The 144,179-nt window shown below is 40.1% G+C and overlaps 3 protein-coding genes across 13 annotated transcripts; 1 reads left to right on the plus strand and 2 right to left on the minus strand.

Annotated features, from left to right (window-relative positions):
- The first annotated feature begins 3,801 nt into the window (after positions 1-3,801).
- On the plus strand, positions 3,802-74,677 carry ZNF263 (zinc finger protein 263). Its single transcript, XM_072605999.1, has 17 exons — positions 3,802-5,263; positions 6,654-7,165; positions 8,348-8,528; positions 9,130-9,206; positions 9,447-9,573; positions 12,340-12,453; positions 12,975-14,130; positions 61,867-61,932; positions 62,053-62,501; positions 62,578-63,009; positions 63,411-63,532; positions 64,645-65,160; positions 66,939-67,149; positions 67,947-68,038; positions 68,306-68,432; positions 72,410-72,520; positions 72,676-74,677. Exons 2-17 carry the CDS (start codon positions 6,761-6,763, stop codon positions 73,437-73,439), a joined length of 4,950 nt encoding a protein of 1,649 aa, XP_072462100.1. The 5' UTR covers positions 3,802-5,263; positions 6,654-6,760; the 3' UTR covers positions 73,440-74,677.
- On the minus strand, positions 40,245-79,645 carry TIGD7 (tigger transposable element derived 7). Of its 3 annotated transcripts, none has more exons than XR_011972607.1 (2): positions 61,854-79,645; positions 40,245-60,883 (listed from the first exon to the last, which is right to left on the minus strand). XR_011972607.1 is itself a non-coding variant. In XM_072634773.1 (2 exons), the coding sequence occupies exon 2, from the start codon at positions 59,255-59,257 to the stop codon at positions 57,599-57,601; it is 1,659 nt and encodes a 552-aa protein (XP_072490874.1). In that variant the 5' UTR covers positions 59,258-60,883; positions 62,301-63,946; the 3' UTR covers positions 40,245-57,598. The 3 variants fall into 3 exon arrangements, 2 of the variants coding, with proteins under 2 accessions (XP_072490874.1, XP_072490863.1); XM_072634773.1 differs by having other exon boundaries at positions 62,301-63,946; XM_072634762.1 differs by having other exon boundaries at positions 61,854-63,946.
- Positions 79,646-85,005: 5,360 nt separating this feature from the next.
- Positions 85,006-112,965, minus strand: LOC140520627 (uncharacterized). 9 transcript variants are annotated; one of them, XR_011972605.1, is made up of 7 exons: positions 110,140-110,270; positions 105,598-105,752; positions 99,786-102,160; positions 87,331-99,730; positions 86,260-86,406; positions 85,834-85,968; positions 85,006-85,435 (listed from the first exon to the last, which is right to left on the minus strand). XR_011972605.1 is itself a non-coding variant. In XM_072634686.1 (4 exons), exons 2-4 carry the CDS (start codon positions 111,746-111,748, stop codon positions 104,206-104,208), a joined length of 1,725 nt encoding a protein of 574 aa, XP_072490787.1. In that variant the 5' UTR covers positions 111,749-111,826; positions 112,823-112,965; the 3' UTR covers positions 103,589-104,205. The 9 variants fall into 9 exon arrangements, 6 of the variants coding, with proteins under 6 accessions (XP_072490787.1, XP_072490779.1, XP_072490813.1 ...); XR_011972603.1 differs by having other exon boundaries at positions 87,241-99,730; XR_011972604.1 differs by having other exon boundaries at positions 85,834-86,406; positions 87,443-99,730.
- Between the last annotated feature and the right edge of the window lie 31,214 nt (positions 112,966-144,179).

Raw genomic sequence — 144,179 nt, forward strand, 5'->3', positions numbered from 1 at the left:
ATCAAAAGTTGGTTCTGAATGTGGGTTTTATTTATTCTAAACGTAATACTCTTGGTTATGAAAATAGAACTCAAGAGGTTCATGAAACTGAAATGGCTTTGGACAAGGAGGAGTAGGAAGAACCCCCAATGTCACACATGTGTGTTTCAACGTGATTTTCTGCACATAGGTAACCACACCTATTCTCTGTCTGTATATGGTCTCATTCCTGTCAGTGCATATATTATATCTATCTTTCTAGCTGTCTGTCTGTTTCTGTGGATCTGTGCATCAGCTTTTATGTGGCTAAGACAGGGATCCGCAAACTAGAGCCCAGGGGCCAAATCCTGCCTGCCTTCTCCTGTTTTGACAAGGCCAGTGAGCTAAGAATTGTTTTTTTATATTTTTAAATACAATAAAACTTTATTTTAAAATATAAAAACTATTTCTGTCTCACAGCTGTACAAAAACGCAGCAACCTTCATGCACAAGCTCCCCCCTCACTTTTTTATGTCATTATGCCAGTCCCTCTGAAACATCTTAATCTTCTGAGCAACCTTCCTATTATATGCTAGGCATTAGGGTACAAAAACAAACGCCAAACAGCCCCTGTTTTAAGAAACTTAAATTCAAACTAGAGACATATATGTATGTGTATGTATGAAGAACAATGATGATGCTGGCAATGACTAGGTAACGATGATGATGATGATTTATATAGTGCCTACCATGTGCCAGGCACTGTGCTAAGGACTTTACAAGTATCTCATTTGAGCCTCACAACAACCCTGTGAGGTAGGCATTATTATCCCCATTTTACAGTTGAGGAAACTGAGGCAGACAGGTTAAGTGACTTGCCCAGAGTCACTACACAGTGAGTGGCTTACTCTGGATTTGAACTAAGGTCTTTCTGACTTAGTGCTCTTATGCACTGCACCAGATGAGGGTATCAGGAAAGACCTTATATAGAAAATGGCACTTGAACTAAGTCTCAAAGGAAACCAGGCATTCCAAGACACAGAAGTAAGAGGGAGAGCATTTCAGACACAGGCCATAGCGTTGCTAATGGTTCAGAGACGTCACCTTTATACCAGAAAGTAAATCCCTCCCCTTTACTACGGACTATCTCCTTGCCCTCCATCACCAGACACCTGGCTCCTTGTTTCTTTGACAGTTTCTCTATCTAGTTTTCAGTCTTCATCTTCCTTCCCCTCTCTTCCGCCCCCTCCCCCATGCCCCCCAAATCATCAGCTGACTGTACGCAGACCCCAACTTAAAGCCTCATTTGACTCTTCCACATGAAACTTAGGGTTCTGCAAGACCTCTGATTTCTGCATACCATCTTAAATTAGGCTCTTTGGGTCAGACAGCAACTGCTGTCTTTTTGTTAAGGAAGACTGGAAATTCATGAGGAATTTACTGAATGTTTACTTCATATTGTCACACATCATAGATTTGTAGTTAGAGGACTTTCAAGTCCACCTAGTCCAACTTTAATTTTACAGATGAGGAAACCGAGACAAAGTTAAGTGATGAAAATCTGAGCTAGTGTGGTGTTAGTGGAAACAGAAAAGTGGGGACCACTCTGAGAGATATGGAGGACTTGGTAATGGATTATATGTGATAGGTAACAGGCAAGACTTGGCAACAGATTGATTGTATATGAAAGGTGAAAGAACATAGTCAAAAAATAACCTTAAAGTTATGAATATGAGAGATGGAGCTACGAGTAGTGCCACAGGACAAAAGGCTAAGTGACTTGTCCTTGGTCACACAGCTAATGTCTCAGGCTGGATCTGAACTCATGACTCCGGCTTGGCACTCTAGCCACCACCTAACTGCCCATACCTCTCCCTTAGTCAAATAACAAATAAAGTGACAGTTGGCTTCTCTATCAGCTTATAGAAAAGAGGGCACAGAATGAATACAAGATGTACTAAGAAAGCAGAATTCCAAATTACACCTGAGATACAGAGGGAGATATCCAAGCACACCCAGCCTGTGCCTCCTTTCTCACAGTCTTTTATCTTTGCTCCCCTTTCACTAAGAATTTCCCAAATTCTTAGAGTTGTCTATACTCATTGCTTCCTCCTTCCTCCTCCCACTTCTTTTTAAGTTTATTTCTGTTTTTGAATTTAACAAAGACCAAATAAAGTGAATATTTCCATATATACAGTAGTACAGAAAAAGGAATGTATGTTAAACTACAGATCTCTTGTAAGCTTGTTTTTCTTTTTAAATATGTTTATATATTATTACTAGTATATATAATAATAATATAATAAATGTGACAAGGAACCTTCAAAGTAATTCTGCTTATCCATGATTCTTTGTGGACTTAATTCATTTTCTTATTCTATTCTGCTGGTTGACCTATTTTTTAACCAGTAAGTTTTGATGATTACTGCTTTGTAAATATCTTTTGAGTTCTGGTAATACTTAGCTGCCCTAATTTCCCACTTTTTAAATTTTTCCCTGAGATTCTTGACTTATCCCTTAGGCATGTGGTCTGCTTCCCAATTAGGTGGTCATCACAACTGAGAATAAGAGTGCCCCAGGGGTCATTTTGGTCTCTGATAGACCACCGCCTTTGGTGTGGTCTTACTCAGCCTCTGGCCTCTACCACATTCCCAGGATATCTACAACTTTGCCACTGAGAGTATATAAATGCCCCCATCCCATTCCAACTCCCTTTTATGTGCTATTTTCCCCCATTAGAATGGTAAGATCCTTAAAAGCAAGAATCATCGTTTTCATTTATTTGTATCCCAAGTGCTTAATACAGTGCCTGAAATACAGTAAGTACTTAATCACTGCTTTAATAAAATCTTTTTATTTATACTATGTATGAGTTTCATTATTTTTCTACCCATACAATACAATCTTTTAGTCGTTTGGTATGGCAGAGAATAAACAGAATATAAGGAGAATAAGTAGAGTAATTTAGGCAGTATTGTAATTTTATTATACTAATGGCATGGCCTACCCATGAAGTATTACTATTTCTCTAACTATTTGGGTCCACATTTCTGTAAATAATTTTTTTATGGTTGAATTCATATAGTTCCTGTGTGTATGGTAGATAAGACTCCCAAATATTTTATACATTGTGTAGTTTTGAAAGAACTTCTCTTCCTATCTCTTCTTGTTTTGGGGGTTTTGCTTTTTTTGGGGGGTACTGTACAGAAATGCTGATGACTTATGAAGAATTTTACAACCTACAACTTTGTCAAATTTGTTTTAATTTTTAATTGACTCTTTCGGGTTCTCTAGAGAGATCATCATATTAGCTGTGAAAATGAGGTTTTTTTCCCTCTTTTTCCAATGCTACATCCCTCAATTTCTTTTTCTTGCCCTAATTCTATAGTTTGCATTTTGAGGAATAGATTAGATGATAATGGTGATAATTTGCCTTACCCCTGAATTTATTGGAAAGACCTCTAGCTTTATTATATATCATTTGGCTTGTGTCTTTAGATAGGTCCCTTTATTCCTATCCTTTCCATTATTTCTTAACAGAAATGGGTATTAAATTTTGTCAAGTTTTTTTCAGGATCTTCTGATATAATTATATGGTTTTTATTAATCTTGCCATTAATATGGTCAATTATGCTTATAGTTTTTCTTATATTAGACAACATATCCAAAAGGGAATCGATTGGTTTTTCCCCCCCAAAACCTATCCCTACTCTAAGTTTTGCCAAATCTGCTGACATCACCATGCTTCTAGTCATCCAGGTTTGTAGCCTTTAATCATCCAACACTCTTTCCTTTGCTTCAACCTCCATATCTTGATTAGACTGTAAGCTCCCGGCAGGTACGTGCCATCTTTGGCCCCTTCTTGTACTCCCAGTGCTTAGCCCAACTCTGGCACGCAGGAAACACTTCATACATGTTTATCGATTGGATGTCTTTTCAATATCTTCACAACATCTTTTCACAGACCCTAGTTCAGGGCCTCATCACTTCCTACCTAGACTACACAGTCTTCTAACTGGTCTCTGCCTCTCGTCTCTTTCCTCTCCAATTCATCCTCCACACAAATGCCAAACTGAAATCCTTAAACACCAATCTGACTCTCATGTCACGTTCTGCTTACAAACTCTCAGTAGCTCCCTTCTGCCTCTAGCATAAAACACTAACCCTAGGCCTCTACAGCCCTCCACGATCCGGCTCCGGTCTCCCTTCCACCTGTTCAGTTCACCCACCTTCATACACCTCCGGTTCTACCACAACAGCGCGCTACCCGCCGGCTCCCACGCAACATTAAGTCGCCCCGCCTCTGCAGAGGAGGTCCCAGAGGTCCAGAAGGCGCCCTCTCCTCACCTCCCCCTAGAGTCCTCCCAAGAACTGCTCAGATTCCGCCTTTCCCGATGCTCCCAATTACTGGCAGTCGGAAGTCCTCTTGAAATCACCTGGCATTTATTATGCTGTCTCCCGGTGGAACGCAAGCTGCTGGGTTTAGCAAGGAGCTTCAGCTCCGGAGCCCCCCAGGCAGCTCTCCGAGGCAGAGACTGCAGAGGAGGCAACCAGGCTTACGGGGAAAGATTCCTCTCCCTGGGAGTGCCCGGTCGGATCGCGGGCCCACCGCCCCCAGCCCCTTAAGGGCAGTTCGCAACGTCAGCAGCCTCGGCACCAGCCGCGCTCTCGGACTGCACAGGACGCTACTGGCGGCGCGCAGGTGGCTATGGAAGACAGCGGGTAAAGGGACCAGTCTCGCCCTGCCCTTCCGGCACTAGGTGAGAAGCGAAGGGTCCTCCCTGGCGGCACGTGCAGACCACAGGGCCTCTGCTCGGCCGTGCTGGGCTCCTTCTTCTCCCCCTCACCATCAGTTACCCGGCGTCTCTGGCTTCCAATCGCCTGCCGGTACCTCGGTCCAGTCCCTGCCCCAGTCGCTCCCACCGCCTCCTACCCTTACCCCTCTCTTTCCCCCTACCCATTTGCTACCGGAACCCCGCTCTACCCGCCTTCGTGGTGCTCGTCACCCAGACGCTCCCCCTTCGTCTTCTCTGATTGGTCCGACCGGAATCCCTCCCTCCCACACACGCCCGGCGAGCAAAATCTCCCTCTCCCGTTGGCCACCGAAACGGACAAAGAGACACGTGATTTAAATGAGTCTACACGTTCGCCGCTGGCGCCTTCGGGAAATGTAGTTCTAGAGGTTCGCTCCGAACATGCGCCGTTCGAATTAGAAGCGCTTCTGAGTGGCTTGGCTGAATTTCCGGCCAGGGAGCTGAGTGGGAGTCTGAAGAAGAGAGGCTCTTCCCGGGCCCGGCCCGAGTGGGTGAGTCCCTAGCGGCTGGGGATAGCTCGGTTGCTCTTCTCTGGGCCGTGCTTCCGGGGCCTAGGCGAGGCGGGACGGAGAACGGCGGCGGGTGGCCCGCTCTCCTCCCCAGGCCGTTGTGGAGGAGGGGGAAGGGGACGCTGGGGTGGGAGGGGCAGTTTTCTGATGATGAAGCGAGGGGGAGGGCATCACTGATGGGGGGAGGGGAGGCCATTATTTGGGGGGGCGGAGGGTCAGGGAAGACACCACTGATTGGGGGAGGTCAGCGAGTACACCCCGATGGGGGAAGGCCGGGGAGGCCACCACTGCTGGGGGGGGGGGCGGAGGTCGGGGAGGGCACCACTGATTGGGGGGGCGGAGGTCGGGGAGGGCACCGCTGCTGGGAGGGAGGCTGGGGAGTACCCTCTGCTATGGGGGGGTGGCCGGGGAGGCCACCACTGCTGGGGGGGGGGCGGAGGTCGGGGAGGGCACCGCTGCTGGGGAGGGGAGGGAGTACTCTCTGATATGGGGGGTGGCCAGGGAGGCCACCACTGCTGGGAGGGAGGCTGGGGAGTACCCTCTGCTATGGGGGGGTGGCCGGGGAGGCCACCACGGCTGGGAGGGAGGCTGGGGAGTACCCTCTGCTATGGGGGGGTGGCCGGGGAGGCCACCACGGCTGGGGGGGGCGGAGGTCGAGGAGGGCACCGCTGCTGGGGAGCGAGAGGGAGTACTCTCTCATGTGGGGGGGTGGTCAGGGAGGCCACCACTGCTGGGGGGGGGCGGAGGTTGGGGAGGGCACCGCTGATTGGGGAAGGCCCGGGAGGTCACCACTGCTGGGGAGGGGAGGGAGTACTCTCTGATATGGGGGGTGGCCAGGGAGGCCACCACTGCTGGGGGGGGCGGAGGTTGGGGAGGGCACCGCTGATTGGGGGAGGCCCGGGAGGTCACCACGATGTGGGGAGTATCTTTGGGGCCGCCCTACCCAGAGCTCCTTCACCCCATCTCTTGTACCCAGTGCCACGGAGACTCTCGTTTGCTGGGAGAGGAACACCCCGTGAGGGCACTCATTAATAACAATAAGAGCCCATTTAAACTCCTGCCTGGAAGAAGCTTTTGTCTTTTCCGGGTTCCTCCAGCCCCAGCCCAGGCGCACCAAGCGAGAGACTTTTAATCCTTTTTTTTGTTAAACTGATGTCCCAAGTGGAGGTTTGGGGAGCACTGAAGGTAGAGTGGGCACAGCCTCTGGCTCCAGAACCCAGGGCGCTTGAGGTAAAGGGTACAGTCTTCTCACTGTACCAGAAAGAAGAGCAGCTTATTTGGGGCCTGGGCTGACAGTGTGCCAGGCCATAACTGGGACAGGAGGAGAGGGGAGTCTGCATGTCATTTTCTTACAGTTTTCACTTTCCTTTAGGGTTCCTGGGGAGAAGCAAGGCTTTTCTTGAACATTCCTGTCCAGAAGCTGATCTGGAGAGAACAGGCAGGAAACTGAGTAGGGCCTGAGGCTAGACCCTAAGCTGAATGATGACTTCAGCTGTGGGCTGCCAGGCTTCAGCTCCTCAGGAGCAGGAGGGGCTCCTGATAGTCAAGCTGGAGGAAGACTGTACTTGGGGGCAGGAAATCTCTGTACAGGATCATGGAACAAGCCCTGAGACCTCCCACCAGTGCTTCAGGCATTTCCGCTACCATCAGGCAACTGGGCCAAGACAGGCTTTCATCCAGCTCCAAGAGCTTTGCCACCGTTGGTTGAGGCCAGAGATACACTCCAAGGAGCAGATCCTAGAGCTGCTGGTGCTGGAGCAATTTCTGACCATCCTTCCTGGGGATATCCAGACCCGGGTACGGGAGCAACATCCAGAGAGTGGGGAAGAGGCAGTGACTCTTGTGGAGGAACTGCAAAGAGAACAGGCGAGATGCAGGCAGCAGGTGAGAGAAAGCTCTTGTATGACTTGACAAAGTATAAGAGATTGGGCCATAAGGCAGTCTGATTTCCCCAGGAAGTCACATTAGAGAGAACATTGTGTAGTGCAATGAGCGCTGGTCTTAGGAGTCAGAAAACCTGGAGTCGCTTCCCAGCCCTGACAAGTTGTTAAACATCTGAAATTTCTTCATCTGTAAAGCATCTTGGGGGATATGCTTTTGCTGTCTACCTTGCTGGGTTACTGAGTTTTAAACCTTATTGTGTAAATGTGAGGTTTTTGTTCGTTACATTAGCCCTGGTGGCTTTCAGCCGACAGACCTAGAAAGCATTACTGCTTATGAGTCACTGATATTTACATTGTACCGGAAGGTTTCCTAGGGAGAAGCTGGTTTTTCTTCCACATTTCTCTTCAGGAACCTATCTAAAGAGAAAGGCAGGAAACCTTGAGTAGGGCCTCCTCCTGAACTGAAGCTAGACCCTGAGCTGAATGATGACTTCAGCTCCTCAGGAGCAGGAGGGACTCCTGGGAATCAGGCTGGAGGAAGGCAGTACTTGGGGTGGCACACCTCTGTGCAAGACTAGGAAGGTTTAAAGCACCTCCCTTACAACAGTCCTGGGGTATAGATTGCATAAGAAGGCCAGTTTTACAGATGAGGAAACCAAAGTTCAGAGAGGTCTGACTGACTCTGACTTGACAATGATTATACCCAGCTAATATGTAGCAGAGCTGGAACACAAACCTAATTCTTTTGGCTTAAGATCATTGCTCTTTCCATTATGCCAAGCATTGATGCCCTGGCCCCTTTTCTCTTTTGCAGCATTCGTTCTCAATTGGTCTGTTAACCTGGAAAGCAAGTTTGTCATTTCAGACTCACTAGCTTTCAAGGCTACACAGGTTGACAGTTAATTACTGAGGAAGATAGAATGGGAGCAGCCAGTGGGGTTGTGGAGGGTTTGAATGAGAACAGTGTAGAGTAAAATGACATAGTACCTCTACACTGGGGCCAGGTCTGTTTCAGTGGTTTTCCAATACACTTGAGAGTCAAAAAACCTTCAAATCATCATCCTTTCTTGTCGTGAAGTATGCCCTGTAGTTTATTATTAAGGATTTTTCCTCAGAATCCAATAGTGATACCACTTGCCACTGGGCCCTGTTGTGGTGATGAATGATCTGGGCTGGTTCCCAGGTCACAATCCATGGGCGGGGACAGGCAGTTCCTTTGGAGGAGACCTCACCCCTGGAAGCAGCACAGGAACCACCGATCTTCAAGCTGGAGCCATCGGAGACTGAGCAGAGCCCTTGCCTTGGACTACAGGACCTGCTGGGCCCTTGCCCTAAAGGGGGACCCCAACCCCTAAAGGAGAGGGGTGAGGAGCAGAGACTCATCTGGGGAGAGAGCTCCCTTGAGGGGAGGGATGTTAGAAAAAGTAACCACTAACAGCTTATGGGTCCCCCTAAGAGGGGTAAACATTGATAGTGTCTCTCTTTGACTAGGGGGGAATGGGTTGCAGAAAAGAACAAGTTCCTATAGTCAATATAAACTCAAGCAGGAGTTTGAAGGTTTCATTTGAGGATCTGAGTGACCACAGCTGTAATAGTTTTTGGTTTTTATCCCTAGCAGCATGGGAAGGGATGGAATTGCCCTAGGATCCCTTTTTCTATGACAAAAGGGAAGCTGTGTTTCATGGAGACTTGTAGGCTGAGTAAATAGAAAGAAAGGGAGTACAGGACCTGTAGGAAATTCTGAAAGTTTTCCTTCACTTTTTGAAACCAATTGGAACACAATTTGGAACCAGTCCACTATTTGGAACCAATTTGCTATGCGTGTGCCTTTGCTTGTCTTCTTTCTAGAACATCAGCTCAGCAGGAACTGAGAGTGGGGGAGAAATCAGTTCTTTGTAGTGAGTAGCATAGTGTCAGAACAGGAACACGAACACTCTTCTGATCCTTTCAATTTGTCTCCTTCAGCACCGTCTACTCCCTGGGTTTCTCTCCTTCCTTCAAAGGCAGAAGGCACCGAAGACAAAGAGACAGCAGGGTCCCAGGTGATACGGCCATTCCCATTGTTCTGCCTGAAGGTTCTCATTTCAGCGTCTCCCCATCAAGTCATGTGCAGAAATTCTGTATTAGGGCATCCCTTCTCTGTTTCATTTGTTGCCTCCACATGGCAAGCATAGACCTTGTATGATTCCTATATAGATCGCGCTCTCAGTGTCCCTAGTTTTCCTTTTATGTTTCAATTCTTGTATTCTTAGTGTTGAGAAGGAATCTTTGTGCTATTTCAGTTGCCTGTGACCTTTGAGGATGTGGCAGTGTACCTCTCTCAGGAGGAATGGGGGCATCAGGAAGCCAGTAAGAAGGTCCTTTCCAGGGAAGCCATACAGGAGAATTATGAGAATGTGGTTGCATTAGGTAAGAACTTCTTACCCAGTAATAAAACCTGTGGATATCTGACAGTAGTATCTGTCCCTTGGATAACCAGGTCACTTTTATAAGTTCCATATGGTACAGGAGGGGGTCAGGTAGAGGGGGGAACCAAACTAATCTCCCTTTGGCTTGGGCCCTCCGTGCTGCAGATTCCAGAGCCTAAGGTTAGGAACACTGAACCATATTTGTAGTCCTGGTGTAGGGTATATCTAATCCAAAGGAATTACAAGACCAGATGGACTCTTGTAACCTTGGCTTTTGTGTGGCAGCTACAGCCTAGTGCAGTAGAAAGAGCCTTAGTAGTAGGACCTAGATTAGAATATTGGCTCTTCCACATGCTATCTGTTAGATCTTAGGAAATAATAATATAATAATCTGTTAATTATTACTTAATAGTATAATAGATTATAAATAATACATTGATAATAATAATAAGCTAGCATTTATAGAATGCTTTAAGGTTTGCCAAGTGCTTTACAAGTATTTCATTTGATCTTCCCAACAACAGTGTAAGGTATTATTATTATCCCCATTTTACGGATGATGAAAGTGAGGTAGACAATTTAAGACTTGCCTAGGGTCCCACAGCGAAGGAGGGTCTGAGGCCAGAATTGAACTTGGGTCTACCACACATGTAGTAAGTTATCAGAGACTCAGATCCTCCGATTTCAGAGCCATTGCTCTGTACCCAGTATTATTGTCCTCATTTTTCAGCTGAAATATACCTTGGCAGGTCAAGTGACTTGCCCTTGCCCACACATCTAGCTAGTAGATGTCAGAGGCAGAATTTTTACCCAGGTTCTTCCTGATTCCACATCTAGTTCTCATCTTCATTATACGAGCTTACCTTTCAAAATTGTTTCTGCATTCTTCTACGTTATGCCTCATTGCTAGGGAAATCCTTCCTGACATTAAAACATGCAGCCAATGTTCTTTAGAGCTGGGGATAAAATTGGAGATTGGGAGAACTGCATTGAGTAGAATGTCATGGCAATAGAAAGAACTTAGGCCACTAGGTTATGGCTCTGTCTTTGTTTATTCTGATTTCCATAACATCCCAGTTGACTTTGGAGGAAGAGTGTCCACACTTATATTCTTGCCACTGTTATAACAAAGGTTGATGGGATGTTGTGGATTTCAGCCCTGGCCTTTTCTTTACTATGTAAGCATGGTTATAGGGGACAAGGGAAGTTGAAATTCTGTTAAATAAATTATTTAATATCCCCTCTAAATGTGAAGAAATATAAAATATCTTCTCTGCATCTTTTCCCAGCTAGATTAAATACAGGTGTGCCTCATGTTATGCATTACTATGTTCTTAATCTACACCTTGAATGTGCTGATGGGGAATTTTTTAACAGGAATTTTGTGGTGATTTTTTTCAGTAAAGTGAAGTATTACTCCTTAATTTATTTTAATGTGTCAGTCTTGCTTAAAATGAACCACATCTTTAGATGAATAGTTCTTGAGAGTACCTGTGGCCCGCAATTTTGGTTGTTTTCCTTTGGGTCTTCTTTATTTCACTGTGGAGTTCAACATTGAACACAGTACTCTAAACATAAACCTAGGCAGTGATAAAAATTGGAGGGATTCATTCTATGTTGCTTGTTTTTTTTAAATGAAACCTATTCTTTAATTAATTTTCTCAGTTACACATAAAAACTTTTTAACATAAATTTTAAAAATTTTGATTTACAAATTGTCTCCCTTCCCTCCCCCTGCTTTTGATATAGATTTGATATAGTTTGATATAGATTATACGTGTGTAGTTGTACAAAACATTTCCATATTAGCCATATTACAAAAAAAAAAAACAGACCTCTCCCCCCAAAAAAACCCCAATAAAAATAAATTTAAAAAGTATGTTTCCATCTGCTTTTATATTCCATCAGTTCTTTCTCTGGAGGTGGATGGTATTTTTCATCATAAATCCTTCGGGATTAACTAGGATCATTGTATTGCTGAGAATAGTTGCATCATTCATAGTTGCTCATCATACAGTATTGCTGTTAGTGTGTACAGTATTCTCCTCACTTTACTTTGCATCAGTTCATGTAAGTCTTTCCTGGGTTTTCTGAAAGCATCCTGCTCATTATTTCTTGTAGCAAAATAGAATACCACATTCTGTATTTCTTCACATCATAATCCAATTTTTATATCGTGGCAGCTAACTTCATGTTGTTTTTTAAACAGCATTCCTGTGATAATTCTTTTTTTACTGTGTTTGCTGTGAGCCCCAGATAATTTTTTGGGGGTGCCATCCTTGGACAAAATCAATTACCTTGCATTTTGTACAGTGAGTTTTTCTCTCTGTACTGTCTCTTTTGTATATTTATTCAGCTTTCAGTTTACACTCTTACCAAGGTTATTTTATATTTTTTTAATCTAGCTCTTAAAGATACTGGCCATCACACTACTGTTACCAGTAAATGAAAATATTCTAGTCTGTCTACTACCCTGTCATACCAGGGTAAAACTTTTCTTTTTTTGCCTCAATTACTTTTTCATCATCTTCCCCCATGTGCTTTTATTTTCATTTCTCTGTACTTTGACATGTAGTTTACACATATTTAGTGCTTTGAAAGCCTTGAAATTCAACAGAAAGGAGATTATGGTATATATAATGGGGAATCCCAGTCAGTGTTCTCTAGTATAAACTAAATTTCTCAGAGGTACCTTAGATACCTGTCTACTTTGTACTAACTCTGAAGAGTTAGAGAAAAGAACTGATTTTGCATGTTGTTTCAACAGAATCTCAGATTCCCAATCAAGATCCAGTGACCCAAATAGAACAAGAGGAAAAGTTATGGGATCCCAATCTCCAGAGTGTGAAGGAGCAAGGGAGCTCCAGAATCCCTTATACAGGTAAGGAATAAAAAGGAGTAGCTTCACAAATGGGAAAGCTTCCTGGAGCTTCATTCCTAGGGAATTTCGATGGTTAGACCATTATGCTGCTACTGAAAAGAAATTAGTTACCTGACAACATAATTCTGTGTACTCTGTCCACTCTGCATCTCCTGTATGTTATCCATAAGGGCTTAAGCCTGGAAAGGAGAAATTATCTCTTTAAAATTAAGTGTGAGGCTGGCGTGGGTGTTAATTCGCTTAATATCATTCCCATTAAATGGATCCTAATTGGTTAACACTTAGTTTGTTTTTACATATAATGATTTCTATCAAGAGTCTTTCCTGGAATTTTTAATGCGAACCCCTTAGGAAGTTGGAAGTTGAAATATATATATATATATATATATATATATATATATATATATATATATATATATGTTATTTGTTCAGAATATTTCTGATGGATATGTTTCAGTGACTTTCTTTCCCTGTGGTCTCAGGATGAAACTTTCTTTGGGTTTTTTCCTTTATCCCAACAGAAGAGAAGAAAGAAAACAAGGAAGAGAATTCTCCTTCTGAACACTTTGATGAAGAGCAACCTCAAGAAATACCCTCAGGACATTCAGAAATAGAGGTTCCTTGGAGTCCTGAGCAGGGAAAATCAGAAGGACAGTGGAATCCTTCCCCAGAGGAGAGATTGGGAAAACCCATAGCTTGGGCATTGGGTTGCAGTGAATTGATAAGACCAAAGAAACCTCAACCAGGAGAGAAATTATATAAATGTCCTGTGTGTGAAAAAAATTTCTCTAACAACTCAAATCTCATTAGACACCAGAGAACCCATACAACAGAGAAACTCTGTATGGGTTTAGAGTGTGGGGAAATTTTCAGTGGGAACCCACATTTTATTCCACCTCATAGAGTACATCTGGGAGAAGAAGCCCACAAGTGCCTTGAGTGTGGAAAAAGCTTCAGTCAGAACACACACCTGACTAGACACCAGCGTACTCATACAGGTGAGAAGCCGTATCAGTGTAATGTGTGTGGGAAAAGCTTCTCTTGCAACTCAAACCTTCACAGGCATCAGAGAACCCATACTGGTGAGAAACCCTACAAGTGCCCTGAATGTGGAGAAATTTTTTCTCATAGTTCTAACCTCATTAGGCACCAGAGAATTCACACAGGAGAGAGACCCTATAAATGCTCTGAATGTGGGAAAGGTTTCTCTCGAAGTTCACATCTTGTCATACATGAGAGAACCCATGAGAGAGAGAGATTTTACCCTTTCTCTGAATGTGGGGGAACAGTAAGTAACAGTACAACATTCATCACAAATCATGGAACCCAGAGAGGAGAGAAGAAACTCTTTAAATGTTTGACATGTGGGAAAAGCTTCAGGCAGGGTATGCATCTCACCAGACACCAGAGAATACACACAGGAGAAAAACCTTACAAATGTCCTCTCTGTGGGGAAAACTTCTCTCACAGCTCCAACCTCATTAGGCACCAGAGAATCCACACAGGAGAGAAACCCTATACCTGTCATGAATGTGGGGACAGTTTTTCTCACAGCTCCAATCGGATTCGACATCTGAGAACCCACACTGGAGAGAGGCCTTATAAATGTTCTCAGTGTGGAGAAAGTTTTTCTCGAAGTTCTCGTCTTATGAGTCACCAGAGAACTCACACAGGCTAGAAATGGTTTGCAATTTCGACATAGCCAGATTAGCAGAAGAGCTTTTATTTGGAGTTGGTCTTCCCTGTCTCAGCAGTCCTCTACTTTGAAGAAATTGCTTCAGACTTTGCAGGTAGGAACATTTTGTCCAGATAAGCTGAGTTAGCTTCAAGCTGTGAAAAGACCTTCCTCCATCTTCTTCAGAGTCTGGGGGCAACAGGGAGAACAGCAGGTGTACTCTGTAGTGACCCCCTCAGAGAAGAATTCTATGGTAAGTCCTCCCTGTTCCTAAGGTAAACACTACTCGGCACACATATTCAAATTTTTATTTGGCTCCCATTCTGTGCCTGTTATCTCTAGTCAAATAGGATAGAGTGGGAGAAATTTATATTCTGTGTCTGTCATCTTTCTCCAGAGGGACAGAGCTGAGTATTTGGCTCTGGAGACAAACCTGAAGCTTTCCTGGAAAGCACTGGCTCTAATTTTAGTTTTAAAAAAAACATGAACAGCCCAAGACAGTGATGACAGCATCATTTCATCTAATAAGAATGACCACTGGAAGGGGGAATGTGATGAATTGCTTCAAAAGAGAGAACTTGATAGTCCAGAAACCAAAAGGAAGCAGCATCATGGAAGTGTTAGGTCAGTGAGAGAAACAGAGGATGTGGAGGTCTGGATCAGCCTATTCTCTTGCAGGGATTTTTAGGCTGGTTTTTTTTTTTTTTTCTATTGCAACATAGTGGTAGAGGAAGAGCCATGCAGGAGAAAAGTCCTATATTCCTCGAGAATTCCTGAATCTAGTTGGCTTTTCCTGGGTAAGATGATGGATGGATGTCCAGAAAGATGAGTGTGTGTTCACCAAGACAAGAAGATTTGAATAGCCTGGGTATACTGAGGGTCATTGGGGATGAGGATCAGAGGTCACAGACTGGCTCTTCCCCACTCCTCTGAAGTTGTCCAGATTAAGTCATGGAGCATCCTGTCCTCCATTGAAGGCACATTAGAATGATCAACATGTCTTAAAGAACCATAAATCTACGTGGCTTATCAGTAATACCCCTCTTCAACTCCAGAATTTATCTGCTTCCTTTGCCTTGCTTTGGGTTGGTGCCTCTTTCTTTGTATTGTCTTTCTAGACTGACCTGGAAAGTTCTGATAAGGATTCTAGCAATTGGATTTATTCTATGTCCGTGACTAGCATATACTGAGGCTAGAACAATTATGAAGGTCCATGGGTAAGCCCAATACTTGTCTTGCTCACACTGGACTTATCACAAAGCCTTTAAAAGGAATGTTTTTACCTTCTGTGAACATGGTGTAATAAAGTCAAATTTCTTTCATCTCTGGCTCCTTCTTTTATGTCTTAATAGTATTAAACCTTTTGTGAAGAAACTGAGAAGATAGGTGAAGTCCTAAGTCTTACCCTCTGTAATGGTAATTTAAACGAGAAAATCTTTCCCGTTCATTAATAGACCCATGTGATCTACTTAAATCACATAGAAGCCTAAGTCACATGTGGTGGAGCAGGAAGCGGGGAGCAAAGCGGGGAGAAAGTTGGTCAGGCTAGTCAGAGCTGGGAAGTACACAGGCAGACACGCACAGCTTAGGCTTGTGTTTGTAGGAAGGTCCCAGCAGGGGAAGGGGAGGCTTAGGAATGGTTTTGCCCCCTTTGGTGATAACCTGTATTGACTTCTTCGTCACTATGACTGATTTTGCTCTTTGATTCTAGGATTTGGCTTCCACGTGTCTAAATAAACGTTTTTCTTCTGCCTTCTATAAGGAGTCTGTTACACTTTGTGATTGAGAACCACACCTGCATATCATAGTCACTGCCAGTGCTGTGAATGTTGCCTTGGCAATACACCCACAAATGACAGGCCATTCTGGTGGTGGTCTTTAAACAATTTCTGGGAAGAAAATTTGGATATTCCTGACCATAAGCCATGAAATGTTTAAATTCCCTAAAAATCATGAAAGTAAAAAGGAGAGTTTGAGTGAAGGGAGTTCAACAATCAGGATCCTGGGAAAGAACATGCAGAAAATGAACATGAGAAGAACACGTAGGAAGTAGGGTTATGTGCTGTGGTGAAGGAAAGGATGGAATATAAGGAGGATTTTTTCTCCAGCCCAGGAATGTCTTTGGAAGCTACCCTGAGGAATTAATCCCCAAGCAATTTATTAAGAACCTATTATGTTTGAAGTTTTGTAGTAGGTACTAGGGACTTCAGGACCCAAAATGAAAGTCCTTGCCCTCAAGGAGTTTATGTTCAATCAGGGTAGATGTTAGGTTTAGGGAAAGAAAGCAATGGCAAATTCCACTGGTGATGGATGATCCAAATATAAGAATCTTGGTGTTTGACATTTTCTTTCACTTCTCTTTGCTCATCAATGTTCTTATTGCTGCAGTTTTCCTATCAGTCTTCTTTGGGTTTCTATATTAACCAATTCCTCTTACTGTTTTCTTGTTCTTTTCCTTTTTTCCCTTCCTTCCATTAGTTTTTCTTCCTTCTTAATGGTTTTTCTTCCCCCATGGACTTCATTTTCAGTATACATTTAAGTACTTACTATGTACAGGGTGCTGGAGATACAAAGAAAAGAATTAAAGTCTATTCTCCCAAGGAAAGAGGCCTGAGAAGTCATCGTAGTCCAGCATCTTTATTTTATAGATTATTAAACTAGCCAGGAAGGTTAATGACTTTGCCTAAGTCCCACAGGTAGCTAGTGGTAGAGCTGGTATTTGTACCTAGGTCTTTAGTCTAAATTGAATGCCAACTCTGAAGAGGGTTTTCAAAGATAGGAATACAGAAAAATAGAGGAGAGAAATCATGACTTAACCTGACAAAGGAAGAGGGTATGCTGAAGAATTTGTTTTTTAGTCATTCAATTGAATCTCACTCTTTGTGGTCCTATGAACTATGCTGTCCAAGGGGTTTTCTTGGTGAAGAAGCTGTAGTGGTTTTGCTATTTCCTTCTCCAGTGGACTAAGGCAAACAGAGGTTAAGTGATTTGCCCAGGCTAATAAGCATCTGAGGCTGGATTTAAACTTTCTGACTCCAGGCACAGTGCTCTACCCACTGAGCCACGTAGCTGCCTCTAAGAGTATGATATAATGTTCATTATAGTTCAGGTGAAATCAGATCATGGAGACCCTTGAAAATCAGAAACAGGATTTTTGCTATTACAGTAGAGGGTAGGGAATCATTGTATGTCCTTGAGCAAAGGAGTAACATGATGAAAGTGAAGTTTTAGGGAAGTTTATTCTGGTAGGAGATGCGCAAGGTGGATTCAGGTTGGGAGAGATGGGAATCAGGGAGGCCAGAAGAAGGTGTCACAGTAACCTGAGCAGTGACACATTGATAAAGGATAATGGCAATGGGAATAGAGAGGAATATTAACAACATTTTGAAGGAAGAAAAGGCTGGACCCTGATGACTAACGTAGGATGAAAGAGGAGTATATGTCACTTTACAGTTTCAGGTATGGATGATTAAGAAAATGATGGGACCACTGATCTCCCAAAGGAAAAAGGCAATCTGGGGTTTTGGAGGTAGCCAGGAGGAAAGGAAGATAACATGTTTGCTTTGGGACATTTTAATTTTTTCAAAAAATTATTTAGTATTTTATTTTCCCCAGTTACATTTTTTAAACAATATTTAACATTCATTTTTAAAACTTTGAGTTCTAAATTCCCCAACTGTCCTCACTGAGAAAGCAAGCAATTTGACATAGATTATACATGTGTAGTCATGCAATACATTTCCATAATAGTCATGTTGTGAAAGAAAACAGACAAAAAACTACCTCAGGAAAAATAAAGTAAAAAGTATGCTTCAATCTGTACTCAGACACCATCAGCTCTTTCTCTGGGGATGGATAGCATTTTTTAACAAAAGTCCTTCAGAGTTGTCTTGGATTATTGTATTGCTGAGGATAGCTAAATCATTCACAGCTGATCATCTTATAATGTTGCTGTTACTTTGTACGCAGTACATTTCACTTTGCATCAGCTCATTCAAGTCTTTCCAGGTTTTTCTGCAATCATCCTGCTCATCATTTCTTATAGCACAATAGTATTCCATCACAATCGTATAGCACAGTTTGTTCAGCCATTCCCCATTTGATGTTCATCCCCTCAGTTTCCAATTGTTGCCAGAAAATGCTGCTATAAATATTTTTGTATAAAGAGGTCCTTTTACTTTATGTTTTTTATCATTTGGGATACAGACCTAGTAGTGGTATTGCCAGATCAAAGGGTATGCATGGTTTTATAGTCCTTTGGGATTATTGCTCTCCAGAATGGTTAAATCAGTTCACCACTCCACCCACAGTGCATTAATATCTTGTTTTTCCCACATCCCTTCCATTTGTCGTTTTCTTTTTCTGTCCTATTAGCCAAGCTAAACAGTATAAGGTAGTACTTCAGAATTGTTTTAATTTGCATTTCTCCAAGCAATAGTGAGAGCATTTTTTCATATGGGTATAGATAGCTTCGATTACTTCACCTAAAAACTGTTAATATCTTTTGATCATTTATCAATTGGGGAATGGCTCTTAGTTTTATAAATTTGACTCAGTTCTCTATGTTTGAGGAATGAGGCTTTTATCAAAGAAACTTGCTTCAGAATTTTTTCACAGTTATTATTGCTAACTGAATTTCCACCATCCTATTTGCCCCCTCTCCATTTATTCTATTCTCTCCTTTCACCCTGTCCCTTCTCAGAAGTGTTTAGCTTCTAACTGCTTCTTCCCCTAATCTGCCCTCCTTTCTGTCACCACCACCACCACCAACAACACCCCCCCTGTACTCCAACAAACACTTCCTTCCTCTTATCCTCTTCCCCTCCTACTTTGCTGTAGGATAAGATAGATTTCTGTATCCAATTGAGTGTATATGTTATTCCCTTTTTGAACCAATTCTGATGAGAGTAAGGTTCACTCACTCTTACTTCTCCTCTCTTCCCCTCCACTATAAAAGCTTTATCTTGTCTCTCTTATGTGAGATTTACCGCATTCTACCTCTTCCTTTCCCTTTCTCCCAGTACATTCCTCTCTCATCCCTTAATTTTATTTTTTTATATATCTTCCCTTCATATTCAACTCATACATGTGACTTCTCTATATATACTCCTTCTAACTGCCCCAATTAATGAGAAAATTCTTATGTTACAGTTATCATCTTCCCATGTAGAAATGTGAGCAGTTTAACCTTATTAAGTCCCTTATGATTTCCCTTTCCTGTTTACCTTTTTATGCTTCTCTTGAAGCATATTTGAAAGTCACATTTCCTATTCAGCTCTGATCTTTTCATCAAGAATACTTGAAAGTCCTCTATTTCACTGAATTTCACTGAAGAATTTTGCTGTTTGCTAGGTAGGTGATTCTTGGTTGTAGTCCTGGCTCCTTTGTCCTCCAGAATGTTGTATTCCAAGCCTTCATCTTTGCTCTGGTCTGTGAGGGACTACAAGCACTCTTTTTTGCCCTGGAATTGTGATGAGGGTCCCCTTTCTACTGCAGCAGGAAGGTCTCATGTGCTAGTGCTCCTCCCAGTGCAACCCAGGACTAGGATCCAGATCTGAGTATGGGCAAAGCAACAGAGTCATGCCTCAGTGCTAGCAAAGAAACCCCTGTAATCTCCTTCTGACCCCCTTACTGTCTGTGGGATGAAAGCTCCAGATGCAAATATTGCCACTGCTACTTCAGTGACTCCAAAGACCTGCGCCTGTGTCTGTGCTGGTATGGCCTGGGCTGAACTGGGCTCCATTCCCACTCAGGTGTAACAGATCTTTCCTGCTGACCTTCTAAGTTGTTTACAACTTGAAAATTTATTCATCCCATCCTTTTGTGAGTTCTGCTATTCCAGGAGTTATTTTATGGTATTCCTGAAAGGTGTTTGGAGGGATTTTGGGGAGAGCTCAGGCAAGTTGCTGCCTTTTCTCCACCATCTTGGCTTTATCCTTCCTGAACCTTCTCCCACACACATTTTAAAGTGACTGTGAATCATCCAAGTAGAGATCTCTAATAAATAGTTGATAGATTGTAATTTGGATTAGGATCAGAGATACAGACTTGGAAGTCACAAACAGCTGAGTCAGTTACTCCACAAGCATTCTTTAAGCTCCTATTTTGAACCCCCAAGACCTGAAAAAGGCCTAAAACATGAATTCCTTTCTCATATCATGGCTAACACATCTGGAGACAATAATTTTGGATGACCTAGGCTTTCTGAGCCAAGAAGTGTGTGTGGCAGGGGAGGGACTGGGGGGGGTTGAGAAGGAATTGCTTTGAAGATATAAGATCTTTTTTGTCTGTCCATCCTTGAGTTCATTGTCTATGATGAGCTCCCATGTGTATCTCTGTATGTATGTTCTGCAAGCTTTGAGACTAATAAACACTCACATTCAGCCTAATTTTGTTTGTCTTTCTAAGAATAAACTTAGCAGTGGTTGACAAAGCTAAGTTCTTTCCCAGGTCTCAGTTTGTCTGAAGCAGCATCCAGTTGGTGATTAAAAGCTAGGTAAGACTTGAGGCAAAAGATGACCTAGTTTGATTTTACAGAAGAATCAGTCTGAGAGAGGAAGACCTCAGAGTTTCTGGCCAGAACAGAAACAACTGCTATTTACACTCACTCTGAGCCATCAAAACCCAAACAAAGAGCAAGTGAGACTTGGGCTGGGACCTGTTCTTGGCCAATAAGTGAGAGTCACAGTGATTTGGATTTAAAGGCATAGTCAAGTGACTCCATTTGAATTCCAGTGTACTTTATCAAAGCCTGGTTTACCAGAGCATATTTCAAGAAATCGTAAATGAAAACTTCATGAGACAAAAGAGTTATGTTTAGAAACATATCTATGCAGTTTGTAAAAATATACAAAACTGCAGAGGCAGGTTTTTTTTTTTGTTAATGGGAAGAGTGGTTGAGGGTTGTGAGGATCAAATGAGATACTTGTAAAGCACTTTGCAAAGCTTAAAGTGCTCTATAAATGCTCACATTGTTGTTTTGTTTTGTGTTGTTTTTTTTGGTTTGGAGAAAAGCTCTAAGAATATTCTCTGTTCCTCTGAAAGTGGGCTTAGAGATGGGTTGGAAGAAGTTCACACTCTAAGTCAGCTGAAATTTTTAAAAATCCCTTTTTCTCCTTGACTCCTTCAGAGGCCTGAGAGGCACAGACTCTCTCTTTTGCTGTTCTTGCTTAACCAGGAGTTTGAAGATAACCCGACAAAAATGGTCTGAGAAGACCCTCGGATGAATTCTGTTATTTCTCCACCTTTGTGCTGGGTAGGTATGGGATTTTCCATATGCTCAAAACTTATTAAAAGTAAGTTCTTCTTCCTTGGATCCAGACTGAAGCCTACTTTTTCACTGCCTTTATATTGCATTTTTTTGCAGCCTAGCTCATATGGAAATGGGTGTTGCTTGTCTTTACATGTATTATTGAGATCATATTGCTTACTGTCTCAGTGGATACAAGAGAGGTGACAGGAAGGGAGAGAGTTTAGAAGTCAAATATAAAAAAAATGAATGTTAAAAGTGAATTAATTAAAAATTAACAATTAAAAAAAACCAAGTTCATCACAGAAAGTAATTCTCCAAGGGAGCTAATTTCTTTACTTGTGAACAATGATTTGTATATTTTCCTTTGAGCTAAAATCTCCCCTGTGTGATCTGTCACAGTGTTGAGTTTTGGGGTGTTGGGACCCCAGAATTCAAGGGCAAGCGATGCAGGTCCTTCCTTGAATGAATTCTACCCAAGCCTTCTTTCACTCAAAGACAAAGTTTATTATAACACTGGTTGGGGTGGGTGAAATTTTAAGAACCTGACATATTTGTGACACTTGCATTGACAAGTAGGCCAGATTGAATCTGAGCATTGGCCGAACTCTTAAAGAATCTGAGCAGTTTAATGAGGGGACGAGATGGACCTTATATACGGAAAGACTATGGAAAGGATCTAGGAGTGGCCAAGTATTCTGGGGTGACTGGGAGGTAGCAGAGAAGGACCTAGAAGGGCAGGGTGCCCCAGGCAAACACCAAGGACATGGGCCAAATGGAAGGGGTCTAAATGGATTTAAGGAGTAGTGGTCTAGGGGGTGTGTGTGTGTGTGTGTGTGTGTGTGTGTGTGTGTGTGTGTGTTTGTCCTTTGTTTTTGAAGAGGACCATGCCGTCAAGGAAATGACATGACCTGCAGTTGACTTTGATTTGAATGAGGGAGGGCTGTGCAAGGTCACCAGCCTCAACTTTCTCTTCCACAGCCTTCTGGGTCCAGTAGCCTGATATTAATCAGGATGACTAGAGATGCAATGGGATGCAGTGGAAGACCTTGGCCCTTTTTAGGCCAAGGCCTTTTCAGGTTCTCAGTTTGAGTGAGGGAAGTCCCATTCAGTGAATAGGCCTCTTTAAGAAGTGAGTGGTCTAGGGTGGGGCCATAATGAAAGGCCAGTTGAAAGGAATACTGGGATGGGTTGATGCCTCAGGCTAATAAATCTCTAGAATACTTGGTCATATGGGAAAGTTCAAGGGAAGTTCAAGGTCCTAAATATGGTGAGCACTGAGTGAGATGCAAAAACCTAAAGTCATTCTATCAATGAACAAGAAATGATTAGTTATTTGCGTCAATAATTTCTGAACCACTGCTTGTCCGCAATGGCTGTCCACTTTCTTTGGTGCGGAACAATGATAGAATGATAGAATTACCTAAGTAGAAGACATTATTATAATTTAAAAGCTTCAACCAGATTTATTTTAAGAAGTTGTCGACACTGAAAAATGGAAATGGATAAAGAAATAGATATCAACTTGGACTATAACTTTCCTAAGGAAACAATCAGTTTCAATCAATTGCCACAATAAAGCCAACAGAACCTAGAAACTGCCACAGGCAGTAAACACTTTCTACTGAGAGAGCTATGTCAGCTAATGTCAACAAGAATTAAAGGTAGAAACTCATTTCCTAAATCTTATATAAAAAGAAGATGGAGAATTATGAGTAATATTCATAAAACAGAAAAAAGCCATGGAGGAGAGACAGAGCTAAGATGGCAGAGTAGCAGGAAGAAGAACAGTAAACTTCCCTTTACCCTAAACTTCTTCAAACAGATCTAGAAAACACATAAGGCACCCTTGTGGGGAAATCCAAGAAAAAACCCCATTAAGTCATTTTTCCAGCCCAGGTCAGCATAGGAAAAGAGACAGGGAGGTCTATGAACATTAGGAAAGGTGATGGCCATAAGAGAAGTCATGCACTAGAGCCAGAAGAGAGCCTAGACCCATAACAGGGCACCCACAGGCCCATACCAGGACACTACCATGGGAGCAGGTGCCAACTAGGAGCGTCATTGCCCACTACCAGTTCCAGGTTATAGACCTAGGTGTATTAAGACTTCATATTTCAAGAAATCTTAAAAGAAAACTGCCCACATCTCTCAGAAACAGAGGGTAAAGTGGAAATAGAATCCACTGGTCTCCTTCTGAAAGCAGTCCCAAATTGAAAACTCCCAGGAATGCTACAGACAAAATCCTGAACTTCCAGATCAAAGAAAAAATACTGCAAACAGAAAGAAAGAATTCAACTACCAAGGATCTAGTTGAAATTACACATGGTTTAATAGCCACTACTATAAAGAAGCAGAGAAGTGGGAATATGAAGGTAAAGGATCTAGGCTTACAAGCATGAATAACTTACCCAAGCAATGCTGAGTCTAATCCTACAGGGCAAAAAAATGACACCTTAATGAAATAGAGGGCTTGCAAGCATTCCTGATGTAGAAACTTTGGAGTTCAAGCATAGGATTTAAGAGAAACAAAAAAAGGTAGACATGAATAATGATAAAGGACTAAATAATGATAAATTGCTCACATTTAATATGGAGTGATACATGAACCCTATCATCAGGGGTCATAATTAGACAAGGCCTAGCAGTGGTTCTGTTATATTTTGCGGATCTTAAAAGAATAGAAAGTGAGGGGAGGAGAAAGAGATGGGGGGGGAGGTAGGGAAAAGAAGGGTTAAGAAAAATTATTTCACATAATCAGAATGTGCAAGTAGACATCTACCCAAATAAGGAGGAAGTAGTGGGGAGAGTGACTCACTTGAACCTTGCTCTCATCTGAACTGGTCAAAGGAGGGAAGAATATATATACATATACACACATACACACACACATACATACACACACACACAAACACATAAACACAGAGTTGGACATATAAATACATTTCACTCACCAGGAAAGCAGGGAAAGGGGAGAGGGAGAAAGTGAATTGGAGAGAAGGTAAGAGAGAGATAAAGGAAAGATTAGTCTTAAGCAAAATAAACTCTAAAGATGTACAATAATATTTAGAGCTCGTTTTGAGGTGGTTAAGAATGAGAATCTGAGCTGGTTCCCATAAATGCGGAATGGATGAACAAGTTATGACATAAATATGATGAAATGCTATTGTGCTATAAGAAATGATAAAGGGAATGGTTTAAGAGAAATCTGAGAAGATTTGCACGAACATGATACAGGGTGAAGTGGATAGAACTAGGAGAACAATTAATATATACAATGATAACTTTGACAGAATTAGGAACTCTGACCAGCATAATGTCCAACCATGGTTCCAGGTGAGTGATGATGGAACATACTACCCATTTCCTAATAGAAAGGTGAAGGACTCAAAGTGCAGAATGAGTTATTTTTTTGGATCTGGCCAATATAGAAACTTGTTTTGCTTGACTGTACATGTTTGTAACAGGGGTTTTGTTTTTCTTTCATTCCCAATTGGGAAGAGCCCTGGGATAGAACAAAAAGATGTATATTTTTGCTTGTTGAAAAAAAAAAAGTATATATTTTTTAAAAAAGCCGTGGAGGTAGTAATAAGGAATTAGCAGTAATCTTGTCATGAAAACCGATTAATCCAGAAGTCTTCAAAAAAATTTTCAAAAGAAATGGAATGGGGACAAAAAACAAAAATTGAAAATGGGAAAAGATTAGTTAATATTTCTACAACAAACTATTTTCTCCAACAATAACAGAATTACTAGATTTGGACTCAATACATGCAACATGACAAAACAGAAGTGATAATAAGTAAAACAAAGATGGGAAGAGCTTCTGACTAAGTATACACAGAAGAGGTCTAGCTTGGAACTGACATAACTTTGAAGACTCTTAAGATATTTGAAAGTGGAAAAGCTACTGAATAAGCAAAAATCGTAAATGTTAATATTACAGAAAAAATATTTCAATAACTGCCAACCCTTATGCCTATTGTATAAAATCTTGATAAGGAAAACTTACACATATTTTACAGTCAGAAGCTTGTAGATTACACAAACACCTCATGCCTTTACATAATAAATATTTCCTTCAAGAAAAGTATACTCCCCCTGCCACCAGTGGATATGATAAACAATGGAAAAATTCTCTCTCTCTCACAATATTTCAAACTTTTTATTATTATATCTAGTATATTATAATAACTATATATCATATTTATATAACATGTATTATAATATATTGTATATGACATGTATTTATGTATTGTATTGCATACTATGTATTATATATTATGATTGGTGATGTTTGATATTATTATTGTTTTGGGGTGCTGTGAGTCACGTTCATATAAGATGGCAAAAGTAATCATTAAATGTCGTGTGTGTTTTGACTGCTCTTCCGACCAGCTATTCCCATCTCTCTCTCCCTCTCCTCAGGCTTCCCTGTTCCCTGAGATACAACAATGTTGAAGTTAGGCCAGTTCATAACCCTACGATGACCTCTAAGTATATAAATGAAAGAAAGAGTTAATCAATGAGGCAAACTTCATTGTTGTCTTATTGTGAGAAATTACCATAGCCAACCTTCAGCAGCCACCACAAGGATCAGCCAGTAGCCATCTACATCAAGGCAAGATCCTCCACCAACAAAAGTGTTATGTGTGGCTCGCTGAAGGGTCAGATGATGGTTAGTATTTTTTAGCAGTAAAGAATTTTTTAATTAAGGCATGTACATTTTTTTAGACATGGTACTATTGCTTACTTAATAAACTACAGTATCATGTAAACATAACTTTTATATGCACTGGGAAACTTAAAAATTCATGTGACTCACTTTTTTGGATATTCACTTTATTGGGGTGGTCTAGAACCAAACATTCAATATCTCTGAGGTATGCTAGAAGGGAAAAGTAAGGCTTTCAGAAATTAATTCTACATAAGAACACATCTTTAGAGACAAACATTGCAAGGTATTGAATGAAAAATGCAGGGTGCGCAAGATGCCGTATTGCTTCTTTATTGACAAAGAATTTAATTTGGTAGGGCAAAACAAAGCCTTGAAAGACTCTCCTCCAATAAGGCATATCCCACGCATCTCTTAAGGTTGTAAAACCCTTAAAAAAAAAAGGTTATTATTGTTTGTTTGTTTTAAATAGATGTAAGAAAGAAACTGTTCCAGGATCATTGGGCTAGTATCTAGCAGTACACAAAACAGAGATACATACTTACTGAAAGTGTTCTCCACTACATGCTTGTCGAAGGTGTTCCCCTACTATCATAGAGAACATTCAGGACAGAGGCTAAATGGAAAAACATTCCACATGTATTAAGGGTTCTTAACCTTTTTTTTTTTTTATCATGGATCTTTTACAGTCTGGTGAAGCCTACGGGCCCCTTCTCTGAATAATAACTTGAAATGCATAAAATAATACTTAGAATTACAAAGGGAACAAATTATATAGAAATTAAGTTATCAAAATATTTTTAAAATCAAGCTCATGGACCCCACGTTAAAAACCCTTGCTATAGATGGTGAGATCTAAATATTCCCGTTTGTGGGTGACATTTTACTGACTGCGTCAAGCCAGTTAACAATGTTTAATCTCCTCAATGAAATTCCCAGTCCCTCAAGAGAGTTCACTCAACTATTCAAGGTAATGACAAATGCTTATTGTCTATACCATGATATGCAGTTGCAAGTAACTGTCCTTCAGTACACATCTCTTGGACAGTCACTGTAAGTCTGTAGTGCCTTGGAAACATAATAGAAGAAGAGGAAGACAGTGGACTGAACTGCATGTGGGAAAATGCACCATGCCTTTAATGTCCCCAAGCATCTCCCTGATACAAGAACCCCATATTTTTAATATCAATTTTCCTCTAGAGATGCTGAGGATCACAGAACAGACACTGTGGGAGAGTTAATTAGGGAAATAAAAGGATTGCCACACATGCCTGAGCATGCAGTTTAGATAACAAATGTATAATAGATTCAGTCGAGTTACATAACTTCCTCAAATATTATTTCACAGTAAGTAAGAAAAAATGACAGTTATGCATGTTTAAGAACTTGCCCTTGCATGAGGGTGGATAGTGGGGTTAACCTGGAAAAGCTAAACTAAGATTTTCAGAAATATTGAGGCACATTTAATTATATTACTCACACTAAAAATACTAAGTAATAATTTAGTGAGAACAAAAAGTTTAAGGTACAGAATTATTTTAAAATAGATTTCATTTGTGCCTCATCTTTCCTATTCTATATTCTTTATAATGCACATATTAATAAAGTGGCACATTTATAAAACTTAGATATAAATATATGTGTGTTTAGAGGTTTGTGGTCAAAAATGTTTTCTGATAGGGACATAAAAATGATCAAAAAAATTTTAAGACCTCAGAACTATGCAGTCAGAATTGGGAACAAAAGACAGTAAAGTCAGCATTGGGGTGAAAAAATGGGAGAGGAAAGAAGAGTAGGGTGAATGAAAGTCAATGTGTGTTTAGGAGGAGTTAAGGCAAAGGAAAAATAGGAAATTGTGGTCAGATTGAGTAATTTCAGGGTTATGAATAATAATAGCTAGTGTTTATATAGTGTTTTAAGGTTTACAAAGTACATTATTAAGATTATCTTATTTTATCCTCACAACAACCCTGAGAAGTAGATATTATTATCCTTACTTTTTAGATACAGAATCTAGGACAAAGATTAAGTGACTTGTCCAGGATCACACAGTTAGTACATACTTGAGGCTGAATTTGAACTCAGGCCTTCCTGACTCCAGATCTAACACTCTGTCCACTGGGCCAACAGATGCCTAAGATTATGCAGGTAGAGTATTTATGAGTAAGAGGACAGGAAGGGTATGACCCTTTTTAAGTATAGCTTAAGTGGAACAAAATGATGGGAGTTGGGGAAGTCCATGAACTGGCAGTTTGTTAGAGGAGAAATCAACAGTACACTTAGATCTCCAATTTTAAGGCCAGAGATTGGCAGGGAAGGGCAGACTGAGAGTCAGGCACAGAGCTCTTGGGGAAGGAAGGAGAATGACCTGGAAGCTGATAGATAACTGGGACTAGGACCTAGACAGAGTTATGTAGATGGATGAGGTGAACGTCAAAGAAGTCTAAGCAATCTCAAACTATTAACAGCTATTTGAAAGATTGTTCCAAGTGAATATGAACTGATTCAAAATGAAATGGAAAAACTAATCACAATCACTATAATTATGTAAATGGAAAGAAAACAACAACAAAACCCCTGAATGCTGTGAAATAAAAAGACCAAGCGTGAGCACAAAGAACAGCTACGAGAACAAACTCCCCCGCTCTCTTTGCAGAGGTGTGGATCATCGCATATAATGTTAATGCGTTGGGAAGTTTTGCTGAACTATTTTTTCCTCTTTTTTTCCCCCCAAATTATAAGACATGGTTCTATTAGAAGGTGAAGGGTAGGAACATATTGGAAAATGGAGATATAAATGCAAATGTGTACGTTTAATATATAATTATAAATAAAATATTATAACATACAATAAATACATATATAAAGGATACACAAAATTTATGGATAACATAATGTATTCATATGTGATATAAACAATCTGTATAATATAAACAATATATAAAATATATAAGATATGTATTTTATTATTTTATATTTATAATATATATAACATATATAATATAACTAATATATTATATGCTTTATTTATGTATAGTAATATGTACATTTATAGAAACTATAATTAATATAAATGTATTATGACATGTAATGTAAATTTAAATATTTTTTAAAAGGTTGCAGTGATGGTGGCAGAGAGTATATCTGTAGGTGGCAGTGATGAGCAAGAAGCCTCCTTTTCTTCCTCTTGTCCTATCCCAGTGTCAGCAGACATGAAGGAAATGTCCAGTACAGGAGATGGTGGCTAGGAATGTAGTGTCTGCTAGGAGAAAGCAGGTTTCCATCAATGTATAAAGTTAGGAAGGGTGTGAAAGGAAGAAGTCTTAGATTAAGGGAAATTTATTGCTAATAGATAGTGGGCCGTTACGGAGGCCAAAATAGTAGGGAAAGGCAGAACCTAATAGGACTCTGAAGGAACAGGGCTGATAACGGATCAAGATGAGACAACAGGGGACAGAGGCAGAGGAAAGGAACTTTTGTCCAGAAGACTGTAACTATAACACAGAGATTAGGAAAGGATGTAAGTGTTTGCTAACCATAGTTACTGATGCCTAAATATTTGACTGGGATTTCTACTTTCAGAGATTCCATGATAGCAGAGCACCCTCCCTGGGACTCTTTCACAAGAGTTTGGAAAGGGGGGAGGAAGAGAAAGCAGCTAGGGACAGAAGGTGGTAGTTCCACCAGGAGTAATGAGTGATCATTGTCTCCCCACCCACATCTTGCAAAGGATCCTGAATATTAAGAGGTCTGCTTCAGCTTCCCTGTCCCTTAAGGAGCATAAAACAGGATAAAAAATAAGGGAGGGAGGCAAGCCAACAGCCATACTATGGGCCACTACTAATAGTGGTATTTAGCTTTTACCTTAATAGAGAACTGAGGGGGAAAAGATGATACTTGGCTCCTTAGCTGAAAGAGAGTCAAGAAATGAGATCTAGGTAATACAGGCAAGTCTTGAGGTAACTAAGCAACAGCTGCATCTCTCTGCAGGAAGGTTTTGACTATAATCTATCCATGTGAAGCATGTGCAAAGGATCTTTTATTGAGAATCATACCACGTAAAACAATATGAATATGTGTCAGGGCCAAAGCAGATAATAAGGGTGAAAAGCTGAAACAGCATGTTCAAGTCAATCTTTGGCTAGCAATAACCCCCTACCAAATCATACATTTGATGAAGATGACCGTGGGTTCTGGAAGACTGACAACAGGACACAATTAACAGCTAGTCCTGTGAAGAGGTTCATCATCCGAAGATTGACCACAAGTATTGTTTTTGGCAATACTAATTCATGAGGTCTGTCTGCTAAGACATAGTCAACTTGAAATCTGTTTTGATTAAGGCAAAAAACCCACACTGTAGGATATATGGATTTTTTTTAAAGCACTAAAGTAATAATAGTGAATAATAACTAGCATTTCCATAGTGCTTACTATGTGCCAGGCACTGTCAGGTGCTTTACAAATATCTCATTTGATTCTCATGACTCTGCAAGTAGGTTTTCTTCTTTTATTATTCCTATTTTGCATTTGCAAAATTGAAGCAAACAGAAATGACTTACCTAGGATCACACAGCTAGTAAGTGTCCAAGGTCATATTTGAACTCAGATCTTCTGAACTCCAGACCCTGCTTTCTAGCCACTTCACCACCTAGTTGTCAGAATAACATCTTGACAAAAGAACAGACTGGAAAATAACCTAATATTTTTAAGAATTAAGGGATTAAAGGGTGTAGTGGTTAAGGGTGCCTTATCGACCACCACTTGAACACAAAGCTATAAAGAAAGTTTGAAAGATCATGATGAATGGCCATTCTAATATCAATATCTGCCTTGAGGGAAACTGCAAAAGGTGATTTCAGTAGCATTTTCCCAGGCCGAGGAGATGAACACATATTAAGAGATGGGACAGCAGAACCTCTCTGGGAATTACTGCACTAATGCATTGTTGTTAGGTCATGAGGAAGGATACACTTTCACAGTTTATCTGATCACATCCTTCTCAGAGATTATGACTCTGGCAGAATATATGCATGGGCTGCAGGGATAAGGAATAGAATTAGAAGAGAAGTAATGACAGAAAGAGGAACAAATTCCATATTCCCTAGGTTTGGGGGGAAGAAATGGACATGGGAATCTCTTTAGAATGGTGGGAAATAGGGATTAGTTCTCCCTCCTTTGTACCGAATGTCCGGGGTCCAGTTATCCATGTAAGACATGAGATTATGAATTCTCAAGTTTCTACTTTACTCCAAAAAGGAAGAAAGAAGAGTTGGTCCTACGAGAAGCTCCCCATCAGTGTTCAGTTTGGGCACACTTCATCCAACAGGATGGGCCTGAGGTTGTTTTCTCATTCCTATCCATGTGGTCCACTGAAAGGATCTTCAAATTCTGCTGGGGATCTACACCGAACTAAAGAGAACTTGATTCTTCCTTAGGCTTAGTTGAAACTCATTCTCTACTGAGATCAACAGCAGACTGGTCCCCAGTGAGTTAGGCCAAGTCTAGTCTCCATCCTGGGTGAAGATACCATCTTAAATTGGCACTTTGGGATGCAGAGGAAATCCTATTCTCTCCTGCTTCAGAAGTATGTCAAGACCCAATTCTGGAGTTAGAAAATTAAACAACCAATTTATTTGCAGGGTTATTTTGAATGTTACCCTGTGTAAGACTGCTGGGGCATAGTATTTCCTTAATGAAAAGCTTCCCACTCTCACTATACTTAAATGATTTCTCTTTCTCAATGTGGGACTTTTGATGGTGGTACATGTCTGAGCTTCCATGGAAACTCACTTTCCATGTACTGCCAACTTACTAGAAGGTGGTAAAGACTAGAGCTGAAGCTAAAAGTTTTCCATACTAAGCACATTTGTAGGGCTTGTCTTCCATATGGATTCCATGGTGTGAACAAAGAGCTAATTTTCCAAAGAAATCTCCCACAGTCAGGACAGTTAGAGAGTTTTACCCCTGTGTGAGTCCTTTGATGTTTAATCAGGCCTCACCTATGACTCACATTTGCTATCCTCATCACCCTTGTACAACTTCTCTCTAGTGTGGGACTTCTGGCACAAGATGGGGGTCTATTTCCAGTGAAAACTCTATCCATATTTGGTGCCCTGTGTGGACCCTCTTGTGCATGTCCAGTGCTAAGCAGTAACTAAAGTTATTCATAATGATAGGGCTTCTCACCTGTGTGTGTGACCTAGACCTCAGGAGGTCTGAACTTCAACTGAAGTTTTTCCTACAGGTCCCACACTCATAAGGTCTCTCTCTATTACCGACTGACTACCTCATGTTTCTCAAGGGTTGAACTGTGTCTGAAACTTCATTCATAAAAAATACAATTGCATGGTCTCAGTCGCATGTGAACAGTGTGACGGGCAATGAGAGAGCAATGGACTAAAACAATATGTGTGTTCTCAATGGGTAATAAGTCCTGAGTTCTATTTTTGATATATTCAGAACACCGGCTTACCTGAGGAATCCATCAAATTTTGTCTGTGAAGGATGTTTGTGATGGATCTTGTTTTTTCCTTTAGAGCCTCTAGGTTCAGGGCTTCCCCAGGTATGCCCTAGCTTTAGTCCTGGGAACTCTGCCCTTGAATCCTTCTCAAGAATGTCTCTTTTGGGGGAGGAGCCAAGATGGCGTAGTAGAAAGATACACATATGCTAGCTCCAAACCCACAGCCCACAAATTACCTGTAAAGAAGAACTCCCAACAAATTCTGGAGCAGCAGAAGCCACAGAACAACGAAGTGGAGGAGATTTCTGTTCCAGAGAGCCCTGAAAAACTGACCCAAAGGGTCCGTCATGCACCAGACCAGGAGTGGAGCCCAGCCCTGCCTTGGCCATGCGGCACCAAGAGGAGCAGATCTGAGCAGGCTTCAGGGACAGAATCTCTGGCGGCCATGCAGGTCCCTCCACCCACAGGGGACAAGGGTCAGTGTCTTTTTGGGTGGCCAAGAGAGGAGTGGGGTGTCCCTGTGGCTCGGGCCCCCTCAGGAGGCAGGAGCGGGGGCAGCTGCAGACAGGGGCTCCCAGAGCAGGCAGGAACTCAGATCCATTGTTGAAGGTCTCCACATAAACCCCCTGAGGGAACAGCCCTGTGAGGCAGCCCTGCCCCCACCTGAGCACCTGAACTTAATCTCACACTGAAGAGCAGCCATGCCCCCACCCAAAGCCGTGAGGCTGGGAAGCAGCATTTGAATCTCAGACCCCAAGCGCTGGCTGGGCAGATCTGGAGGCCAGGTAGGTGTGAAGAGGAAGCTCAGAAGTCAAGTCACTGGCTGGGAAAATGCCCAGAAAAGGGAAAAAAAATAAGACCATAGAAGGTTACTTTCTTGGTGAACAGATATCTCCTCCCTTCCTTTCTGATGAGGAAGAACAATGCTTACCATCAGGGAAAGACGTAGAAATCAAGGCTTCTGTATCCCAAACATCCAAAAGAAATATTCCATGGGCTCAGGCCATGGAAGAGCTCAAAAGGATTTTGAAAATCAAGTTAGAGAGGTGGAGGAAAAACTGGGAAGAGAAATGAGAGAGATGCAAGAAAAGCCTGAAAAGCAGGTCAACAGCTTGCTAAAGGAGACCCAAAAACATGCTGAAGAAAATAACACCTTGAAAAATAGGCTAACTCAACTGGCCAAAGAGGTTCAAAAAGCCAATGACGAGAAGAATGCTTTCAAAAGCAGAATTAGCCAAATGGAAAAGGAGGTTCAAAATCTCACTGAAGAAAATAGTTCTTTCAAAATTAGAATGGAACAGATGGAGGCTAATGACTTTATGAGAAACCAAGAAATCACAAAACAAAACCAAAGGAATGGAAAAATGGAAGATAATGTGAAATATCTCATTGGAAAAACAACTGACCTGGAAAATAGGTCCAGGAGAGACAGTTTAAAAATTATGGGACTACCTGAAAGCCATGATCAAAAAAAGAGCCTAGACATCATCTTTCATGAAATTATCAAGGAAAACTGCCCTGAGATTCTAGAACCAGAGGGCAAAGTAAGTATTCAAGGAATCCACAGATCACCGCCTGAAAGAGATCCAAAAAGAGAAACTCTTAGGAACATTGTGGCCAAATTCCAGAGTTCCCTGGTCAAGGAGAAAATATTGCAAGCAGCTAGAAAGAAACAATTCAAGTATTGTGGAAATACAATCAGGATAACACAAGATCTAGCAGCTTCTATATTAAGGGATCAAAGGATGTGGAATATGATATTCCAGAAGTCAAAGGAACTAGGACTAAAACCAAGAATCACCCACCCAGCAAAACTGAGTATAATACTTCAGGGGAAAAATGATCTTTCAATGAAATAGAGGACTTTCAAGCATTCTTGATGAAAAGACCAGAGCTGAAAAGAAAATTTGACTTTCAAACACAAGAATGAAGAGAAGCATGAAAAGGTAAACAGCAAAGAGAAGTCATAAGGGACTTACTAAAGTTGAACTGTTTACATTCCTACATGGAAAGACAATATTTGTAACTCTTGAAACTTTTCAGTATCTGGGTAGTGGGTGGGATTACACACACACACATACACACACACACACACACACACACACACACACACACACACACACAGAGAGAGAGAGAGAGAGAGAGAGAGAGAGAGAGAGAGAGAGAGAGAGAGAGAGAGAGAGAGAGAGAGACCACAGAGTGAATTGAATACGATGGGATTATGTCTTAAAAAAATGAAATTAAGTGGTGAGAGAGAAATATATTGGGAGGAGAAAAGGAGAAATGGAATGGGGCAAATTATCTCATAAAAGAGGCAAGCAAAAGACTTTTTAGTGGAGGGAAAAAGAGGAGAAGTGAGAGAAAAACATGAAGTTTACTCTCATCACATTCGACTAAAGGAAGGAATAAAATACACACTCATTTTGGTATGAAAACCTATCTTACAATACAGGAAAGTGGGGGAGAAGGGGATAAGCAGGGGGGGGGATGATGGAAGGGAGGGCAATGGGAGGAGGGAGCAATTAGAAGTCAACACTTGGGGAGGGCCAGGATCCAAAGAGAGAATAGAAGCAATGGGGGGCAGGATGGGATGGAGGGAAATATAGTCTTACACAACACGACTATTATGGAAGTCATTTGCCAAACTACACAGATATGGCCTATATTGAATTGCTTGCCTTCCAAAGGGAAGGGGTGGGGAGGGAGGAAGAGAAGTTAGAACTCAAAGTTTTAGGAATAACTGTTGAGTATTGTTCTTGCATACAACTAGGAAATAAGAAATACTGGCAATGGGGTATAGAAAGTTACCTGGCCCTACAGGACAAAAGAGAAGATGGGGACAAGGGAAGGGAGGGATGATAAAAGAGAGGGCAGATTGGTGATAGGGGCAATTAGAATGCTCAGTGTTCTGGGGTGGGGGGAGGGGACAAATGGGGAGAAAATTTGGAACCCAAAATTTTGTGAAAATGAATGTTAAAAGTTAAATAAATTAATTTTAAAAAGTAAAAAAAAAAAATGTCTCTTTTGACTTCATTTCCACCCGACCTTCCTTCTGAGATTTCTGCTCCTTGATCTCAACTTCAACTCCCAGGAAGAAAAAGGCAAAATGAGGCCACTGATTCTGCCTAGTGTTATAGGGAAAAAACTGGTGGGTTGTTGGGAAGTGGAGATGGGTGATGGGGCTAATTCATCTACAAGTTCTAGGTAGAACAGAAAATAAATATTCTGCAGACCAGAGCTGCCCAAGAAGCTCAAGCTCTCTCTTTGGCCGTAAATGATAAACACATATGCTGAACTCTTGCTCTATAGAGGGAACCAGTAAGTAGTAATGTGGATGTGTTATGTCAGCATTGCCCATTCCTCCTATAGAGTATTGTCAGGGGGGACTTTCAATGATCCTTTTTAATTCCTCCTATTTTCATGATCCTTTTAGGGCTGCATTGGCATCAACAGGGTTAGAAACTAGATCTAGCTTTCATTGGTATTGTTGTTGTTGTTGTGTTCACCCTTTATTGTCGAAGAAGACCATGCCATCAGAGAAGTGACGACATGACTTGCATTTGACTTTGTTTTGAGTGAGGGAGGGCTGTGCAGGTCACCAGCTTCACTTCTCCTCCAGAACCATCTGAATCTAGTGATCAGATATTCATCAGGATGACTGGAGATGGCCCAGGATGTGATGGGAGACCTTGGCCCCTTTAGACCAAGGCCTATTCAGGTACTCACTTAGGGTGAGGTAATGCCCATTCAATGAATAGGCCTTTTTAAGAAGTAGTCAGGGGATGGCTGCTTTAATGAGGCAAAGAAAAATAACTAAATCAGGCTGGGAGGGAAACAGCAACAGTAACTATTGATAATCACTCTTAAGCCAGGAGGGTCCAGAAAACAGCCCTTAAGTGGAGCTTTGGCAGGGGTCTAGAGGTGCAATCTGTGGGCTTCAGAGTGCAGTAGGTTTAAGGTTTTGGGAAAAGAAAGGAGAGGAAAGGAGAGGAGAGGAGGGGAGGAGTGGAGAGGGAGGGGAGAGGGGGAGTACAGGAGAAAGGAAAGCAAAGGATCTAGCTAGTAAACCTCTACTTAACTGGGCATCTTCTGGCCATCGAAATTTGCCTTCCTTTGGATAGAAGAAGGAAGGGGAGGGGGAGAAAGACAGGAGAGGAGGAGCTGAGTTACCTAGCCAACTAGGTTTCCATTCAGGCAGCTGGGTCCTACTCACAGGCTGTTGTGTTGTTGTGTTCGTTCATTGCTGAAGAAGACCATGCCATCAGAGAAATGATGACATGACTTGCACTATATGGGAACTTATGGATAGGGAAAGTCCCTTTACCAATTCAGATTCACAGCTCTTAGCCTTGGAAAGTTTTCCAGAGCACTGAGAAGCATAGTGACTTGCCCAGGAACATAGAGCCAGTATATAAGAGGTGGGACATGACCCTCCATCTTCCTGGTTCGAGGGCAGTTCTCTGTATGCTCTGCTATGTTACTATTGTTGGGGTCAGCAATTAGTGGCAAATAGGGTGAAATGCTGACCATAGTCAAGAAAATATTATTGGATCAGGTCAGTTAAATGAAGTATCTCAGATAGTTGTGACCAGGAAGAACCTGGGGCTAGATAGAGTTAACAACTATCCAATGTGTAGATGAAGCAGTGGTAGAAAGGCATGGAACCATGGATATTTAACCCTACTAGTCCCCAATTCTAAGTCCTCATGACTAAGTATTCATGACTCCTTTCTATCACTCATATGTCTCCTATCGCCCTATGTCTCTCCAGCCTCCAGTGCCAAAAGGGAACTCTTCGCCTACCTCCTCACCTCTCTCTTGTAGGAGCAGAAGCTCCACTTTAGGATAAAAATTCAACAGTCCTTGTGGGCTCCTTGACTCCTTCCTCTTGCCTTTGTGCTGGCTCCAAGTAGCAACTCACTTCTCATGTCTTGTTCCCATGGGTGCCAACTCCTCTAAGAGCAACTCCTATTCCTTCATATGGTCTGTGGTCTGGGAGCAAGCCCCATTCTCAATCACCAAAGGATCTGGGTTGGGCAGCAGGATGAAGGTAAGAATTGGGGAAAAGCTCCCCAAGAAGACACAGCACATGATTTTAGGAAAAAAGGAACCAACCACACACTTATGATCAGAATGGGCAAGAGCTGTATCTCATCTCCCTTGTGTTCTCAAAATCCATTTAAGTTACTTAAGTTGATCCCATGATGTACTTATTAAAAAAAATACTGTCTTTTATAGCTGTTGATATTCCTGACAAATCTGTTCCAAGGCCTTCCTCCCTTTCCAGTTTTACACCTTATTCCCCTTCACCTATTCTATGATGTAGCTGCACTGGTCTGCTTGCTGCTTCTCTATTAGCAAACTCTGCCTTTTCCACTACTGTCTCCCATCCCTGGAATGCTCTCCCTCCTCATCTCCACCCCCTGGCTTCCCTCTCCTCCTTAAAGACTCAGCTCAAATCCCATGCTAATGTCTTCCCTCTGAGATCTTTTTTCCTGGTCCCTTTTAGAATTTTTTTTTTGTCAATAGAACTGTAAAACTGAACAACACTGTCATAACATTTGGAGCATGGAGCTTTTTTTTCTTCCTATAGGCAAACTGTGGATTTCTTCAATTGGCACTTTGTTTTCTTGTATTATTTTTTGCCTCACATGTTCAGGTCTTTTGACTTGTCATTCATTATGTGTCTCTACACATCCTGTCATTGAGATCAATGGAGATATGTAAGGAGATCATGTTTTCTTTTACCATTATTGCTTTTTACTTCTCTTCTTCCAGAGTGTCCTACTCTTCTATGTATTTGCATTCCCAATCAATTATTCTCCTTTTTATTTCTTTGGAGAGATGTACCACCACAGATTCAAGTTTTATATTTTGCCAATTATTTCTTCTGTGCACATCATATATCTTATTTTTGCAATTCCTATTTCACTTTTAAACTGTTTAGGAACATCCTTCTGGGATTCCACGACCTTGTAGGAATCTGCAGGGTCTTTTGCCCCATTAACTGTTGATTCATTTTCCTTTGTCTTGCAATATTTATTCATGGATGTTTGGACTCATTTACCTCATCTGAAGGCTATATTCCCTTCTGTTATTATTATCTTCCCTGTGATATTATCTGTTTATGTGCAGTCCCAGCCTGAGCAAGCTTCTGCTTTACGGTTTTTCCTAGTACGAGGAGGAGCAGGAAGGAGGGGTAGAATTGAGTTCTTTCTGGTTGCATGTCATATTTTTTCTTTGACCTGGAAGCTCTCAATTTTGGCTATTATATTCCTGAGAGTTTTAATTTTTGGATTTTTATCAAGAGGTGACTGGCAGATTCTTTCTATTTATACTTTCCCTTCTGCTTCTATGAATTCTGGATGGATTTGCTTCATAATTTCTTGGTATATGGTATAAAGAATTTTGGGGGCTGTGATATCCAGCAAAATCCCACTTTCTATAGGAAGCTTTACCCAATTCCCACACCCTCCCCAGCTTTTAGGGCTTTCCCCCTGTAAAGTTACCTTACATTTACTCTGAATTTATCTTTTATGAACCTATTTCTGTATGTCTCTCTCATGAGGTCAACTCCTTTAGAGTAGAGATTGTTTTTGTTTTTCTTTGTTTCCCCATAGCTTAACAAAGTACCTGGCTCATAATCGTTGCTTAATAAGTGTTTGTTGATGAATTGATCAGTCTGAAGTAGTCTCTCAATTCCTATAGCAATGATTATGCAATTTATTTAGTAAATATCATGTATGACAGTTTTCAAAGAAATCAAAGCTATCTATAGTCATATGAAAAAATGCTCTAAATCACAACTGATTAGAGAAATTCAAATTAAAACAACTCTCAGGTGCCACCTCACACCTGTCAGAGTGGCTCATATGACAAAAAAGGAAAATGATGGATATTGGAGATGTAGGGAAACTGAGGCACTAATGTGCTATTGGTGGAGAGCAATTTATAGCCCAAAGAACTATAAAACTGTGCATACCCTTTGATCCAGCAATGTCACTGTTAGGTGTGTATTCCAAAGAGATCATAAAAAAGGGAAAAAGATCCATATGTAAAAAGTATTTAGAGTAGCTCTGTTTGTGGTGGCTAAGAATTGGTCATTGAAAGGAAGCCCATCAATTGGGAAATGATTGAACAAATTATGGTATACGATTGTAATGGAATATTGTTGTGCTATCAGAAATGAGAAGCAGGATAATTTCAGAAAAACCTAGGAAGATTTACATGAACTGATTCATGGTGAAGTGAACAGAACCAAGAGAATGTTGTTCCCACATCACCACCAGCAAAAACTGCCTACCAACTGCTGCCAAAAGGCAGTGTTAGATACAAAAATTAAGGTAAACTGAAAGACAATGACCTGAGTAATGTCAATTTATTAGTGAGGCTAGCAGTAACCAATAAATTGGGTCAATGGCCAAAGATCCCAAGGAAGGGCTAACTTTAATATAGTTTGGGGAGTACAAAGTTGGGTAGGTGGGGAAGATCATACAATTGGTCACAGGGTAGATAACAGCATCACCAAAAAGGGGACAATGTGTTTATTTTAAGGAAAATGGGCTAGCATACCCAAATGCGGCTAGTGACCACTTTTCTCTGACAATTAAGAAATGTTAATTTTTTTTACTGGGATCTATCAGCATCTCACAGACCTTGTAAGTAGATCTGAGTCAGTAGTGTGTGGGATGGCTCAGGTCCCTACATAAATCAATTACTCAGAGGCCTCTCAAAGTGATGACAGAAAAGTGATTTATTCGATTCTCGAGAAGCGGGGCTCACCTGTAGGAGTAGGAAAGCCGAAGACAAAGAACAGGACAGTGATTTATATAGACCCTAACGCAAGTCCCTCCTCCCCCCACTGACCATTATCCTCATTAGCTGAGAATATGGTCTTACATTCTAGACACGAAATCTAACCAATCCCTTTTGAAATGAAGACATCGAGGAATTATGTAAGTTTTGTCCAATCATTGAGACCCTAATACACTACACAGTTTTATATCCTTATATGGAACTATTCTATTCTAAAAATATTGTAACCTTGAGCCTTTAGGCCTTACCTCACCCCTGGGAGAAAAATTACAATCTGAGGAGTCTTCACTAAGTCTATCCCACTCAATCCCTCCTCTTATTTTATCAGCCTGAAGACTTCTCACGGATGTTTCAACCGAAGTTCTGTAACATAATCTCACACTGTCTATTAATCTCCTCATCCCAATCAGGATCATTCATGTCTCTTGTCTCCACAGGTGCCCAACCTTCCTTCTTTAATATCATCAATCGAATGGCTCCTTCAGTCCTTTCTTCTACTCTAGCAAGTTTTAGTAAAGAATTTCTAACTATTTTAGTAATTAGTGAGATCAAACAAGGTAAACAAATAGGAAGTAATACAATGCCACTAACTGCTATAAGGCCGAACCACTGTAACCTCTTCCACCAGCTCCCCTCAAACCAGGACCACCAGGATGTATTGAAAGGGGAGCCCCAAGTTTGTATGGGAACATGAGCAACTTTCCTGATATTCTTGGTGATCTCTTTCACTATCCTTCCATTATCATCAATTTTTAAGCAACATGTAGATAAATTGAGTTTCCCACAAACTCCTCCTTCTTCTGCAAGTCAATAATCTAAGATTAATCTATGTTGCAGTACTGCTTCCCTAGCTTGTGTGGCTTGATCAGCCAATAAGTCCAAAGCCTTTACTGTTTGGTTATAACTTCAACTACTGCTTGAAGTCTGATTAGTCTGTTTAATAGATATATAGGGGTTCTATAACCCCAGCTCCTATCTTGAGCCCAAGATGCAGGCCCATACTCTCTGATTATCCTCTCAGGAGGCCAAGTATCGCCCCACCCATTTGCATTTCCAGTCTGAGTGAGGGAGGTGTCGATGTTCCTCTTTCTTTTTGCTAGATCATCATATAGAGGGACCCCTAGATGCTGTTTCCCTGATTCAGGCAAGAAAAAGAATTTAGGTCTCACCAATCCAATGTAACAAACACCTCTTCAGTTTAGCGGAAGGTGAGTATAGGTTGTCTGTCCACATATCCAATAATGCCCTCTCAAAGCAGGATTTTCCTCTAGAAACAGTCTTACTCTATAATCCACAGCCGGAAAGTACTTCACATCATCCAGGCCTAATGGTCCCCCTTTCATGATCTCTGACTTACCCTTCCATAGTTGTTGTTTCTTCTTCCATCTACAATGTTGATAATTCTCCCCAGTTCTATTGATTACACTCTAGAAAGTATCAAACATCATCCTATGTGTTCCATTCTCCCACTTCCATACCCATTCTTTATATTCTGTGTTATTCTTAATTCTATTCATATATATACAACTCCACAAATAGTCATGGTCGTGACACCCTTCACATGGTTCTCTGGGATCAGAGGGGTTGTAAAACTTATACCCACAACTTTCATGATATTCTCCTTTTGTTCTCTCTTCGTATGAAGAGGGTGGGAAAAATGAATGTGTACAGGGAATCACCCTACCATCTGAACAGGTAATACCGTTCTGATCCCATCTGTTTGCATACTGGGCACAATCAATACGAGCCAGGGTTTCTGGCCTTTGTGTGAATGTCCATTTACAATTACTTTCTCCCAGCCATGTCTCCTGCAATTCAGGTCCTGTTTGGTTTAAACAATGTTCACCAAGACCCTTGGTGTTTCTCTTGGCTTGTCCAGAATCTTGTTCTGTCATGTACTTAAAATCCAGACTGGACTCAGCGGTACTGCTACCCATGGCCATTGGCTTAACCGCTGAGGTCCCCCCACAAATCCAACAGTCGGATACCTCAAAGGTGTCCGCAATGGTCTTAATTAGGGCCAGGAAACTATTTTCAAGGGGGGGGGGGGTTGATAACTGGGGCCTGGTGTCCCAGCAGTGGGAACAGGATCATGCCTAAAAGGGACATTTCCAGGGTACTACATTTTGGTTGCATTGTTCCCACGGTTTGTCAAGTCCACCCAGTCTTAATAGACGAGTCCTGTTTAGATATTGTGATTAATGGCTTAGGACAATTGCTGAACAGAGAATCCTGTTAAGAACAAACAATAATAATCCTAGTATAGTTCCCCAAATAACAAAACTTATAATGAATATATATATTTACCTCATTGGCTATCCCTTTCCAAATTCTGTGTGTTCTCACACACGCTTCAAACGGAGCTTTTAATACCGACAAAGTGTGTCTCCAAGCATGAAGCTTGAGTGTTTAATAGCTAATAGCAATAATTATAAATGAAAGTAAACAACTTTAAAATTTTTTAATGCAATAACCTTCCATAACTTTGTCTACTGGCTTCCCAATCATGCTAAACATTTTCTGAATTGGGATGGGGGAATAGATAGTTCAAGGTTCAACTTACCCATATTCTTCCCCTCCTCTTATTTTTCCTTTTTCCATATCTAAATCCAATCAATAAATACCTCTTCACATTCTTTCCCTTATGAATCCTTCCCTTCATCTATCTTCCTTTTTTTTTTTTATGAATATGGGAAGGAAGCAAAGTTGACTGACACATTAGCAAATTACAGGGGGCAGTCCCCTTGTCATAAGTACAGATACAGAGATTTAATTTAATGAACTGTCCATTTAGAGGTTCCATCTCATACAGCAGTCTGGGGAAAAATATCATCTTATGCAGTTTTCTGATCTGGATGCTCCTTCAAACAGTCTTTAGCACAGCATCTCAGCATCTTCTTCTATTCATCTTCTTGTAGAAATCCAGATGTCCACTGTCCTACAAAACTGAACTTAATACCATCTTAGATTACCATTCCTATCACTCTTACAAAAATCACAATTGAAACTTTTGACAAATTGTCATTTTTTTAAAAGAAAAGAAAATTCACATTAAAATGCAGCTTCTACATTTCACAGTAAGTCATTATTCATTCCCTCATTAGGAAGATGAGATTTCACTAAGGAGTCAATACCAGGCTCCAGTACTTATATAAATACAAGAAATAATCATTTTTAACACAGTGCATATCACATCATAAAACAATTCCAACTTCTGATCATGTGATGCTTCTCTTAAAGCATTTACAATATAGTCCACAAACCATTTTTCATTTAACATTAACCAACTAAGACAAAATAATAACTATGCATGCTAGTCTCACAAGCCCTTAACCTAACCATCTCCACACTATTACTAAGAATTAAAGGACCCTAACTTATTGTTGTTGGCCTAAAGTCCTAAGCCTAATAGCTTAATTTTAGACTTGACCTCAGATGTTCCCCTACCAACAATCTATTATTCAACAGATGTGGTATTTTTACTTACAAAACTTCTGATTTTAGGAATTTGCCACTAAGAGTAGGGACAATGAAGGGAAACAACATCTCCCTGACTTCATGTCAATTCCAGGCAGGAGTAGATTGTTAACTGGCGTTCAGCCAGGCTTCAAGTCTGCCAGGTGTCAGTGGGGAAATTGAGTCAGGAGAATCCTACCTCAGCCCAGACTGAACAGTCGCTCTCCCGACCTTCCCATGAGATCACCTTTTGCAGTTCATACCAGCATCTCACAGGCTTATTGGCATCATGGATCAGTGGCTCAGACCACCTCTCTTGCTATCCACACCTGGAGTTAGACTCAGAAGAACAGTCAGTTAATAGTCCCACAAAAATCTTAAAATAGCAAGCTCCAATAATCAGTTTCAGACATGACTAATTTCACATTGGCCAAGGAACATCTTTGAAGCAGGTCTAAGTAGCCTACATGCCTTTCTATACATGTTCTACTTCCTGATTGAATAACAATCAAAAGTCATTGCTCTAGTAGATTTATATCTGTTTCCCAAACTACTTTATCTCTTTCTAACCCTGCTCAATCTAAAAGAATGAGGTACACATGTGATAAGTTCAAACACTAACTTGAATTTTTATGTTCATGTAATGAATTCAAATCAAAACAATCATTTAACTTTCAATGCCAAATATTACCAGAGGCTACCTACCTCTAAGAAAATTAGACTGAAATTCTTTTTCCCAAACTGAAGTTGTCTCTGATTTAGTCTCAGTAATTAATTCAGTTAATTGTTTTAATACTAATTGCTTTTACATCATTTTGTAACATGTAAAGATCTCATTCCAAGTTGGGACCTTTGTCTATTACCCCAAAAGAGTTTTAGTCCCATTTGTCTAAAGGCCCTGGAAAACCTCACCTTGAAAACTCCTTGGTTTTTTTTTTCCACGTGAACTGGCTCTCCTAAGGTCCACTCTATCACTATGCCCAAGTCTATTCTACTTCCCACTCTTAATTCTATCAGTCCAAATCTCCAGTTTACTGGCCACTCCCATCAAGACCATTCCTGGAGCTCCCAGACCACCTGCCCCCCCGCCTTTTTTTTTTGTAAGGGATTCCTTTCCTTGAATCCCCCTGTAAATAAAATACAATTACAGCTAACTTTGAATCCCAATTTTGTTCTATGTAACAATGATACAATATCTATTTATTCCCATTAGATTTAGAAAGAATGTCCCCAGGGATTTTACTTACTTCTTAGATCCTAAATTTGCCCTAAAGAGCCAATCACTGAAGATCATTTCTTACACATTTTCAAATTCTCACCAAAGCAAGTTCTATATACAATCTTCTCAGCTTCTTGGTCTGTACTTGTTACTAGCCTGAGGACTGCGTCTTTTCCCATATATACACACAGTGTACCAGCTTTAGGTTTTAGCATTAGAATTACAAATGGCAAACATAATTTTCATAAGTGATAACAAATTGTTTTAGCTATGAACCCGAACAATAAATTTCAGATGACACCAATCGCATTTTCATATCCTATTAGAGAAACTAAATTCTTCCCACTTTTGTAACTTACAAATACAAATTGGATAGGTAGGCCTTCCAAAAACCCATACGAAAGATTTTATAAAGTATTTCTTAATACAACAAATATTTCCTCTCTTATGAACAGTTTCCAATTTATCACAATCCCCTTGAAACTAATTGACAGAAATCACAAGACAAGACCTAAACCCGCAGCCTTTTCACATTTGCCCATAAACTTTCTTTTAAAAAATTAACTTTAGAGTAAATGCTTGATTCATGGCAAAAACAATTTTAGCTAAAATTTCCTTTTCAACAACAGAAATAAACTTTTAACATAATACATGCTCAGATGAAACAGGCTTGAAAATCACACCTATATATATATACATGTACATTTTTAAAGCATTCTCACTTTCTTAATAAGAATGCTACAACAAGAAAACTCTTACAAAAAAAAAATTCATAACAACTCTTTTTAACCAATTCACTATTTAGCTTAACAATGCAATTTCTAATACAATATTTAGATGGATTACCTAAAAATTTAAACTTATTTAAGTTTACTTAAAACTTAAAAGAAGCCATTAACCTATTCAGCTCTTTTTTTTATAACCAAATGTAAGTTTCAAATTATCAAATTTCTATCACATCTTTTTAAAACCCCAATCTATATGTAATAAATTACAAAATTTAGAACTGTGTAACAGTTACATTAGATCAATGTTGCATCTAACAAATACCTATCCTTTTGTTACTGGATCTAACATTTTTGGCAGAAATGCTACTGGGTGTCTCTGCCCTCCTCTTATTTGTGCCGGGATTCCCAAGGCCACCCCTTTCTGGCCCTCCCACCCTGCAAAGAAAAAGAAAAACCTAAACTTATTATCTTTTTACTTTAAATACATTGTCTGGCATCAAATATATTGATCTAATTAAACCTAAATCCAAAACTCTCAGCTCTAAGTTGCTTACTTGAGATTTTTTACTTTCTAATCTTCTGCTTACTTCCACCAAACTTTAATAAATTCTAACCTATCTGAAACATTAAATTAAGAATGACACATTTCACCTATTCACAATTCCAAATACGACCAGAATGAATTCACTTAACTTTCTGTTATTTCCCATTACACTAAAATTTCTTCTTTTGGGTGAGGCAGGAAATGGTTAATTGGTTGCTAGCATGCCTCTTAGGTCTGAGGGAAAAGATTTTTTTTTTTCCTTTCTCTCCCTCCTTGTCCCTCTGCCCTTTTGAAACTAGTCTGGAGGGGTTGAAGAAAGGGAGTAACAGGAATTTCAAGGACAGTTCAGCTCAGCCTTTCTGCTCCTTCTGGCTGGCTGGCTAAATTTACAACCTTATCAGATAAAAACAGAGACACACAGACTTTCATTCACACAGAAATACCAACACAACATATACAGACAAAACATTTAACAGAATAGAATAGTACATATAGGTTTAAATTTTTGGCAAACCCAATCCTCGGAGGAACCATATTTGGGCCAGATTGTGCCTCCTCCTCCGATGTCTTTTCACCCCATATGAAACAACAGTACTTAATCATCTTCTTCTACATTCTTTTCTCTATAATTTGGTAATTCATGCCAATTTTGCAATCGGTTTCCCAAGGGACTATTTACTGGTATTTCTTCCTGACTCCACTCCGAAGCTCTATTCCTGGACTGCTTTTGTCCCATTTTGGTCGAGGGTTGTTGCCAACACCTCCGAGTCTGAGACTCAATGAATTGTGCTAGCTCCCTTGCTAGCTCTCCCGCTGGCTCTCCTGCTAGCTTCTCAGGAATTATGCTAGCTCTCCTGCTAGCTTCTTTGGTCGAGGGTTGTCGCCAACACCTCCAAGTCTGAGACTCAACGAATTGTGCTAGCTCCCTTGCTAGCTCTCCTGCTAGCTCTCTTGCCAGCTCTCAGGTGAGGGTCGCCCGTCACCAGCAGTCACCCAGCAAACGTTTTTGGGGGGGCCCTTCACCCTGGGGTGCTGCAGTCCACTAATTTGGTTGGGAGTCGTCACCTTCTCCCCGAGTCTATCTAAGACTCAACAAATTGACCCCCAGGCTCCCCCCGCGCTTACCGCTGGGTCGTATATGCGTACAAGTTGCCTGACTACAAACTTCAACACCAACCGGTTGGCATTTTTACACACTTCACAGCTTCAGAGTCTTTGGAGTCCCTATCTCTATTCTTTTCTGTCTTCACTGAGTTCCTCTGCTTCGGGTCGTTACCTTGCAGAGAGGGAGGCCTGGCAGCCCTTTTCAAGGACGATGGGGAAATCTCCCCACCGGCACCCAGTCTTTGAACTGAGCTGTCAGCCGTCTCTCAGAAAGGTCACAGATCCCGGGCATGCCCCCAAACTGTGTGGGGTGGCTCAGGTCCCTACATAAATCAATTACTCAGAGCCCTCTCAAAGTGATGACAGAAAAGTGATTTATTCGATTCTCGAGAAGCGGGGCTCACCTGTAGGAGTAGGAAAGCCGAAGACAAAGAACAGGACAGTGATTTATATAGACCCTAACGCAAGTCCCTCCTCCCCCCACTGACCATTATCCTCATTAGCTGAGAATATGGTCTTACATTCTAACGAAATCTAACCAATCCCTTTTGAAACGAAGACATCGAGGAATTATGTAAGTTTTGTCCAATCATTGAGACCCTAATACACTACACAGTTTTATATCCTTATATGGAACTATTCTATTCTAAAAATATTGTAACCTTGAGCCTTTAGGCCTTACCTCACCCCTGGGAGAAAAATTACAATCTGAGGAGTCTTCACTAAGTCTATCCCACTCAGTAGATTCCCTGGGGATTAGAAGGGTTTGTTAAGGAGATAAGACCCTCCTTGACTGTACAAGGACAGGCAAAGTTAGACAATATACTTTTGGGGGATGATAACAAATTAACTTGTAACTTTAACTCAGAGGAAGAGCTGCATTTCTGAACTTAACTCAGGGATAGAAAAATGTGGCTTCAGCAATTATACAAAATGAAACAGTAATACAGAATAGGGTCAATTGCAGGATAGAATCAATTGTTACATGAAACAAAATGATTTTAATTTCCTCAGCAGAAAGACATGAAAGCCTTGGTAACAGTAGCACTCCCAGATCATTTGTCTTGCTTCCAGCCCAGTCCTTCACAGCCATCATCTGTGGAAACAGTTCCCTGGAGAAGTACCCAATCATCTCCACTGTCAACCAACTGCCATATACAGCACAGGAAAGTGAGCCTAGCTGAAGCAGCAGGGCACCTTGAAAGACAGGAGGCAAGCATGTGCCACACAAGTCAAACTACTACTACCATCTTAGCCTCCATTCCCCCTTGGATCCTGATATATCAGGACAGCCCAGGACTCTGAATCCAAGAGGTTTGGGAACAGCAATTCTTCCAGCCCATTGCTCTCCACTCAGACATCATCCTAGGAAATAACTTCTGTGAACATAACAGCTCCTACGGATGCTACAGCCATAGACCAGAAAAGAAAGTTCTTGTCACAAAAAGTCCTTGAATGCATCAAATGGTTAAACATCAGAAAGTGATAGGATTTTATCAGAGGAAGTGACATTAAAGAAGAGGCATTACCTTCTACTTTGTCCTTGTTCCCAAGAACCACAGGACCTTTTGCATGACTTGAAGGCAAACTTTTCAATATTTGCTTTTCAGTCATTAGAATGTGAGCTCTCTAAGAGCAGGGATTGTCTCATTTTTCCATCAGTGTCCCTAGCACTTAGCACAGAGCTTTGAACATAGTAAATACTTAATAAAAGCTTTATTCATTCTTTCATTTATATGATGCAAAAATTGAGTGACCTCCCTCAAACTTCCAAGTGCAAATCAGAACCAGATTAAAATATAACTGGGAAATGTTTCACAAAATAAAAATCTGACACTGATCATTTTAATTTGATGTTTTTTTAAGTCAATATTCCCCTGCAGGGATCTGTTTCTATCTGAGTTTCCATACCACTGGTGGAAGAAATGTCTCCTTAATGCAACATGAAATTGCCTTTACAAGGTTAATTCTTTAATAAGTTGTGAATTCTTTGCCTTCTTACACTATTCATACCACAGTGACTGACTCAAAGCCAATTAGTCTACCTGAACTATATATTCTTGTGCTTAGCCTTTATTTATTTTTTAAATTTTTATTTATTTTTAGTTTTCAACATTCACTTCCACAAGATTTTTAGTTCCAAATTTTCTCCCCATTTCTCTCCTCTGTCCACCCCAGGGTAGTGTGGATTCTGATTACCCCTTCCCCCAATCTGACCTCCCTTCTATCACACCCCTCCCTTCTCTTATCCCCATCCCCTCTATTTTCTTGTAGGGCAGGATAGATTTCTATACCCTATTTCCTGCATATCTTATTTCCCAGTTGCATGTATTTAACATTCATTTTGAAAATTTTGAGTTCCAACTTCTTTCCCTTCCTCCCCACTTATCCCCACTGAGAAGGCATGCAATTCAATATAGGTTATACATGTGTAGTTTATGCAAAACACTTCCTTAACAGTCATGTTGTGAAAGACCAACTATATTTCCCTCCATCCTATCCTGCTCCCCATTTATTCTATACTCTCTTTTGACCCTATCCCTCCTCAAAAGTGTTTACTTCTATTTACCCCCTCCTCCCATTTGGAGCTTGACCTTCAAAAGGTCTCATATAGAGACAGACAAAAAAAGAAGAGAAGCAGAATAGTATAAGAGGTAGGAGAAAAAATATGATCAGATATTTAGACTAAGTTTCCCAGAAGGAAGTCTATGTAGCTGAGTACCCCACTTCAGGGAAGCATACTGTTTTATGACAGTCCTCTGGCATAAGGGAAGTCCTTCCCAGGAGGATTATAGGGTTCTCCTTTTGATCCTTGTTTTCTACAACTGAGTTCATAGCATCATGCTCCCCCCAGTGTAGGTGCAACTACCAATGGGGTTAAGTCCTTATCTGTGAACTCAGCTGGAAGGCCCATAGACCAGCCAGAGAGTTGGGAAAAACAGCAACTTAATGATTTCAGATGCTGAGAACAACATGTAAAACAACAGGAATCAGTTCAATGCAAAGTCTTATTGGCAAGCAATGGGGAAGAGGGGAAAGAGAAAGGAGAGAAGGCATCCTGATATACCACTCAGATAGACACACACATTAACCAAGTAGGACTCACGTAAAGATGAGGCTGCATTGGGGAGTACAGAAACATGGGTCCATTCAACTGGAAAGGCATGCTCCAAAGTGCCCTTCTGATGGAGGGATTTATCTGGGATACACCATGATTTTGGTGGCCACCTGGAGTTGGCCACTTTGCATGTCAGGATTTGAGGCACATGGGATTTTGGGGAGGGGTACACAGCTACAAGAAGAAAAACACGCTAACTGCTAGAAAGATACTATTTTTGGAAACATAGCTCTACTAAACTTAAAAAATTACTACTGTCAATATTTTTCTGTCAAGAGATTCTTATAAGCTTCCTTTAAGGGAAAACTGTCATGGTCGTCTCAATATCACTAGGCCAAATCTTGTAACATATGCCTTTTGGGGAACCCTGTGACCTAAGGAATCATGGCTTGGGATGGAAGCAGGGGATAGAAGTAGTGGTAGAACAGTGAAGTGTTCTTGGACTCTTAAAAGGAAATACTAAACTGAACAAGAACTTTTATGTTTGGAGCAGCAAAGGATTGAGCTATGATATGGAGTAAACCCAGACTTTACCTTTTGTGGATACGGTGAGTTATACGGTTAAAATGAATGACAAACGACAGCAACAGCAGCCACCCAATGACAGGCTACTCTACTTCACGCACCTTTCCAATTTGGGGAGAGCTCTACCAAGACTAAAGTAGTGTAAAAATTCCTGAGAGACAGAATACACCCATGATAGAAGGACTAGTGACTGTTTAGAGGCTCGAGTGCGAATAATTTGTGGGTTCTTTTGTTATTGCTGTTGGTTTAAACAAAGACTGTTCTCTGCTCAGTGCTTTGAGGACTCTTTTTGAGAAGATATAGAAAAGACCTAAATTCTGATGTTCCCAAAAGAAAACCTTAGGTAAGGATATGAAGAAGACCTTAGACCTTGATATATCTATTTGAATATGACAGAGACAAGACATATGCTACAAGATTCAGCCTAGTGGTATTGAGACCACCATGACAGTTTTCCCTTAAGGGAAGCTTATAAGAATCTCTTGACAGAAAAATATTGACAGTAGCATTTGTACCACTCCCTCCCCCCACCAAAATCCCATATCTCCTGGATACAGATTGACTCGGAGCCTTTTCTCCACTTATTCACTTACAGAGGCAAATGGGAGAGACAGTTTTTTTAATTTATGAAATCCTTTACTTAAGTAAGGATTTTTCCATGAATTTTGTTGTCCTTCAGTAGTGTCTGACTCTTCATGACCCCGTTTGGGTTTTTCTTGGCAAAGATACTGAAGGGGTTTGCCATTTCCTTCTCTAGTTCATTTTACAGATGAAGAACTGTGGCAAACAGGATTAAGTGACTTGCTCAGGGTCACATAGCCAATAAGTGTCTGGGCTCAGATTTGAACTCAGGAAGATGAGTTTTTCTGACTTCAGGTCTGGCACTCAATCCACAGCCACCTATTTCAATAAATACAGAACACAAAAAGGATTTTATGCAACAAGGTGAATCTCCATTTTATATGGATTGCTTTTTTTTAAAAGTATATGATAAATTCAATGAGTTACTTTAAAAACTGTCCTTTCTGTCTGTGCCTTCTTCAGAATCTCCTTTTGTTCTCTGCATTTTAAAAAATGTTCCAATGGCTCTCATTTTTGGCATTATTGTTATCCTCCCTTCCATCTCCCTTTCTTACCAATTAAAAACAGAAGGGGGAAAAAAACCCTTGCAACAAATAAGCAAAGTCAAGTTAAACAAATTGGCAGTGGCTATGCCCAAAAATGTACATCTCATGCTTCATCATAGATCCCCTGAAGAAGTGATTAGTCATTGTGTTGATTAGAGTTCTTAAGCTTTTCAAAATTGTTTTTCATTTCAATGTTGCTATTGGCAGTAGGTCGTGCAGTGGAAAGAGCACCAGACCTAGAGTCAAGAAGACTTGAGTTTGAATTTGGCCTTAGACACTAATCAGCTGTGTGACCCTGGCAAATCATTGAACCTCTATTTGCCTCAGTTGTTTTCATCTATAAAATGGGGGTAATAATGACACCTACCTCCCAGTGTTATAATGAACAAATAAAATAATCGTAAAGTGGTTAGCATATGCCTGGCACATTAGTAAGTGCTATGTTGGTGATTGCTATCATTAGGTTCTCCTTGTTGTTGTTTAAATTATTATTATATAATTTTCTTAGTTCTGCCTACTTCATTCTGCATCATTTCAAACTTCCCAAGGTTCTCCACAATTCTTTCTTTTTTCATTTCTCGTGGCACAATATTAGATTACATTTATGTACTACAATTTGTTCAGCTATTCCACAATTGATGGGCATCCCTCAGTTTCCAGTTCTTCTCTTTTCTTTTTAATCTCCTCTTCAGGATCAGGAGGTTTGTTTTGCTTCTGACTATTCTCTCTTTGGCATTATTCTTTCTCTTAACAATACTTTTCCTTTTCCCCACCTGTTTCTCTGTTGAGTTTATTTCTACACAAAGTTCTTTGTGTGTTGGTTTTCAACTCTTCTTTGTCCAATTCAGATGAGAATGAAGCACATGTGATGGCCAGTGCCCCAAACCCCTCCTCCATGTTAATTTTTATGTACAGCAGGTATGAGAAATCATAAATTTCACCCCTTCATTCTCCTTTCTACATTAATGTATTCCTTTTACTCTCCCTTCTTTTTCCCCTCTTAAAAACTTCAGAACAGAATCAATCCAGTCAGTTCCTTTTTTATTTAACTTCCTCAATGCTTTTTGAGACATAAAAGTTCTAAAGAGACAATTTTCTTCTCTCTTTCAGAATGTTAGCCCCTTTAGCATCATATTGCCCCTTTCAATTATTCCAATATTTTTCTGTCTAGATTTTTCTTGTATTTGCATTACCAGGTTCCTACTCAACTGTATTTTTCCTTGCCTCAGGAATTCTTTTGAAATTTTTGAAAATTTGAAAGTGAATTGAAATTGAAAAATTTAAATTAAAAGTTTTTCTATTCCATCAGAGATCCTACTTTTTCCCTATAGGACTATACTTAGCTTTGTAGGATAGCTTATTCTTAGTTATAAGCCCATATGTTTTGTTTTTGGGGATTTTATATTTGAAAATCTCCTCTCATTTATAATGGAAGGTGCCATTTTGAGTGTGATCCTGACGGTGGTTACTCTGTATTTAAATTCTCTGGATATCTGAAGTATTTTTTCTTTGACATGGGAGTTATGCATTTTTGGGTATGACATTCCTGGGACTTTTCCTTTGAGGGTTTCTTTCAGGAGTTGGTCTGTATTTTTAAATTTTTTTTTAACTGATATTTTCTGTTTCTTACATAACCACAGTATCCCACATGTCCCTTCCTTTCCCTTTTCTGAGAGCCGTCCCATATGACAAATGTTTTTTTTTAGAGGAAAAAAAAATCAGTACAACTGATTGATACACTGGAAAGATCCAAAAATGTATAATGTATAAAAACATGTGTGGGATTTTAAATTTCCACAAAGGGGTAGGTTGGGGGTGTTTTCTCATACATCTTCATTTGAGTCCTGTTTGATCTTTATAATTTTGTTACATTAACTTTTCATACTTTTTGATGTTTAATTGTTCGATTTACATTTTTGGTGTTATTGTTTCCTTGGTTCTACTTTACTTTGTATCAGTTCACAGAGATCTTTCCATGATTCTCTGTATTCATCATTACATAACTTACATAACAGTAGTATTCTATTACATTCACGTACCACAACTGGCTTAGCCACTCCCCAAATGATGAGCATCTGTTTGTTTCCAAATATTTTGGAGTATATGGGGAACTTTTCCTTATCGATGACTTGTTTGGGGTGTAAGTCCAGTGACAGCGTCTCTTGCTCTAAGGATATAGACATTTTAGTTACTTAATTTGCAAATTCCAAATTACTTTCCAAAATGGTTGTACCATATTATAGCTCTAGCAATAATGTATTAGTGTGCCTGTTTTCCCAGAAGCCCTCCAACATTGACTACTACCATTTCTTGCTATTTTTGCCAGTTTTCAGGATGTGAAGTGAAACTTGAGTCGCTTTGATTATAATTTCTCATTATAAGTGGTTTAGAGAATTTTTCATGTGGTTATACTTTGCAGTTCTTTTAAGAACTATTTATTAATATCCTTTGACTACTTATTTATTGGGGAATGGCTCTTAGAAATCAAACCCTCATCAGAAAAATTTGATATAAGATCAATAAATTCTTTATATTTTAATTTTATTCTCTGGTCTTAATAGATATGAACAGTTTTCATTTGCATATTCTTTAAATACAGTGTTTAAGCTTTTTTTAAAAAAAAATCATGGTTTTTAGGGAGTCTGATTATTCTTCAATGATCTTTCCTTGATTATTTTCTAAGTTGTTTTCTACATCAGATCTTATTTTCTTCTATTTTTTTCAATCGTTCGCTTTTTTGTTCTTGTTGTTTTGGAGTCATTGATTTCTATTTTGGTTAATTCTAATTTTCAGGGAATATATTTCTTAGGTAAGGTTTATCAAAAAGATTATTTTTCTTTCCAATTTTCCCCCCAGAGCTTTTATTTCATTTCTATTATTTCTGTAACTATTGTCTCCCTGAGTAGAGTGCAAGCTCCCTGAAGGCACAGAATTTTCTTTGTATCCCCAGTGTTTAACATGCTAATGTATAGTGAATGCTTAATATTTGATTTGCATTACCAACTATATGTGTGTATATGTATACACACACACATACACACTTTGACCAAAGGTACAAAACAACCACTACCTCACAATACTTTGTTTTCACTCAAGCCTGCTTCTTCAGACTTCACTATTACTACGGAAGCCAATCTTTTGTGTTCAAACTTTTAATGTATTGTCTTTGCTCTTCTCTTCCCTCATTTATCCACTGGTATTCTCTCTAATCTCACGGCTAACGTCCTAATATAGACCTTCATCAAGACTCACCTGAACAATGAATGCATTATATTGGGGTCTTCCTGTCTCCGTATTTTCTATCTTATATCCAAACTTCAGATTAAAAAAAAAAAAAAGTTATTTTCTGCCTTCAAATTGGGGCAGGCCTTTTTTAAATGCCAAAGAAGGCCACTGGAATTTTATACAGCTTTGCTGAATGTTTATAATTGTTTAAAATAAACTGTGTAAAGTAAGTAACCAAAGCTCCAGGTACACCCAAGTATGGGAAATCTAGGTACACACACACACACACAAAACACTATTAAATTTTGTTGTTAAATCATTTCAGTTGTGTCTGACTCTTTGTGATCTCATTTGGGGTTTTCTTGGCAAAAATACTGAAGAGGTTTGCCATTTCCTAAATTTTAGGAGAGTCTAAGGACTGTGCATCAAATGTATTGTTGAGACTCAGTGCAAGGCAGTGGGAGAGGCAAGCAAAAATTATATCAAATAGACTTCTGGATCCTCTCCAAATTACCAAAGTTGCCCAGAATTGAGTCTATGGGCCACTGTAATCTAAAGCACCCATTTGACTTCTTAAACCAAACAAGTACTTAACAGGAGAAAAAAATATTAGATTGGTTTTCTAGAGGACAGTCCCCAATCAAGGTGACTGAACATAGGAATTTTCAATCAGTATTTATTAATTGCCTGCATGCCACGCAAAGTGCTAATCACTAGGGATACAAAAAGACAATTCTTACCCTCAAGGAGCTTACAATCTAATGTAACAACATGCAAACAAATATATACAAACAAGCTATACAGATAACAGGAAATAATTAACAAAGGGAAGGCACAAGAGTTATGAAGGGTTTGGTTAAGGAGTAGCTTCCCTCCTTAAAATAAAAAAGCAAGCTGGATGTACTCTGGGAGTGTCAGCTCTTGAGGACTCGCTTTTTTTCCCCTACATTTCCTGTGAATGATGAAGCAAATAAAAGGGGAAGGGAATTTCTCTCCTTTACTTCCCAAAGAGGAGCATCAATAGCAATTGTATGCGCAGCTCAGCTAAAATCCTACCTCTCTGCACAAGCCTCAACCAATCTCCCTTGATGTCCATCCCTTCTAAGATTATCTCCAATTTATCTTCTTGTATCTTTTTTGAACATAGCTGTTTGCTGAATGTCTCCATTAGACAGTTAGCTCCTTGACAGTATGAATTATTTTTTGTCTTTCTTTGTATCCCCGGCATTTAACAGTGTCTGGCATACAGTAAGTGCTTAATGTTTGTTGACTTGATACTGATGCTAGACACATCTTCATTATACAAAGATCTGGTGATATCACTCCTCTACTCAAAACTCTTTTATCATTCTTCTACTGTCTACTAAGAGGACCAAACTCTTCAAGCGTGGCGTTAAGACTTAGGGCTCTCCACAAACTGGCACCATCTGATCTCTCTAGCTTTAACTCACATTTTTCTCTTCCAGAGCTTTACATTATAGCCAAGTAGTTGCCATCTTCACATATGGTCTATGCTTTCTCATCTCCATGCCTTTATTTTGTCATACCGTCCCCAATGTCTGAGGGAATGGTCTGTGCCATCTATATGTACCTTCCACCTATTCTTTAAAGTCTAACTTAAAATGGTATCTCTTCCATGAAGCCTTTCCTCCCAATAATGACCTTTCCCCTTTTGAATCTGATTTATTTGCATGTTTCTTGTATATTTATCATTTTAAATTAGATATTTGTATGTCTTATTTCCTTACCTGACTGCTCCAGAAGTCAGGAACACTGTCTTATATAAACTCTGTATCTCTCCCAGTGCCCAGCACAGTGACATACATGTAATACATATTTTTAAAAAATATCAATTAAAAAAGTGTTCAGCGTGTCTTTATATCACATTTACCTGGTAAGAAGTAACAATTTTACCTCTTGCTCTGTGTATTATTATCCTGATAGGAAATAATTTGGGATTTGGATTAAAGATTTTCCCACATTATGCTCAATGCATTTTTTTCTAGCACTATGAAACCTCTACTGTCTGAAGCAGTAAATGTCCAAATTGGAGAATATTTTTTAAAGAAATGCAAATTTATTACTTTCAAGTACTGTACACAATATAAACTAAAGATATAAATGGCCACTCATATATGAGGTAAATTAATGAAAAAAATTACAATTCACACCAACCCTGCTATATCAAATACATCAAACACAAGTCTTTTGACATAGAAGACTCAATTACTGGACCCAGAAGTTGAAGGCAAATTAAAACAATCTTTAATATTACGAACCCTTGGTTTTAAAAATTTATCAATTTTGGAGCGGACTCTTCTCTGAGATTGTTTTTTGATTAGTTCTTGTTGCATCTCTTTCAATGTGAAGTAGAATCTTTGAAACTCTGGAGTGGCATCAACAAAATCAATAAGACAATCCAAATTCTCTTGAACACTAGATAATTTAAACTTTGCTGAATGTTGTTCTACTTCCTCTTCAACAACTCCTTCTTCCTGGGTAACTTTCCTAGTAACATCTTCCATTTTCGGGGGGCAACATGATTCATTATCTGCAGTTAACCACACCCTGACGTCTTCTAAATTGGTTTCTAGGCCACCACATCGCTCAAGAATTTCTCTATAATCCCCACTTTCCAAGCCTTGAATATTATATTCTGGTTCTTTTTTGTAAAGTAGATTTTCCCATGCATTTGCTATTGTTATTTGCTTTACTTCATCCCAACTTTTTGCCCAGTTAGAAATTGCACTTTTTATGTTATAAGCTTTGATTTTTGCAACTGTTTTTTCTCCTGTTTCCTGTTCTTCATCACTTTCTTCAAAGATTACCATACTCTCTTCAAGTTGCTTCCATCTATAAAGTCGTTTGCAGCTCAAGATCACACCCTGATTCATTGGCTGAAGCAATGATGTAGTATTTGGGGGGAAGAAGATACATTTGATTCTCCCATCATTACTAATTAGAGACTCAGCTGAAGGATGGGCAGGAGAATTGTCTAGCAGTAACACTGCTTTTATATCCTTTTCATCCAACCTCAGGACATTAAGCTGAAAATCTCTAACTTCAGGAATGAAGTTTTGAAAGAACCACTCTGAAAATAATTCTCTGGTGAACCAGACATCTTTACTAGATTTGTATATCACCGATAAAGCATTTACATCATCCTTAATAGACCTGGGCTGCTTTGATTTTCCAATAATAACTGACTTCAACTTGTGGGTCCCATCTGCATTTGCACACAAAAGAGCTGACAACCGTTCTTTGTTTATTTTCCGCCCTGGCATACATATATCTTTTTTGTTTGCTTGAATATTTTCTGGTATTGATTTCCAAAAGAGATCTGTCTCATCCCCATTGTACACCTGAGCCAGACATAGTTTCTCTTCTTTGATGAACATGGATATCTTTTGTCTAAATGGTTCAACATTTTCTGAAATTGAACTCAGAATTTGTTCCCCACACACTTTTCGGTTCCCTATTGCATGCCTATTTCGAAATCTGAAAAGCCAACCAGTGCTGGCTTTAAAGTCTGTTCGACCAAAACACTGTGCAAATCTCTCAGCAGCAGCCTGAAGTTCCACACCTCTAACAGGAACACCAGCTGAACGCTTTTGTTGGTACCACATGTACACTGCATCATCAACATCACCATATTTGGCACCTGTTGTTCTTTTTCTTTTCTCTGCTCCGACTAATGGCATATCTTGCTTTAACACAAAGTCCAAAATCAATTTCTTATTTTTTTTAATGTCATAAAATGTTGATTTACTGATTCCAAATTCATCCATTACACTTTTGAGAGAGTGCCCAGATTCGATTCTACTCAAGACTTTCATTTTTTCTTCTAAATTCAGTGTTGTATATTTTCCTCTCTTATTCATACTGAATGTTATTTCAACATACAGAAACAAGAGAAGCTAGGAGAGAAACAGCAATATTGGATGACAAAAAGTATAAAGTTGAAAAAAGAGGACACAGATACTGGTACTAGAATACTGATAGAATGGCAACAGCAGGTAGTATGGATTGGTGGGAAGATAATGACCTAATAATGAACATCAGAGGTCTCCTCTATCATGGCTTTTAAAAAATAGCACTACTGAGAATCCTCCTCCTCCTCTTCCCTATTATTATTATAGCCCTCTAATAGTGAATTTTCAGGAATGTTTCAGTACCCTCTTACTTCTTGTCCTTATGTATAGACAATCAGGAAGGAAAGAAACCCATAAACACCCTGGAACCCTTCCTCTAACCCCACATGAAAGAAGTTGTACAGGACAACAGAGACATAGAAGATGAAGGAAATAAAAGCAAAGAAAAATCAAAGGATGCCAAGAGTCTGTAAAAGGGAGCTGAAAGGAGGGAAACAGAGGAAACCAGTTGGTAGACTGAGATCAAATCTTTCTTTCTTTCCCAATGCTGTGGCTTCACCTCACTGCTGAGCAAAAAAAATTAGTACAATTCAGCAAATACAGCTAATGAGGCAACAGTTTAGGAACCTGGGACTGGTCTTTAGTCTTCCAGGACCTGCCGTATGTACTATTTTGATATACCGAGAACTTGAGACAGAGGACATTTTGCTGAATAGTGAAGTCAATAAAGCAGCCTGCTATCAAAATAAATGCAATTTTACTATATTCGGTAGCATCTTGACAAATCTCTCATGTTTATGACATTAGTTGATTATTAATTTCATGGCTGATGACATTTCTGCTCTGAGTGAAGCTTTTCCCACACTCAGGTCATAGGATTTGGAGGTTGAAAAGATTTTAGAGATCACCTAGTCCAACCTCCCATTTTACAGATAAGGAAAATGAGTCCCAGAGATATTTACTTGCCTAATGTCACATAATTATTAATGGTCAGAATGACCTGACCCCAAGTACAGTGCTCTTTCCATCATACTATGGTTTTTGGTTCTTTTTTTCTTGTCCTGGTATGAAGTCTCTAATGAATTAATCTTAAGTATAACTTTCAGTGAGGATCTTCCCCAGACTTTGGATGCTTATAATGCTTCAGAAGTATGGTAGTACTGGGGTACTCAAGTCTGAAAGCTTTATAAAGGCTTTCCCAAACTTAGAACACTTAAAAGATTTCTTCTCTGATTTGATTTCCTTGAGTTGAATCAATGCAGAGTTCTAAGAAAAATTCTTCTCATATTTGGGATACTTATAATTTCTCTTCAGTGTAGACTCTAGTCAGAGTTAAGATCATAACATTTTTAGCGGATGGAAGGCACTTTTAGGGGTTTAACTTGGAATTTTTGGTCTATTCTTTTCTGTAAATCCTCTTGGGGAGTGAGTTCATACAGTCTCTGAACTAGGGGATTTTTCCACAACTTTTTCATTTTCACTGTCTTTCCTCCATTTTCCTCCACAATCTCTTGAGGTCTTTCTGGTAACACTCTCTGTGATTTCAGTTTCTCAAAAATCTTCTGCTTGTTCTCACTCCTGATCCACAAATACATAAGAGGGTACAGAAATTTTAGCTGTCTTCCATTCCATGTACTGGGAAGAAAGAAAAGTGTGTCAGGGAATGACGGAAAGACTGACATTTCGGGTATTTTATTTAAGGATAATAACTGAATGACTTGAATTTATTTTCCAGCTGAGTAGACTTCTCTCAAGTCTCTCATGTGAGAACTCTATACTAAAGATCTAAGATTTATCCCTCACTTTAGCTCTAAAAGACTATGTCAGGTTCTCATTAATGGAGAAGATCACATGGGACATGACATTCTATGATAATAATAGTTTAAAACTCACTGACCAACATACAGTAGATTTTGCAAAGCCAATCAGATAGGTTTGACAATCAATCAAGCATCATGTAGCACTGAATAGAAAGAGGCAAAAACAACTCTGCTCCTCAGTCCAGGATTGCACCGCTCATTTTAGTTAGCGAACTAGCATATGCATGCTATATATTATAAGACAAAAGGGTAAAAGCACATCAGTGTAACTACACACTGAATGCACATCTTGATCCCATCACAGCAATTCAAAAATTCGTAGGATGGGAGAGCTGGAAGGGATCTTAAAAGAGATATTCTCCTACAGGAGTGCTTAATCTGAAACCTGTAAACTTATTCATTATTCTGACAACTGTGTTTCAATTTAATTGGTTTCCTTTGTAATCCCATGTATTTTATTTGATGCATTTAAAAGCAATATTCTGAGGAGAGGCCCATAGGCTTCAGTAGAGTACCAAAGGGATCCATGGCACAAGCCAATTCTCCCATTTTATAGAGAACTGAGACTCGAAGACATGGTATGAACTAGGGTTACCCTCGAACAAATTCCCAAGAGGAGAAACTTCAATGGGAAACTTTGGAAACTGAGAGCACAAGTGGGCAAAAGTAACAACGAACTCTGAGAAAGTGACAGCATGCTGCTCTCTCTGCCATATTCTGCCCCTCTCCTCTCCCTCGTTCATTATTTAAGCGACCTCCCCAAACATCCTTAACACAACATTTACTTCCATTATCCAGTTTTATCTTCCTCGTGCTAAAGCAGGCGGAGCTTCGCAGGCGGTCGACTCCCGGTGCAGGGGTGCAGTAAAGCGCTCCCTGTGAAGGCCTTTTAGCCCCAAACCACCTCCGGTCTTCCAAAGGCAGAGCCTCAGTTTCCCCTACAGCGTTTCTCGGCAGCCTTAGGTCAATCCCATCCCCAAACAGGGGCCGAGCGAGAAGCGGGGAGCGGGCTCACTCCTTGCACCCCCTAAGTCAGGGATTTACGTGGAGGCGGAGCCAGCGTGAAAGGCGGCGGCTTTTCGCCGTGTGGCATCACAGAAACGAGGGGTGTCTGGTTAGACCAAGGGCGGCCCGGCGGGCGCTGGGGCGTCGGAGTCTCACCAACCAGAACAAGGCCGCGGGGCGACCGAGGACTGGGGGGTGGGCCTTGAGGACGAGACACGAGCCCTTACCGGGAGAGGCTCCGCAGAACTCCTTCCGATCGGCTCCCGAGCCCCCTCCACCTCCCCCCAAAGGAGAGGAACGGAGAAAGCCGACAGCAAAGCGCCGTGAAAGCGGGACCCCGATACCGCAGAACCCGGAAGCAGTCCTCTACACACAGCCCCACATGACGACACACTTCCGGGGCCTCTCTAGGATCCGGGCGGGACCCGGTAATCAGTGGCATTTACACCTTCCCCCACCTTCCGACCTCTGAATCCTAACACGCTGAAGGCCCCCCCCGCACAGGTACCGAAGGGATTAGGGAACCCGCAGGGCTAAGCGGGCCGGCGTCGGCACAGCGTCACTTCCGGGTCCAGTCAGGCCTAGTCAACAGGACGCTGCCCAAGGAAGGGGTAAGAGACCTCGGCAGGGAGACCCGCGGGAGCGGCGCCCGACAGGGTGGGCGGGACGGACGGAGTGCGGGAGCCCGCAGCCCCTCCTCACAGCCCCGGCCTGGCGGGGCTGGGGGCGGCCGGCTCGGGTCGAGGTCGCTGCGCAGTTTCCCTTTCGCCTCCGCTTGCCTTCGTCCCGGGTTTCTTACGACCCTCCCCCGAAGGGACGTGACGCACACTGACGTGACATCACCCACGGTGACGTCTCGCGGGGTCCGGGGGGCTGGCGATGGAGGGAGGGGATCTCGGTGGCTGGGCGGTGGATTCTCCGCAGGGCTCGGGCGTGGTTCGCACGCCGCCCTCTTGGAACTGTCACGGGACTGAGAACCGGGAGGGACCGAAGAAATGGCCCGGTCCGGTCTGCCCGCCCGCTGCCCCGGGGAGGACGGGGACAGCTCGTGGGCAGAGACCGCGGCCCACGTTCCCTGCGTGTGCGCCTTGGCACGGTGTCTGTGCCCTGCAGATAAGGACACAGGCTGGGGGAGCTGGCCGTGCGTGTGCGCACACAGACCCACAGACACAAAGACACAGACACAGACACAGACACGCGCGCACGTCCTCCAGCACAGTGCCCACCACGTACGTAACTGATCTCTAATAAACACATGGGACTCAGTAAGCCGGCAGTGTCAGGCCCAGAGGCTGGAGGAGAGGCCATTCACCAGCTCTCCTTCCCTTTCCTGACAGTCACAGGAGGAAGTTTAGAGTGGCTGCAGCGAACACAGACAGACAGACGCAGCGACGTCATTAGCTCTCGGGGTAGCTGCAAATTCTTCTGGGCCACAGGTTCTGGGAACTCGGGACACGTGGTGTGGCCTGGGTGGTCAGAATAACTTGGTGGCCAGGAGCCATAGGTCCTGAAATGTGGGATCTCCTTGAACTGAATCCTGCTTGTAGGCAGGCTGAACTGTACTAAAGGAGTGTACATACAGCCAGTTTGACAAAAGTGTTGTTGTCCCAGATACAGGCTCTTTGAGAGCTTAGTAGGGCTGGGCCACGTCTGGGACGGGCTGTGGGGTTCCTTCCAGGCCTTAGACCCATCCAGAGTGACTCAAGGAAGAGTAAATGGGCCAAGTTACAGAGGAATAGGTGTACTTTTGAGGCCTCTGTTTTCTTTCCCAGTTGTTCATACTCTGTTTGTGACTTTACTTTTTCACATGAGATATTCTCAATGTAGTGAAAATATTAACAGCAAAAGAATCTATATTTACATAATACAGTTTATGAAACTTCTTCCACAATTCTGTGAAATACTAAGTGTAAGTATCATTATCACTAATTTTATAAATAAAGGCCCAGAGGCCAAGAAAGATTATAGTCATATAGCTATTAAGTCTTGAACCTGGGACTCAAACCCAAGTTTTCTGATTTTAATTCCACAGTCCATTGCTGTAGCTGATGGCCTCAACAGATAACAACGAATAAGGTGGATCACATCTTTACGACAGTGAGATCAAGGTGAGAGGATCAAGGTTCTCCCCTGGGACTATTATTTGTGAATAATTTTTTGTGAAAACTTAATATTTATGAGCATCAATGTTTGATTTCTCTACCATCTTTGTGGGATCAGTACGTAGGCAAAGAGATAAGTGAAATCTTTAGCTAATCCTAAGGCTCTTTTTAATGAAATATTCTAGTGAATACTTTAAGTTAAATGTTCTTCTGACTTTCTAGATGTTGAACGTTTAGGTGAATACAAATGTAACTAGAAGGGGGATATTTGGAAGTCAGGCAAAGAAAAAAACCCAAAACAAGGTACAACCTATCACCAGCCTTATGGTGTCAGAATGGAGACTGTTTAGGGCTCCCAGGCAGCACCAAATGAATAATGCTTCTTGAGTCTTCCTTGTTGATGCTCTTATTTTTCAATCTGCCCTCAGGAAGAAGATTATCCTAGTTTTATACCAGGAGAGATACCTAGCACTGGAAGGGTGAGGACCAGCAGGGCCACTTAAAGCAAGAGTGCAACGTTTTGAACAGGATGATGGCGATAGAGCTAATGGTGGCTGCAGATCTGAATCCCCAGATCCAGGCTTTATGGGAGAAAGAAGGGCCTCTAGAAAAAAACCTAAAAAAGAATTCCATCCAGACTCAGGAATCTGTCCTACTGAATGATAAACCTGCTTCTGAGAGCTGCCGACAGCGCTTTAGGAGCTTCCAGTACCAGGAGTCAACTGGTCCCCAGGAGACCCTTAGCCAACTTAGGGAGCTTTGCCATCAGTGGCTGCAGCCAGAGATCCACACAAAGGAGCAAATCTTAGAGCTGTTGCTGCTGGAGCAGTTCATGAATATTCTGCCTGAGGAGACAAAGACCAGAGTTCAAAAGTGTTCCCCAAGAACCATCAAGGAGGCAGTGACATTGGTAGAAGATTTGCAGAACACAGTTACAAGACAGAGCAAAGCAGACAGACAGAAGATTCCTGAATTGGACAATGAGGTATGAGAAAAGTGGAAAAATGGAGGGTAAGAGAGAAAATATCACTCTTGTTCCTCCAGAATTTTCCAAATTCATACTGTTTCGGCAAAAGACTTTCTCATTAGCGAGAGCCAGTGCTCAGGACATCTGTCCATGCTATTGAAATCTCAGAAGTTTCTTTCTCCCTTTGCTAAGAAAAGGGAACTCCATCTATCCTCTTTTTATGGCCAGAACCATGACCGTAACTTTATGTTGGTCCTAATTTCAAATGTTTTATTTTTTGCAGTGTCTTCTTTTCAGTCACTTTTTATTTCCTATGAGAAATGACAAGTTTTGGATTATTGGAGTCTTTAACCAAGATCAGCCCAATATGGGATGGGCAAGGGTGCTATGAAGTGGAACAGAGTACATATTTGAAAGGGTTGTTGTCCAGTGACTTGTCTGTCACATTTCTGGTCTTTCAAGATAGGCCCTCTGATGCCTTAGGGTTACTGATTTTCTGTTTCAAAAAGTAATGTTTCATTTTATTCAATTAATTTGTATTTGTAATATCATAAGATGATAAGAGACTGGGATTGTGGATATAGGAGTTTGTATGGCCATGTGGAATACAATGAAAAAAAGTGGTGGTATGAACTGGTAATGTGGATAATAGGGACATAGAGGTAATTCTGATGAGATAGAGTTGATTGGGCCTAGGTAGATTGAGGAGAAGCTAATGGGACAATCTAGATTACTCAAGAAGGCAAGACTTGAATTCCTTCAGCCCCAGTAGGAAAAATACGAATAGAAAGCAATGAAAATAAGAAAATAAGGGCAGGGAAGAAACAATGTAAAAAAAAAAGGAAAGGAGAAAGTAACTCCAGAAAAGCATCAAAGAAAAGGAAAAAGAAAAAAAAAATGGAAAGAAAAAATATCTCTATATCTGTCTGTCTATCTATCTATCTATCTATCTATCTATCTATCTATCTATCTATCTATCTATGTATCTATGTAGTTCATCTCTACTTCACACCAAGTATCTCATATCCTGGGCACAGAAAGAGTTTTCCTTCTCTAGGCATCTGCACCGAAAAACAAGCTATTACCCTCATGATGGCAAACAGCAGAATCTCACCCCTACCCCCGAATCCCAGAACATCAGGCACAATCTTTAGATCTTGTGTACTCCGGTCTAGATTCATGCTTTGCACCATGAATAGTTCAACAAGACCACATGGGAAAGGAACCGGTTCCTTCCTCCTTTCTAACACTGACACCCTTACCTCCCACCCCCACATGGAAATTTGGTTGTTGTATAAGTAGGGAGCATGAGCCAGAATGAAGGATCTGGCTTGATGGGGAAACCAAGAGGAAAAGAAAATAGGAAAACTGGCTAGCATTTCAAAAGATCTGTGATTTCATCATGTGTTGGTGCTATACTAGTAGCTTTCACCACACTCTGTATCTCAGTAAAGGAACTATGTAAGTTACTGTGTTGAAAAAATTATTACCTAGTGATAAATGTTATTAATATTCTGATGACAATCAGAATTAGCTAGGCTCCTCTTGAGACAATGGATTATATGCCTGTCACCAGGCTTTTCTGTTTTTGTAGGACCTGCCAGAAGTTGTACTCCACTGTTAATTCTTTTTGAGGGCCCAATATCTCCTCTACATCATGATAAGGCAATATGCCTCCTAACTTTTCACAGAATCTGTTTTTGAAGGACTGAACCCTAACTACTATTTTCTCACCAAATAAATGTTGCTCTCTAGCCCAAGCCCTGTGGTAATAGAGGATGGGGATTAATTTCCAGGTTACAGTCCATGAGCAGGGACAGGAAGTACTCTCAGAGAAGGCAACACCCTTGGGAAGATCATCGGAAGCACTAAGCTTCCATGTGGAGCCAGCAGAGCCCCAGCGTATGGGGGTGTTCCAGGAAGAGGAATTGTGGAGTACCCACCCACGACTACAGGAACCTCTGAGCTGTGACCCTGAAAAAGAGCTCCAGCCTGTGGAGGAGAGGGGTGAGGAGCTTCATCAATAATTTCCTCCTCTTAGGGGTGGTGAGATTCAGTCAACAAACATTTATTGAACACTTCCTTGGTGCCCAGAGCTGTACTAGACACTGAAGTGGATACAAAAGCAGAAAATACAAACCTTACCCTTGAGGAGACTACATAGTTCATCATCAGGGAAGAGGGATTCTGCAGTGAAGGATGTGGAGGTCTCACACATAGCCACAGAGTGGAAAGTTGTTTGTTGGCGGTGAGGGTGGAGAAGCAAAATGCTTGAGGGCAGGGTAGGACATCAAAATGATGAGTGTTGTAGATTCTGCTTTCAGAAGAAATAAGAAAGGGGAAGAACTTGGGCAGTTCTCTAGAGGAGCAGGACAAAGGTTCTCAGTCATAAGGCACTATGTATTAGAACTTCCAGAAAAAAACACAAAAGCCAAATTCCTAAATTTCATACTAAATACTAGAGTATCTAGCTAACTGGAATTTCTATCAATCTGTGAATTTCAATTCAAAACCTTTTTAATTGTAACAGTCTTGAAAACAGCCACTTATTGAGGGAAAATGACATTGTACGCCAGAATTGGGATAAGGAGGATTGCCTCCACTTCAAAAAATCTTCCACTTAATTATTCATTTTCCTTTTGGACTGACGGAATATTTGTTCTCATTTGCAGTGCGAAGGCCACCTCTTCCCATGCCCTACAGAAGTAACCAAGGGATCTCTTATATTTCAGAAATAAGCCTAAGGTGTCCCCTAACACAAAAGTAGAAACGCATCACTCCCTGGCTTTTTTCTCCTTCTTCAGCTCTGCCTGCTCACCAGGTTCCTGTATTTCCTGAAGAAAAACCTACCAGAGATTGGGAGGTGGCATCTGTATTTTTCACACCCGAGTCTCAGGTGAGCTGCAGTTCTCAAGGTCCCTTCTGAAATCACATTTTTCGTAACTGAATATGACCTTGTCAGCATCTTCCTTTGCTTCCCATGAATCTTTTTGTTCAATAATTCCCTTAGAAAATTTCATCTGTTATTTTCTGGACAACTGGGCTTGTTGTGCAGAGGAGCTGGGAAACTTATGGGTTGCTTATTTATTCCTTGGGCTGCCTCCTCCATACCTCTTCCTTTCTGCGGTGGCAGCTTGTGAGCAGGGGCCTATTCTCATTTCAGAGTCCTGTGACATTTGAGGATGTGGCCATGTATTTCTCTCAGGAAGAATGGCAGTTACTAGACTCCATTCAGAAGGACCTCTACAAGGATGTCATGCAAGAGACTTACAACAATATGATTTCAGTAGGTAAGAACGCCTTCATCTTGAAAGCTGAGGTGGAGGAGGGACTCTAATATGCTTACCTTTTAAAACATATTTGTTTTAGTCAGCAAAGATCCACCTTCTCTCCCTCCCACCCCCCAACTGAGAACACAAGAAAAATAAAACCCATTACAAACATGTATTATTAGTCAAATCAAACTTCCACACTGGCCATGTTCTAAAAAATATTTGTCTCATTCTGCCTTCTGAATCCTTCACTTTTCTCATTAGGAGATGGATAGGATGTTTCATCATTAGTCCTCTAGGATCCTGGTTTGTCATTATACTGAGAAGAGTTCAGCTGAATAGTTCCCATCACATTTATATAGTATAATTTGTTCATCCATTCCCCAGGTTATGTGTACCTTCTCAGATTCCTATTCTTTGCTACCTCAAAAAGAGTTATAAATATTTTTGTACATCCTTAGAATTTGTTTTGTTTGGAACTAATCCCTCCCTTAATCTGCCCTCCTTCTAATTTTTCCTCATCCCTTCTCTCTACCTCCAATTTCCCTGTTGAGTGAAATGTATTTCTGTACTCAACTCTGAGTATGTATTCTTCCTTCTGATCAGTTCAGGTGAGAGTGAGATTCAGGTATAATCTGCTCACCTACTTCTTCCTTCTTATTTGTATAGATGTTCACTTGTGTGTTCTAATTACGTCAGATAGTTTCTTTCAGCCTTCCTTTCCTTGTCCTCGCTTCCCAGTGTGTTCTCTCCACATTGTTTTTTAAAGATCATCAACACATAACAGAACCACTTCCAGGCCCTCTGTCTAATTGCCCTCTGTGAACACTGATAAAATGACAGAGATCAGAGGGGAAACATGTACCATCTTCCTATATTCGGTTGTACAGAGTTTATTTTTGTTAAGTTTTTTTTCATTGTTCATTACCTTTTAATGTTTCTTTTCACTCATGTGTTTGACCTTCAGAGTTTTTCTGCAGCCCTAGTTTCTTTCATCAGGAATACTTGGAAGTTTTCTGTTTCAATAAAAGTTTCCCCCCTCTTCTGCCCTCCCCTCAGCATTATACTCAGTTTTGCTGGGTAAATTATTCTTGGTTTTAAGCCTAGATCCTTTGCCTTCAGGAATTATATTCCAGGTTCTCTAGTTGCTAAATCATGTGTGGCCTTGATTATAGCTCCTTGGTACTGGAATTCTTCCTTTCTGATTGCTAACAGTATTTTCTCTTTGACCTAGAAGTTCTAGACGTTGGACTATAATGTTCCAGGGAGTTTTCATTTGAGGAATTTCTCTCAGGAGGTGACTGACTAGTAGATTTTTTTGATTTCCACGTTACTCTCTGGTTCTAAAGCTTTCAGACAGTTTTCTTGAAATAGGATGTCAGGCATTTTTCTTTATTTTGTTTTGATCATGGTGTTCATGATTAGTTCAATGATTCTTTAAACTTTTTCTCCTTGATTTGTTTTCCAGGTCAGTTGTTCTTCTGTGAGACACTTTGTATTTTCTTTTAATTGTTCTATCTTTTGATTTTGTTGGAATATTTCTTGTTGTTTCACGGAATCATTGGTTTCTATATGGTTCATTTCTAATTCTCAGGGAGATTTTTGCTTTTCTTCCACAGCTCTCATTTCTTTTCTGATTTTTTCCCTCAGGCATTTTCATTCCATTTATAAAAAAAAATTTTAAACTCTTACTTAAACTCATATCTTCTAGGTATTCCAGTTGAGTTTATGCCTAAGCTGTGTTTTTCTCTGAGGGTTGGGTGTAGATATTTTAGAGTAATTCTTTTCTTGTGCATTTGTGTCCATCATAATAATTCATTATGATATAGTTTTTCCCCCTTCCTCCCCACCAGTTCTTCCAGCCTACTTCTAAACATCAGACCAGGGCTGCTTCTGTTGCTTATTTCTTAAGATATTTAGTGGTACATTATTCTAGAATCTCGGCAACAGGCTGGGGACGTATAAGCTTTCACTACTCCCAAAGTGGTCTGATCCAGGACAGCGTCTGATTGCTGACCTTCCTGGTCCAAGCTTTGCAAGTTGCCAACCTAAGTTTGAGTCTGTGCAGAGGTAGACTACTGCTAGACTCAGCCCCTATCAGCCAGCTGGAAAGTTTTCTTCGTTCAGCTAGGTAGAACCACAGGCTCTCCTTTGGTCTGAGATTACTGCTGAGTTTATTCCTCTCTTGAGTTCATTCTTCTGCAGGCTGGGCTAGAGGCAGACAGTGAGATCTTGCTCTGAGCTATATGGCTGCTGCTACTGGCCTCTGAACTTTCTCCATACACAGCCCAGGGCCTCTTCTCCTGAGAATGTCAAATCCCCTGGGCAGGTGCCTTTCTTAGTCCACCACAGATCTCTGACCTGGAACTGGGTAGTGGGCAACAGAGTTATCAGTATGCAGCTGTCCCTGTCACAGTGCCCTGGTATGGGTCTGAGTCTGAGATCTCTTGCCCTTGCACAGCCTTTCTTAATACTGCAGTGCTCCTAGTCTAACCTCATCCCCAGGGTTCACAGACCTCTCTGTTTTCCTATGCTGACCTGAGTCAAACAAAGGATTCATTGTGCCATTTTCTGCATTTCTCCATTGGTGGTGTGCTTTTTCTAGATCTGTGTATTGGAATTTGTTTAGGGAAGCTGACTGTACTGCTTCACATCATTCCACCATTTTGGCTACACCTCCATGTTCTTCTTTCTTAGAATATATACAAAAGACTGAAACATCTTTTGAACATGGCCAATGCAATGATATATTTCACTTGACTATGCATATTTTTTGTAAGAAGGTTTGTTTTTTAATGGTGGAAGGGAGGTCCTAAGGGAAAGAGAAATAATCTTTGTTTATTGAAAATTAAATTAAATTTAAAGAAAATGCACACGTGTCCATATGTCAGAAAGACTTACCTACTATAGAACTCTTCTTATAGTACAGGAAGCTTCAAATTCTAATTACTCCCTCTCAAACTTGAAATAGAGGGTTGGTGGCATTTGACCTGTCTTCCATTTAGAAGTCTGTGTCATCTCTTGTGGATCGTACATTTTCCAAAGGAGCCATAAAAGTCCTTATCTCTACATCATTCACTTATTATAGTGATCTTGATGACAAAGAGAAAAATCAAAAAGGCTGATTGATGTTTGGCTTACTGGATTCCCAAAGCTGGTGAATTTCCATCTAAGCCTTTCTGTGTGGAGTCAACCCTGGGCTTTCTGATCCTTCAAACTTTAAATTTCAGGTCACCATTTCATGGAGCCAGTTTTGGAAATGGAACAAATTGGACAATAATTCTATTTATGCATTTACTTTATTTCCACATTTATATCTTTGGATATCTTCTTTCTATATTCTTTCTATACCTTGAGGTTATAGACCTTGAAAATTTTCCCTTAATGTCTCCATTTATGACAGAATCAAATCTACCTTCGTAGTTAAGAGGCTGAAACACATTACTAAAAACTAGTTGATACAAGAGGTAGATATTGCTGACAGTCTCAAGGGTTTAGTTGCTGCTCCTCTTCCTCCTCAACAAATACACTGAATCAAATAGAACAGTGGTGGGGGAAAGTGTGTCATATGTGCATCCTTCAAAGGTAATATTAAATAGTACTAGCCTTAGTCCGAAGACCTGGGTTTAAATTCTGTCTCTGACACTCATTAGCTACGTGATTTCTGACAACATACATGTAAGATGGAGATAAAGCTAACTACTTCATAGGATTGTTGTGAGGAAAGTAGTTTGTGAATTGTTAAGTCCCATAGAAATGTGAGTTATTATTATCTGCATAATTTGTTTCTCAGTCCCGTTTATCTCACATAAACCCCTCAGAGATACTGAGCTGAGATCTGGCACATTCAAAATTAAGGACAGTGGTGAGGCTGGAAAAACTCAGTACATCATGTACAACATTTTCTAAGGAATCATTGGGTCACACCTGAAATACGCACCTAACTTAGTAACAAGTCATTGCCAAGATGACTGCTGCTTGTTTCTTCTCCTCAGCACTATTTCTGATCCCCAAACCTGAACTGATATCCTGTTTGGAGCAAGAGGAAGAGCCATGTATCACAAATTCTAAGGAATCCAAAGAGATCCCAGAAGATTCTAATACAGGTGAGCAGTGAATAAGGATGGTTCAAACTAACCCAGAAATAAATATTCTAGTATTCAGTGCTTTCAGGAGCTTAGCAATTTTAGAAATTCTATTCTTTTATTTTTATCAACTATCATTAATTTTCTTTCTGTGATTTGCTTTTTCCCCAAAATAGAAATGACTGATTCTTCTATTTATCCTAATGAGGTTAAGGCAACTAAGCAGAATGAAAAGCCTAAGGCAGTACATCATATTCCCTTAGAAATAAAAACACCAGATAGTACTTCATCTACATCTAAAAGGACTGATAAGAAAGTTCTCCAGAGGGCAGAATTGAAAGAAAATGAAAAGCAGTGTGGGGAAGGAAAGCCACAGCAAAATTTACCCGTAGGAAGATGGAAGAAATTTGCTTCCTGGAAAAAAAGTCTACGAAAACTCATGGAGGTCCACAAGAAAGCCTGTGCAGGAGAAAAACCTTTCAAATGTCATATATGTGGGAAAAGCTTCAAAGTTAGCTCTGACCTTATTAAGCATCAGAGAGTCCACACTGAAGAAAGACCCTATAAATGTCAAGAATGTGATAAAAGATTCCGATGGAGCTCAGATCTTAATAAACACTTGATGACACATCGAGGAATTAAGCCACATAGATGCTCCTGGTGTGGGAAAAGCTTCAGTCAAAACACAAATCTTCTTACTCACCAAAGAACACACACAGGAGAGAAACCGTTTAAGTGTCATGAATGTGGAAAAAGATTCAGTCAGAACTCCCATCTCATTAAGCACCAAAGAACCCATACAGGTGAGCAACCCTATAAGTGTAGCATGTGTGGGAGGAACTTCAGTAGGCGTTCAAGCCTTCTAAGACACCAGAAACTCCACAAAGAAAAGGAAACAGTTAGTGTCCTTGTTCGGAAGGAGAGCTCCAAGTGGAGCTGAAACCTTAAAAGAACATAGATTTATATGAATTCATCAATATCTGAAAAATGTTAAAGTTTAAACTCCATTTTTCTGTAAAGAGAATTTAAATAGACTATGCAAGAGGGAATGGCAATATTTCTAGTACATAATGACTTATTTATGACAAGAAAATTCCTTATAGGACAGCCAAACTAGGATTGTATCTGACAAAATAATAAGTATACCATACCAAAAACCAACTCTTCAAATAGCAGATACTTTCTGAAACCAAAGACTAATCTTCACACACATACATTGTGGAAAGGAATGCTGATCATGTATTAGCCTTTGCCACTCTCAAAAATACAAGTGAAAATTACTATCAGAAATAGCATTTCCTAAAACAAAGGGACATGGACACATGGACATGGACACACACACACACACACACACACACACACACACACTCATTATCTTCACTGTTGCAAGTACACCAATTTCCTATTCCAAATTCTGTGTAGTAGAGATATCTTAAATTATGATTTTCCCCAGCATTTCAACAAGGTTTTTCTCTTGGGCCTCTTGCTTATAAACACCATTCACAAGACTGACTACTCTTGAGCTTCTTGCCTAAACCTCTTGATCTTTAGCAGTCAAATCTTCTTGGTTCATTTTTTTGCTTATTTAGTCTGCAGAAAAAACTGTGAAGTAAAAAAATGTCAGCTCTTATGTTGCTGAACTGATAATTTATGGAAGATGATGGATAGCAAACTATTCATCTCTAACAAAATTGTATTGGAATTTACCTCAGGAAGAACTGCTATTAGATGTGAGAACTAATTTTCCAGTAAATATAGAGCCAAGGTTTAGAAGGAGTTCATAGAGGAAGGTACAGAATTTCCTTACCTGGAAAAGTGAACAACAGGATAGGGCACCCTTGCAAAAGAGCACTTGCCTAAGGCCCAAAAGAAAAAGGATCAGCTCAAAGTCTGTTACCTTTTAGTTAAGATTCCATGGGAAACTGGAAACTTATTTATTATAAACAGGATCTTGTCATCTCTTAGCTTCCTGATGTGGAAAGCACTTGAAATGTCTGGGTACAAAGGGGATAGTTTGGCAACTGCTATTCTTAGAAATGGTGGGAAGATCAGAAAAACAACATGTTGGTATTAACTGTCTTACATTTATAAGCTCTTAATGGACAGGAACTGTCTGATATTTGTTTTTACATGACACACAAATGTGTACATAATAAAAGCTTCCTGATAATAAGTTCAGTAGGTTGGTTGGTTTTTATGGTTTTGTAAATTTCTGAGGAACCTACCTGCAGATCAATCAGTCATTTTTAAAGTGCCTGTTTTGTGCCAGGTACTGTGCTAGGTTCTGGGGATACAAATAAAGAATTCTTATAAATTCTCAATTCAAAGTACATTCCTAATTGAGCTGAGTTAGGCAAAGACACAGCATGGAGACTGAACGCTAAGTTTGAAGAACTGCTTCCAGGTTAGCTTAGCTGGAACGTAGCACGTTTGAGGGGAGCAATATGCAGTAAGTGTGGAAAGGAAGGCTGTAACCAACCTGTGCAAACCTTTAAAAATTATTGTAGTGCATCCTAGAGGGAATAAGGAACCGATGAAAAACTTCGAACAGAGGAATGACGTTACTTGAACTGTGTTATTAGGAAGATTATTTTGTTACCTATACTGGATTAAGGACTGGGGAGAGAGACTAAAGCAGAAAGACCAATCAGAAAGCTAATATTAGTGGGCCAAGCAAGTGGTGATGAAGACCCAAACTAGGGTAGTTGGCAGCTGACTGGATATGGGGCAAGGAGAGAACAAAGATTCTGAAGTGGAGGACCAGAAGGATAGTGATATGCTCTATGGAAATAAGAGGGTTTGGAGCAGGGCCAGGTTTGGGTAAAAGCAGAAGAAAAATCAATTCCATTCTGAACATGATAAATTTGAGATAATGAGACATTAAGACTGAAATACTCAGCAGGCAAGTTGGATTGGAATTCAAGAGGGATCTTAGATATGGATATATACCAGAGCTGAAAGTCATCTACATAGAAATGCTAACTGAACCTACTAGAGATCATCAAGGTAAAATGAGAAAAGGGAAGAAAGCCCAGGACAGAGTTATGAGCAGGACATATATGATGCTCTGGCAAGGGTTACTGAGCAGTGGTCAGGAAGGTAGGAGGAAAACCAGGAAAATTAATGGCATGGAAACCAAGGAAGAAAGAGTCACCCAAGAGAAAGGGGTTGTCAACAGATCAAAAAGTGCAGCCAGGACACAGGATAAGAACAGAAAAAAAGCTATCGAATTTAGCAATTAGATGGATGGTAACTTTGGAAAGTTTAGTTTCAGACTAGTAGTGGTATGGGAAATCAGGATTACCAGGCTTTAAGAAATGAATGGAAGATGAAGTAGAGAAAAAGAGTTTAGATCAGAGATTTGCAAACTTATTTGGCCTACTATCCCCTTTAAAAAAAAAATTACTCAGCGCCCCCTGGCAAATCTACTTTCTTTAACCCCTTAATGTTTGGTTTTTTGAAATTTGCAGCATTTTAAAACATAGTTTTTAAAAATGATACATCTTAAATTTGATAATTTATTATAAATTTGTGGGATTTTCCCCTGTATTTAAATTTTGATGGTGCAATACTGGGTGATGTAATGGTACAGTATGTTGTAAACAAGTCATTACAAGTACCTATTCCTACTAATGCATACTGGACTTCCCAGCAATGAGCAACACACTCACCTGCCAACCCTCGAGTTGGCAGACTTGACCACTGATAGGTTATAACTTGCAATCTGTATGTTTATTTGGAAAATAATGTAATCACCATGATTTTAACTCTGTTATACAACAGATGAAATATGAACAATTCTTCAAAATTTTCTTCTTTCCTTTCCTTATGCTTCCACCACCTCCTTATTTTTATTCAACATGCCTCAACTGTACCAGAAGCTACAGTCCCCCAAAATCCCCACCCCCACCCCAGGAGGCAGTATTGCCCACTTTGGGAATCTGTGGTTTCAGGGGTGGGGAACATGCAGCCTTGGGGCAATGTGGGGGTTTTTAGGTCCTTGGGTGCAGCCTTTTGAACGAGTGAGTCCAAATCCTTTTATTAAGGGGATTTGTTCCATGAAGTTTGGATTCAGTCAAAGGGTGGCCCTTGAAGACCTTCCGAGGCTGCAGGTTCTCCACACCTGGTTTAGATGTTTCTTTCTAGGAATTTGCCAGTTTTGAAAAGACCGAAGGCAGGCCATTTAACCTCCCTTAGGCTCAGTTTTTTCATCTGAAAATGATGACAGAGCCTATTGTACTTACTTCACAAAAATATAGTGAGGCTCAAAGGAAATAACATGTTAAGTGCTTTGCAAGTTTTAAATCAGTATATAAATGAGACTGATTTAGAATTTGATAACTTTCTGAACATAAAAGCGAGAAGAAATAATTTTCTATCTAGAAAAGTTCACCAAGACCAAGTCTTTAGAAAAGATAAGCAGTACTGGGTCTTCTACCGCAACATTTTTCATTTAAACCAAATCAATGATTTATTGGCATGGTTAGTTACTAACCCAAATTTCCAGAAACTAGAACTGACTGTACTTTTACCTCCTCTAAAAGAGCTACTCAATCACCAGAAGGGAGTAATAATTATTTCTTCCCCCTTAGCTATTTTTTTTAAGTTAAATAGAAAGTTGTGGGTCTTGCTTGCTTCTCTGTATTCTTTATAATCATTTCTTACACACAATAGTATTCCATTATATATTTATGTACCACAATTTAAGGATTCCCCAGTTGACATGCATTTATTTTGTTCCCAGTTCTTTTCTACTCCAAAAAGCGCTGCTATGAATATTTTGTTGTGTATGATAGCTTTACTTCTGTCTCTAACCTTGATCTTACCAATGGCTTCTCTGGGTCAAAGAATATGATCGTTTTATCCTCTGAGCAGAATTCCAAATGACTCTGAAGAATGGTTGGACTAATTCACAGGTCCACCAACAGGGTTAATATAGATACCTTTCCACAACCTCTCCAAGACTGACCGTCTTTGCCATATTGCTGGGGAGGAAATGAAATCTTAGAATTGCTCTGATTTATGTTTCTGTTATTATTAATGATCTGGAGCAATCTTTCATATGGTTGCTTGTTATTGGTTTGCAATTCTTTTGAGAACTGTTTGTCTTTTGATCACTTATCCTTTAGAGATCAAACCTTTTCATTACTAACCTTTAGACAACTTCTAGGAATCAATTCTAACTTTACCATGGACTTCCACAATTCTGTTCCAGGCATCTCTGCCCCATTCAACTGAGACATACTGATGTAGGGATATTTTCCTCTCATTTTAAATAGATAGTTCCTTCTCACCTGTCATCTGCAGAGATTTTTGTCCCCTCTTTAGGACTAAGACACCACTACTTTCGTAATCTTGGAGTTTTCTTGGCAAAGATACTGTAGTGGTTTGCCTCTTCCAGCTCATTTTACAGATGAGGAAACTGAGGCACACAGGGCTAAGTGACTTGCTCAAGGTCACCCAGGTAAGTATCTGAGGAAGGATCGGAACTCAGGATGACAGATGAATCTTCTTGACAGGGGACTGGGCACTCTATCGTAGATGCCCAATCTCCCTGTAATATAACCTTATTTTTTCTGCAGCTTCTGTCTCTAGCTGGATAAGGCTCCTTACCTTTGCTACTGCTGTTCCCACAACCTGGAATAATCTCTCATCTCTTCTTTGATTACCCAAATCCATTCTTGCAGACCCAGCTCACAGTTCCTCTTCCACCATCCTTCTCTGAATTTTTATAGTCCCGGTTTGTACACCTCACAAGTTACAGGTTTCATGATCTCATAGGTGGGAGCGATTCTGTACAGATGATCTAGTCCAACCCACTCATTTTAGATTAGGAAACTCAGATCCACAGAAGGTAAGCGACTTGCCCAAGGGCACACAGCGGGCAGCTGACAGGCCCAGCCCGAACTGGAACTCAAGACTCCTTGCCTCCAAGCCAAGAAGTCAGGCGCTGCCTTCACACTTCTCCGGTGATCTCGGCCGTCCTTAAAGCAACGCTGAGCTCGTACTCCCGGGACGTGATCGTAGTCACCGCGTGCACGCTCCCCTTAGGAGGCAAATCCTGAAGTGTCGCTCGAGGCGCTCGGCGGTGCCACGGAGCCGGTAAATGTCCGGGGTGGAAGCCGAACCCCGCACTGTCACCCCGCAGCATGCACCCACGAAATACAACGCGGGCTGGTTGAGTCCGGATCGGAGGGGCATCTCATCCACAAGGCCCCGCCCATGATCCTCAGCCCGAATCCGCAGCACGGAGACGCGGGGGCTTCCCTTCCAAGCCCACCCGCGGCCCCGGGCCCCGGGCTTCCTCCTCCCGCTCCGGGGCACGCTCCTGCACCCGGGCCGCCTCGGCTCCAGCGGCTTCACCCACTTCTTCACCCGGTCGGGTCTCCGGCCGCGCCCACCTCCTCCCGCCCCGAGGCGTCCACCTCCGGGGGTCCTCCCGCGGGGGGGAGGGCGGCCCGCACGCCAGGTTCATCCCTGCCGCCCCCGGGAGGAAGCTCTGGCCGGTCGCTAGCGTGAGAGGCCGCGGACGGAGCGCGCCCCCCGGGTCACTGTCCGAGGAAAAGCCCCTTTTCCCTTCGCGCTCGCAGGCACTGAGGGGCGGGGCCGCGCGGAGGGGCCAACGCGAGGACTGCTGGGAGGAGTGAAGACCGCTCGGTGCCGGTGGAAGCCTCGAACCTCCTCCTCGGGGCCTCTTGGACCCGCCCCCTTCTAACACGAGGAATGGGCCCCGCCTCTAGCCCTGGACTCCCCGCTCTGACCGGTCCCTAGCTTGGTCCCGCGTGTATTGGGGCTGAGACTTAGTCGCACAGCCCCCTGGGAGTTGTAGTTCCTGAAGCTGGTGGGCGGTGTCCGAACCCTGGAGATTTCCCCCACCGCGGCTGGGGCGTTCTGAGAGGTCTTCGGGTCGGGGTGGGTGGAGGGCTAGCCAGCTCTTCGGGGAGCCCAACCTTATCCTTGGATGAAGCCCAGCTGCCTCATGGGATGCCTCCGGTCCAGTCTCCCTCTCCCCTTTAAGAAGTTCCGGACGGTCTGCTCTGTTCTCGTCCGTCGCCTCGCTTTCCTGCTGTCCACTTCTGGCTGCCCTGCGCCCTAGGCTTTACCCCACTCTTACCGAGAACGTCCGTAAATCAAGAAAATTGACCCCCCCCCCCTTTTTGGTTTCCGCTCCTTGATCCATCTGCCAGTCATGGCCCCCCCGCCCCCCTCACCGTTCCCCCAATTCCGGTTGGTCTTTCCTGTCGGCTCACGCCCCTCCCCCTTTGCTCAAAACCACTGAAATTCCGGAGCCCTGCTCCTTCACCCCGGGAACGAACTGCGCTGTAAGTGGTGCCCCGCCTTCGGGGCTGCCCCGCCTTCGGGGCTGCCCTCCCGCAGCGCTCCTGGGACTCTGGTGGAAGGTCTCCTGTGAGTCTCCTGGACGTTTTAGGGGACAGGTGGGGAAATGTCACGGGATCACAGATTTAGAGCTGTGCCTTGGAGGTCGAGTCCAGTCCTACTTAACGGGTAAGGAAAATGAGGACGAGAAGGATTCAGCCATTTACCCCAGGGTCACCCAAAGGGGTGTCTGATGTAGGATTAGAACTCAAGTCGTCCAGACTTTTCCATTTCCACCCAGCTGCCTCACGTCTGCAGAGATGTAATTCGAGGCCAAGAAGGTCAATGGAGCAGCTCCCTTGGGACCATTATCCTGATTAGGGATGGCCTCACACAAAGTCCTCTCTCTCTTTTGTTTCGATATGTAATTTTGTATTAGATTCTGGAATGTCCTGTGCACCGTTTTTCACACGTCGAAGGGTGTAAGGCTTGTCTCTTTTACTGGAGTGTAACCTGTGAAACGAATTCTCAGACCTCTCTGTTTCCAAGCATCACCACATTACCACATCACCATCCTTTCCAGCAGCACCACAAGCCTTCAGTTACTGACAGTTATCCAACCCGTTAAGACTTGCAATGTACTTTACATAGAGATATTTGGACCTAGAGGCACCCTCCATCAAGGCTATGGACCTTTTCCCCTCAATTTTATTGTTATTTAGATTACAAATAGCACTTTAGCATAAAGTCATTCTATTGCTCTAATATCCTTGTGTATCTGCACCTTCTTGTTTAGCTGTTTTCGTCGTTTGACTCCTCAACATCCCACTTGGGGTTTTCTTGGCAGAGATACTAAAGTGGTTTACCATTTTCTTCTCCAGTTCATTTTACAGATGAGGAGACTGAGGCAAACAGGATGAAGTGATTTGCCCAGAGTCACACAGCTAGTTACATGTATGGGACCAGATTTGAACTCAAGAAGATGAGTCCTCCTGTCTCTATCCACTGAGATACTTAGCTGTCCTCCCCTCAATAGCATGGACAGATGTTTTTTAGATGGCTTCCTAGATGCCATGATGACTCAGAGCTTTGTACCATGTATTTGTACTATGTATTTTTTAAACAGATTTTTATAAAAATTTAGTATTTTATTTTTCCTCAATTATATGTAAAAACAATTTACAATTTTTAACATTCGTTTTTAAAACTTTGAGTTCTAAATTCTCTTCCTCCCTCCTTACTCCTCTCATTGAGAAGGCAAGCAATTAGATATATGTTATACATATGTAGTCATACAAAACATATTTCCATATTAATCCTGTGAAAGAAAATATAGACCGCCCGCAAAAAAAACCTCAAGAAAAATAAAGTTAATAAGAGTATACTTCAATCTGTATTCAGATACCATCAGTTCTTTCTCTGGGGATGGATGGCATTTTTCATATTAAGTCCTTCAATCTTGGACCCTTGTATTGGTAAGAATAGCTAAGTCATGCACAGCTGATCATCTCATGATAGTACTGTTATTTGTATACAGTACATTTCACTTTGTATCAACTCATGGAAGTCTTTCCAGGTTTTTCTGAGGGCATCCTGCTCATCATTTCCTATACAACTCCATCATAATCACATAGCACAATTTGTTAAGCCATTTCCCAACTGATAGTCATCCTCCCAATTTCCAACTCCCTGCCACCTGAAAAGAGCTGCTATAAATAATTCCTGTAGTATTATAATCTTTTTAAAAAATTAATTTTTAGTTTTCAACATTCACTTTTGTAGGATTTTCAGTCCCAAATCCCCACCCCACCCCCGACTCCCTTCTCCCCAAGACAGCAATGGGTTTTGATATAGGCTATACATGTATGATGTATGATGTGTGATCATATCAAACATATTTCTACATTAGTCATGTTGTGAAAGAAGAATCAGAAAAAAAGGAAAAACCCACATGAAAGGAAAAACTAAACAAAACTAAAGAGAAAAGAGCATGCTTCCATCTGCATTCAGACTCCATAGTTCTTTCTCTGCATGCAGATAGCAAATTCTATCATGAATTTTTTGGAATTGTTTTAGATCATTGCAATGCTGAGAAGAGCCAAATCTAACAAAGTTAGTCATCACACAATGTTGCTGTTACTGTGTGCAGTGTTGTTCTGGTCATTTCATTCAGCATCAGTTCATGCAAGTCTTTCTAGGTTTTTCTGAGATCTCCTGCTCACCATTTCTTATGAAACAATAGTATTCCATTACATTTATATACCACAACTTGTTCAGCCATTCACCAATTAATAGGCATCCTTTCGATTTTCAATTCTTTGCCACCGCAAAAAGAGATACTATAAATATTTTTGTACATGTGAGTCCTTTTCCTGTTTCTATGATCTCTTTGGGATACAGATCTAGTAGTGGTATTGTTGGGTCAAAGGGTATGCACAGTTTTATAGCCCGTAGGGCGTAGTTCCAAATGGCTCTCCAGAAAGGCTGGATCAGTTCACTACTCCACCAACAATGCATTAGTGTCCCTAGCAACTTATTGCCAAAACCCAGGGTTGAACCAGGGATTTTTAAATCTTCAGCCTAATGCTCTCCCAACTGAGCTATTTTGGTTCTGAAAACTCCTCTCAAGGTTTCTCTCAAGAACTTTGGATTTGATTGTGCAACATGGGAGACACTGGCACAGGATTGCTTAGCCTGATGTGCCCACATCAGAAAGGGTGTTGTGCTCTATGAGCAAAGCAGAATTGAGACAGCACAAAGGAAACGTAGGATGCACAGATTTGGAGTATCCACCCCAAATGTTCACACGGACTATCTGCCCAATCTGTGGTAGAGCATTCCAAACTTGTATTGATCTGCTCAGCCCCAGTCAGACACAATGAAACTTGTCTTTATCACAATGATATCATTTTGGTCCTCTTCAAGAATGAAGGAGAACAACCAGACCAGACCACCAGTATTCCAATTTTCCCACATCTTCTCCAACATTTATCTCATTTTCCTGTTTAATCATGTTAATCGATCTGATATAGGTGATTTGGTGCCTCAGAGTCGTTTTAATTTGTATTTCTCTTGTCAACAGTGATTTATAGCATTTTTTCATAGAAATATAGATAGCTTTAATTTCTTCCTCTGACAACTGCCTGTTGCTATCCTTTGACCATTTATCAATTGGGGAATGATTTGTATTCTTATAGATATGACTCATTTCTCTATATACTTTAGAAATGAGGCTTTTATCAGAGACACTGGCTATAAAAATTGTCTCTCAGCTTTCTGCTTCCCTTCTAATCTTGGTTGCATTGGTTTTGTTTGTACAAATGCTTTTTAACTTAATGTAATTAAAATTATCCATTTTGCATTTCATAATGTTCTCTCTTGTTTGATTATAAATTCTTCCATTCTCCATAGATCTGACAGGCAAACTATTCCTTATTCTCCTAATTTGCTTATAGTTTCACCCCTTATGTCTAAATCATGTACCCATTTTGACCTTATTTTGGTATATAAGATGTTGATCTATGCCTAGTTTTTGTCACACTATTTTCCAGTTTTCCCAGTAATTTTTGTCAAATAGTGAGTCTTTACCCCAGAAGCTGGAGTTTGGGGGTTTATCAAATAGTAGATTACTATAATCATTGACTACTGTGTCTCCTGCACCTAACCTTTTCCACTGATCCACCATTGTTTCTTAGCTAATGTACTATATAATCTTGATGAAAAATCTTTTGATTTCTGGGCTAGAACTCTGAATACACTAAAGCAGAGGACCAACTCTACAGTACTCCCATCAGAGCTATTTGGAACTCCATCTAGAGGAGTTGGGTTTGGGAGAATGATGGAGTTCTCTCTGGCCCATTTTATAAGACTGTGAGTAGATGTCCTATCTAGGCAAACCTTTGGACAGCTTTTTTCTTGTGTTTATTTTCCCAATTAGGTGACTAAGCAGCAACCTAGGGAAGGAAGTGTTCAATTGACCTTATAAATTGCAAAAAAGTCATGAGATCCTGAGAGGTCATCAAGGCAGACGCTACAGTGTTCACCAAATCTATTGGTTGTGGTTGCTACAATCACCAAAAGTGAGCTAGCACCAATGGAAGGATCTACATCAGAGAAAGGGGGCCATGGGAAAAGACTTTTGGCTGTTTATCAAATTGTGCTCAGTAGAGGTGAAATGTAAAATAGCTAATAAGCAGAATTTCCAAACCATATTATGTCTTAATGAGACTGTCAGCCTCCTTCCAGAATGCACCCTGCCTAGAAGTTTCTGAATCCTATTTAAATAATTGCGAATGCATGCTTTGATTCTCTTGTATTTATTATTGCTTTCTAGGTGGGAATAAAATTACCTATCTTGTGTCTTTTACTACCCCTTCCCCTCATTTTGGGGAAACCCTAGAGCCCAAAATAGAATTGTCCCCAGAGTAGTCTGGATGAGGCCGATGAGCTGAGAATTTGAAAAACTAAGAATCTGACATCCCCTATTGAGAAGCCAGACTTTCCCCAGAGCTGAATCCTGGGTAAAATGAGGTGACATATTACAGACAAGGACTGGTGCCAATCCTCAGCCTCAGCCAATTAGTGCTAGCTAGCTATTCTGCCAGTATACACATCTCATTTAAACTTTAAAACAATCCAATGAGGACCCTACAAATAGCATGGGATGGTGAATACAGAGCTGTACCTGGAATCAGGAGAGCTGGGTTAATTCTCAACTCATACTTTCCATATTTGTAAAACGGAGCTGATATCAATAAAATTTATCTCACTGATTTGTTATGAGGGTCAAAGAAGGCGAGTAAATATAAGGCTTTTCACAAAACTTAATAGTGCTACAGAGATATCAGCTAGTATCCCCATTTTACAAGTGAATTGGATTTAACTGAGGAAGGGCTGTGCAAAGTCACCAGCCTCACATTCTCCTCTGGAGCCATCTGGGTCCAGTGGCAAGATACAGATCAGGATGATAGATGGGGAAGATGAAGCTAGAAGAGTTTACCCATGGTCATATGGTATCAGAGGTTGAATACTTGTTGATTTGACTGAATAAGCATTCATAGGCTATCCTGCTATTTTTCATTTGGGTTATGTGGGCACCTGGGATTCTGTTCAAGTCCCACTGATGAGCTATTTGGACGACAACAAAACTCATTAATAGTGACTCAGTAAGTAAAAAGTAGATGCCAGGATGGAGTGATCAATTGATTTTATTTCAAGATACATTTTGGAGTCTCACAGGACTATTGGCCCACATGTAATCTAGTCATTTAGACAAGCTGTTCATTGACAGGTATGTTCACACATGATAGAATTATGCTCGGATATGTTTGCACACATTCTTAGAGGTAGAATGTTCACTGGTGGTCTTGATCTCGCATATTCACAAGTCTCCAAATGCGTTATAGATTTCCTTATCAGATGCCCAATTATCCCCCAAAGAAGACTTGCTCGGGTGTAACACGTTAGGGCTTGTTGTTTCAGGGAAAAATTGTGCCATGATTGATTGTTTGAACTTAGTGGCTCTTGAGTAGTTTCTTTGTCTAACTTCTACATTCATTACAGTTACGACTTTCTCTTTTTTCTGGAGTGGTCTCTTATAAGAAATGATTCCCAGGATACCTAAGGGACAAGAAGGAGATCTGGAAGTATTCCTTGGGCTAAGGAAATTATTCTCCTCCTCCCATCCTCGTAGGTGCCTCATTTTCTCATACTTCCACCACCACCACCACCACCATCCCCCTCCTACCCCCCCAGTAATTCCAGAGAGGGAAAAGATCACTGAAAAGAAAATGAGTTTGCCTAGAAGAGAGCCAAGATATACTCCCTGTGCCCTTTTCATATGGCTGAGGCTTAAGAACAGGCATGGTTTCTTGCTAGACAAGATAAACTTCTTAATTCCCCCTATAAAGTTCTTGTGGTACATCTGTTTGGCCCAGAAAGGTCAAAGAACAAGAGAGATGGATAGGTCAGGAGGTTGAGGGAGGTGGTCTTTCCCCTAAAACCCAGGGTTTACTTACAGGAAGTCACGAGCAGAATTAAAGCTATCCACAGCATATAAAAAGGCCACAGGACTATGTAGTAAGTGTTTTGCACTGCATTTACTTTTTCCAAAATGAATACAATCAGCATCAAGGCAATGAAGAGACTACTGCCTATGGTCAAAAGGAGAAATAGTAGCCCTAAGGAAAACCCAACTCAGTAACAGGAATGGGACAGAATTGCCAGAGGGTCATAGGATCATATATATTAGGACACTAAGGGACCTTAAAGGTCCTCTAAGCCAACCCTTTATTTTACAGGTGAAGAAACCAAGCCCCAGAATGGGTAGGTGACCTGCTCAAGGTATTGTTCTCTCCACCCCTCCAGCGCTAGGTTGGTCCCATTCTGTAACTTTAACTCCCCAGCTCAAGGGCATGTGGTAGCTGTATGGCAAGGGTTCTAACCTGTTAAGAAGGAAAGAACAATGAAGATAAAATGGCAGTGCATCTTCAATGTAGGAGAGGTACAGAAAAAACCAAACAACCATGTGGTGAGCAGGAAGCCACAAAGAACAGCTGTGATCATGAAACCTTGAGCAGTCTGGAATGCGGCTGTAGAGAGAAAAAAAGAGGCTAACTAAGAGAAGTACAAGCCTTCTGAAGGCAGCTCTACAATGGGAACAAAGAGATTTCATTTCTGTGAAAGCCACAGCTGTGGTCAAGGAAGAAGATACTTAACAAAGCTACAAAATGAGCCATGGCTGGGGAAGCAGTGGGAATGCCAGGGAGAGCAAAGACCAGAAGGAATGGGGTTGAAAGGTGTTGGTGGGGGGTGTTAGATATGTCCAGCAAAGATATTGGGGATATAGGGGACAGAGCCATCACAAACTTGGTTAGTGGGGTTGTTAGTTCAAAATAAGCAAGGGGTTCTTACGCCAATACATAACATCTGCCCAGCAGTTTTTGTTTAAACAATCATGCCAAATGCCAATATGCTTCTCCCATGTATGGTCAGCTGATTTCAACACTGCCCATGTGTTTGCAGCAGAAGAACATATGACCAAGACCAGGAAGGCAAAAACGCTGAATGTAGTACAGATGGGCATGATTAACCACTGAGGGGCACTACGGCAGTTCCACCGGGAGTATGTAGACAAGTTTCTTAACACTACAGGTGGAGTCCTTGGGGAGATAAGGGATTATAAAGGAACCTTCCCAATCCAGCTCAAATCCCATTGCTATCCCTGAACTCAGGTCAAGGCATTTTCCATCCCTTTCAATTTATCCATAAGCCTAAAAAATATTGTCTAATCTAGGTCATCCCATCAACCTTAATCCAGAATGACTCAAATACTTCCCTATGTCTCAAATTCCCCAAAGTCCCTAATCCAGAACTACGTAAATTTGATGCCTTCCCAAAAAGACACACTTAGGTGATACCCCTACCTTGTCACTGAGCCCCCTATTACAACTCCCCTCAGGAACATGGAGTCTGAAATAACAAAACATGTCCCTTGTACTCAGATGTATAATCACCCAGCTCTTGAATCTCTTCTTTTAGAAATCCCAGTTCCTCAGTCCCTACGAGTTTCTGCAGGCCCCTTTGCTAGTACATCACTTTGTCTGGACCCTGCATTTATTCCTTTACCGATGGTACTGTTTGAACGTTGGTCTTTCTGTCACTAATTTCACGGACTTTGGGGATCTCTGAGAGTCAGACATTATCTTAGATGCCCGGGAACCTTTCTAACTGGTTTAGAACCTTTTTTTGCTATCCCCTCCCCCATCCTTAGACGTCTGCCTTAGAACTTCTGACCTCACAATCTCATAGCTAGGTATCCTCTACCAGGATCAAGTTGGGCCTTCTGGAGAGAGACAGATCATGACAGAAGAGAATGACAGAGTTGGGGACAGAGTGAAGGGGACCAAACAAAGCCCCTGTTGGGAGAGAGAAGACTGTAGAAAGATCATTTTCATTTTTGAGGCTACTGATTCTACCTGAGTGACTATGAGACTACACTGTTTAAACAAAAAAAGGGTTGGTGTTGGGAATGGGTAGATAAGGGAGGAAGGTTAGCAGGACTGCACCATAAATACCTGCCTAACTACCTGCAAAGAATTCTTTTTATTGTGATCCAGTACAGACACTGTTCTGTTTCATGCAAGAGGGCTAACAGCAGTGCTCTACAGAGATCCACTATGGACAACCTTGAGAATTAGAGGTAGAGCTGTGACTAAAACAGAGATCTTTGATTAGAAGGCCACTGCTTTTTCCTTCTCCCTACATAGTTCACATGTGCCATCCACCTTCTTTGAGGCACTGAAGGCCCCAAAGGTGACATCTCCATTTCTGATTATATTCTCATGAAGCATTTTCAGAATTGGGCTTCCAGACTAGCTGTCATAAGCCCATCAACCTTGAGTTATACTAAAGCTGATGGAGTAGTCAAGCCAAACAAAACTCTAACCCAGCATGACCCTAGCAGAGTAGATATAAGAAAGGCTGTTCCTATGGAAATCTTTGGGTAAATGAAGGCTTGTTGAAAATGCAACACAAGGGATTCTTGGTCATATATAAGTGGAGTTAGATGGCCTCTGGTGTTCCTTCTAGTTCTTAAATTCTTTGCTTAAAGTCTTCTATATATTGTTCTGCTTTTTTTAAGATAACAAATTTCAGATTTTCTAAAAAGATAAGTGGTCTAAAGATATGAACAAATAATTTTCAAGAGAACTATAATCAATAACTTTATGAAAGACTGCTTTAAATCACTAATAATAAGATAAATGAAAATGAGAATAAATCCATTTTACCATACACTCAGAAAATTGACAATGGGAACAAAAGATGGCAAGAGTCAATGTTACAAAGGCTATAGAAAGACAAGTTGCATTGATTTACTGTTTACAGAGTTCTAAACCGGTATGACTCTGGAAAACAATTAGGAATTATGGAATTGTGCAAAAGTCACTCCCTGATTCAAACCATTTGATCCAGAGATCCCACTGCTAGGTAAATAACATCTAGAGGTGGTCAAAAACCAAAATAAGGGTCCATATATACAAAATATGCACAACACTTTCTTTTGTGGTAGCAGAAAATTAGAAACACAGTGAATACTCATTGGTTAGAAAATAGATTAAGAAAACTGCAGCATGTGGATGTTATAGAGTATTACTGCACCATGAGAAACAATAATATAAGAAATTTAGAGTACCATAGGAAGACATACAAATTAATTCCAAGGAAAGTATGCAGAACAATATAAGCTACAATAATTATAGGATTTGCATCCTCACAACTCTGTGAGGTACGTACTATCTCTATTTTATAGATAAGGAAACAGAGGTTCAGAAAAATTAAATTACTTATCTAGGATCACGGTGTTGTTGCTGTTATGTCCTTTGTTCTCAGAGAAGACCATGATACCAGGGAGGTGATGCCATGACATGCAAATGAATTAGATTTGAGGGAGGGAGGACTGTGCAAAGTCACCAGCCTCCCTTTCAACTCAGGAGCCATCTGGGTCCTGTGGCCAGATATAGATCAGGACAACTGGAGATGGCCCAGGACCCAGGATCATACACAGAGTAAATGTCTGAAGCAGGACTGAAACTCAGGTCAATCAATCAATAAGCATCTATTAAGTACTTACTATGTCCCAGATCCTAAAAACAAAAGACAGTCCCTGCCCTTAATAAGCTCACAATTTAATGAGGGAGAAAATACGCGAATAACTATGTACAAACAAGCAACATACAGGATAAGTAGGAAATAATCAATAGAGGAAAGGCACCAGAACTAAAATATCAGGAAAAGCTTCCTGTAGGAGGTAGGATTTTAGCTAGGACTTAAAGGAAACCAAGAGGTAGAGATAAAGTGGGAGAGAGTTCCATGTGTGGGAGACAGTTAGTGAAAATGCTTAGTCAAGAGATCTAGGGTCTTGTTTGAGGAACTGCAGTGTCTCTGGATGGGAGAGTACATGGTCGTCATGGGTGGGGAGGTTATGCAAAGAATAAGGATACTAGAAAGGTGTTGGGGAGAGGCTATGAAGGGCTTTGAATATTCGATTCAGAGGTTTTTATATTTGATCCCAGAGGTGATCGCGAGTCACTGGAGTTTACTAAATAGATGGATGACATGGTTGGATCAGTGCTTTAAGAAAATCACTTTGACATCTTTTGGATGGACTGGAATGGGGAAAGATTTGTGGCAGTGAGATCAACCAGGAGACCACTGCAACAGTCCAGGTTTGAAGTGATGATGGCCTGTACCAGGGTGGTGCCAGTATCAGAGGAAAGAAGCGGGTGTATGCAAAAGATGTTACAAAGGCAAAATTCACAGGCTTCGACAGCAGACTGGATGTGGGAGACGGGAGAGAGTGAGGAGTCAAGGATATCCCTTGAATAAAGTAAGTTCACTCTGTCCTTTTGGTGACCTCTCAAGGAACATAACATGCGCGAGTTGGCCATGCCTTAATGTTTTGGGAACTAGCCACTCCCGGAACACATAGATAATACTTGGAAGATCTGGCTAGTCCTCCCAGTATATGATTAATTAGCTTATATCTTGTGGCCCCCGTATGATATGTCCTTGACGAACAAACACCTGCATTCCCATGGCCATGTGCCTGACCAGCTTGGAACAGTGTGCGGAGCCGTTGGCAAAAAGCCTTCTTTGTCTAGGTCCCTATAAACTCCCCTCGCTTAGTGCAAGTCCTCGGAATCTCACCCATGGAGAGGACGCTCTGCCTGGGACCTCTTTGCTCCCAATTCGGACCCTGAACACTGTATCCCGGGATTCCCCAGCTGATGAAATTCAGGTGTTGGTGCTCCTCGAATTGGTGATGTTTTTCTATTTCCTCTTATATTTATATTAATATTGCTATAATTATATTAGTATTAGGCTATATTAATTATTTCTGCTGTAGCTCTAAACTGTTCATGCATTTGCTTTTTCTGTAAATCAATAAAATATCCAGCTTCTTCTTCTCAAATATGTCTTATTGTAGGTGCGAATCTGAACCATAAATTTCCTTAATCATACATAATTGGACGAATCTGAACCCCTTTTGAAATCACAATACATACCTACATTTCCCAGTCCCATGGGGGACTGGGAGGATGGTGGTGCTCTCAACAATAACTGGAAAGATTGGAAGGGGTGGGGAGAGTAGGGGATAAAGATTATGAGCTCACTTTCCTGACAAGTCCAGCATTATCCATCACACTACCTAGCTGCCTGAACAACACACTTGACAATTGTAATATAAACAAATAGACTGTGACATGAAGACAAGTCATCCAAAAAAAGGAAAAAGGGAAGAAAGAAGAGGGAAGGAAGGAGAGAAAAAGGAAAGAAAGGAGTAAGAGAAGAACAAACAGAGAAAGGTAAAGAGAGTGGAAGGAAAGAAGGAATTCAAAGCATATTTTGGGAACCAAAAAACCTGCTAACATTCAGCTACATTAACAGAAGCAGAGGATCCAGGCCTAGGGAGGGGATACCAGCACTGCACTCTGTCCTGCTCAGACCACATCTGGAGTATGTTATTTCATTTTAGATACCGCATTTTAGGAAGGACACTAACAAGTCTAAGAGCCAGAGGAGGCCAACGAAGACAGTAAAGGGCCTCAAGATCATGAAGTGAGATGATCAGTTCAAGTTAATGGGGAGATTTAGCCTGCAGAAGAGAAGTTTTAGTAGGGGAATATAATGACTATTTTCTGTTGTTTAAAGGGGATCTGATTGGTACTTCTTTATGCTGGAGGTGAGAGCTAGGAGCAACAGGTGGAAATTGCAGAGGTAGACAGGTTTGATGTAAGGAAAAACTGCTTAACAATTAGTGTTTCCAAAATCAGAAATGGCCTGCCTTACGTGTCTCCCTCAGTGGAAGTCTTCAAAGAAGGCTGGATGACAGTTTATTGTTGTAGTTGTGGTTGTAGAGGGGATTCTTACTCAGAGTATAAATTGAAACAGATAGTTCTGAGATCTCTTCTTAATCTGAGATTCTGTAAATCTGCAACCTTGCTTCAAATCAGCCTCAAGAGATTGACATCACAAAAGCCAAATAAGAGAAGGTAAAACTGATTTTCCTTTTTTTTAAAAAGCACCTGTAATCAAAAGGGATTACACAGTACTTTCACTTTAAGTTTGGATCTTAAGATACAATGACATGCACTAAAACAAGCTTAATAGGCAATTCAGTTTTATTACTACAAATAGTGTAAGTTAGCCAGTGTACACATATAAACAGTAGATAATAGTTAAGACAGAATAGGAAAAGAAAAGGTATACATCACCAGCCAAGTCTGAATTTCATCACTCTGGCGACCAGGGAGGGGGGAGCAGCTGGCAAAGGTCCTACCTAGGAGAACAGAAGCAGGTGTCCCCACTTCTGCAGTTAAGACCTCCAAAGATCCTTCTCCCACTCAGTCTCTTTATACATGTAGCTTAGTGGAAAAGAGGACTGTTAGAGCAAAGTGATCAAAGAAGGAACCTTGGCCAGTTCTCTGCTTTGATGAATGTGCTCAAGGACTGGCCAGGTTTTATGACTCTTAAGATAAGGGTCTCTTTGCCCTGGCTACATGGTTCATTAATTCTTTCAATATTTATGTGTTGCTTCCTATGGCACTCCCAGTTACGCACATCAGCTTTAAGTTCTTTATGTCAAGTTATGTGGCAGTCACGCAAGGGGGTGGGGAGAATCTCCTCAGTTTCCCCCATTATGCAAGGGGCTGGGGAGAATCTTCCTCAGTTTCACTACAGCACCATTTTTCAAAACCATGAGAACCTCTACCAGACAGCCTCCCTGGCAACGCCCTTCAGGCTTGCCCTGGACCTTCTGAGGTCTTGGTCTCATTGCTGGACACTGAAGCACGACAAGTTATCTGGAGAGAGAGTCAGGTGTGAAGTGTCTGACAAAGGAAGGGGCCAGACTCACGAAACCACAGGAAACTAGAGATGGACATGCACTAAATGACCATTTAGTCCAACCTCCACATTTTATTAAAAAAAAACAACAACTGAGGTTTGGAGAAAGGAAGGGACTTCCTCCACATCACCAAGTTCATCATGAACAGAACTGGGATCAAACTCCAGGTTTTCAAGCTCTTTTCACTGCATACAAACTTGAAAGAGGGATCTTCTTCCTTCCCTCTCTTCTCTTCTCTTTTCCCTTCTCTCCTTCCTTTCTCTGATCTCTCCTCCTCCTCTTTTTTTTAAATTTATTTTTATTTATTTTTTTATTTAACTTTTAACATTCATTTTTACAAAATTTTGGGTTCCAAATTTTCTCCCCTTTTGTCCCCTCCCCCACCCCAAAACACGGAGCATTCTAATTGCCCCTGTCTGCCAATCTGCCCTCCCTCCCTCCCCACCCCTTCCCTTTGGAAGGCAAGCAATTCAATATAGGCCAAATCTGTGTAGTTTTGCAAATGACTTCCATAATAGTCGTGTTGTGTAAGAACTAATTATATTTCCCTCCATCCTATCCTGTCCCCCATTACTTCTGTTCTCTCTTTTGATCCTGTTCCTCCCCATGAGTGTTGACCTCATATTGCTCCCTCCTCCCCATGCCCTCCCTTCCATCATCCCCCCCACCCTGCTTATCCCCTTATCCCCCACTTTCCTCTATTGTAAGATAGGTTTTCATACCAAAATAAGTGTGCATTTTATTCCTTCCTTTAGTGGAATGTGATGAGAGTAAACTTCATGTTTTTCTCTCACCTCCCCTCTTTATCCCTCCACTAATAAGTCTTTTGCTTGCCTCTTTTATGAGAGATAATTTGCCCCATTCCATTTCTCCCTTTCTCCTCCCAATATATTTCTCTCTCACTGCTTGATTTCATTTTTTAAAGATATGATCCCATCCTCTTCAATTCACTCTGTGCACTCTGTCTCTATGTGTGTGTGAATGTGCGTGTGCATGTGTGTGTGTGTAATCCCACCCAGCACCCAGATAATGAATAGTTTCAGAGTTACAAATATTGTCTTTCCATGTAGGAATGTAAACAGTTCAACTTTAGTAAAGTCCCTTATGACTTCTCTTTGCTATTTACTTTTTCATGCTTCTCTTCATTCTTGTGTTTGAAAGTCAAATTTTCTTTTCAGCTCTGGTCTTTTCATCAAGAATGCTTGAAAGTCCTCTATTTCACTGAAAGACCAATTTTTCCCCTGAAGTATTATACTCAGTTTTGCTGGGTAGGTGATTCTTGGTTTTAGTCCTAGTTCCTTTGACTTCTGGAATATCCTATTCCACGCCCTTCAATCCCTTAATGTAGAAGCTGCTAGATCTTGTGTTATCCTGATTGTATTTCCACAATACTTGAATTGTTTCTTTCTAGCTGCTTGCAATATTTTCTCCTTGACCTGGGAACTCTGGAATTTGGCCACAATGTTCCTAAGAGTTTCTCTTTTTGGATCTCTTTCAGGCGGTGATCTGTGGATTCCTTGAATACTTATTTTGCCCTCTGGTTCTAGAATCTCAGGGCAGTTTTCCTTGATAATTTCATGAAAGATGATGTCTAGGCTCTTTTTTGATAATGGCTTTCCGGTAGGCCCATAATTTTTAAATTGTCTCTCCTGGATCTATTCTCCAGGTCAGTTGTTTTTCCACTGAGATATTTCACATTCTCTTCCATTTTTTCATTCTTTTGGTTTTGTTTTGTGATTTCTTGGTTTCTCATAAAGTCATTAGCCTCCATCTGTTCCATTCTAATTTTGAAAGAACTATTTTCTTCAGTGAGCTTTTGAATCTCCTTTTCCATTTGGCTAATTCTGCTTTTGAAGGCATTCTTCTCCTCATTGGCTTTTTGACCCTCTTTTGCCAATGGAGTTAGCCTATTTTTCAAGGTGTTATTTTCTTCAGCATTTTTTTGGGTCTCCTTTAGCAGGGTGTTTACTTGTTTTTCATGCTTTGCTTGCATGTCACTCAATTCTCTTCCCAGTTTTTCCTCCACCTCTCTAACTTGATTTTCAAAATCCTTTTTGAGCTCTTCCATGGCCTGAGCCCATTGGGCGGGCTGGGATACAGAAGCCTTGACTTCTGTGTTTTTCCCTGATGGTAAGCATTATTCTTCCTCATCAGAAAGGAAGGGAGGAAATGCCTGTTCACCAAGAAAGTAACCTTTTATAGTCTTATTTTTTTTCCCTTTTCTGGGCATTTTCCCAGTCAGTGACTTGACTTCTGAGTGTTCTCTCCACCCCTACCTCGCCTCCAGATCTGCCCAGCCAGCACTTGGGGTCTGAGATTCAAATGCGGCTTCCCAGCCTCAGGGCTTTGGGCAGGGGCAGGGCTGCTGTTCAGTGTGAGATTAAGTTCAGGTGTTCAGGTGGGGGCAGGGCTGCCTCACGGGCTCCGTTCCCTCAGGGGGTTTATGCAGAGACCTTCAACAATGGATCCAGGCTCCTGCCTGCTTGGGGAGCCCTGGTCTGTTCCTGCCTCCGCTGCTGCCTCCCGAGGGGGCCTGAGTTATGGGGGCACCCCACTCCCCTCTCGACCCGCCAAAGAGACCCTCTCACCGACCCTTGTCACCTGTGGGTGGAGGGACCCACATGGCTGCTGGAAATTCCATCCCTGAAGCCTGCTCGGATCTGCTCCTTTTGGTGCTGCGCCACCGAGGCAGGGTTGGGCTCTGCTCCGGGTCCAGGGCGCGAGGGACCTTTTGCGAGAGGTTTTCAGGCTCTCTGGAGCAGAAATCTCTTCCGTTCCGCTCCGTGGCCTCTGCTGCTCCAGAACTCGCCGGTGGTTCCTTTCCTTACAGGTATTTTATGGGCAGTGGGTTCGGAGGTAGCGTATGTGCATCTTTCTACTCTGCCATCTTGGCTCCGCCCCTCCTCCTCCTCCTTTTCTCTACCCCCCCATAAAGAAAAGCATATTTCAAAACTTGAGAACCGATTAATGCTGTGAACAGCTATAATAATAATGAAGCATTTTACCCTCCTCATGACAGAGATGATGGATCTAAGATACAGAATGTTTAGTCATTTAGTTTTGTGACCTCATTTGGGGTTTTCTTAGTAAAGATACTGACGTGGTTTGCCATTTCTTCTCCAGCTCATTTAAGCAAACATGATCATGTGACTTGCCCAGACTTACACTTAATGATAGTATCTGAGGCCAGATTTGAACTCAGGAAGCTGAGTCTCCCTGACTCCAGGGCTGACCAGGATCCTATCTGCTGTGCCACCTAGTTTCCAAGGTGGAGAATAGGATCTACATTTTTGGACACAGCCAATGTGAGGATTTCTTTTTTCTGACTATATATACATTATTTGTTATGAGGGCTTTCTTTTTCTTTCTTTTTTCCCAATGGGGATGGAAGAAGGATGAGGTAGTGATAAGGCAGCAAAAGAAAAAGAAAGGGGTCATCAAGGCATCATTTTTAAAAATGCACAGAAGAGAACAAGAAGGCCAGAGAAAAACAGACAAGCAGGACAGTTCTAAAAGCTACAGGTTGAATTTATTATACACTTAAAAAATGAGCTGAATGTAATATAGACCTATAGTTTCACAGATAATACCTTTTCTGCTTACAATGCTTATGGAAATGTTTATATTATTTGGTGTTAAGTTCAGAATAAAAATAAATAAATCATATATATATGTATGTATATACACACATATTTAAAAGTAGTCATGCCTTTTTTCCTCTCAGGACTTCTCTTTCAGGCTTCATTATTTCTCACACACACATTTTGGCCTATTTTACTCCAATTCCTGGTAAATCCCCCTTTCCAACTTGGTAAGCTATTAGTTCAAAAATGTAATATTGGACATATAAGAGTTCATACTTATAGGAGTTCAGAAGTTAGTGATAACCTAGTAGTAAGGGAGGCAAAGTGGAAACGGTTTTGATAACAATCATGTCTGATGGGGCCTTTGTGCCCCAGCCCTAAGATCATGTCTCTGGAAGCCTTCCAATTTCTTAGTAGGCCCCTGTCCATGAAAAAATTATCTTTTGTTGCAGAACACATTTTCTTATCAAAACAGCTAGAGGGGTGCTTGGCCCAAGGATTTTTGTCCCTGGCTGGCCCAAGGACCTTCTCTTCCTATTGGCACCAGATACCCAAGGTTCATAGCTCTGACAACTCCCTTAATGTCTGGTATACTCCCTACACTTTCCCATCCATGATTCTCAAAGACACCGGCATCCCTTACATTACCTAATTAGTATCCCTGGCATTCCTTTCCCATGCCCCTTTGATGGAATCCTAATAAAGCTGCCTCCAGCCTGAATATTCTAACTTCATTATAGGCTGCACTGATCCGGGCCCACTGTATCTACCAATTACTCTCCCCAATGTCCTAACTTCTTCATATATGCCTCACTGCTCACTAGAACAACAGGTATGTCCATGAACTCATAGTTCTCACAGAAACAGCGCTGCCCTCAGACTCATTTATCATAATTCCCACAGAAACAGCAGGTGTGTCCATGCACTCAACCACAACCACATCCACCTAGTCCTAGACAGAACCACAATAGCTAGCCAATTGGAGGGCAGCATGACCAGAAAATTTAACCATCAAATCATAGATGGAACCCCTCTCCTCCATTACTTAGTCCCTTAACAAACTCCTCCTACCTTTTTAATATTAATCATATTCCTATATTCTTTGTAAATTTCTGTAATGTAATTGCATCTTTATACTATAAAAATCCATCTTGGTTTCTCTGAAGTTGCCGGTTCCTCTGGAATTTAGCCCACTTCTTGAAAGGCGTCAATCTCAGTAAATGCCTATGCTTGAATTAGAGGTGGTCTGACTCGGGATTCTTTGAAATGGTTCCACCCCAATACATCACCATTTCCATAAAAACCCTAGCACCATCCTTAGTCTCTTTCATTCTCACTTCCCTTAAGGACCCATGCCAGCTTTTGCTAAAGTGTTACAATAAACTTTTTGACACGACTAAGAGAAGGCTTGGATGTGTGAATTCATTCTAGGTGACCCTGCTTGGCATTTCTGGGGTCCTAGCACCCCAAAACCCATTCAATGTTCACTGGAGAAATAAAAAAATGATTAGAGTCAGTGGAATTGTTTCAAATTCACTGAAAGTGTTGATCTTCACGTTCTCTTTTTAAAGTTGAAGCTCTTTTTAAAAACTTTGAACAGTGATTTAAAAATTCTCTCTTCTTTACCAATGACTAACACCCCAACAAAACCCTCCCTTGTAGTAAATCTGTATCACAACAATTCAACATGCCCCTCTCAGATAAAGTGTACCTGCTTCTACACCTGTATTCCATAGCCTCTCTTAAGGAGGATGCTCTCAAGACTAATAGTGGATAAAGTCAGAACCCCAAGGGGCTTTAATGAGTTCCCATTATAGAAGTTTCCCCTACCCATTACAGATAAAGCTTCACTTTAGCCACATTCTTAGTAATGAAGACCCTCCAGGTTACTGCTTTTCTTAACCTAGGTTAGATCAATATTCTACAAACTCTAGTTTAGGTTTTAAGAATTGGGGGCAGGCTGTTAAAAGAGAAGAGCCAGAGTTCTATTCTGTTCACAAAGTATAGCAGTTTAGATTAAGGATCAGACATTGCTGCTATACTCCTCTCACTCTCCAGGAAAACTAAGGATGAACCTACAAGTTAAGTCTCTACTCAGACTGTTTCCTCATCTATAAAACAAGGATAACATTTGTATTACTTATCTCACTGGATTATTTTGTGGCTCCAGCAAGGTAATATGTATAAGGTGATTTCTAAAGCACTAGGTAAGTGTGAACTACATTATTGATTTCTTTACTCTGTGTCACTTTCCTTCACCAGTCTCAATCCCAAGGAACGTTTACATTCTTTTCTCTATTTTCTGTGTCAGAGCCTCTTAACCTTTTGTTTGTTTGTTTCATGAACTTTTTTGGCAGTCTGGTGAAGCCTGTGAACTCCTCAGGATGTTTAAAAATGAATAAAATAAAATGTATAGGATTACAAAGGAAATCTATCATATTAGTTATAGAAATATATGTGTATATATATGTATGTATATATATCTGTGTCTACATATGTGTCCGTGTGTGTGTGTGTGTGTGTGTGTGTGTGTGCAACAAGTTCACAGACTCCAGGGTTAATAAAATCCCTTACTGTAGATGGACTCATCACACTACTCTGTAGCCAGAACTTGATTTTCTTTTCATGTGAAAATAAGAGGTACTTAACAGGAAGGTATAGGGCAAGTTTTTCAAAATACTTAGTAGGGTTTTTTAAAATTGAATTCAAAGTATTTAAGTGTACATTTTGGCCTATTTGCAAAGTAGCCTTACTCATGCACTCCAAATACCATTACCTAAAAATTAATGTATCCAGTTATACAAATGTAGGTAGGTACTGATCATTCCACTTCTCTTTCCAAATATTTTTTAAATCACCTTAAATATTTTTATAATTCTGTTTTTCCATAATTTTTCTGGACATTAGTGTCACATAAACTTCTGAGGATAAATCTTGACCCACCAAATGTCCTAACTCCCAAATGCCCACTCTTCTCAGCTCTAATTCATGTGGGCTATGTGGGACCCCATGTCAGATCTAGCTCCATGATAATTTTCTCCCTTTCATAAATTGACACTGTTATCAGGGAAATTTTCATGATCATTCATGTCATCCTGCATATTGTTATTGGGAAAGTAGTGTGATAGAAGGGAGACATTTAGAGTCATAAGACCTGGGTTCAAATCTTGACAGTCACTTCCTATCTATGTAACCTTGGATAAGAAATTTCTCTGGGCCCCAGTTTCTTCATCTGTAAAATGAGGAAGTTGAACTAGGGTGCCTTCCAAGGTTCTTTCCAGCTCTATATCTATACTGTAATCAAATAGGCCAGATAATTAGCCTTTCCTCATTGTCAGTTACAGGAAAACATATCTTGTATAGCACAACAACATAAGGGGACCATAGAAGTGCTGGAGAGGCAACACAGTGAAGAACACTAGACTTGGGAATCAAAAAACCCAGCTTAGTCATGCTCTAGCACTTATTGTTTATTTGCCTATGGGCAAATCACTGAATTTTTATCAGCAAAATGATGCCTAATAATCCTTGCACTATCTACTTCAGTGGATTATTGTGAGGAAAATACTTTGTAAACTATAAACTATAAATGTGAGCCATTATAATTGTATTATAATATTATATTTATGTGACATACTATAATAAATAACACGATATTAGCACCATAGCACCCAATTCCATATTATTAAATCTTGGTTAATATCTCAAAGAATAACCATGGTATATATGGTATGAAATGGTAGAAAAAATTTTTAAATTATTCATATTTGGCTTGGGAATGTATTTTTATGCTTCCATTTGAATATGGCATCTAAGTTCTGAGAATTCACAATATTCAAACTAAATAATGAAACTAACATCCAAAGATCTAACTAACTCAGGAGGAACTGGAAATTGACTACTCAAGCTCTCAGAACGATGCCAACCAAGCATCAGGTTAAAGTAAAGGTGACAAGCCTGAAGTTGCAAGAAACCTTAATGTTTCCATTATCCTCATCTTTGCCCCCTCCCCAACCCTCTCCACCTTGGACTTTGCCCCTGGCTTGCCTGGCTCTCACAGATGAGTGTTTGCTTTGCTTTGTTACAAAATAGGCCTCCAAGCCTAGTTACCTCTTTATCATGCCTCCCTCTACCAGTTTACCTCTGCACTAACCCACACCTATCCCCACCCTACCTAATCTTTCCTGTTCTCCTTCATCTGTTATTCTGCCTTTACAAGGTAGTTCCTTAAAGGAAAGGATTGCCTTGCTTGCTTTTATTTCTATTTCTAGTGCCTTAGCACTGTGCCTAACCCAGAGTAAATTTTTAATAAGTGTTTTATTCATCTAATCTAACATTTTGTATAAAGTATAGGTGTAACTCATGTAAGTTGGCAGTTTATATAGAGGTATATAACAAGTCACATTAGGGTAGCTAGGTGACACTGGAGTAACACAGAGTATTGGGCCTAGAGTCAGAAAGATTTGAGTTCAAATTTGACCTGACAAGTCTCTTAACCTCTGCTGCTTCAATTTACTCATCTGTAAAATACAGGTAATAACAGCACCTACCTCCCAGGGTTGTTGTGAGGATCAAATGAGATACTATTTGTAAAATCCCTTAGTGAAGTGCCTGGCCCATATTCCCTTTCTTCCCTACCCACCCCCTCAACCCCTTCCAATATATAGTAGAATTTGTTTTATTAACATCTCTAACAAATGATCATCTCTGTTTGAATATATTTAGTAACCAAGAGCCAACTAATTCCTGGGTAAACCCAAACATCTGCTTCTAGCTGGAGCTGCTGGTTCTCATACTGCATCAATATTTATCCTCCTATAACTTTTAGCCACTTTTCTCACTTCTGTCCTTTGGAACAATAAATAGATCTACTTACTTTTCTACATGACATTTTAAGTATTTGAAGATAGCTAGTATGCCTCTCCTTAGGAATCTTTTTCATTGTCCAGGCTAGACATTCTCTGTTCATTTAACCATTCCCTCTATGCCATGGTTCTCAAACTGGCCTTGTCACTCTCCCCTAAACAAACTTCAATTTATCAATGCTTTTCCCAAATTGTGGTGTCTAAAATTTAACACACTACTATTAATTCAGTTTTACCAAGATAGTAGAGTGTGACCATTACTTTCTGTGATTTGCATACTACTTAATTCAGCCTAACACTACATTATACAGATACATCATAAGACTCTTTTCCTCAGGTTGGGAGGTAATTTACATTTACATATTTTCATTTTTGTTTTAAATGTCATGGTTTAAAGTTTTTTTCCTGTTACTGCTGCTGGGCCAGAGCAATGGCTCCCTAGCCTCATCTGAAATGCTGAATAAAAAAAGGGTGTATTTTGTTTTTGTTGTTTTTTTGCTTTTTAAAAAAGTAGACTGAAAGGATACTAAAGATTTCAAACTACATTCATAAGCAGTCATGGAATTTTAGAAAGGAAAGGAACTTTAGATATAATTTTAACCAACCCTTTCACTTTACAAGACTGTTATATAGAAAGTCAATGCATTTTGCCTTATATGAAATGCCCTTATAAGGCATTATATAAACTATTATTATCATTATTATTGTTACAGATGAAGATATTAAAGCCCAGAGAGATTTAAGGAATTCAACCAAGGACACACACAAATGTTTTGAAAATAGATTTATCATTTACTAAATTACCATGATTGGGATCAAAATAGTTTTGTTTCTTTTGTCGTGGCAAGCAGGAGTAGGTGGAGTTGATAGTCAATCAGAACAAAACAGTTGTCCTATGTATAGGGCTTTCTGGTGGATGCTAGTTCTTGATCTGTGAAAGAGGGGTCCAAAAGGGAATAATCTGAGGACCACTGGCTGACTAAAGCACCTGTCAATGTTAATAAGAAAAGAATTTCATTAAGAAGAGTAGTGATGAAGAGTATATATCTTTAAGCAAATCCAATACATAGACATTTAGATTTATTTCATAAAAAGTTAAAAGACAGGGATTGAGGAGAAGCATTCACTTTCACATACACACACACACACACACAGAGCCTTCCTTTAAATGGCAATCTCCACTAGAACAGTGAAAGTAATTTAATTTTACATGAAATTTTTGAGGAACACACACCATCATATAAAGAGGCAACTATTCAATTGTGTCTAAACAAAAATAGCTGTCTAACTTGGAGCTGAGGACAATCCCCACGTGATTAATCCAGAAATGGCCATATTCCTTTGCTTCTCCATTGAATGCTCTTCAAGACAAGACCTTTCAAAGCACACACTTCTGAGATGCTCCATTCTCACAGAACCAAGGAAAGGGGGAAAAGAGAAGTCATCACACTGATAAGGAGTTGAAAGGATTCATTTATGAAAAAAAGACCAAAGAAGCTGAAAAAGCAGTATGACTCCTAAAGGAAGAAGGAAAGACCCCACAACTTACACTCATGAAAATAATGTCCCAAGAGTATGGAATAATTGACAAATCTGTTTCCTTGCCCTACAAGATAGCTGTAAGGTATTATCCCCATTTCACAGAGAGAGGAAGCCAGGGCTCAGAGGGTGAGATTAGTTAGCCACAGATAACTTATAAGTGGCTGACCCAGGGTTTGAACCCTAACGCTTCTGATTCTAAGGCTTCTTCTACCACACCATACAGCTTTTCTGATCCCCTAACAGCAGTCCCTTTGAGAAGTCATATCCTTATTTCAACGAAGCTGCTCAAAACACTTGAGCGAATCCCCTTTGGGTACTCCATTCACACACACACAAGGAAAGTTAGTCTGACTACATTTTACTTACTTATTGTTATTTGCTTATTACTTCCTAGTCACACCTTATTTTTTGAACCCATGTGGTCACAACCTAATTCTTGGCTCAGAATAACTTTTGATTGTTTCTAAAAACCCAATCTACATTCAAAGGATGCTTGGGATATTCAAAGTGGTATGTGGTCGGCTCTAAACTCAGCTCCCAAAGGGAGCTGCACATATACCTTGAACTACAATAGCAGCACTGATGAAATATGTTGGTAGCTTCCAAGGGGGAACTATTTTGAAAGTTCCAACACTCACTGAGACCTCAAAGCTGTGGCCTGATTGCTTAAAAAACAAATGACTTACATCCATTTATCCCACTTAGTTTTTGACTGGGGTAGCAGAATGATAGTTAGTAAATACCTGAAAAATGTAAATTTTTTGATAAAAAATATAACCAAATAATGATATTACTGGAGTTAGGCTAGAAGAGAATGACACGTACACCAACTGGAGATCTACCCCAGAATGTAACCCGAAGAAACAAAATGGCATTAAAGGAACAATGGAACAGATTTAATTGTTGGAATCAATGACAAAACTTAGCCCTTTTAGTTTTTCTCATTAAGCTAGTAGCATTTACTTTGAAAAATCCATCTGGTATACTGACCAACCAACACAAATGTAAAATCTGTTCATAAACCTGAACTTTAAACTTTATCTTTCCACTGCCCAAAATACTCAATCTTCAAATTCTAATCTTGTTCACCAAGATTCTATTTCCAACTAAATTGGTATTCTCAGCTGACTTAACAAAACTTATTCTTTATTCAATCCCAATGCTTCTTTGCCTACACATGCCGCAACACATATGTATTAAGAAAAACACATGGTATTAAAAGGGGAGGAATAGGACAATTTTGTGGGAATTAATAATGAAAGGCAGCTTCTCTTCTGGCTGTTGTCATTAACCTTGAACAATTCATCTTTTAACTAACACCAACACAATATAAAATATTTCTGTTTAGACAATGAGCACTGAACTTCATCTTTACATTTCCCAAACCATTCAGTCTTCAGATTCAAATTTTGTTCACTGAGTTTCTGGTTAGATCCATTCATCTTGGCATCTTCTGCCAACTCAAAGAACATAGTCTTCACTTCTTTGGTATTAATGCATGTGAATTTTTTGATGGTAACTGAAATAGGATTTATCACTGAAACATTTCCCACACTTGACACATTTGAAGGGTTTCTCTCCTGTGTGGATTCTCTGGTGAGTTATCAAGTGGGAACTTCGACTGAAGCTTTTCTTACATGTAGCACACTTAAATGGCTTTATTCCTGTGTGGGTTCTCTCATGATTGACAAGGTCTGAGCTGCGACTAAAACTTTTCTCACACATTGTGCATTTATATGGTTTTTCTCCTGTATGTATTCTCTGATGAGTAATGAGGTTTGAACTGCAGTTGAACTTCTTCTCACACATAAGACATTTATAAGGTTTTTCTCCAGTATGGATCCTCTGGTGTGTAAGTAGATGTGAACTCCGACTGAAGCTCTTCTCACAGTTGTTACATTTATGGGCCCTCTCTCCTGTATGAATTTTTTGATGGGCAGCAAGATTTGAATTCTTAGTGAATCTTTTCTTACATATGAGACATTTATAAGGTTTTTCTTCAGTATGGATTTTCTGATGTTGTATCAAATCTGAGTTCCCAATGAATTTTTTGCCACACTGATGACATTTGTGGGGTTTCTCTTCTGTATGGATTTTCTGATGTGTAATAAGGTATGAAAGCCCACCAAAACTTTTCCCACAATCAATGCACTTGTAGGATTTCTGTCCGGTATGTGTTTTCTTATGCCTAGCGAGATCTGTTTTCTGAGTGAAGCTTTTGCCACACTCAGTACATTTATGAGGTTTCTCTCCAGTATGAATTAGCTGATGAATTAAAACATCTGATTTTTGACTAAATTTTTTATCACATGTTGAACACTTGTAGGGTCTTTCCCCTGTATGGGTTCTCTGATGCTGTATAAGTTTTGATTTACAAATGAAGCTTTTTTCACACTTATCACATTTATTAGTATTGTCTACTAGGTGGATAGTCTCATGGTGGAAGAGATGTGTTCCTTGACTGAAGTTTTTTCCCCAATTAGCACATTCATATGTCTGGGATTTCTTATGTATTCTCTCATGTGCAACAAGGTTGGATCTCTGAGCAAAGTTTTTCCCACAAGCATCACATTTATGTGGTTTTTCCCCTGTATGGACTCTCTCATGAGCACTGAGATTTGACTTCTTATTGAAGTTTTTCTCACAGACAGTGCATTTATAGGGTTTTGTTCTTGTGTGGCTTCTCTGGTGTGAAATAAGATATGATCTTTTGATGAAGGCTTTATCACATAGGAGACATTTAAAGGATGTTGGTGCTGCCTTTTCTTGGAGACAAGAGATTCTAGTTTCTATGAAGTGGGGATGTTCTTCAAATTGAGTGGAATTCTCAATAGTAATCAAAAGACTTATAAATCTCCTTTCTTGAGGTATGGCCATACCTACCCTTTTCTGATCAGGGAATTCATTCTCACAATCCCTCCCGAATTTAGGATGCAGGGAATTGTCTCTTTTGCACCATTCCAAAGGCAATGCTTCTAATTCCCCATTTTCTGGATTTTCTAGTTGAAAATTTTCCTCTTCCTTTTCACTCTTGTCTCCTGCTAACACAAAGAGAGATTCCAAACACCATTCTCTCCCTATGTAATGTCTAATGTGGAGATAAAAAGTCTGCAAGTGAGTTCTAATTATGTTGAATCCTGACTATATTGGGGTGTAGTTAGAGGACAATATTTGGGAAGGACTAAGTTCTTTCAGCTGCAAAATCATCTGGCTAGGACTGGGATTTAGTGCTCTCAAACAAGGAAAGAGAAAGAGGCACATTCTCTTCACACACACACCCCTCCCCACATCTTCCCTAAGGGAAATAATGGATTTATTTTTCTTTACGATAAACTATTAGAATTATATAAATGTGAACTATTATTCATGGGAACACTGGTTTGTGGATTTATTTCTAAGAAAGGGTCATAATTGCCAGATTTCATTAGCAATTTTCTCCTGGGGACATGAGAAACCCCAATAAGGGTGGGAGGGTAAATAGTTAAGAGTCATCATCTCTGGGAGAATATGTAAATACACAGCTTGACATAGCAGGCTTGACTTGAAGTCCAGAAGACTGGGTTCAAATCCCACCTCAGAAACTTAATTGGTGTTTGACCCTGTGCACAGTGCACAATGGTATCTCATGTTCCTCAATGGCAAAATGAGGAAATTGGGCTTAATGGATTCTAAGGTTCCTCCTAACTAAATCTATGATCTTATGATATCTGCAAGATTTTCAAAACACTTGTGCAATTGGATCATAAGATAGCCCATATCTATTATATGAAGAATAAACTCATAATATTTTTTGAGTCCTCTTAATAAGAGAAAGATGGGGAAGGATGGGCTTATAATGCTAGGGCTTCATCATATTCATAACACTGCCCTCTTATAGAGCTAAACATATTAAGGACTTCAGGTTAAATTCTCCTGGCAGCCCTCTAGTTCTTAAAATAATTTTTTAAAAAAAAATCCCCAGATCAAACCAATAAATTATTTGCAATGATTAATCATTTCAGAGCAGAAATTGGTGAGGGAGATGGTAGAACACTGATAGGATAGTTCTCTTTTTTCCTCCTCTTTAAGCCATGGTCTGTCACTAGATGACAATGAATTTTTTGCCCCTTAAATAATATCATCTATTAAGGATTGTAATCTGTATTATTAGAAAGACTACTGATGAAATGATGAATTTTGAATAATTAAAGAACCAGAGTTTATATATATATATGTATATATATACATATATATACATATATATATATGTAATACCCTCTATCACTAGACCCCACCTGATAACAATCAAAACACCAAGGCACACTGAACACTATCCCTTTATTCTTACCTAACCATTCTTTTATTCATATTTCATAACTCAATTCTAAGTCCTGGCAGATATAAATAAAATTTCTTTTAGTCTAATCAAGTTAGAAATGATCCTACTACTGCATACCTCATCTAACCCTCTGGATATAAAAACTAGTAAAGGAATTGAGTGGAATCTGTATAATTAAAAATTCCCTAGGAAAGTTTAACTGGAAGGTATAGAGGATTTGTCTTAACTAATTTTCCTTCATTCAATAGCACTAAAACCACTCTTTGTTCTCAATTTCATTTTCATTTTTCCCTCTAGTCTCAGAGGAAGAGCTGTCTGTCTGTTATCTTCTCTAAAGTCAACCTTCCCCTCTGAATCCATCCATGCATTAGTTATAATCCCTTTCCCTTAGGAGACTTTTCTCTCATGCTTTCTCCCTTCTCCAACATTGTCAGCTTTCCCCCTTTATTGACACTTTTTATTTTGCCTTCATGCACATACAGATTTTTCTTCCTCTCCAAATAAAACTAAACTTCTTGAACAACTGGACTAACTCCATCACTCCCATTTCTTCTTTATCTATTCCTTCTCTAAACCACTGACATTTAAAAAAAAAGTTTTCATTACACTGAATCAACTCTTTTGTAGATTATGATAACCACTTTTAGATAAGCATCCTTTTTCTCTTCTTGAGTTCTCTGTTATATTTACCACTACTGGCCATCCTTTTTTCCTTAAAACTCTCTTCTCTCTTAATTTCTCTGATACTACACTAATCTCTTTCTATCCTTACCCTTTCACTAGAAGAGGCCTTAGAAATCATTTAGTCCATTCCTTTTACAGATAAGGAAACTAAAGTCAAAGATGATGGTGATGAAATGACTTGCATATGGTCACACAGCAAATAAATGGCAGAGTTAGGACTTGACCCTAGATCTGCTGACCCCAAGAACAGTGCTCTTTTAATTATACCATGCTACCAGTCTCTTTGTCCTCATCCCAACCCCAACTGTTGGTGTTTCCCTAAAACTCATTCTTCAGCCTTTTTTCTCTTTTCACTTCCTTGGTCAATTCTTTCCCACTTGAATGTTATTGATTCCCCAAACCCTAGTCAATCCTCTGACAAAATGATCAGTTTTATATTTCCAAGTGTCTACTGGATAACACTGACTTGGATGCCCCATCTATCTCAAACTCAATTTATCTAACAGACTACACAGAACTCATTGTTTTCCCTCTTCTCAATCTCCTTTCTCAATTTTCTCATTTCAGCTAATTGTACAACCGATGACCCAAGCTCATCATACCAATCAATTTCATTTTTTATATTAACTGTCAAACCCCTGTAATTCTTCAAAATCTGAATCTTTCTAGTCTCACTACTAGGTCCAGCATTTCATTATCTCATATCTGGATCACAACTTCCTCTTACCTAGCATACCTCTTCTAGTCTCTGTCCCTCCAATCAATATCCATAGCACAAATCTTTCTAAAATAATGATATTTATCATGTTATTGTTGAACTCAAAAACATTCAATAACTTTCCACTGTTTAGTATACTGGGTCCTAACTCATCCTAACACTCATAGCTACTTGTAATCTGGCTTTTCTTTTACTTCTCAATCACTGTTCCCCAGTAAATATTCTTCAATTCAATCAGACCTTAATGCCTAATGCCACAATCATGGCGATGATCCCATATTCGTGCGTTGGATCATTGTATTTTCCTAACTGCTCCAGTTATCTAAATTCAACTTTTCTGTGCCTGCTTATATCACTTCCTCAATGAAACCTGCCTTAATAATTCCACTGTTCTCTTCTTTTTATGATGTCAATTGCACTTACAATCTAATCCATACATTTTGGCACTTGTAGTACTTTATGCTATGCTGACTTTTTGCTTATTTTTTTAATGAGTCTTCCTAACAAAACTAAAAGCAACTTGTCATATATTTTTTTAATTTCCCATTGCAAACAGCATATACTTAATAATAGGAAATGAATTAAATTCATCGCCATTGCTTCATGTTTTTATTGCTTCGTGTTTTAAACATCATAAATATTAGTATTTGTAACTTGAGGATATCTTCAGTAAGATGCAGTGTAGTAGTATTAAATACCTATAGATATTCCCTCACTTAAAGAAAACTCAATTTTAAAAACCCAAATTATTTTTTTAAAAAAGATATGTCATAGGCTTATTATTCATACTACAAAATAATTTTTGTTTTGCCAAAGTATTCACTTAAGAAATGGCTTAGGTAATCAGTTTCAATGAAGTTTTATAGAGGCTTTGAAGTAGGGAAGAAAAACAGAAACTCCCCACAAAGAAACATTCAAAACGTCTGGTATTTTTTTTAAAGATGGTCCAGGAAAGTAATATTGTAAGAAATAACTAATAACAATAAAGGCGAAGCCTCTCCCAATCTGGAATGGAACATCACAAATATCTCTGAGTCAAGAACATTTGGAAATAAGAATACCTGTAGGAGAGAGAGGCATAGAACTATTATAGGGATATACACCAGTATACATCAACCCAAAATGGTAACACATGACTTTCAAAACTGAAGAAACTTCTGCAGTTAAGGCCCAGTCTTTACTGGTCCTAGTTTTCACATCTTAATATATTAATATAATATCCCATCTCTGTCATGTAATTGCTGTGTGACTCTGGACAAGTCACTTAATTTCTAATTATTCAAACTGCTCTCTAAGACTGTAAGTTGCAGAACAGTTGACAATTTGCATTGATGGACAGTTTTCTCATCAGGAGTTCCTTATACCAGTGAAATCAAGACAAAAAGTTATGTATTCTCTTACATGATTTTCCTAGAGATGACCCAACTCTAAAAGTTTCTCCCAAGTAATGTACTCAGTTTTCTACTCATTTATTTAAAAACTCCCTCTGATTAGAGTCCCATGATCTCAGGGGAACTTACTATCTAGAAAAAGGTATATAAAAACTGCTTTCTCTTCAGAACCGAGGACAAGTTTGACGCTACTCAGGAAACTGGTTTATAAACTGATTGGGAATGATGCTGTCTTCCAAAACTATTACAATTCAGATCACAAATGGCCCTGCAATTTCGAATGCACCAGGACTGCTCAGTGCAGAAGGCCTTACCAAATGGGATCAGATTCTTGCAATTCTTCGGCATAGATTCCCAGCAAAGAGGGTTCTGAGAAGGATCCAGACTCACACATTCCTCTCTGGAGAAATAGACAGCTAGATCCTCGAACATCAAAGATGCCTGAAACAACATGAGACACCCCACCCAACCCCTACCTGACTCAGTATAGAAGGTTCTCACCATTTGAGGGAAATTCATTTAAGCCAATCCCTCTTTTTAAAAAAATTTATTAATATCTTTTTATATCACTTTTATTTATACCTTCCCATACCCAGTCTACCATCCTTTGTTACAAAGAATTTTTTTTTTTTAAAAAGAGATACAAAACACTTTGGTAAAACCAATACATCAACGACATCTGGCAACATATTCAGTATTCCATATCCTTACTCCTCTGCCTCTGCAAAGAAAGGAGGTATATTTTCTTAACTCTTCTCTGGGTCTAAAGTTGGTTATTATAATTACAAAGCATTTAGTTTTGCTTTTTCCTTTCCATTTACACTGTTGTCATCACTGATTTGCCTAGAACACTTAAAAGGTTAAGTGATTTCCAAAGCCAGTATGTACAAGTATGTTTAATGCCAGATATTCATTAAGCCATGCTTCCTTTCAAATATTTGAAAAACAATGATCATGCTCCTTCAAGTCTTTTCTCCAAGCTAAAAACAAGCTAAAGTTTACTCAAGCAGTTCCCATATGACAAATGTCTCATGCCTCACATCCATCATTTGCAAATTAGGAATCTGACTAGATAACCTCTAAGATTCCTTCCAGTTCTATGATCTTATATGTAACGCACAAGTTTCATACATGGCAAAGTAAACAATCAGTACATTCAAGGGATACCAATAAAAATCACTCCCCTGTGCCCAACAAGATCCAAATCATTCAACAATACTACTGTACATATATTGTGGTATATTACAATTAATATCACAGTTTGTAAGCTCATAAAAACAGAATTGAAAGGGACCTTAAAGATCATTTCCTGCAACTCCCTCATTTTATAGATAAGACCAAAGAATCAAAGAAAAGGCCACAAAATTAGCAAGCAAAAGGAAATACTTTTGGATGGCATGGGATAAAATATACATTTCACAGTTAATATTGGATTTATTGTTTGGATATATCTGAATTTCATGACAAAAAAAAAGGGGGGAGAGTTTGCTGAGAAATTTGGGCAGTGTCCTTAGCACAAGTAGGGGAGAGTTCTCAGATTCAGAGGGACATCTGGGCAAGGTTTTTCCTCTAGGTCTTTTCCTAGCCTTGATTCCTTATCAGAAAGCAACATTCCGATGTTAGTTTCTTAAGAACAAACTTTGTGGAATAGAGAGACTCCAACTCAAACCTTGAAGTTTTTCATCAAGTTATCTCTCATTCCAGAATGGGAAAGGGAGGAAAAGGGAAAAGGTACAAAGCATAAGGAAATTAAATTAATGCACCAATCTCTCACTGAGCGTGGAGTTGTGAGAAAAGATAATAACTTTGGCCACAAGAGATGGATTAATTTCAGTATTCCTGGGGAGCAGAGGGCGTTCTGAAACAAGGACTACGCTTTCGGAAGGAATCATGAACAACACCTTACCTGGGGCCCAGCAGCATGGACAGAAGCCATTTATTTCCTGATCTGTGATGCTTCGCCTCTTCAGGAAAAAGCAGGAATCTGGAGATCAAGAAGGGCTAAAGAAGAGAGAATCCACCTAAGAGACATGCTTTATAGCCCCCACTAACCAACATGCAGGTTCTGTCCTTATGTACGAAGGTTACTCCACTCCTAACACGCCAGACATGGAGAGAGCTGCACTTGGGGGGTGGGGGGAGGTGGAGGGGTGCTGGTTCCCACATTACTGACGCTGCCAGAAGGGCATGGGGGGTACCCAAATGAGATCCGAGACAGCAGCACACGGCTGGCATCCACCGCCGCGAACCCGCCCTTCGGTGGCACCAGCACGGGAACATCAGGAAGCAGCACCAAGGCATCGGAACCTCCGGCCCGTCCTCCCGTTCTAGCGGGCATGGGTCTGCTGGGCGGCATCCCTAAAGGGCCCTGTGCTGTCCTCTTCTGCCTCTGGTCAGCCCCGGCCTCGGAGACCTCAGCTTACTGCTCTGAACAAGCTGGCAAAGGGCAGGGCGTGGGGTCCTTCAGGACCACTCGGGACGCGCCCGTGCGGGGCTTTCTGTCCTCGTGTCACCACGACGCCCGGGCCGGGCACCTTGGTGATCACAGCTGCGGGGATCCCTCCCGGCCGCTCACCCCGGACACGGGCGGCCGGGCCACGCTGGACGCGGTCACGATCACCCGAGGGCTCCGGACGTCGGGCCTCACGGACGGCAGGCCCGGGAGCGGACCCTGCGGGGCACAGCCCCCCGCCCCCGGGGGTGTCGCAGACACGCGAGGTTCCCCGCAGGACGAAGAGGCGGCGCGCAGGCCTCCTCCCAGAGCTCGCTCCTCTTTGACCCGGACCCCCTTCTCCCTGAACCCCCTCACGCGCTCTCCTCCCCGGGGGGGGCCTTCCTCACCCACATCGGGACCCCTCAAAGGATCTCCCCTCTTCGGCCTGCCGCTCCAGAGGTGGGGGGGAGGGGCCCCAACCTGGGGTGGAGACGTTTCTCGCCTGTCGCCATCTTGCTTTTCCCCCCCTTTCCCTTAAAAAACCAACCCAAACCACACCACACCGCCAATCATCGTCGTCAGCTCGGACGCCCCGCGGCCCAGTCTGGGCTGCAAAGTCCGTCTCTAGGGAACCGCGGGAGGGTCCCCGAGGCCGCGTGGCGTCATGGGAAGTGTAGTTCCCAGGAGTCCTTCAAAGCGCAGGCGCAGACGATCGGTTGCAGTCTTGGGGCTGGGGGTTCGGGAGGGAAGGACGTGCCGAAGGAGAGGTCTTACCCGAGCCGGGGGAAGGGAAGGCAGGGAAACCGGAGCCTGTTCCAAAATCATGTTTTTGTCTCACGGACGCTGCGGAGGAGACGTGGCATCATCCCCAGGGTATCTGTGCCCCGAGCCCGGGGCGCGGACGACGGTGGCAGAATTAGGGGAATAAGAAGAATGAATTCGGCGCAGGTGTTCAGGGACTACAGGGCCTAGCTACACCGCGTGCTTCTTTCAGAAGGGTTTTAATTATTATATATATTAATTTAAAAATTTTTAAATTACCTTCTGAGTTCCGAGTTGTCCCCCTCCCAGCCCCGCGTGAGAGAAGGCCGACGCTGGGTAAAGATGCGCATTTACAGATTTCAGATGTTTTTCCCGTCCGGAGGTGGATAGCATTTTCCTTCCTAAGTCTTTCCGGTGGTTTATTTGAATGTTCATAACTCTCAGAATCGCTTAGTCCTTCACTGTTAGCCTGTGAACAATACTGCTATGACTGCAGACAACCTTTCCCTTGGATTTAGCGCTTTCACTTTGCTTTGTTAAATGCACATCTTCCCATGTTTTCCTCAAGTCAATCTGCTCATCGTTTCTTACAGCACGAGAGGATTCCATCCCAATCGTATCAAAACTCCTTCAGCCACCCCCCGACTGATGGGCACCCAGACTGGAAGCTTCTTGAGGGCAGGAACACTGCCTCCCCACTATTTCCCTTTCTTGACTATTAAGCACTTACTATGTATGTGCCAGATATGGCACTATGGCACTATGTGCCACTGTTAGAAGTGTTGGAGATTTAAAAAAAAGCAAGACAGTCTGTCTTGAAGGAACTTACATCTAATATAGAGAAAGACAACACAGGAAAGCAGACCAAGAAAGGCTAAGGGAGCAGGACAAGGAGAGGTACCCGTGTAGTCTGGACAATCAGAGATGCCTGGTCTGGGATCTTCAAGGAAGCAGAAGATGGGAAACCCAAGATCATATAAACTAGCAAAAAAAAAATGGTAGCAGAAGGATGTGAACCCAGGACTTCTTGACTCCAAGTCTAGTATTCTGTCCACTAAACCATGCTGCCTCCTGTTAGAATACAGATGATAAAAATAATGAATGTTTCTTTCAGGGAGATGCTGAGCACTATTAAAGAAACTTTGCAATTTCCCAAAGACAATTCAGACTACTCTCCTCCTGACCAATTCTAGGCCCTGGTTATAGTCCACTCACAGTCCAGTTCCAAGACATATATACTGATGAACCAATTCTACTGGTTATCCATTCTATTGCACATCATAGTCTGAACAAGAAGCATTACTGATTCACTTGGTTTTGCTTGTGGGGAAAGTTAGGTCAAACTCTTTTGAATGATTATAGATTTCATTTAGGAGGTTCTGCAGTTGCATGACAATGAAATCAGTACAATGACATTCACAAAAAGGAACAGCTGGAGGAGTTCCCCATCTGTAAGGGATCTTTCTTTCATTTGATGCAGCACAGAATATCCTTCGTGAAAATGGTAAAAAAAAACTTTGGGGAACACCTGTCTCCCTGTTCTATGATTCACAATATTAACAATCAGAGGGTGTCAAAATTGTCCCCTGTTACACCTTTCAAGGAATTTTGTATGATTTTGACATATGAGGAGAAACATCTTGTTGCATAAATTTTTTTGTTCTACTCAATCAAGTGGTTTTTTTTTAAATCAACAAATCCCTTAAGAAGGGAGAAAGAGAAAGCAAAAAGAAAAGGAAGGATGTCACTGAAGTATTTTTTTCTTGGAAGTGAACAGAAGAGAATAAGAAGTCCAGAAAGAATCACAGAAAAGGAGGATAGCTTTGAAAGTTATGTGTTGAATTTATTATACATTTAAGCAAAAAGCAAGCTATATATGCTAGAGATCCTCAATTTCATATACATCATCTTCTGTTATACTATGTGTGTACGTATGTGAAACGTGTATGTATATGAAAATGTCCATTTTATTTGGTTGAAAGAAAGTTTGGGATTAAGGAAACTTAAGACTTTATTTTTTAAAAAAGAAGGTTGAGTGTTGACTACAGTCCTCTGTGAGACAGACCTGACACTTGTGTGACTGAAAGTTAAGGTTTTGCCTACCTGTTGGAATGCTTCCAAGAGAGAGACCAAGGCCAATTCAACATTAAAGTTGTTTTAATTTGAATCTTTCCTTGAGAGCAAAGACTGTCTAACTTTTTCTATTTCTATGCACTTTGCATAGTGCTTGGCACATAGTAAGCACTTAATAAATGATTTTTTATCCTATCATTTATGGAGAATAGGCATTTTAAAATGTATTTCATTTCTTCTGTATGAATTATTAAGTCAATATCTTCAGTAATCATTGAGGAGTCCTTGTATTGTCTGGCAAATGTAAGATTTGATGAAATCCGGACAGAACCATCCACAAATGAGCATCTGAAGGCTGTTGTCATCAATAGGGAATCCTACATTTACTTGGTCCTTGCTACATCAGTCATGTCAATGGAAAACAACTTTTGTAAAAATGTAGTTCCCTATTTTATGCCTCACTTGATGTTATTGATCATTGAACAGAGTTATCCCTGTGGTTGCACTTACCAAGGAATCTTGCACAATCCTTACATAACATGAGGAATGCCTTTGTGGAAGAAAATCTTGAAGGCTGTGTTTTGCTCCACTGAGTCATTTTTTTTTGTTTTTATTTTTGTCATCATCATATTTTGTCATCAACATTAACACAATAGGATATTGATTTGCTGTATTTTTTGGTCAAGAGAATTTTTTCATATTGGTGTTGATTGCTTGTATTTCTTCTCTTGAGAACTACCTGTTCATATCTTTTGATAATTTATGAACTGGGGAATGGCTCTTGTTCTTTAACCAATTTCTTATATATTCTGTACATTAGACCTGTATCTGAGAAATTTGCTGCAAAGATATTCTCCAGTTAATTATTCCCTTTTAATTTTTACCTCCATTTATCTGTGCAAAATCTTTTTAATCTTATGTAATCAAAATTGTCCATTTTATCTTCTATGATTTTCTCATTCCCATGTTAGATTACTGACTCTTTCCTGATTCATGGATCTAAAAGACATTTTCTTCTTTTTCCCTTTAACTTATTTAGGTCCATCTGTTTTTGGCCTATTGTGGCATATGGTGTGAGATGTTGGTCTAAATCTAATTTCTGCCAGACTGCTTTCCAGTTTTCCCAGAAATTTTTTGTTAAATAGTGAGTCTCAATTCCACAATAGCAGTCTTTGTGTTTACTGAACACTGTATTCATTGACTTCTAGGTGTGTTGTGCACCTAACGTGACATTTTAATTTTTTAGCAAGTACCAAGTAGTTTGATAATTACTGCTTTGTAGTATTGTTTGCAGTGAGAATATAAAATTGCACAGCAATTCCTTTTTTCTACTCTTTCTTTGAGAAAATATTCCCTTCCTCCCAAAGGAGGGAAGTGACAAACTAGGCCAGGTGAGCAGAAGGGATCTGTTTTCTCCTAGAAGGGGCAACTTTAATTTGTTCACAATCCATATAGAAGTTTGAATATTTATAACAGTAGAACAAAGGAGGAAGGAGAAAACACAAATTTCCACATAAGGGGGTGTGCCTTGGGAAAGGAAAAGGTTCAGTAAAGATGGGAAAAGGACAAAATCCCGCCAAAGGGGAAGAGCAAAAAGATGGCAGAAGCTGAGCATTCTTTTCCCCTGGGAACCTCTAGACTGTAAAGATAGGATGGTCTGTTTATCTACAGGGATCCCAGCTGCACAAGCAATTTCTCAGCCCAGTGCAGACTAACTGGCACCTGTTTTGAGTCCCAATGACACACATGAAGTCCAATTTGGGATGCAAACAACAAATTATGTCAGCTGGGGAGGGGCACACTGCAGGGAGGATGGTTTCATTCTTGGCACATTCAGGGCCTCCTGCATGTTCTGAGTCCATTGTTTCTGGAAAATATGGCAACCCAAAAAAAAAACAAGTTCAGAGGACCCTTAGCAATCCTCAAAAGTGCTAATATAGTAAAAAGTCACTACTACTTAGATCATTCTATGAATTTAACAGCATGCAAATAACATAACTCTAGGTGTAATTACTAACTCTTAATTATAATCATCTGTTGAATGTTCACTGACTATCAGCAGAGGTGTAACTGTGATTGGATCGATGGTTGCTAATTTAGTTTAACTCAAATTCAGGTGTGCAAAGGGATGTCGTGACAAGCCATCACCTCTGGTGGGACACATGTGGTCAGACAGATGTATAGGGAGCCCACGGCTGAGAGAATTTACACCTCTGACACTGCAGACAATTTCACTGTGCCAATCCATTGGGCATCTCTGTTGAGCTGTTTTGGTTCTCTGCTATTCTCCAGGGGCAATCAGCTATAATATCTCTTCTTGGTTAAGTTGCTATTGCTCTGTGTTGTCATCCACTACTGTTCTTCAATCACTGTATTGCTTGTTTTCCCATGGGGGAGGGATTTGCAATCTATCTTTAACCCTCTGGTGATGCAAGCCTTAGCTCACAAAGCACTTTCCTAACTAGGAAAGCTCTTGGACATTTTAAGTCTTTCTTTTGAACACTTTCCTCTAGAGCCACCCAAACTCTCTCAGTCTAAAACTCTTATCTAAGTTATGGTCCAAAATTCCTTTTAACTCCTATCATATTCTGGGATCATTAGCCTAGGTGCCCTTAAAATCATCTTGGAGAATGAGCTTTATAAAACTGTAAAGGGGCTAAGTGGAACTGGAGTAAGAGGATTCTTCTGAAACCCTCTAATTTGCCATGCAAACCATCCTGGAACAAGACCGAAAAGGGTTGGGTGAACCTGGCAGCAGCGGTCCTATTTCCCTTAGAAACTGACACTCTGTGCTCCCTATTGCCATAATATATAATATTACTTGGAGATGTACATCAGAGAATTACAAAACAAAGTGCTATATGAAACAGAGAGGGAAATGACATCTGAAGTCTCACAGAGTGAAGCAGAAGGCAGATCTGTCCAATTCATGCCCTGATAGGCAATGTCCCATGTCTTTTATTTTTGGCAAAGAAAAATATAACCAGAGAAGTGAGGCCTAGAACAGGGGTAATGAAGCAATGCTATGTTGCCATCCAACACAGAAATGAGGGAAGGAGCAGAGAGAAGGTAACAGAAATCGCCCAGGGAAAAAAGTTCTCTCTAAGAGAGAGAGAGTCTCCCAAGTTAGTTGTCTAGCCATCATTGACATGCAGTTACCTTTCTCCTTCTGGGAGGACAGCCATTAATGCAAGTTGGATTAAGTGGTGACACAGTTTACAACTCATAATTGCCCAGGGAGAATGACAGCCCTGAGGTCTCATTGAGTATCTAACTTCCAGGTTTGGGGTGAGAATATAAAATTGCACGGCAATCCCTTTTTTCTACTCTTTCTTTGAGAAAATATTCCCTTCCTCTCATAGGAGGGAAGTGACAAACTAGGCCAGGTGAGCAGAAGGAATCTGTTTTCTCCTAGAAGGGATAACTTCAACTTGTCTTGGCAATTCCTTAAAGTTGGGCTTGTTAAACGGCCCTTGAGGCCACCACCTTTCTGAGACCATCAGATAAAGTTTAGTTCCCAGTCCCTGGAGCCTCATAAAGAGATTGGCCCAGAGGGGAAGGCAGGTGCCTCATTATCTCTGGACTAATTTAAAACTTTTAAATAATATGATCAATAGCAGCACTGTAATGAGGCCCACAGTGGTGGCCTCTGTTAGAACTTGATGGCAACAGGTTATCATGGGCTTCCTGAAAGCCACTAAATGATGACATTGGAAATAATAATAATTATAACAATACCATTGTGTTGGATTTTAATATAGTGCCTTTCTCTGAGGAGCTCCAGATGCCCTTGGGGTAATTAGCAAATTTTTCCTCAGAAGACTGGTCTTGAAAAGATTTTTTTGGAGGCCCAGTTTGCTTGGGCTGTTTAAAGAGAACATTAAATTCATTTTTAAAAAATTCATTTTAGTTATATTATTTCTGCATGAATTTCTTTTTTCTTCTTCAGTCAGATTTTGACCCATCATATTATATAAGTGCTAAAGTTAGAGTGGGTTTGTAAATGGATATTGGGGAGAGGCAACATGAAGTAATGGAAGGAGTGCCAGACCTGTTTCATTCCTAACTAGTCCACTTACTAACTGTGTGGCCTTGGCCAAATTATTTACCCTCTCTGACACAGTCTCCTCATTAAAAAAATTAATTTCTAGGAGGGGAGAGCCAAGATGGCAGAGTAGAAAGACACACATACAGTAGATCTTCCCCCACAGCCCATAAAATACCTGTAAAGAAAGACTTTCAACAAATTCTAGAGCAGCAGAAGCCACAGAACAACAGAGTGGAGATTTCCAGCCCAGGGTGACCTGAAAGGCCCACAGGAAAGATCTGTCACACCAGACATGGAGCAGAGCCCAGCCCAACCTTGGCTCCACAGATCGCGCTGGGAGGAGGACCTGAGCAGGCCTTGGGGGTGGAATCCCCAGCAGCAGAAGTGGTGGTTTGCAGATCCCTCAACCTACAGGTGCCAAAGGTCAGTGAGAGGGTTTTTTCAGCTGGCCGAGAAGGGGTCAGGGTCTTCCCATAGCTCTGGCCTCAGGCTGCTGCAGCAGCTCCCACAGCAGCCTATATCCATTGTTGGATCATTAAACCCCTGGGGGAACTAAGCAGCTGATCCTTACCTCAGCCATATGTGGCAGCCCTGCCCCCACCTAATGCTCCTGGAGGAATTGAGCAGCTTATCTGAATCTCAGCTCCCAGTGCTAGCTTGGTGGAAGTGGAAGCCAAGTGGTTGTGAAGAGGAAACTCTACCACTCACAGATTCTGGGCACAAAAGTTTCTTGTTGCTCTCAGATCAGTGTACATGCTTGATTGTGCCACCTTGGAGGAACTGAGATCTTACAGATCCCCAGAGTATACGCTACTCTTGACAAAGGACCCAAAAGTCAAGTAACTGGTTGGGAAAATGACCAAAAAAGGGGAACAAAATAAGACTATAGAAGGTTTCTTGGTGAACAGGTATCTTCCCCCATCCTTTCAGATGAGGAAGAGCAATGCTTACCATCAGGGAAAGACATAAAAGTCAAAGCTCTCTATCCCAAACATCCAAGATAAATATTCAGTGGTCTCAGACCATGGAAGAGCTCAAAAAGGATCCTGAAAATCAAGTAAGAGGGGTGGAGGAAAAATTGGGAAGAGAAATGAGAGAGACGCAAGGAAATCATGAAAAGTGAGTCAACAACTTGCTAAAGGAGACCCAAAAAAATGCTGAAGAAAATAACACCTTGAAAAGTAGGCTAACTCAACTGACAAAATAGGTTCAAAAAGCCAATGAGGAGAAGAATGTTTTAAAAAGCAGAATTAGCCAAATGGAAAAGGAGGTCCAAAAACTCTCTGAAGAAAATAGTTCTTTAAAAATTAGAATGGAACAGATGGAGGCTAATGACTTTATGAGAAACCAAGAAATCACAAAACAAAACCAAAAGAATGACAAAATGGAAGAGAATGTGAAATATCTCATTGGAAAAACAACTGACCTGGAGAACAGATCCAGGAGAGACAATTTAAAAATTATGGGACTACCTGAAAGCCATGATCAAAAAAAGAGCCTAGACATCATCTTTCAAGAAATTATCAAGGAAAACTGCCCTGATACTCTAGATCCAAAGGGCAAAATAAATATTGAAAGAATCCACAAATCACCTCCTGAAAAAGATCCAAAAAGAGAAACTCCTAGGAACATTGTAGTCAAATTCCAGAGTTCCCAGGTCAAGGAGAAAATATTGCAAGCAGCTAGAAAGAAACAATTTGAGTATTGTGGAAATACAACCAGAATAGCACAAGATCTAGCAGCTTCTACATTAAGGGATCAAAGGGCATGAAATATGATATTCCAGAAGTCAAAGGAACTAGGATTAAAACTAAGAATTACCTACCCAGCAAAACTGAGTATAATAATTCAGGGGAAAAAATGGTCTTTCAATGAAATAGAGGACTTTCAAGCATTCTTGATGAAAACACCAGAGCTGAAAAGAAAATTTGACTTTCAAACACAAGAATTAAGAGAAGCATGAAAATGTAAACAGGAAAGAGAAATCATAAGGGACTTACTAAAGTTGAACTGTTTACATTCCTACATGGAAAGACAATATTTGTAACTCTTGAAACTTTTTTCAGTGTCTGGGTAGTTGGTGGGATTATACACACACACATACACACACAAACACACAGCCACACAAATTTTCCAATGTTTCTCTGAATTCCTCATATTCATTCATTCTTACTATGCAAGAGAGAGAGAGAGACAGAGAGAGAGAGACAGAGAGCACAGGGTGAGCTGAATAGGAAGGGATCATATCTAAAAAAATGAAATTAAGGAGTGAAAGAGGAATATATTGAGAGGAGAAAGGGAGAAATGGAATGGGGCAATTATCTCTCATAAAAGAGGCAAGAAAAAAGACTTTTCAATGGAGGGGAAAAGGGGGGATGTAAAAGGGAAAATGTGAAGCTTACTCTCATCACATTTGACTCAAGAAAGGAATAAAATGCACACTCATTTTGGTATGAAAACCTATCTTACAATACAGGAAAGTGGAGGAGAAGGGGATAAGTAGGGTGGGGGGATGATGGAAGAGAGGGCAATGGGAAGAAGGAGCAATTAGAAGTCAGCACTCTTGGAGAGGGACAAGGTCAAAAGAGAGAATAGAAGAAATGGGGGGCAGGATAGGATGGAGGGAAATATAGTTAGTCTTACACAACATGACTATTATGGAAGTCATTTGCAAAACTACACATATAGCCTATATTGAATTGCTTACCTTCCCAATGGGGATGGGTGGGGAGGGAGGAAGGAAGAGAAGTTGGAACTCAAAGTTTTAGGAACAACTGTTGAGTATTGTTCTTGCATACAACTGGGAAACAAGAAATACAGGTAATGGGGTATCGAAATTTATCTTGCCCTACAGGACAAAAGTGAAGATGGGAATAAGGGAAGGGAGGGATGTTAGAAGGGAGGGCAGATTGGTGGTAGGGGTAATTAGAATGCTAGGCACTTTGGGGTGGGGGGAGGGGAGAGATGGGGAGAAAATTTGGAACTCAAAATTTTGTGGAAATTAATGTTGAAATCTTAAAATAAATAAATTAAAAAAATTAATACCTAGATTAATAATATTTGGATTACCTACCTCTCAGGGTTTTTGTAAGGAAAGCTTTTTGTAAATCACTAAGCACTAAACTATAAAGTGTTATTACCATCTATTTCATGGGGTTGCTGTAAGAAAAGGGTTTTGTAAACTTTAAAGCATGTTAGTAATGGGAACTATTATCGCTGTTGTTATTTTTGTGTCTTCCTTCACCTTTTTCTTTTTGTTGTGCATCATGTTTCCACTTAATAAGGAACTACACCACCTTTTTAAGCAAAGCCTTTATTCCATGATTTGACCATCTTGAAAATGTCTTTAAAATATTTTAGAAAAGAAGTCCCTTGCTGTGCTTTAATGCCCAATTAAAATAGCCTGGCATGGTAGATAGAATGCCAGACATGGAGTCAGGAAGATCTGTATTCAAATCACACTTCTGACATATTAACTTTCATTGCAGGGCCATCTCCAGTCTTCATGAGCTATATCTGGACATTGGACCCAGATGACTCAGGAGGAGAAAGTGAGGCTGGTAACCTTGCACAGCCCTCCTTCACCTAAATCCAATTCACTTGCAAGTCATGGCAGCATCTTCCTGATGTCATGGTCCTCTTTCAGAATGAAGGACAAATAGCAGCAACCTATCAACTCTTACTAGGTCATTTGACCTCCTGAAGACTTTGGCAAAGATGATAAGGTATGATCTGCAATAGGAGAAGGGTTAACGGATCCTTAATATATTGATATTTGGCAACAGATGATAGCAACAAAAGGTCTATTTATCATTAGTTCTCACTTGCTGTCCCTTGTCATTTGCAAAAACTTTCTTGGCTCTCCAGATTTTCTTGGGAAATGACAAACTCTTATTTGTCATATTTCTTTATATAAACATCTAGTTTCCACCTTTATTCTTTTGCCACCCAGAGCCCTTTTTATGGCCTATAACCCTTTGCCACCTAGAACTTAGAACTTAGAATCTCAGGATTAGAAGGCATCTCAGAAGACATTTAGTCAAACCTAACCTATAGATAATCTTTGTTTTAAGACCTCTAGTGATATGGAACTCACCATGTATTTGCCTGCGTTCTATTTCCATATGTGGTCAAATGTTAAATTCAACATTTATCTTCCATGCATAAGAAATGGTACTAGACACTAGGAATTCTCAGGGAAAAAACAACAAAGAAAAGTTGTTCCTACTCTAGAGAAGCACACATTTTCCTAAGGGTATGGGGATGCAACATGGATGTCAATGAGTAAATACAAAATAGCTTGAGGGGAGAGAGAGGGAGAGAGAGAGAGAGAGAAAGAGAGAACAATAACAACTAGAAGGGTAAGGAAGGGCTTCTTGTGGAATGTGTCATCTAAACTGAGACTTGAAGGAAACTAGGGATTCTAAGAAATTCTTAGGAGAAAGTGTATTTCAGTAATAGGAGACAGTCTACATAAAGCACAGAGTCAGGAGACATGTCTAGTTAGGAGAATATAGGTTAGCTTGACTGGAACACAGATTGGATAACACTGGGGAGGCGATATGAAATTTATGTTTAGATAGGTTAGTTGTAGGGAGATCTTGCAGGGTTTCAAAAGCCAGAGTGAAGAGGGTTTTTGTTGTTGTTTGTTTTTTTAGATAAGTAGTAAAATGGAACTACTGACTATTTTTGAACAGAGGCATGACATGGACAGTCCTGCGTTTAAGGAATATTATTTTGTCAGCTTGTGTAAGAGTATGGATTAGAGAGAAGGAAGACTAGAAGCAGGGAGAACAATGAGATGTCTAAGAAGTCAGACAAGAAGTAACACAGGTCTGAACTAGGGTAATGCCTAGGTGAGTGGAAAGAAGAAGGAACAGGCAAAAGGCTTTGCAGAAAATCATAAAGGTTTGGCAACTCATTTTGTGATTGAGAGATGATGGACTCAGAGTGCAGACTGAGATGTATTTTTCTGGACATGGCCAATGAGGTATTTGTTTTGCTTGACTATACATGTTTATAACCAGTGTTTTGTTTTTCTTGCTTTCTCAAGGGAGTAGGAAGCAGAGGGAGAAAGAGGTGGTAGAAAGAAAAGAAGGCAGACTTTCTTCTGAAAATAATTTTTTTTTTAAAAAAAAAAGGCTTGCCACATGATTGGATGTTGGAGATGAGGGAGATGGAAGAATCCAGGCTGATTCTGAAATAATGAACCTGGGTAATTGGAAAGACAGTGATACTCTCAAAAGAAATAGGGAACTTTGGAAAAGTGGGTTTAGAAGGTAGATCATGAGGTTCGTTTTGGACATATTAAGTTTCAGATGCTGATGGGACAAACAGAAGATGTCAGGAAGGCAGCTAGTGATGTAGAACTGGAATTCAGAAGAAAGATAGACATGGGTAAACATATTTGATAATCATCTGCAAAGAGGTGATAATTAAGTCCATGGGAACTGATGAGATTACTAAGAGTGAAGGTATAAGGATAAAAAAGAATATGACCCAGGTCAGAACTATGAGGGACATTTAAATTAAGGGGGCAGGATACGGATGATGAGTCTGTAAAGGACATTGAGAAGAGGTCAGAGAAGCAGGAATAGAGCCTGGAGAGAACAGTGTTGCAGAAGCCATGGGAGAAGAGTATTTAGGAGAAGTGATTGGTCAACAATGTTAAAAGCTTCAGAGAGCTCAAGAGGGATGAAAACTTTGATTTAGTAAAATCTGAGCTACTATCCTACCTCAGATACTGACTTACTAGCTGTGTAACCCTATACAAGTCACTTAAATCTCGATGCCTCAGTTTCTTCAACTGTCAAATGAGGGAGTTGAACTTAATGGCCTGCAATGTCCCTTTTAGCTATAAATAAATGATCTTATTATCCTATGAAATAGCCACCAGGTTTAGCAGTTAGAAGATCATTGGTAACCATGGGGAGAGCAGTTTTAGTCAATATTGTTTCATTTTGTGCTTCATCTTTTAAAAAATAACATTTTATTTTTTCCCCAATTACATTTTAAAACAATTTTTAGCATTCATTTTTTTTTAAAGTTTTGAGTCCAAATTCTATCTTCTTCTCCCTTCCCACCAACTCCAAAATGATAAGCAATCCAATATAGGATATACATGTGAAATCATGTAAAACATTTTCATTTTGTGGAATAAAACTCAAACAAGAAAGAAGGAAGGAAAGAAAGGAAAGAGAGAAAGATGAAGCAAGGCAGGAGAGAGAGAGAAAGGAAGGAAAGGAAGAAGGAAGGAAGAAAGGAAGGAAGGAAGGAAGAGAAAAACAGTATGCTTCAGTCTGTGTTCAGACACCATCAGTTTTTTTTCTCTGGAAGTGGATAGTAGAAAGGAAGGAAGGAAGGAAGAGAAAAACAGTATGCTTCAGTCTGTGTTCAGACACCATCAGTTTTTTTTCTCTGGAAGTGGATAGTATTTTTCATCAAGAGTTCTTTGGGATTGCCTTGGATCATTTATTGCTGAGAACAGTAAAGTCAAGTTGTTTATCGTACAATATTGCTGTTACTGTGTACAATGTTCTCCTGACTCTGCTAATTTCACTCTATCTCAGTTCATGTAAGTCTTTCCAGCTTTTTCTTAAACTATCCCCTCACCATTTCTTATAGCACAATTATATTCCATTACAATCAGATACCACAATTGATTCAGCCATTTACCAATTCATGGGTATCCCCTCAATTTCCAGTTCTTTGCCACCACAAAAAGAGCTGCTACAAATATTTTTTTTTGTACAAATAGGCTCTCTTCCCTTTTAAAAAATCTCTTTGGGATACAGACTTAAGAGTGGTATTGCTGGATCAAAGGTTATGTATAGGGCAAAGAAGTAGGGAGATTGCCCTGCTGGAGCCCTGGTGAGCAAATTGCTCTCCAGAATCGCTGGGTCAGTACACAATTCCACCAATAGTGCATTAGAGTCCCAGTTTTCCCACATCTCCTTCAAGATTTATCATTTTCCTTTTCTGTCCGATTAACCAATGTGACAGGTACAAGATGGTACATCAAAGTTATTTTAATTTGCATTTCTCTAACTAATACTAATTTAGATCATTTTTCATATGACTATATATAGCAGTGACTTCTTTGTCTGAAAACTGCCTGTTCATGTCCTTTGACCATTTATCAGTTGGGGAATGACATATTCTTATAAATTCAGTTCTTAGTTCATATTTAAGAAATTTTATCAGAGCCTTTATCAGAGATACATGTTATAAAATTTTTTCCTCAGTTTTCTATTTTCCTTCTATTTTGGTGACATTGGTTTTGTTTGTGCAAAATCTTTTTAATTTAATATAATAAAATTATCCATTTTATATTTCATAATGCTCTCTTTATCTTGTTTGGTCCTAAATTCTTCCCTTAGCCATGTAAGGGAAATTCTTTCCCTTATCCACTGTTTTCCAGTTTCCCCACCAGTTTTTGTCAAATAGTAAGTTTCTGTCCCTAAAGTTTAGATCTCTGGGTTTACCAAATACCAAATTACTAAGGTTATTTATTTCAAAGTAATACCTCAAAACAAATTCTGGAGAGCAGAACCCATCATAAAAGGATAGGGCAAAACAATTTAAATGTCATGGAGCCACAGTCAGGATAACACAAGCTTTAGCAACTCTACATTAGAGGCTTGGAATATGATATTTTGGAGAATGAAGGAATTAGGATTAAAACCAAGAATCACCTATTCTGCAAAACCCTGAGTATAGTCCTTCAGGGGAAAAAATGAAATAGAAGACTTTCAAGCATTCCTGATGAAAAGACCAGAGCTGAATAGAAAATTTGGTTTTCAAATATAAAATTAAAGAGAAGCATGAAAAAGTAAATAGGAAAAAGAAATCATAAAGGACTCAATAAAGCTAAACTGCTTACATTCCACCATGGGAAGATGATACTTGTAGGGCAGTTAGAAAGAGTATACATAGACAGAGGGTACAAAGTGAGTTGAATATGTTGGGATGATATCTAAAAAAATAAAATTAAGGAGTAAGAAAGAGGAATGCACTAGGAGAAGAGGAAGGGAGAAGTATGATTGGAGAAATTATCTCACATAAAAGAGGAGCAAAAGAGTTTTTACAATGAAGGGAAAGATGGGGAGGAGGCAGACAACACTTGAACCTGACTCTCTTTGGAATTGGCTCAAAAAGGGAATAATATATACAGTCAGTTTGGTATAGAAATCTATCTTACCCTACAGGAAAATAGAAGGGGAAGGAAATTAGGGGAGGGCTGATACAAAGGAGGGTATATTGAGGGAGGTGATAGTCAGAAACAAAAAACTTTTGAGGATGGGCAAGGTGAAAGGAAAGAGAGAGTAGTCTAGACGGGAAATTCACAGTAATCATAACTGTGAAAAAAAAATTTATAGCAAGTTTCTATGATAAAGATCTCATTCTCAAATATATAGCAAACTGAATGAAATTTTTAAGACTGCAAGCCATTCCCCAACAGATAAATGGTCAAAGGATATGAACAAGCAGTTTTCAAATGAAGAAATGAAAGCCATATATAGGCATAAAAAATACCCTAAATAAGCACTTATTAGAGAAATGTAAATTAAAATAGCTCTTAGGTATCACCTCATGCCTGTCAAATTGATTAATAAGACAGAAAAAGAAGTGACACAATTTGGAGGGGATACAGGAAAACTGAGACACTAATGTACTGTTGGGGAAGTTGTATCCTGATTCAACCCTTTTGGAGAGCAGTTTGGAACTATGCCCAAAGGCCTATAAAACCATGTACATTCTTTGACCAAGCAATACCACTACTAGGTCTATATCTGAAAGTGATTTAAAAATATAAGGAAAAGGACATATGTGTACAAAAATATTTACATCAGTTCTTTTAGTGGTTGCAAAGAATTGGAAATTAAGGGGATTCCCATGAGTAGGGAAATGACTGAACAAGTTATTTTATATGATTGGGATGGAATATTATTTTGTCATAACAATAATGGAGATGGGGTCAAGATAGCTGAGTAAAGGCAGGGACTTGCCTGAACTATCCCTCAGATCCCTCCAAATACCTTTAAATAATGATTCTAAACAAATTCTAGAGCAGTAGAACCCACAAAAAGATGGAGTGATACAATTTTCCAGCACAAGACCACTTAGAAGGTCAATAGGATAGTTCTATTGTACCAGGATGAGAGAGGAGTGTGGTCCAGTGCGTGTTGTGCCAGCAAACCAGGAGCAGGGTGAACAAATCAGTGGCAGCAGTGATGATTTCTAGACCTCTTAGCCGACAGATAATGGTAAAGGGATTAGATAATGTGTCAGAGGAGATTTATAGGGGTCCCTTTGCTGGCACCAGAGGCAGGACTTTGTTGCATCATCTACACTTGGATCTGGGTTGTAGTCTTGGATCTTAGTCCTAGTGTGAGGCAGAACACTAGCATAGCAGAGCTCCCAGGGGAGGAGGGACCCTCGTCACACTTCCAGGGTTGAAAAGAGTACTTGTGGTCCCTAACAAACCAATACACAGTACAGGAGATTAGTAAATACACCTCTTTCTAGATCATACCATCTTGGAAGAGGCAAACACTTAAAGGTCCCCAGAATTACCTCTGAAAACAACTGCACAAAAACCCTGAAGCTTGAGAGAGTGCCCCCTCCACTTGGGAAGCAGAACCCCACGTTAGCACAGAGTTAGAAGTTAAGAAATAGGTTTGAAAATGAGCAAACAAAAGGAAAAAAATCTGACCATAGAAAGTTACTATGGTGACAAGGAAGATCAAAACTCACACTCAGAAGAAGACAGCAAGATCAAAATTCCTGCATCCAAAGCCTCAAAGAAAAATATGAATTGGTCTCAGGCCATGGAAGAGTTCAAAAAGATATAAAAAAGTCAAGTAAGAGAGGTTGAGGAAAAATTAGGAAGAGAAATGAGAGCCATGCAAAAAAAAAAAATGAAAAAAAATTATTGAAGAAAATAACACCTTATAAGACAGAATAGGCCAAATGGTGAATGAAGCACAGAAATGCATTGAAGAGAAAAATGCCTTGGAAAGCAGGATTGGCCAAATGGCAAAAGACATAAAAAAATTCACTGAAGAGACCTGCTTAAGAAGTAGAATTGGCCAAATGGAAAAGGATTTACAAGAGCTCACTGAAGAAAACAATTCCATAAAAGTTAGAACTGGGCAAATGGAGCTAATGATTTTATGAGATATCAAGAAACAATGAAACAAAATCAAAAGAATGAAAAAAATAGGAGACAATGTGTAATGTCTCATTGGAAAAACAACTGACCTGGAAAAGAAATCTAAGAGAGATAATTTAAGAATTATTGAACTACCTGAAAGTCGTGATAAAAAAAAGAGCCTAGACATTATCTTTCATGAAATTATCAAGGAAAAATGCCCTGATGTTCTAGAACCAGAGGGTAAAATAGAAGTGGAAAGAATCCACACATCACAAAGAGATTCCAAAATGAAAACTTCCAAGAACATTATAGCCAAATTCCAGACCTCCCAGATCAAGGAGAAAATACATCAAGCAGACAAAAAGAAACAATTCAAATATTATGGAGCCATAGTAAGGACAAAATAAGATTTAGCAGCTTCTACATTAAAAAACTGGAGAGCTTAGAATATGATATTTCAGAGGGCAAAAGAGCTAGGATTACACCAAGAATCATCTACCCTGCAAAACTGAGTATTAATGGACATTCAATGAAATAGAGGCTTTCAAGCATTCCTGAGGAAAAGACCAGAGCCGAATAGAAAATCTGACTTTCAAATACAAGACTCAAGCAAAGCATAAAAAGGTTAATGGAATAGAGAAATCATAAGGGATTCAATAAGGTTAAACTGTTTATATTCTTATATATATAATAAATATATTCCCATATTTATAACTCCTAAAATATTCTTATTTTTAGGGCAGTTAGAAGGAACATACATAGACAGAAAGCAGACATGTGAGTTAAATATGATGGTATGATCATCTAAAAAAATAAAATTAAGGGATGAGAAAGAAGAATGCACTAAGAGAAGGGGAAAGAGAGAGATAGAATGGGATAAATTATCCGACATAAAAGAGACCTGAAGGAGATTTTACAGGGAAAGTGAGGGAAGCAGGGAGAGGATCACATGAACATTACTCTCATTGAAATTGGCTCAAGGAGAGAATAATATATACACTTAGTTGGGTATAGAAATCTATCTTACCATACAGAAAAGTAGGAAGGGAAGGGAATAAGAAAAACTAGGGGGAGCTGATAGAAGGGAAGGCAGTTTGGGGGAAGTAAAAGACAGAAGCAAAACATTTTTCAGAATGGACAGGGTAAAAGGACAGAGAGAGTAAGGTAAATGGGGAAATAGGGTGGAGGGAAATACATAGCTGGTAATCATTACTGTGAAAAACATTTTTTACAGTGAGTTTCTCTGATAAAGACTTCATTTCTCAAACATACAGAAAACTGAGTCAAATTTATAGAAATAAGAGTCATTCCTCAACTGATAAATGGTCAAAGAATATGAACAGGAAATTTTCAAAGTAATTAAAGCTATCTATAGTCATATAAAAATGCTTTAAATCACTATTGATGAGAGAGATGCAAATTAAAACAATTCTGAGCCTCCATCCCACACTCATCAGATTGGCTAATATGACAGAAAAGGAAAATACCAAATGTGGGAGGGGAAAACTAAAGCGCTAATGTACTATTGGTGGAGTTGTATACTGATTCAACCATTCTGGAGAAATATTTGGAATTATGCCCAAAGAGCTAAAAAACCATGTACACCCTTTGGCAAAGCAATACCACTACTAGGTCTGTATTTCACAGAGATTAAAAAAAAGAAAAGGACGTAAATACACAAAGATATTTATAGCAGCTCCTTTAGTGGTGGCCAAGAATTGGAAATTGAGGTGTCCATCAACTGGGGAATGGCTGAAGAAGTTGTTGTATATGATTGTGATGGAATACTATTGTGCTTTAAGAAATGATGAGCAGCTGCAACATGACTAATGTGAAAATGTGTTTAATAGGAATGTATGTGTAAAACCCATATAAGATTGCATACCATCTTGGGGAAGGGGAGAAAATTTAAGACTTATAGAAGTGATTGTTGAAAACTGAAAACAAATAAATTAATTTAAACAACAACCACAACAAAAGGCAGTTCAGTTGTCAGCAGGGTCTATTAGGATATGACTGTTGAGTAAAAACAAAGGGTACAATAAAGCATTTTTTAACAGAAAAAAAGAAATGATGAGCAGGATGCTCTCAGAAAAATATGGAAAGACTTACATGAACTGATGCAAAATGTAATGAGCAAAAACAGGAGAACATTGTACACAGGAACAGCAATATTGTACGATGATTTACAATGAATAACTTAGTTATTCTCAGCAATACAATGATCCAAGACAACTCTGGAGGACTTAGGATAAAAGATGCTGCCCATCTGCAAAGAAAGAACTCGTAGAGCCTGAATGCAGATCAAAGATACTTTTTCTTTACTTTCTTTATTTTCTGTGCTTTTTTCCCACAGGATAACTCATATGCAAATGTGTTTTGTGTGACTACACATATATAACCTATGCCAAATTGCTTGTCTTCTCAATGGGAGAAGTAAAAAAGGGAGGGAGAGAATTTGGAACTCAAAATTTGATAAAAAGAAAAAATGTTAAAGTTGTTTTTACATGTAATTGGGAAAAAATGAATTATAAAAGAAGATTTTAAAAATGATGAGGAAGATGCTTTCAGAAAAACCTGGATTTACATGTGTCAGGCCTAGAGGCCTGTGTGGGCTACCCGAGTCTTCTTTCCTCACCTCCGAGGTCTTTGGTTGGCCAAAACCGGATGCTCATATGAGAGAAAGGACGTTCCAGAGTCGAACAAGGGTTGAGCTTTATTTCAGGGTCTCGGTTACAAGTGCAGGGGGGTCTTCCTTAGGAGGAAGAGGGGGAGATTTCCTAAGGAGGCTAAGATCTTAAGGGATTGGAAGTAGAAGTACAAGCGGGGAGAGAGGGGGAATACCCGAGCTAGCCGAGCTAGCTCAGTCTGACCTTCTCGAATCCCCGCTGTTCATGGAGGGCCTCGTAAGACTCTAAGATTTAGAAGTCCCACTTTTACCCGCCCGAGACCGTCCACATGGATTTGAACTTCCAATCCCAACATACATGAACATATAAAATGAAATTAGTAGAACAAGGAGAACATTGTATACAATAACAGCAATATTGTATGATGATTAACTGTAAATTGCTTAGCTATTCTCAATCATACAATGATCCAAAACAATTCTGATGCAGAGAAGCTGAATCTGAGAGATGGAAGTCAGGACAAGAACTCAGGGAACTTAGGGAGAGACCAAATAGGGTCAATCACTTTGCAGAGCCTAGTCTTAGCATAAAACCTTCAATTCAGGAACTAAAGTCCAAGAGATGAGAAAATAAAGGAAAATGCTGACTAGTATAAAAAATTACTGCAAATCTAGAGATAGCCTAAAAGGAGAGAGTAACTTAGTAGAAACTTTAAGAAGAGACTTCAAGGGGGGAAAATGAACTTTCCACAAGTACTACATGAATACTGGAAAGAAATGAGGTAAGGGATAAAAAATTAAATTAAAGCTCTGGAGAGAAGAATTGGGAAGAGAATAGATAGCTTAGAAGACTTTAACCAGAAATGGGTTCCCTGAAAACTAGAATAGACCAAATACAAATCAATGACTCTATGAAACATCATGAAATATTAGTTCAAAATCCAGACAGACAAAATAGAAGAAAATATAAGATATCTGATTTTTAAAAATCAACTAATCTCAAAAAGTGAGTCAAAAAAAGATAATTTAAGAATCACTAAACTCCTTGAAAACCAGAATTAGAAAATTCTTGGACACTACATTTCAAGAAATTCTGAATGAAAACTGCCCAGATCTATTAGAACACAATATTCTAAAAGGTAAAAGAAATAGGCTTATTATGAAGAACAACCTATCCTAAAATAGGGCAAGGAAAACAGACTTTTTATGGTATAAAAGGATTTTGAAGTATTTCTGATGAAAAGATAAGAACTGAGTAGGAATGTTAAAATATAAACATGAGTTCAGAAACACCTAAAAAGATAAATTTATTTAAGCAATTGGGAGGAGTTATATAATGATGCAGTGTGGACATTCTAAGTGAATGAGAAGAAAAATATTCCTTTAGAACCATATTGTCTTAAAAAGGAAAAATAGGTCCTGGGGCATGGGAGTGGGAGTAGGTTCTATTATGAGGATTTGAAGAGGAGGAAAGAAAGCAAAGGTCAAAGGAATATACCAACACAAAAAAAGCAAAAAAAGGGAGGGTAACTTCCTTGTTCGTTTGTCCATTTATATCAAACTCTTTGTGACATTTAACCTCTCTCTCTTTTTTTTTTTGACAAAGATACTGGAGTAGTTTATCATTTCCTTCTCCAGTGTGTCTCTCACTTTACAAAAGAGGAACTGAGGCAAACAGGGGTTGAATGATTTGCCCAGGGTCACACAGCTAGTAAGTGTCTGAGGCAGGATTTGAACTCAGATTCTACTGATTCCAGCCCTGGTTAACTTGTTACTTCTTGGGGGCAGAGCCAAGATGGCGGACTAGAAAGACACACTTATGCAGGGTCCTCCCCACAGCCCATAAAATACCTGTAGAGTGGGACTCTCAACAAATTCTGGAGTAGAAGAAATGGAGAACAACAGAGTGGAGGAGATTTCCAGCCCATGGTGACCTGAAAGGCCCACGGAAACATTGGTTGCGCCAGTCCCAGAGCTGAGTGCAGAGCCAAGCCCAGCCTTGGCTGAGCGGCACAGGTGCAACAAGACTCTGGGAAGAGGACACCTTGGGGGTGGAATCTCCAGTAGCAGTAGTGGGGCCTCAGATCCCTCAGCCCACAGGCACCAAAGGTCAGTGACAGGGTCTAATCAGTAGGCCAGGAAGGGAGAAGGGCTTTCCCATAGCTCCCGCAGCAGGCAGCAGCCACAGAGCCTGCACAGCAGCCCATAGGGAAGCTCCATTGTTGGAGCGTAAAAACCTCTGGGGGCACCAAAGAGCTGAGTCTTGCCTCCACTCTGGGTGGAGGCCCTGAGGGAGCTGGTCTTTGTCTCACACTGAATGGCGGCCCTGCCCATCCAGCTTATCTGAAAATCAGCCCCCAGTGCTGACTTGGGAACTGGAGGCCAAGTGGCTGTGGAGAGGTATCTACTAAGATTCTAGGCATAAAAATCCCTCTCTGCATCCAGACCAGTACATGCTTGATCATGCCACTTTAGAGGAACTGAGATCTCACAGATTCCCAGAGTATGCCCTACTCTTGACAAAGGACCCAAAAGTCAAGTAATTGGTTGGAAAAATGCCCAAAAAAGGGGAAAAAAATGACTACAGAAGGTTACTTTCTTGGTGAACAGGTATCTTCTCCCATCCTTTCAGATGAGGAAGAGCAATGCTTACAATCAGGGAAAGACATAAAAGTCAAAGCTCTCTATCCCAAACATCCAATATAAATATTCAGTGGTCTGAGACCATGGAAGAGCTCAAAGAGGATCTTGAAAATCAAGTAAGAGGGGGTGGAGGAAAAATTGGGAACAGAAATGAGAATCATGAAAGAAAATCATGAAAAGTGAGTCGACAACTTGCTAAAGGAGACCCAAAAAAATGCTGAAAAAAATAACACCTTGAAAAATAGGCTAACTCCATTGGCAAAAGAGGGTCAAAAAGCCAATGAGGAGAAGAATGCTTTCAAAAGCAGAAATTAGCCAAATGGAAAAGGAGGTTCAAAAGCTCACTGAAGAAAATAGTTCTTTCAAGATTAGAATGGAACAGATGGAGGCCCATGACTTTATGAGAAACCAAGAAATCACAAAACAAAACCAAAAGAATGACAAAATGGAAGAGAATGTGAAATATCTCAGTGGAAAAACAACTGACCTGGAAAATAGATCCAGGAGAGACAATTTAAAAATTATGGGATTACCTGAAAGTCACGATCAAAAAAAGAGCCTAGACATCATCTTTCATGAAATTATCAAGGAAAATTGCCCTGATATTCTAGAACCAGAGGGCAAAATAAATATTGAAAGAATCCACAGATCCCCTCCTGAAAGAGATCCAAAAAGAGAAACTCCTAGGAACATTGTGGCCAAATTTCAGAGTTCCCAGGTCAAGGAGAAAATATTGTAAGCAGCTAGAAAGAAACAATTCAAGTATTGTGGAAATACAATCAGGATAACACAAGATCTAGCAGCTTCTACATTAAGGGATATAAGGGCATGGAATATGATATTCCAGAAGTCAAAGGAACTAGGACTAAAACCAAGAATCACCTACCCAGCAAAACTGAGTATAATACTTCAGGGGAAGAAATGGTCTTTCAAGTCAAAGTCAAGAGGACTTTCAAGCATTCTTGATGAAAAGACCAGAGCTGAAAAGAAAACTTGACTTTCAAACACAAGAATGAAGAGAAGCATGAAAAGGTAAACAGCGAAGTCATAAGGGACTTACTAAAGTTGAACTGTTTACATTCCTACAGGGAGAGACAATATTTGTAACTCTTGAAACTTTTCAGTATCTGGGTAGTTGGTGGGATTACACACACACACACACACACACACACACACACACACACACACACACAGCACAGAGTGAATTGAATAGGATGGGATCATATCTTTAAAAAATGAAATTAAGCGGTGAGAGAGAAATATATTGGGAGGAGAAAGGGAGAAATGGAATGGGGCAAATTATCTCTCATAAAAGAGGCAAGCAAAAGACTTTTTAGGGGAGGGAAAAAGAGGGGAGATGATAGAAAAACATGAAGCTTACTCTCATCACATTCGACTAAAGGAAGGAATAAAATGCACACTAATTTTGGTATGAAAACCTATCTTACAATACAGGAAAGTGGGGGAGAAGGGGATAAGCAGGGTGGGGGGGATGATGGAAGGGAGGGCAATGGGAGGAGGGAGCAATTTGAATTCAACACTCTTGGGGAGGGACAGGATCCAAAGAGAGAATGGAAGCAATGGGGGGTGGGATAGGATGGAGGGAAATATAATTAGTCTTACATAACAAGACTACTATGGAAGTCATTTGCAAAACTACACAGATATGACCTATATTGAATTGCTTGCTTCCCAAAGGGGATGGGTGGGGAGGGAGGAAGAGAAGTTGGAACTCAAAGTTTTAGGAACAACTGTTGTGTATTGTTCCTACTACTAGGAAATAAGACATACAGGTAAAGGGGTATAGAAAGTTATCTGGCCCTATAGGACAAAAGAGAAGATGGGGACAAGGGAAGGGAGGGATGTTAGAAGAGAGGGCAGATTGGTGATAGGTTCAATTAGAATGCTCAGCGTTTTGGGGTGAGGGGAGGGGAAAAATGGGGAGAAAATTTGGAACCCAAAGTTTTGTGAAAATGAATGTTAAAAGTTAAATAAATAAATTTTTTAAAAAAAGAGAAAAAAAACCAACTTGTTACTTCTTATAATTGAGTTATATAAGAAGGGTACCAAAACCATGAGGAAGGGATTGGGGAGCAGGCATCAGATGAAACTCACTTTTATCTGAAATAGACAAAGGAGGGTTGAATACACACACATACAGAGTTTGATAGAGGAATATATCAGGTTCAGCAGGGATTTAAAAATTGTTTTCCTCCTTTGTAACCTCCCTACTCATATCCTTGACAATTTAATAATTGGAGAATGGCTCCTTTTCCTGTAAACTTGATTCAGTTCCCTATATATTTTGAAAATGAGACTATTATCAAATGCAAAGATGCTTTCTCCAGCTTCCTGCTTTTTTCTAATTAAGCTGCATTGGATTTGTGCAAAACCTTTAAAATTTTATGTAATCAAAATTATCCATTTTACCACTTGTGCACCTCTCCATCTCTTGTTTCGTCATGAACTCTTACACTATGCATAGATCTGACAGGTAATTTCTTCTATACTCCACTAATTTGCTTATGATATCACCCTTTATGTCTTAAATCATGTATCCATTTTGAGCTTCTCTTGGTATATAGTGTGAAATGTTTTTGGCAGATGTTTCTACTTCCTGCCAGACTACAGTTTTTTGACAAATAAAAATAACAGTTTTGATCCCTTAACTGGAATTATGAGGCTATTATGCTCATTTACTTCTGTATATTGTATACCTAATCAGTTCCATTAGTCAGTTTCTCTATTTCTTACCCAGTACCAAAATGTTGAGGCTCATTTTTTGGATATGGTCACTGTGGGGAATTTGTTATGCTTTACTATGCATATTTGTTTTTCTGAAAAAGGTGGGTGGTATTTGGTTTTTCTTTTTCTTTTTCTTTTCACTTGAGAGCATATGGGAGGGAGAAAAATAGATTTTTAAATTTAAAAAATGCATTGCATATGTGTATGTATTTAATGAAGGATTGAACTGGAGATCCGTGAGATCTCCTCCCTCTTGAACTTTAAAATGCTATTATCCTATCATTCTATGAACTCAACAATCCAATCCTACTCACAATGATCAAAAGTAAAACACCTGAAGGGGGGAAAATGGTGATTCAGGAGAAAAGTAAATTAGTGTTTCTCAGAATGCAGTGCCACAAGTGCCCTTCTAATAAAGAGGTAAGTAGATGGTTGAGATGAGAACTCCTGAATCACACTCCTATCTTGACTTAGAAAGGGAGATGACCATGGTATTTTAAAAACTAGACAACCATCAAGGTAAGAATCCCACAATAACCAGAAAAGAAGACAATTAAAAATCAAAGTAGGACCCCTAAATTCTACTTTTCCTATGGCTCCCCCTCCTGGTCATTCAGTTGAGAAAACTTGTCCCATATTTCACTGGCATTTCATGCCATTTGCTGAGAACTCTTCTCCTCCTCATTTCCCCTAACCTGGACACTTTCCACCACTATCCCCCATCACTCTTGTTTCACCTGATGAGATAGCCCTTCTACTCACCAAGACAAAATCCCTCTACATGCACCTTTGATCCCATTCTATCCCATCTTCTCCAGAAGATGGCCCCCTCTATCATCCTCACTCTCACTTATCTTCATTGTCTCCCTGCCTACTGCCCAAACATGACTCCCATATTCTCAAAAAACCCTCACTTGATCCATCTCTTCTAGATATTGTGCCATATGTCTTTTCCCTTTTGTGACTAAACTCCTGGGGAGAGCTACCTACGATAGGTTCCTCTGCTTCCTCTACTCTCACTCTTTACTTAACTGTCTATAGTCTGGCTTCTGACCTCATTATTTAACTGAAACTACTCTCTCCAAGGTTAGCAATGATCTCTTAAGTGCAAAATCTAATGGCCTTTTCTTAATCTTCATCTTTCTTACCCTTGACACTGTCAGTCATCCTCTTCTTGATATTCTCTAGGTGTTCATGACACTACTCTGTCCTGGCTCTCCTCCTCCCTGTCTGACTGCTCCTTTTAGGTCTCCTTTGCTGGATCTTTACACAGTGGGTGTCTTTCACTGCTCTTTGACCTTCTTCCCTTCTTCCTCTATATGATTTCAGTTGGTGATCTCTTCAGTGTCATGGATTCAATGATCACCTCCATGTTGATTATTCTCAGATCTACTAGTTTGGCCCTAACCTCTTTCTTAACCGCTAGACTCATATCTTCAATTGGCTATTAGACATCTTGAACTAGATGTCCTGTAGCAATCTTGGGTATATGTGAGACAGTTATCACAATAAGTGCGAATTATTGTGCACAGATAATATGCCATGAACTATTGGAGGTGGAGGAGAGATTACTTCTGTTTGAGGAATCAGGGAAGGAAGACTTCATGAGGTTAGCATAAGATTTTGAAAAAGGGAAGGTATTTCAAGCATGCATAGATGGAGAAGTCATTATGAGAATTTACATGGGAATTTGTAAGCAAAGGTACAGAGATAATAGAAGGCAAGGTGAAAGTTTAGAATAGTAGTATACTTTTATGGGAACATAGAGTAAATAAGTATAAGTAGTGTGAACAAAAGATGGGAAGGCAGATAGAGCTAGATTGTGAAGGACCTTGAGAGCTAAAATAAGGAGTTTTTACTTTATTCAGTAGGCAATAAAGGGCTATTGAAGGTTTCTGAGTAAAAGAATGATAAAAGTAGTACATTAGGAACATTTTAGACAACAATGAAAATGGATTAGAGGTGTGATAGACTAGAGGCAAGAAGAACAGTTAAGTAACTATTAAAACAGTACAACAGAAACGTAATGGGTTCTTAAACTATGGTGATGGTATTGTGAGTGAAATACTGGAGAGGTAAAATCGACAGGCCTTAGCAAATGACTGGATGTGCAGGTCAGGGAAAGGAAAACATCAGAGATGACTGAAATCTCTAGAGTGGGTGACAGTGGGGCCAAAAACAGAAATAAGGATGTTGTAAGGAGGGGCAGATTTGGGAGGAAAGGTAATGATTCAATTTTGGATATGCTGAGTTTGAAGTTGGAATAAGATAGCCAGCAATTAGAAATACAGGACTGGCACTCAAGTGAGAGTTTGGAGGAGGGAGTGATATAAATTTGATAATTATTTTTATGGCAATCGTAACAGAAGCCAAATTCAATTGTTTAGTGAGTAAACCAAGTGGTTAATTTTTTTAATTATCAGAAAATAGTATATAAATAGAAGAGAAGAGGTATTAAACTATGCATAGCTTGAACCAAGAATATCACATGGCCTATTCTCCAAAGGGATCAAATAAAGAGAAAAAGGACTCATATGTACAAAAGTATTTATAATTACTTTTTTATGATGGCAAAGAACTATAAAATAGGAGATGCCCATTAATTGGGAGAATGGCTGACAAATTACGGCATATGAATGTAATAGAATACTGTTGTGACATAAGAAATGAGAAAGAGTATGGTTTCAGAAAAACCTGAAAAGATTTGTATGAAAATATGCAGAGTAAAATGAGAAGAACCAGGAGAACAGCGTATATAATAACAACATTGTAAAAACCAAATAATTTTGAAAGACTTAAGAACTTTGATCTACCCAATGATCAACCATGACTACAGAAGATCAAAAATGAAAAATACTACCCATCCCATGACAGAGGAAGTAAATGGAGCAAATATTCAGAGACATTTTTTTTGGTATTTTTTGCTTTTCATGACAATGTGTTACAAAGATTTTTTTCTTTCTTTTTCTTTTCTTTTCCTTTTTTTTACAGTGTGAGTGGAGAGAGATGAAGAGAGAAAATAAATGTTTGCTAATTGAAAAAAATAATATACCTGATTGTGATGCATTTCATAGAACCATTCCTATTCTCTTATGGTCATGGATCAGAATTTTTACTCTGCTCATTTAAGTTTCTGTGGGGGAAAAACTTATAATTTTGGTTTTAAATAGCACCACCTGTCATCTAATCCACTAAATCAGTGACAGGCAAGGGAAATATAGTAACACTCCCCAGTACTTGTCATTTTAGTTTACTGGTATCTATGTTTCCTGCTTTTCCCAATCTCCCCACTATTCTCTTTGTCTTTGTTTCCTTTCCTCTTTCCCAATATTATTTTTATGTTGTGAAATTGAATGTTATACATTTAACATGTCAATATCTTGTGTTTCTTAATAGATAAATACCACTGAAATCTGTATGAGTTAAACCAATTATATTGTACTGTAAAGAGCACTGGATTTGGAATCAGAGGACTCCAGCCTTTCTTACACTTCTGAGCTATGGTTTCTTCATCTGTAAAATGAATGTATTATACTAAATGACCTTTACAGTGCCTTCTAGATCTAAGTATTGAAACCCTGTGACCTTCAAACTTGAAAAAGAGTTTTTCAAAATCACTAACATAGCACCCCAATTACATCTACTAGAATAGAATGTTGGCAAAATGTTGCATCCTACTTATATCTATCAAGGTTAAAATGATATTCTTTTAAAAAAATGTAAACTATAGTATTTAAAGTAAATCAAGAAGTCCAACTGGCTTGTACTTTCAAATACCAAAAGAAGGACTCAGTCCTTTGGGGGTGAGATTCATCGCTGAAATTGGGATCAGTGAATCAATTATTAAACAGTAATTCCATGGCTGATGCAAGTGGACATTCTGTGCTATTTGCTGAGACAGGTGCAGACTCTTGCACCCTCCGCCCCTTCAAGGAACTTGTAATCTATTTGGAGAAGAGAAGACCCATACACATGAATAAAACTAATAATACTAGGGAGTAAAATATGTTCAACAGTGGTGTTATGGTCAACACTGTGGAAATTTGGAAGAAGAAATCATTGTGGGCTGGGCTGGTTGGGGAAGGTTTCCAGAAATAGTCCATGGTACAGAGTATTTTCCTTTTAATACAGGAAGAGTTTTCAGCTGTGCCTCCCTAGGAGATCCTCGCTGATTGTTTATTTGAAGGTCTCATGAATGTGTTTGTTTAATATCCTATATAAGTTCTTATTTATCTTTCTGCATAGTCAGATATTTGTGCCTAAAATAATAATGTCTGTGGTGTAGTGTTCGCATTAGCACATTTTCTTGTAATGACAGTTAGAAAAATATAGAGCATTTATACTAGAAAAAGTAATCCAAAGAACATATTCCACTGATGGTGAGTCAATAGCATCATCTTTGTTATTCAAGGAAGGCATACTTCTTTTGCATGGTATAGTAGTAGAGAGAACACTAGAAGAGCCAAGGACCACTTCTGACTTCAGTACAAACAACAAAATTACAAGCATTTATTAGGCACCTACTATATTCCAGGAACTGAGGTAAGCACTGGGGTTATAGAGAAAGGACGGAATAGTTCCTGCTCTTAAGGACTCACATTCTGATGGGGGAGATAACATGCAAATAATTATGTACATAACATATATTTACTACAAATAGGAGGTAAGCTTAGAAGGAAGACACTAGCAGGACTGGGGAGAAGGGGAAGGCCCTTTAGAGAGTAGGATTTAACTGTGTCTTGAAAGAAGCCAGATAAGCCAGAAGGTGGTGGCAAAGATGAGGAGGAAGGCAAGGGGCACAGTCAGTGAAAAGACATGTAGGGTTTCCTATGTGAGGAACACCAAGAAATTCTGTGTCAATAGATCATAGACTATTTTGTAGAGAGCACAGTATCAGAAGACTAAAAAGGGAGGGATGTCCCAGGCTGTGAAGGGCTTTGAAAGCCAAACAGGGTTTTATATTTGATACTGGGAATAATAAGGAGACACTGGAGATTATCGAGGAGGGAAAGTTGACATGGTCAGACCTGTATTTCAGGAACATCTCTTTGGTGGTCGAGTGGAAGATGATGCAGAGAGGGCAAAGACTTGAAGCAAGGAGACCAATTAGTAGGCTATTCCAATAGTTCAGCCAGGAGGTGATGATGAAGGCCTAAACAAAGGTGGTGGCTATGTGAGTAGAAAGAAAGAAGTGTATACCAGAGGTGTTGTGAAGGTAGAAATGACAGTGAGAGTTCACAGGTGGACTGGTGAACAGATACAACTATTCTGGAAAGCAATTTGGAATTACACACAAAAAGTCATTAAATGGTGTGGGCCTCTTGACCCAGTTATACCACTCCCAGGGCTTTACTCAAAAGAAATCAAAGGAAGAGGAAAAGGTCCTTTATGTAAAAAACTATAGCAGATATTTTTTGAGATGGGGAAAAAGCTAGAAACTACGAGGATACTTGATAATTGAGGAATGGTTGAAAAAGTTGTATATAAAAGTGATGGAGTCCTTTAGAAAGATATCTCAACTGATGCAGAGGGAAATAAGTAGAATCAAAAGAAAAATTATACTACAAATAATAACAATACTATTAAACAGACAATTTTGAAGACTTAAAAGTCCTTAATGAAAACTGAACTGATAATGAATAGCAAAAACAGAACAATTTATATAATAAAAGCAACATTGTAAAAAAAAAAACTTTTAAAGCTGTAGGAATTATGATCAATAAAATGACCATCCACAATTCCAGACCTGATGAGGACACATACTATCCACTGAAGAAATTTAGGGTGCAGACATAGATTTGCTTGATTTATTGTTTTATTGATTGTCTAGACATAAGAAAATAATGGAGAAACTGTTAATAATTTAAAAAATATATTGTACATACATTTTTATTCCACAAAGCCAGTGGTTAAACATTTACCAGCATGCCCCTGGTTAGGGGTTATATGGCAGAATCTATCAGTACAGAAGTAGAACAATTGTGAGTGATGGTAGAATCAAGAGCTGTGTGACTTTGGACAAGTAACTCAATCTTTTGTGCCTCAGTTTCCTCATCTGGCAGATAGGAATAAATAATTCTTATCGTGCTTATTTAACATTAATGTCTTTAGGATCAATTAAAATAATGAATATGGAAGCAAATTCGAAAGTATAAGGCACCAAACAAATGTAACTATTTTAAGGTATGATAATAATAAACCAAATAGGAACTGGAGAAGAAAGCATTATAGGAGAGGGGAGGAAATTTAGAAGAGAGATTGTCTTGCCTTTTTAGGGTCAACATTTTTCCTGAATTCTGGCTACTTTAGTGCTTATTACTAATTGGCTGTAGAGGGCCTCGATTCTCCCATGGGTTTTTTCAGCATCAGCAACTGAGCCAAATCTGGAAAGAGCCAACGCAGGTTCCTTAGAGGACCAGTGATGCTGCCCATTCTTAAAAGCTGGCAGCCTCAAGCCAGGCCTTGGAGAAGGACCCTGTGAGTAACCTGCTTCTTGCTCTTCAAGGGATCTATTACTTCTGGCCCTCCAGATATCAGGTGGTGAGTGCAGGTGCCCAAGGAGTGTTTGGGAGACTCTTTCATTTCCTACTACAAGAATACCCACTCATTCTGCTGTGTAATGGCCCAGACGAAGACCTTTTTCTTATAAAACAAAGACTTTGGGGTGTGGTGTTTCAGGAGCAGAAACTAGCCACCCAGTCCTCAGGCCTGGAGATTAATATTATTAATTAATACAGCTCCTTACCGGGACTGTTTTTTTTTTGGGGGGGGAGCATTCTTTCTATTGCCAGCACTTGGCACAGGGCCTGGCACCTATTAGGCACTCAATAAATGATAGTTAACTGACTGACTCTAGAACAGGGC

This window comes from Notamacropus eugenii, chromosome 1 (genome assembly GCF_028372415.1).
Source record: "Notamacropus eugenii isolate mMacEug1 chromosome 1, mMacEug1.pri_v2, whole genome shotgun sequence".
In the NCBI taxonomy this organism is placed as follows: domain Eukaryota; kingdom Metazoa; phylum Chordata; class Mammalia; order Diprotodontia; family Macropodidae; genus Notamacropus; species Notamacropus eugenii.

What these genes read in the sequence shown, in the direction of transcription:
- ZNF263 (XM_072605999.1), top strand. Translation starts at nt 6,761, where the DNA reads ATGATGACTTCAGCTGTGGGCTGCCAGGCTTCAGCTCCTCAGGAGCAG. An exon ending in CAGAGAACTCACACAGGCTA is followed by an intron (nt 14,131 to 61,866) that starts GAAATGGTTTGC and finishes TCCATTATCCAG; the next exon opens with TTTTATCTTCCTCGTGCTAA. An exon ending in CTGGGAACTCGGGACACGTG is followed by an intron (nt 63,533 to 64,644) that starts GTGTGGCCTGGG and finishes AGAGATACCTAG; the next exon opens with CACTGGAAGGGTGAGGACCA.
- TIGD7 (XM_072634773.1), bottom strand. Translation starts at nt 59,257, where the DNA reads ATGAATAAGAGAGGAAAATATACAACACTGAATTTAGAAGAAAAAATG.
- LOC140520627 (XM_072634670.1), bottom strand. An exon ending in TCCATGCTGCTGGGCCCCAG is followed by an intron (nt 110,298 to 111,731) that starts GTAAGGTGTTGT and finishes TGAGTCAGGTAG; the next exon opens with GGGTTGGGTGGGGTGTCTCA. An exon ending in CAAGAATCTGATCCCATTTG is followed by an intron (nt 105,756 to 110,139) that starts GTAAGGCCTTCT and finishes TCTTTGTGTTAG; the next exon opens with CAGGAGACAAGAGTGAAAAG.